At 34.9% G+C, this 144,179-nt stretch overlaps 1 protein-coding gene and 2 pseudogenes across 1 annotated transcript; 1 reads left to right on the forward strand and 2 right to left on the reverse strand.

Moving 5' to 3' along the window:
• The first annotated feature begins 11,420 nt into the window (after nt 1–11,420).
• LOC112931152 (MAM and LDL-receptor class A domain-containing protein 1) lies at nt 11,421–119,197 on the forward strand. The gene is made up of 7 exons (XM_026013661.2): nt 11,421–11,597; nt 14,186–14,348; nt 75,968–76,123; nt 79,781–79,891; nt 83,772–83,985; nt 114,345–114,592; nt 118,906–119,197. Exons 3-6 carry the CDS (start codon nt 76,070–76,072, stop codon nt 114,575–114,577), a joined length of 612 nt encoding a protein of 203 aa, XP_025869446.2. The 5' UTR covers nt 11,421–11,597; nt 14,186–14,348; nt 75,968–76,069; the 3' UTR covers nt 114,578–114,592; nt 118,906–119,197.
• On the reverse strand, nt 37,730–37,826 carry LOC112931173 (U6 spliceosomal RNA; annotated as a pseudogene).
• LOC112931136 (ribosome biogenesis protein NSA2 homolog) lies at nt 65,568–66,352 on the reverse strand (annotated as a pseudogene).
• Nucleotides 119,198–144,179: the final 24,982 nt, after the last annotated feature.

Consider the following 144,179-nt stretch of genomic DNA (forward strand, 5'->3'; position numbering starts at 1 on the left):
AAAAAACTGCCTGAACTGTGTGGTTTTAATGTTGGCTTCATAACAAAAGAAACACTGGGTTGAAACCACAGAGCCTGTTGAAACTATAGGTTTCTTAAAGGAATTTTATGTCATCTTGCCATAAGATGAAAATACAAATAGAAATTTGGTTTTCAATAAAAATATTGCTTTTGATGATTATCAATTTTTTTCTTCTGTTAGCTGAGATGGGATCAGGGCATATAGATTCCCTCACAGACATTGATTTGTTTCCAGTATAAGCTGATTATTTATCTACAGCACTTTTCTTCCTTGGCTAATAAACCAAAACAAAAACTTAAAAATACACACACACAGATGCAAAATATTCACCTAATCCCCAAGGTATGAATCGGCACATTACTTGCAACTTTTATTTTATACTAAGTGTCCATAAGGAGTTACTTATTTCATTTTTGCCTATTCCCTCAAAATCAGCCTCTTTCCCCCTCATTCCTTGTTCCTCTAATGATATTACTATTTTATAGCAAGCCAGGATTGAAATTCCACAGTATTCTTTGACTTTTCCTTTAACATTGCCTACTTGCAAACCTTGCTGACTCCAACTTCACAATATTTTTTCAGTTTTTTTTTTCCATTGTTACCTTAGTTCAAAACAGTGTTGACTCAAATGGTAACCTTTTAACTGCAAACTTTCATTATTTTTCCCCCAGGAGTATGTATGCCACCAACTTAGTTTCCTTTAACTTTTTCCAACAGCATTATTTACTTTTCCAGGTCAACTCTTTCTCAATTTCTCACTTCCAGTTGTTTCTAACTTAATTTTCAAATCCATTCTCTATTATGGATTGTAGCTTCTTTGTTTCAATATCTTGATGAATGTAGATTCTTATTTTAAAACCAATCCAGAAGGATACTAGAGGAAAGACTTTTTAAACAAGATTAATTGCATTTCTAGGGAAAGTAGACAAACTTAACCATGCAATAGAATCCTATGATTTTTTTGCATCAGCGTATGATGATGTTGTTCATTCCCCGAATAGACAATGATGGAGGATTATGGCAAAGTCAAATACCCTCACTTTGAATCAGATCATTAGAGTAGATTATTATTAAGAAAGTATTATTGCCAGTCAATATTCAGATTTAAAAATAAGTACCCCAAAGGAAATATCTGTTTTGCATTATTCTTTTTCCATACTACATGCAAAAAGCAAGAAAAAAGTTCCCTTCGGCAGAACACATGTGGCAATTTCTATCTTGCTTCAAGGATTATTTGTGAGACAGCTGGGGTATTTGTAAAGCTAAAGTCATAACTGCATGGGATCACAACATACTGTTTACAAACTGAAAAGAAATTGCCTACATGTTTTTCATCCTATTCTAAAAATACAGAATTCAGCAACATAAAAATTATTACTTGTAAAAATATCAATTATTAGAATGAATATCAGTATCCAAAGATATTAGTGTATTATTTTTTCAGGAAAGTTGTTAACAAAGTTAGTAGTGTATCTTGCAACTGATGATGGCTTAAAATTTAGAGAGTATGGTAACTATTTATAGGATACTTAAGCATAATTTTTATGATGTCTGAATGTTTTTTGTTATTGTCATTTTTAAAATGAGCTGATTAAATTTTTGGCATCCCTCCTCATTACCCTCAGTGTCTCACCAGCTTTGTGTATAAATGCTTGTTCAAGTCCCCCTTCTTTCTGCAAAGAGTAATGTTTGCTTCAGTGCAAATGAAAAGGCAAGGGGAAAAGTTTGGGTACTTTTGTCTTCATTTTTAAGATCTTGCCTGCAGCTTTTTACCTTAGAATGTTAAGCTGTTAGGTGTATCTATTTGTCTCAGAATAATACATTCCAAAAAAGCATTTTGTTTTAAGGTCTTTCTTCCATATCTTTCAAAAGGAAATACAGACTCTGAAAAAAATACAAATTATTGGAAATATTTACAGTTCAATAAAAGATTCAAGACAAAAAATCAAGAAATTTGAGACTCATGTTTGCAATCTTAAATATTCTGATTTTAGCAGGTTTGGTGTAGTCTTGAAAAATATAGGAAATATATAGGAATATTAACAATATATAGAAATATATAGAAAATATTAGCAAATATATAGGGGAAAAATTGGCCAAAGCCTGTGGTCCATTCAACTTACTATTTTTATTTGTTTCTAGAAAATAAAATCGGGCAAATAAATAACTTTAATCTATTTTATAGTTAAAACTTTATTTTGTCATCTTTTAATTGAGGGAAATGCTAATTTAAACAGCATAAGGCTGTTAAAGTACTTAGATTTTTAGCTTGAAAATTGTTCAACTTCTACTTCAGTCTAGTTGTAGTCACATTCATGTATGATACAGTATCTTTAAAGATGGAAAATACTCTGTGCCACCTAGAAAATTTCATTGGATACATGAGTGAAAGCAATAACATTTGAAAAAGAGTGGATTTGTTACTGTAGACAGAGAAAAAAGGAATTGCATAATGTGTGGTAAATAGCTGTATCACATAGTTGTTATAAATCATATCCAGAGAATAGCTAAGTTTTAGTAAAACCTACTGTCCTGGAAAGGAGACCTAACACAGGCATTCAGTACACTTATGCTGAGTATAGTTGTTTTACCTTGCGGGTATGACCAAATTGCTGTATTCAGTGCAATAGGAAGAACGTACACTTTTCTCTTAGAGATATTTCAGATTTTTCAATTGTCTGAAGATCGATTATATTTAAACTTCAAGTAGACTTTTAGGTTTTTAAATTGAATATATCTCTTAACATCAGAAGTCACAAGAAAAACATAGATATTATCACCTAGACATAGAGGAAGAACAACTAGACATATTAGTCAGGTAATTCACACAGTTATGGTAAATTAAAGGCAGTGATAATTTATCAAGGACTAGAGATGTTAAAATATTGGTTTTATTTTCTTAATTACCAATGCAGGAATGGCTGTAGGGAATGAAGTCTAGTATAAAACCAATTGGAAAATCTCCTTAATTGGAAAGATTATATTAGGGCAGCATGAATTATATTTGCTACAAGTATTCATAGAGCAAGAAGTTAGAACATTGGGTCCATCTGGAGCCCGAGTCCTTTTCTTAGGATGACAGGTGTGCAGGTGAGTTGGTTTCCCTGTGGCTTAGGGATATGGAGGATCAGATCAGCTATACTAATCTCTGCTTCTTAGTGAGTGTAAATTTCAGTCATCTGCATTTCACCTTTGCAATTTTGTTTAATATGCAAAGCTGTTTGTTTAAAGAGACTTAACTCTATCATTGCTATCAACTCTAGCCTTTTAAGCAAGTATAGGTTAGAAATACTCATCATAACCTTTGCAATGGACTGAATGTTTATGTCCTACCAGTATTCATATGTTGAAACCCTCAAACCCAATGGGATGTTGTTTGGAAGGTATGGGGGGTGCTTTTATTTTTTTTTAAATTTTTTTCTTTTTAATTAATTTTTATTGGTGTTCAATTTACCAACATACAGAAAAACACCCAGTGCTCATCCCATCAAGTGTCCGCCTCAGTGCCCATCACCCATTCCCCTCCAACACCCGCCCTCCTCCCCTTCCACCACCCCTAGTTCGTTTCCCAGAGTTAGGAGTCTTTATGTTCTGTCTCCCTTCCTGATATTTCCCAACATTTCTTTTCCCTTCCTTTATATTCCCTTTCACTATTATTTATATTCCCCAAATGAATGAGAACAATAGACCTGCCCTACGACCCAGCAATTGCACTGTTGGGGATTTACCCCAAAGATTCAGATGCAATGAAACGTCGGGACACCTGCACCCCGATGTTTCTATCAGCAATGGCCACAATAGCCAAACTGTGGAAGGAGCCTCGGTGTCCATCGAAAGATGAATGGATAAAGAAGATGTGGTTTATGTATACAATGGAATATTACTCAGCAATTAGAAACCACAAATACCCACCATTTGCTTCAACGTGGATGGAACTGGGGGGTGCTTTTAGAGGTAAACAGAGCTAAAGTAGGTCACAGAAGTGCTGCCCCTATCAAGGAATTAGTGCTTTAATGAGAAGAAGAAGAGACATAAGATCTCTCTCTGCACACATGCACCAAGGAAAAAGCTGAGAGGACATAACCAAGAACTCAACCATGCTGTCACCCCAATCTTAGACTTTCAGCCTCCAGAACTCTGAGAAATTTGTTCAAGCCACCAAGTCTATGGTATTCTGGTATAGCAGCCCAAGCTGACAGACAGGTATATCATTCTAGGTATATTTCACTCTTAAAATTGTTCAAAATTCATAGTTTAAAAAATAATTGAACTTACCCATATATTACATGAAGTAATCTCTATTATTGCCTGAGTTGAGAGTATGATACTTTAGGAATTACTGCTTGAAATCATTGCAGAGTAGAATAAGTTGACTTTCATGCTCTTTAGATGAAAAGTCTAGATCATTGGCACAGGTCAGAGAATGTCAGGAAGCATGCAGTCCTTTGCATGCCTCAGTCTCCAAATTGTGTCTTGGCCTAACCATGTTTCAGGCCTGTGTTTTACTTCTACATGCCAGATCTCAAGGAATCAGTTGCAACTCCACCTTTATAGATAGTTAACACAACACCATATCCAAAATTTGGCTCTGGAGTAAAAGACACACTTTTCTCTGTTTACTCTTCTGTTGTTCTCAAATACAAACGTATTGAACTTACTTGGTTTTTAAGATGTACTAATTCTGGTAGACAGGGTAGTGAAGACAGGACAAAGTATTTCAAGATCTTAGTTTCTTTTTTAGAGTACTGGTCCTTTGACCTGTCATTGCTGGCTCACTTCTGATGTACATATACAAAATGAGTTGTCTCTATTTTTCCTGAGCATTGGCCTATCAGCCTTCTTTTTCTGATACCCACTCATGTTCATGATTTGTTCTTAAGAGGAACTGTTTCCTCATATAAGTTGAAATCAGGCCTAAGGATGCAGTTATGACTACTGTTTTAATAATATGAAAGACCAGGCAATCTGAACACTGTAACACTATATATACCCAGAAATGTCAAATATAATATGCATGTATTTAAATGTTGAGTGTAAAAAACAAATCCCCAGATGAGAGGAACAGAGTATGGAAAAAATAGAACAGAAGGCATAATGTGACTGTTAGAATTAAATAAGAAAATATAGGATAGATGAGAGGGAAGAAAAGAGTAAAATAGGGCCAAAGGGGATATACCACTCCTTGCCTGGAGGCACCACTGGGGTTCCAAAAGAAATGACTCAGAGTTTATCTAAAAGAACTCTTGTACACTAGGTGATAAAGAAAAGATAGCAAATTATGGTAACCATAGTCCAAAGAAGCTCCCAGCGATCCCCATCTCTTGGTGTTTGTGCCCTGTGTACTGGTCCCCTCCCACACTAAGTAGGACTAACCTGTGTATAATGATGCACATGGCAATGACAGTGTATAATTTCCAAATCTAGGCTTCCCCTATCTTCTCTTGGATCAGTCTGAGGGGAAGCCAGACGCCATGTGAAAAGGATAGTCAAGTAGCCCTATGGGGAAAGAAGACTCCTGCCAGTAGTAGCACTAACTTCTCAGGATTGTGAGTGAACTCCCTTAGAAGCAGATATTCCAGCCCCAGTCCAGCCTTCAGATGATAACATCCTTGGCTAACATCTTTGATAGCATTTCTTATGAGACCCTGAGTCTGAATCACACCAAGGTAACTAAGCCTTTTCTACACTTCAGACTCCTGGAAACTGTGCCAAATAATAAGTGTTTATTATCTGAGCTTCTAAAGTCTGTGGAGATTAGTTACGCAAAACCAGAAAGCCAATAAATAAACATATGAAAGGATTCCAAGCCTAAGAAAATAGCATGACATTTTTTTTTAAAGGGCAGAACATTAAAAAAAAAAAAAAATCCTGTTGGCTTTCTTGAAATGAGAAATAAATTCAATGAAATAAAAATCTCAGTGGATGAAGTAAATAACTAAAAGATAACCTCAGTGTTTTGATTAATTAATGGGAAAATAGCTATGAGAGAATTTCAGAACGCCATATATGTATAGATGGCGGAAATGAAAAGGTAGACTTACTTGAAGTGTAGATTATAAAAACTGTTGGAGTTCCAGAAAGAGAATAAAGAAAATGAATAAGTCATTTAAAAGCCTATACTGGCTTAAAAATTAATGTAAGGTACAGATTTATAGGTGAAGTGAGCCTCATGCAAAATATTATAGTAGGAATAAATCCAGGGCTTGACTCATGGAAATTAGTTAGAAAAACAATAAAAGCATCACACTGTATAAAAGTGAACCATTAGGGGTGCCTGGGTGGCTCAGTGGTTGAGTGTCTGCTTTTGGCTCAGGTCATGATCCCAGAACCCTGAGATCAAGCCCCACATCAGGCTCCCTGCTCAGCAGAGTTTGATTCTCTCAGTCCTTCTCCCCTACTTGTGCTCTCTCTCACTATCTGCCTCTCAATCAAATAAATAACTAAAAATCTTTAAAAAAAAAGTTCTGAGAAATAATACCTGTTAGTCTAGAGCAAAGCAAAACTCTTTTAGTAATGGCGGTCAAAAAAAGGCATTTAGAGGATAATACCCACAAACACGAAAGAAGACTTACTGCACCAGACTCTTAACAAATGAATTATGTAAATGTGAACATCCGACAAAGATAAAATGAGGTCAGCAATGGCTGAGATGCACAAGGGAATAGACAACAAAGAAATGGCAACACATGGGTAAATCTAGATATACCAATGGATAAATGTGTGTGTAACACAATCAGAATATTTATGCTCTGTTCGGAGGTATGGAAATTGATGCATGACTTTGGAAAACTGTTTGGCCTTTTCTAATAAATCACCATAGGGTTCTCCATTCTCTGTGACCAAGCAAGTGCCCTCCTAGAAACATCAGGAGAAATGTATGAAATAAAACCTCAAACAGAATCAGCTTAAAAAAAAAAAAAACCCACCAATGATAGAATGGCTAAATAATATATGTTATTTGATCACATCATGAAATATACACAGCAAAGTAAGTGAACCGCAACACTGTAATTAACAAGGATGGGTGAATGCACACTGCTGAGGAAGTAAATCAAGTTGCCAGTAGTTATATAAAGAATGAGTCCATTGATACAAGTTCAAATTTAAATGGTTTATTTATTTAAAAAGGGCTTACCTGGTGTTCCATGTGTATAGTCACTGTTCTAAGAAGTTCACCATGTAAACCCAGTTAATCTCATAATGAGCTAATAGGCACCAGAGATAGTTATCTGGCTTATATGCAAATTAAGAAAAATGATGAAAGCAAATTAAAACTCGGGGCACTTGGGTGGCTCAAACATCCAACTTTTTTTTTTTTAAGATTTTATTTACTTATTCATGAAATACACACAGAGAGAGAGGCAGAGACAGAGGGGGAGAAGCAGGTTCCCTGTGAGGAGTGGATGCAAGGCTCTATTCCCAGACCCCAAGATCACTCCTGGAGCTGAAGGCAGATGCTCAACTACTGAGCCACCCAGGCGTCCCAAACATCCAATTCTTGATATTGGCTCAGGTCATAGTCTCAGGGCTATGAGATCAAGCTCCTTGTCAGGGTCCATGTTCAGGATGGAGTTTGCTTGTCCCTCTGCCATTGTTCCCCCCCAGCCAACTCACATGCCCAATTTCTAAAAATAAATAAAATCTTAAAAAAAAAAAAAAAAGCAAATGGAGAACACAAGATTCAGTGCACTGCTATCCTGGAGAGATGGGAATGTGGGCGTGGGATCTGCAAGAAACAGTGGAGGGTTCAAAGCTGAGAATTTTAATTTCATAGGCTGGATGGTAGATTTATGGCTATTCTTTTTATTACTGTTTAAACCAGGCATGTGTTTTCTATCCATTCTTATATCTGAGTAATATGTTTCATAATCAAATATAAAGTGAGAAAAATTTGAGTTGCTCAATAGATCATTAGATCAAAAATTGGCCATTCATATAAAGAAAATTTAATTTAGAATCTTATACAGACAACAGATAACAGTAAAGTCCAGAGGGAGTAAGAACCTAAATGTGAAGAGTAAAACTAGCAAAATTTTGTGAAATTGTAGAAAAAATATTGATGATAAAACAGGAAACAATTTTTTTCCAGTGAAGCTTTAAAGTACAAACCATAAAGAAAATAACTGATAAATTGAAAGGCATTAAATTAGAAATTTTTATTTTGAAAGACACTGTATAAAATGAAAAGGCATACCATAGACTAGTAGAGTATATTTGTCACCTAGGTGAGTGACAGAGGATTAGTGTAGTATATATAGGATATAAACCTATAAATTAAATTTTAAAAGCCCAAAGAATTCAATAGAATAAAAGAACAAGGGATATAAATAGTTAGTTAAAAGCTAGAGTAAGGGGGGCACCTTGGTGGCTTGGTGGTTGAGCATCTGCCTTTGATTCAGGTCGTGATCCCAAGGTCCTGAGGTGGAGTCCTGCACCAGGATCTCCCAAGGGAGCCTGGTTCTCCCTCTACCTATGTTTCTGCCTCTTTTGAATAAATAAAGTTTTTTTAAAAAGCTAGAGTAAGGTACCTGAGTGAACCCTAAAATTAAAAAAAAGTCTCAATACTTAGGGAAATACATGTTAAAGTATAAAAGAATTTTTATTTCAGACCCATTATACTGGCAAATCTTTCCTACATTGGATAATACCAAGTGTTAGCTGCATCCTGAGAATATGTGTAATACACACATTTTTGAATGGAAATGGATAAAACCACTTTTGAAATAACTACTTAAGTTGACTGATCACATACCCTATAACTGCAATTTCATTTCAAGATGTTTTATCTTGGAAATACTCTGGCTTGTGTTCACAAAGAAGTGTTCAAAAAGAAATGTACAATTATTTGTATTGTAGAGTACTTAACACTTTATAATAAGAAAGGTATACAACGTTACTGCCTTGCCTGACAAGAGATATAGACTATTCATATAATACATATTTAGCTGATGATTCATTTAGTTGAATACCCTAAAGCAGGGAATACTATTCAGTGCTGGAAAGAAATGTACTGTCAAGCCATGTAAAGACCTGGAATAAACTTAAATGCATATCATTAAGAGGAAGAAGCCAATCTGCAAAGGTAACATATGATTCCCACTATATGACACTCCGTGAAAGGGAATGCTATGAGGACAGTAAAAGGATCCATGTTTGCCAGGGCTTCTGGGGAGGGGAGGGATGGCAAGGCAGAGACAAAGGATTATTTTAATGCATACTCTGTATGACACTGTCATGGTGGAAGCATCATTGTACATTTGTTAAAACCCATAGCAAGTAAAACTCTAAGAATGCATCCTAATGTCAGCTGTGGAAAAGTAACAATGGGTTGCTGGATTTGTAAGGAGGGCCTCCGTATGCATACCTGTTCCCTTACTTTCTTCTTTTCTTTTTTGAGCTACTTAGTTCAAGGAAGCATAAGATCTACTTCACTTCTTGCTGTAGTTCACAATGATAGGCTTGGAAGTTTCTAGCACAAGTTATAATTTAGAGAGTCTGTTCCTTTCTGAATTTTATACTTTAAAAGACCCCCTGTCTATAGGTATGGGACATTTTCTTCATGATCAACTCTTACATAAAAAGGTGATATTTTGATCTATCTGCTATATATTTCAGTCTCAGTTCTTAATTATTTCAAAACTTGAGCTAAGAAACAAAGTGCTATTTATTGGACCTTCCTCAAATTCCCAACAGCACCTGAATTCCCAGTCTAGATACTGGATGTTTGCTGTTGCTCAGGTCTCTGCTCTTTCCTCCAAACTCTCTCTGCTTTGGTTTATTAGTTGCCTGGAATTAAAGTGAAAGCTTAGTTTTTCTCCTTCTTGTCAGAACCACCTGCAAATCATTCTTCACACTAATGACAGATAAGTATTTCTTAAATTGGAAATTGTATACATTGGCATTTCTCCACTGCTTCTTGTATTTATTCCAAACTCCTAAGTTGGTCCCACTTAGCTCTTTATGATGTGCTAATTGTCTCCCAACAAGTTACACATCTAGTGACTTTATCACGCACATTCTTACTGCACCACAAGATGCTCTCTGCAAATTCTCACAGTATTCCACAAACAATGGGCCAGTGTATTTCTCTGCCTTCACACAAATCTTTGCTCATTGCCCCAAAAGACCTTGTACCCCTTTTCATCTTGACAGGAACTCCTCATCTTTTAAAGCTATAAACTTGGGGCACCTGGGTGGCTCAGTTGGTCAAGCATCCGACTTTGGCTCAGGTCATGATCTCAGGGTCCTGGAATGGAGCCCTGTGTAGGGCTCTGTGCTCAGCAGGGAGTCTGCTTCTTCCTCTGCCTCTCCTGCTGCCCCTCCCTCTGCCTGTGCATTCTCTCTTTCTCTCTCTCATATAAATAAAATCTTTAAAATATATATATAGCTAAAAACTTAAAACATTACTTTTCCAGGAAGTCTTCCCTACCTCCCATCTGATATATGCCTTTCATGTGTTCTCCATATACAGTGCAATCTTCCATTTGTCCATCTATTAATTCACTCTGTCATCCATCCATCCATCCATCCATCCATCCATCCATCCATCCATCCATCCTTCTACTCGTCTATCTATTAATTTGTTTCACAGTCATAGTGTACCAACCATGTACCATGGTCTGTGAATTGTGCTAGAATGAAGGAGTGAAAGGATAGGTGTCATTCTTGCCTCCATGGTGTTATACTTTTTATCATAATGTATCCCGTGGAACTATAATGAAAGATTTATCTAATTGCTTTATCTATTAGTCAGTAAATTATTTTACTGCATTGATGGCAGACTTGGCTTTCAATCCATTGCACCTACCATGTCCATGACATAGCGTGTTATTAATTAGTGTTGATTGAATAACTTACTGTATAAATTAACTTCTATATATTTCTTCTAAGCTCTGTAACTTCAGAAATTATTAATTATATAAATACTTCCAGGTGAATACCTCTAGTTTGGGTCTCACTTGCAACTATGAATCTTAAATATGTGAGAGCAGATATAACAAGAATGAGGAGTTGCTGGATTAATTGTAGCAGTGGAAGAGCAAAGTTAGTTTACCTAGTGGACTAGAAGGTTTAACCAGACCTTGCCTCTGGTTCCTAATGCCACCCTCTGGGACTCCCTTGACTCCCACTGCTCCCTGCACTGTCCTTGAGCCTCTCATTTATTCTGATATTACTGAATAGTTTTTCAGTAATTTCTATCTGCACCTTCATTTATTTATATGCAGTTATTTGTTGTTACTAAGACTGAGGACTCCAAACTCCATGAAATTCAGCTTATTACCAAAGAGTACTGAATATTTTTATAATATACAATGTGAAACATACTTAGAAAAACTTATTGTGTAAAATCTTAAATGGAAAATCTATTGAATCATGCCTGTACGTTATCTCTTATCAAGGTAACTTGCCAGTGGACCTCCCAACTCCACCAGAAATGTCCGCTCCAGTAACATTACCTCCACACAACTGTACAGATAATGAATTTGTTTGCAGGTCCGATGGTCACTGTGTTGAAAAAGTCCAGAAGTGTGATTTTAGATATGACTGTCCTGACCAATCAGATGAATCATTCTGTGGTAAGTGAATTTCTATTTTGTATTAAATATAGCCATGAAACAGATAAAACAATACCTGTATAATCTTTAAGTAGCATGGCCTAGTGCCATAGTTAGAAATTTTCTACTTAGCTTACATGAGGTTTTAATATAAAAGCTGTTTGTATAGCAAATTATAGAAGAATCAGCATGCAATCGTCTATGATGCTCAAACAAGAGGTAATTTTTTTTTTAATTGACGTTTGGATTCAAAACACTTGTTTCATGGATATTACTTGACTCTGGGACTATGATTTACTAGTTCTTTGCTATCCACCCCCTGTTTGTCTCTATTCTACTCCTCACACTCATGAAATAGGAATGGTCAAAGTGAAAGTATTTTAATACTCTCAAATTAGATGAATTTGTTTATATTTTGCTAATAGCAAATATTTGCTATTTGCCATTAGCAAAATATAAAATGAATACTATGTTAAATGTGTAGAATTCATAAGACCCAATTTTAATACAGATGGGCCCCTTTTTCTGGAACGTACTGGCATGTGCCAATTTATATCTTCTAAGGCAAATGTTTAATCTAAAAGTGAACTTCTCAGCCAAAGATACAGTCATAGAGGAAAAAAATTGATCTGGGTCTGAATGGGCAAAGTGCAAGATCAGAAGGAGTGAATACTTTTGCCATTTTTCCCCTTCTCTATTTATTGGATAGTATATGAATTTCCTATAGTATAATATTTCTCAAGTGTCTTGATGATATTAAGGGTTCAGACCATGCACATAATACAGAGTGTAATGAAGCTCTATTCCTTCTGCCAGCATTGTGAAGAAATTCTAAAACTTAGAAAGTCAAATTAGGTTCATGTTTATTTTAATTTAGCAAATGAAATGCTTTTTAATGTAAGAATACACAGTAAATTAACTAACTTATCTAGACCCCCAAACTCAAAAAAAATAAAAGCTAACTCACTCTGGATGAGACGAGATAGTAATTAACTCAAGTTGACTAGGGATACATACTGGAGATGGGAGATAATATAACGGAAGGTGTTGTGGTATTCAAACTTCCTCCTGGGAAGACCAAATCCTGTTATGATCATACATAAATTGTGGCATTTCTGAAAGCTTACACAGAATCCTGTTAATTATACCTAATGAGTGTCTTTAGTGAATACTGATTTTCTTCTTAGTTCAACTTTGCAATTTTAGTAACATCATTTATGATGGGGTGAGCCGTTTTGATAAAGTTCTTTAAATGTCCTGAATGGATATCTCCTACTAAATTACTGTTCTAAAATCTTGGGGTTATTAATTTACTTTGAATACACATGAACTGAATTATTACTTCATTCTGAACAAATTATGTGATCTTGCTTCCTCCATCTTTTTGTAAGATGAAATGTTATGTCTGCCTGTTATCTTTGATCTTACATTTTCCAATGCTTTTTATTGTGTAAAGAACACAGCATGAATGCTACTCTCTTAACAAACTTTTAAGTGCACAATATATTATTGTTGACCAGGTATAGTGTTGTACAGCAGATCTTCAGGCTCACTCATCTTGCTTGACTAAAACTTTATGCTCCCTAATTTAAGAAAAATCTGTGATTCATTTCTTTTTTAATGATATGAAGAACAGAATACTATTGATTTTTAAATCTCCGGTGGGTGGGGATTGGAGGGTATCTGGGTGATGGGCAATAAGGAGGGCATTTGATGTAATGAACCCTGGGTGCTATTGCAACTGATGAACCACTGAACTCTACTTCTGAAACAAAAAAAAATTATTTAAATCTCTGCACAAGATAATTATATGATCACTATTAATGTCAGAGATTAAATAACATAACTGAATGTTGTGATTAAAAATCACTTTTTTTGATGGAGTGTTTCCTTCTCAAACTTTACATTAAATCATGAACTCAAGTTTCTAAGTGATGGTGGTGGTTTGCCAACACTGCCTATGCCACTTAAAAGTTGGAGTCTTCTGTAGTATACACAAGAACAGTGGAGAATTTAAGACACACGGGCATGTTTAGAGAGAAAGAAAGAACATTTCACAGAGAGCCTATGTATTTCAAAAATCAATGGAGTTGTAGTTGCATGTGATACTAGAATACAGTCATTACAAGAATATTGAAAAAAAATTCAAGGAAAATATTACTGCTTTGAATTAAAGTAGTTTGAAATTTGGACTGACCGCTTCAAAGACTTAACTGAAGTTTAGACTTTTAATAATACTTTGGCAAAAGAATGGACTTACCAGACCTTGGTAAGTAACATCAATGTTATGTGAAGAGAAACTGGCAATGCTTAGATTGCTATTCTAGGACCTAATTAAAATCTCACCTCCTTATCAGAACAAATTTTTTATTATATGCATTTATGCCCATGTTATAGCTACTGTAGATATTTGAATATAGTGCACATAGATTTCTTTAAAACTCTTCTAGTGATTATATAAATCATTTGTCTAATTATTTTAATTATGCTTAAAAGATAACTAAGAAAAGAAACCCAACAGTAAAAAAGTGCCTGTTACAGGTAAGTTGCCATTTATTGATACATTTATTGTGATTAGTTCATCTTGTCTTTGTTTTACTCTATTCAAGTTATGAAAGTTTGCAGCTTTGAAAAAGGAAGACTCTGTAATTGGTACCAGTCAATTCCAGAAATGCTAATTCAAGATTCAGACACATTCAGATGGGGACTTGGTAATGGAACCAGTATTCATCATGGGGAAGAAAATCACAGGCCATTGGTGGATCATACAACGTAAGTGACCACACATTCTGAACGTGTTTTTAGGAACTGTATTAAGCAGCTTCCAAATTCCTGCTACATCACCTTATCTTAAGCCACTACTATTGTAAAGATCAAATTAGAGAGTAGACGGACTATGTGTAGTTTTCATATAAAATTGGGGGAAAAAAAGCCATTGAATTAAAAAAGCTATGAATGCTCTTATAAAAGTCATAGAAACTAGAGAAATATATAAGAAAAATAATAATTTGTAATATCACCACAAATGTTATTTTAAGATTATCTATTCAGGGTCACCTGGCTGGCTCGTTCAGTAGAGCATGTGACTCTTGATCTCAGGATTGTGAGTTCAAGCCCAATGTTGGGAATGGAGCCTACTTAAAAAGTTAAAAAATTTTTAAAGAAATTGAATAGAATTATCCATTTCTTCCTTCCTCTGCCTGAGTCTTTTGTTTCCTCCTTTTTAAGCTCCTCTTTCTCCTCATCTTTCCCTTTTCTTCTAGTCTTTCATCTTCATTGTCACTTATTTTGGTCTTTTCTTTCCAAGGCTTCATAACTCATACCTTTCCCTGTTTTGTAGGCCACAAATATATTTAGAGCTTACTTCTCATAAGGTCCCATCCTTCATTCTTTTCTTTTAATGGTTTCATGGAAGTAATCCTAAAGATGGCGAAAGGATCCCCATTTATATTACAGGGAATGTTTTCAAAACCTTTATGCCTTCATACCTCTCCACAGTTAAAGTTTCAAGAGCCCCACTTCTATGGCTTCTGTTTTCGAGGAAAACTAATGGTGTGTCTACTGCTAGTTCATTATTGCCTTGGGCAACTTGACCAGGTACTCAAAGAAGCTATAGTATCTTCTGGGCTGGCTTTTAACACTGGTTTTCTGATCTCTCTCTTGTTGTTTTGTTTTGTTAAAATGGTTCCAGTTTTACCATCATTGGATTTCAATATTATCAGCCATGTTGTCCAAAGTATATAGAGTGGCAGATATTAATACCATGTGTTTTGATTCCCTTCAACAGTTGGCAGTTAATTTTGGAGATTTCAGTATTCAAATTTTCCTTGGGCCACTTCTGACTCCTAGAAAAGCAAAGGGTAATTTCAGAAAGTATTTCTGGCACATCTAAATAAACCATATTGCATTAATAATCTGTATTTCAATAAAGAAAAAGGCAAACTAGAATTTCCCTTCCATGTGGTAAAGGTGTAAATATGTGTTAGCATATTATAAGCAGAGTAATATAATTGGCTTTTAATTTACTTGTCTTTTCCCCCTGCTCCCTCCATAGACTGCATACTCTGAGGAGTAATAGGGTCTGTGGCTTCCCTATTTATTGCATTATTTCTAAATGACTGACATATATTAAGTCTTCATAATTATTTGTTGAATTAATTGGTGATTAGGACCTATATATTTATATATTTATAGATTTATAATTATGGGCTGCAAAGCAAAAAAAATTAAATATATTTTTAAATATGACTCTTTAATAGGTAATATTTAATTGACATTCTGTATATGACAATGAATGTGGAGAAGAGAGTAGTCCCTAAGCTTCATCTCCTCCAGGCTCCTTCTGATGCAGCCAAGGAAGGTTTGACATTTTTATTTTGTAATAAGAAATAGTTTTTTATGCATCACATATCCATCCTACTTAGTGACTTATAGTAAATTTCCAAACTCTGTTTTCCAAATTTTATTTTTTATATTTAGAGGGAAGCTTTTTCTAATTTAGAAAATGCTTTTTCTCTCCCAGATGTGTGGCTCCAGGAATTTAAAGCCAAGGTTTTAAGCCAATTGTGTTTGAAAAAGTTTTTAAGACTCAATTTTGAAAATCACAAAACCCTACACCAATTCTTTTCCCATCTTGACATTCTGTAATCAAGTTCTCCTTAAGGCAAAGATGGATTTGGGCTCAGGTTGGTGAACATCATTCATAAACAAGTGCAAAAGACAAAGAGCACATTAAAATATTTCAAAATATTCTCTCACTTCATGTATTTAATGAAGCAATAAAAAGTCTAGAAAAGTCATGGTGGTGTGGGAATATGTAGGGAAGTTTTCATTGTGTAGTCAAATCTTAGATAACATCTTTTTTTTTTTAAAGATATATATTTATTTATTTATTTTAGAGAGAGAGAATGATGTGGAAGTATGGGTGGAGGGAGAGGGCAGAAAGACCTCAAGCAGACTTGAGGCCCAGTGCAGAGCCTGATTCAGGGCTCAATCTCGTGACTCTGAGATCATGACCTGAGCCAAACCAAGAGACAGATGCAACTAACTGTGCCACCCAGGTGCCACTTAGATAATATCTTAATATGTGTGTTTCATCATGAAAATATAGCGGTAAAAGCTATAAATGAAGCCATGTTCCAAATGACGCTCTACCCTTTGGTCTTTATGCTTTAATGGACCCATAAGCCTTTATACCGAAGTATCTGAAATGAACTTTGTGGTCTACAAAAAGGGATACATCTTTAGTTTTCACTTGTTGTTTGTGGAGAGTACAGCTGGTTTTTTCAACATTTTGATATGACTTAGTAAAAGGTATCTCTTCTTGAGCTGGGAATATATAGCCATGGCCTCAGCACAGAGCTTGGTGAGTGGATTCTTTCTACACTCTGCTTAGCAGGGCCGAATGAAGGGCACGTAAGCATGATTTTTACCTAGGATTGAAATCAAGGCACATAGAAATCATTATTGTTCTCAGCTATTTCACTCCAGTGAAATAAAGTAAAATTCATTTAGTGTAAATATCATCAGTTACTATTTGCATGTTCTTTTGAGTTTGGGGTTGGGTGAAATTTCCATTTCCTTTAACTTATTTAGTGATATGAACATTTAGCTGAAAAGTTATTTTCTTAGTGTTTTGGAAAAAGAAACATAATGTAGTAAAAAAGAAAAAACAGAAGAAAAATGATTTTATACCCATTCACATATGAGGAACTACTAGGGAACTTGGCAAAAACATTAGTCCTACTCAGCTGACAATTTTTTTTAAATTATTTAGCATTGAATTAAGGTATTTGGATCACCTAGCACCTGAGCTTTGAAGCTTATTCAAATTTAAATATGTTTAGATTTGGAAGTGTTGTGTCATGATTTCTTCCCGTTTGCAGTTTTTTTTTTAATTAATTTTTATTGGTGTTCAATTTACCAACATACAGAAAAACACCCAGTGCTCATCCCATCAAGTGTCCACCTCAGTGCCCGTCACCCATTCCCCTCCAACACCCGCCCTCCTCCCCTTCCACCACCCCTAGTTCGTTTCCCCAAGTTAGGAGTCTTTATGTTCTGTCTCCCTTCCTGATATTTCCCAACATTTCTTTTCCCTTCCTTTATATTCCCTTTCACTATTATTTATATTCCCCAAATGAATGAGAACATACACTGTCCTTCTCCGATTGACTTACTTCACTCAGCATAATACCCTCCAGCTCCATCCACGTTGAAGCAAATGGTGGGTATTTGTCGTTTCTAATTGCTGAGTAATATTCCATTGTATACATAAACCACATCTTCTTTATCCATTCATCTTTCGATGGACACCGAGGCTCCTTCCACAGTTTGGCTATTGTGGACATTGCTGCTAGAAACATCGGGGTGCAAGTGTCCCAACGTTTCATTGCATCTGAATCTTTGGGGTAAATCCCCAACAGTGCAATTGCTGGGTCGTAGGGCAGGTCTATTTTTAGCTCTTTGAGGAACCTCCACACAGTTTTCCAGAGTGGCTGCACCAGTTCACATTCCCACCAACAGTGTAAGAGGGTTCCCTTTTCTCCGCATCCTCTCCAACATTTGTTGTTTCCTGCCTTGTTAATTTTCCCCATTCTCCCTGGTGTGAGGTGGTATCTCATTGTGGTTTTGATTTGTCTTTCCCTGATGGCAAGTGATGCAGAGCATTTTCTCATGTGCATGTTGGCCATGTCTATGTCTTCCTCTGTGAGATTTCTCTTCATGTCCTTTGCCCATTTCATGATTGGATTGTTTGTTTCTTTGGTGTTGAGTTTAATAAGTTCTTTATAGATTTTGGAAACTAGCCCTTTATCTGATACGTCATTTGCAAATATCTTCTCCTATTCTGTAGGTTGTCTTTTAGTTTTGTTGACTGTATCCTTTGCTGTGCAAAGGCTTCTTATCTTGATGAAGTCCCAATAGTTCATTTTTGCTTTTGTTTCTTTTGCCTTTGTGGATGTATCTTGCAAGAAGTTACTGTGGCCAAGTTCAAAAAGGGTGTTGCCTGTGTTCTCTTCTATGATTTTGATGGACTTTTGTCGCACATTTAGATCTCTCATCCATTTTGAGTTTATCTTTGTGTATGGTGAAAGAGAGTGGTCCAGTTTCATTCTTCTGCATGTGGATGTCCAATTTTCCCAACACCATTTATTGAAGAGACTGCCTTTCTCCCAATGGATAGTCTTTCCTCCTTTATAGAATATTAGATGACCGTACATTTCAGGGTCCACTTCTGGGTTCTCTATTCTGTTCCATTGATCTATGTGTCTGTTTTTGTGCCAGTACCACACTGTCTTGATGACCACAGCTTTGTAGTACAACCTGAAATCTGGCATTGTGATGCCCCCAGCTATGGTTTTCTTTTTTAAAATTCCCCTGGCTATTCGGGGTCTTTTCTGATTCCACACAAATCTTAAAATAATTTGTTCTAACTCTCTGAAGAAAGTCCATGGTATTTTGATAGGGATTGCATTAAACGTGTAAATTGCCCTGGGTAACATTGACATTTTTACAATATTAATTCTGCCAATCCATGAGCATGGAATATTTTTCCATCTCTTTGTGTCTTCCTCAATTTCTTTCAGAAGTGTTCTATAGTTTTTAGGGTATAGATCTTTTACCTCTTTGGTTAGGTTTATTCCTAGGTATCTTATGCTTTTGGGTGTAATTGTAAATGGGATCAACTCCTTAATTTCTCTTTCTTCAGTCTCATTGTTAGTGTATAGAAATGCCATTGATTTCTGGGCATTGATTTTGTATCCTGCCACGCTACCAAATTGCTGTATGAGTTCTAGCAATCTTGGGGTGGAGGCTTTCGGGTTTTCTAGGTAGAGTATCATGTCATCGGCGAAGAGGGAGAGTTTGACTTCTTCTTTGCCAATTTGAATGCCTTTAATGTCTTTTTGTTGTCTGATTGCTGAGGCGAGGACTTCCAGTACTATGTTGAACAGCAGTGGTGAGAGTGGACATCCCTGTCTTGTTCCTGATCTTAGGGGAAAGGCTCCCAGTGCTTCCCCATTGAGAATGATATTTGCTGTGGGCTTTTCGTAAATGGCTTTTAAGATGTCGAGGAAAGTTCCCTCTATCCCAACACTCTGAAGGGTTTTGATCAGGAATGGATGCTGTATTTTGTCAAATGCTTTCTCTGCATCTAATGAGAGTATCATATGGTTCTTGGTTTTTCTCTTGCTGATATGATGAATCACATTAATGGTTTTACGGGTGTTGAACCAGCCTTGTGTCCCGGGGATAAATCCTACTTGGTCATGGTGAATAATTTTCTTTATATACTCTCGGATCCTACTGGCTAGTATCTTGTTGAGAATTTTTGCATCCATGTTCATCAGGGATATTGGTCTGTAATTCTCCTTTTTGGTGGGGTCTTTGTCTGGTTTCGGAATTAAGGTGATGCTGGCCTCATAGAACGAATTTGGAAGTACTCCATCTCTTTCTATCTTTCCAAACAGCTTTAGTAGAATAGGTATGATTTCTTCTTTAAATGTTGGATAGAATTCCCCTGGGAAGCCATCTGGCCCTGGACTCTTGTGTCTTGGGAGGTTTTCGATGACTGCTTCAATTTCCTCCCTGGTTATTGGCCTGTTCAGGTTTTCTATTTCTTCCTGATCCAGTTTTGGTAGTTTGTGGCTTTCCAGGAATGTGTCCATTTCTTCTAGATTTCCTAATTTATTGGCCTACAGCTGTTCATAATACGTTTTTAAAATCGTTTGTATTTCCTTGGTGTTGGTAGTGATCTCTCCTTTCTCATTCATGATTTTATTAATTTGAGTCTTCTCTCTCTTCTTTTTAATAAGGTTGGCTAATGGTTTATCTACCTTATTAATTCTTTCAAAGAACCAACTCCTGGTTCTGTTGATCTGTTCCACAGTTCTTTTGGTCTCGATATCATTTAGTTCTGCTCGAATTTTAATTAACTGTCTTCTTCTTCTGGGGGTGGGGTCTATTTGTTGCTTTTTCTCTAGTTCCTTTATGCGTAAGGTGAGCTTTTGAATTTGAGTTCTTTCCAGTTTTTGAATGGATGCTTGTATTGCGATGTATTTCCCCCTCAGGACTGCTTTTGCTGCATCCCAAAGATTTTGAACGGTTGTATCTTCATTCTCATTAGTTTCCATGAATCTTTTTAATTCTTCCTTAATTTCCTGGTTGACCTTTTCATCTTTTAGCAGGATGGTCCTTAACCTCCACGTGTTTGTGGTCCTTCCAAACTTCTTGTTGTGATTAAGTTCTAATTTCAAGGCATTATGGTCTGAGAATATACAGGGGACTATCCCGATCTTTTGGTATCGGTTCAGACCCGATTTGTGACCCAGTATGTGGTCTATTCTGGAGAAAGTTCCATGTGCACTTGAGAAGAATGTGTATTCAGTTGAGTTTGGATGTAAAGTTCTGTAGATATCTGTGAAATCCATCTGGTCCAGTGTATCATTTAAAGCTCTCGTTTCTTTGGATATGTTGTGCTCAGAAGACCTATCTAGTATAGAGAGAGCTAGATTGAAGTCACCAAGTATAAGTGTATTATTATCAAAGTATTTCTTCAGTTTGGTTATTAATTGGTTTAAATATTTGGCAGCTCCCACATTCGGGGCATATATACTGAGGATTGTTAAGTCCTCTTGTTGGATAGATCCTTTGAGTATGAGATAGTGTCCCTCTTCATCTCTCACTATAGTTTTCGGGGTAAATTTTAATTTATCTGATATACAGATGACAACCCCTGCTTTCTTTTGAGGACCATTTGAATGGTAAATCGTTCTCCAACCTTTTATTTTCAGGTTGTAGGTGTCCTTCTGTCTAAAATGAGTCTCTTGTAGACAGCAAATAGATGGGTCCTGCTTTTTTATCCAGTCTGAAACCCTGCGCCTTTTGATGGGGTCATTAAGCCCGTTCACGTTCAGAGTTACTATTGATAGATATGAGTTTAGTGTCATCATATCTATTCAGTCCTTGTTTTTGTGGATTGTTCCACTGAACTTCTTCTTAAAGGGGAATTTTAAGAGTCCCCCTTAAAATTTCTTGCAGAGCTGGTTTGGAGGTTACATATTCTTTCAGTTCCTGCCTGTCTTGGAAGCTCTTTATCTCTCCTTCCATTTTGAATGAGAGCCTTGCTGGATAAAGTATTCTTGGTTGCATGTTCTTCTCATTTAGGACCCTGAATATATCCTGCCACCCCTTTCTGGCCTGCCAGGTCTCTGTGGAGAGGTCTGCTGTTACCCTAATATTCCTCCCCATAAAAGTCAGGGACTTTTTTTCTCTTGCTGCTTTAAGGATCTTCTCCTTATCTTTGGAATTTGCAAGCTTCCCTATTAAATGTCGAGGTGTTGAACGGTTTTTGTTGATTTTCGGGTAGGATCTCTCTATTTCCTGGATCTGAATGCCTGTTTCCCTTCCCGGATTCGGAAAGTTTTCAGCTATGATTTGTTCATATACATATTCTGGCCCTCTGGCCCTTTCGGCGCCCTCGGGAACCCCAATTAAACGTAGGTTTTTCTTCCTCAGGCTGTCATTTATTTCCCTTAATCTATCCTCATGGTCTTTTAATTGCCTGTCTCTGTTTTCCTCAGTTTCCCTCTTTGCCATCAACTTGTCTTCTATGGCACTCACTCGTTCTTCCACCTCGTCAAGCCTCGTCGTTAGGACTTCTAGCTTGGATTGCATCTCATTTAATTGATTTTTAATTTCTGCCTGATTGGATCTAAATTCTGCAGTCATGAAGTCTCTTGAGTCCTTTATGGTTTTTTCTAGAGCCACCAGTAGCTGTATAATAGTGCTTCTGAATTGGCTTTCTGACATTGAATTGTAATCCAGATTTTGTAGCTCTGTGGGAGAGAGGGCTGTTTCTGATTCTTTTTTTTTTGAGGTGAGGTTTTCCTTCTAGTCATTTTGCTCAGTGCAGAGTGGCCAAAAACAAGTTGTATTGGGAAAAGGAGAAAAAGAGAGAGAAGGAAAGAAAAGAGAAAAAGGAAAAAGAGAAAGAAGAAAAAAAAGGGGGGGGGGGAAGAGAAGTAAAAGAGAAAGAAAAAAAAAGAAAGGAGACAAAAGAAAAAAAAGGTGGGGGTGGGGTTGGGGAAGCAATCAGAAATCAAGAAGAAAGAAAGGAAAAAAAGCACAAAACAAAACAAAACAAAACAAAAAAAACCACGGGGGAGTATCTTCCGATTCTGTATACTTTAAGTCCCTTGACTTCCCTTGGACCTGGTCCGTCTCGCTGGTCTTCTGGGGGAGGGGCCTGCTGTGCTGATTCTCAGGTGTTAGCACTTGGGGGAGCTGCTCTGCCCCTGCCTGGTGCAGGGCTCAGTGGGGGTTGTTGACCCCGTGAGGCCCCGGGAGGAAGCCACAGTGGCGGGGCCAGCTCTGCAGCCCTGGAGTCAGCTCCCGCAGTAGCTCCGGGGCTCTCAGTCTGCAGGGCCTGGGGGCTCCGGGGCGGGGCCGCTGATCTGCTCAGCTCGGGACGGGAGCGTCCTCGCTGTCCTGGGCCCTCCTGGCCTCTGCCTGTCCCGGGGGGGAGGCCGGATCCTGGGCTGTGTCCCGGCGCCCTGTGCTCCGGGGCCTGTGCTGTTGGATTCGCGCTCCCGCCCTGCAGCCCCCTCCGAGGAGCCGCCGCCCGAGCCCCTCCGAGCTGTTCCCGGAGCCGCGCAGCCCCCCTCCGTGCAGAGCTTCTTCCTCTGCCCGAGCCGCGGCCGCCGAGCTGTTCCCGGAGCCGCGCAGCCCCCTCCGCGGAGCCGCCCCCGAGCCCCTCCGAGCTGCTCTGGGTCCCGCCGAGCGCTGCAGCCCTTAGGGAGCTCGGCGCATCTCCCGGGGCGCAGGTGCCTGTTAGTGTCCCCGGGAGCCCGAGGGCATCCCCGCCCTCCTGGGTCCTGCTCCACCTCCCTGCGAGCCCCTTTCTGCGGGGAAGGCCGGTGCAGCTCCTGCTCCTCCGGGACGGGGCTCTCCTGTCCTGGGGACACTCGCCCCGGCCTCAGCCCGGCTCCTCGCAGGACCCCTCCCCCTTGGAGGCCTTTTTTGTCTTTATTTCTTTTTCCCCGTCTTCCTACCTTGATAGAAGCGCGAACTCTTCTCACTGTAGCGTTCCAGCTGGTCTCTCTTTAAATCTCAGGCCGAATTCGTAGATTTTCAGGATGATTGGATGGTTTTCTAGGTAATTTGTTGAGGACAGGTGACTTGGGGACCCTGCTCCTCCGCCTTCGTGCCCCTCCCCCCCACCCCCCGTTTGTAGTTTTATTTGATCTCAGACTTCTCTACTCTGACCTCCAGGATCAGTTTAATTAGCCTAGTCCTTTAGTTCAGACAATTTTACCATAGTATGTAATATGGTTCATAGCTAAGTACCATAAATTTGTAATTGTTTTTATCTCCTAGAAGGAGTCTTTGTTTGATGCAGCTTATTTATTTTTACTACAGGAAGCCAAAGAGAGCAAAGTTTTGAGCCCTTGGCCCTTAAATCAATTTTTTTGACTAAATGCCCATCTGTTGGTTAAATGAGGTTTGGTATTAAGATTTATCTTGGGGATGATTTTATATATCATTCCCTCAGGCAAAATTAAGTTCTCCACACTTCATTGCTGTTATGGAATGATGTCTAGGGGAATGTGTATGCCTGTTCTAGATTAGTGGTTTCTAACTGTGTTCATAGAAGCCTTAGGGAAGTTTCTCAAAATGGTGATCAGGGCCACTGTCAATTTATACATACACACACATATATACACACACACAATATATATATACATATGGATCAAAATCTCAAAGAGTACACCTGGAAATCTGTATTGTAGTGTAATTCCTAGATGGTTCTAGGACCTCATCTCTAGAGGGTACCATGTCAGGAAGTGGTGAAGGTATTGCTAAAAGAAGATGGTTTTCTCATGTCCTTATTCTAATTTCGATCAGAGCAGATTCATTTTTCTCTTAATATAGTAACTAATTAAAATATAGTACAAAATGTTTCAGGACAAACAAAAAATTTGTTCTAAGGTAATTGCATTTAAAAATAAAATTTGTGTCTTGAAAAATAACGTAATTGAAAAATAGTGTGTGAGAAATATCTTTACCTTTGGGGGTACTGGGTGGTTCAGTCAGTTGATCATTCAACTCTGTTTCCGCTCAGGTCATGATCTTGGGGTCATGGGATTGGGCTCCATTCTCAGCCGAGTCTGTTTCAGATTCTCTCTCCCTCTTCCTCTTGCATGTGCATGTGCGTGCACATGCACACACACATTCTCTCTCTCTCTCAAATAAATAAATAAAATCTTTAAAAAAAATCTTTCCCCTCAGTTAATCTAGAAGAAATGTAATTTCAAGGCACTCTACATTCCTCCGTTCATTGTATAATACCCAACATTTTTTTTCCCTCAGACCTTTTTGCCTATCTGAAAAAGACAGATACTTCAAAATACATTGGATTTTAGAATTTGCTTACAGATTGTTGAGAAACTATTTGAATATGAACTATCTCATTAAAAATGCAGATTACATAGAACACAGTTTCTTAAGTGTGTCATTTGTAAAGTAGAAGTACTTTTTCTTAGATTTTTCCTTTTATTTCATAACACTTGTCTTTCAGGTAGAAATGAGTTATAGTCTCCACTGTTGCAAATGCACCTACATTCCTCTCTATGTTATGCATTTGTGCAGGTTTAACATCATTATAAACTAAAAGCCACATAAATAATGCAAACTGTCCCTGTGACATAACCGTGCACATCATAATCTGTCTAAGTGCTAGATGTAAATGTGAATAAAAGCTTCAGTAAAACTGAAAATGTTTTAATGTTTTCTGCTCTGCAACAATAACAATTTCTAAAGCTTTAATCTCTTAGACATTAAATACTAAAATTATTGCTTTCTCCAAGGCTTCTTTGGTAAGAAGATAAGCTGGTATTTTATAGGCCAATTTAGATGCTTTAACACTCTCTCAACATAATTTCTAAAAGATCCAGTTTTATAAATCTAGAATAATAGTTAAATATCAGGCCTTAGTAACACTTTTGCTGAAATAAAAATAAAAGTGCAAACAGTCAAAATCTAAATTAACTGTAATAATTTTCTCTTAACTGTTGTAACACTTGTGGGAAGCGGCATTTCTGGCTGCATTGCCACAGGACTGAGTATAAAGCATAGTTGTACCTCTAAAGCACAAGGAAAATTGCTACTGTCTACATTATCCTTGAGGTAAGTATCTATTCCTTATATTTGCATACATTAATAATTTGTGTTAATTAAGTGAATTAAATCACTTTAATTTTATTCCAGTGTATTTTAACTTGATAAGTAATTTTAAAAGTTAACCACAGTGGCTTAAAAACACGGAATTTAAGAAAAATCTTTGCCGAAAGTAGTACTTGCGCACCATACATAAAATAACAGATATACAATGGTTAGGTAGTATATTTGCTATACAAGGTAAAATTTTAAGAATAAATTCATCATACTGTGTATGATTTTTATGTTGTTAGCCAAGATCACTTTTTAATAATAAAATAATTTTATGTCATGGTTATTACTGCATTCAGAAATTAATTAAAACTTCATTTTCATTGTATAATTTTTAAATATGCTTTTCCTTTAATTATATTAAAATGAAAAAAATGTAGTTTTAATCTATTTCCTGCACAGATGTGTTAGACAAATATAGAGGAGACATCAAAGAGCTTTCTGGCCTGAAAGATTGCAGAGATAGCCTTGGCTAGGCACATAATTTGTTAGATTAGGCATGTGTTTTTGGAGCATCTACTCTGTGAGAAGAGAAAACTTAATCACACATGGAACCCGCATATGCAGAATTGATGTGTAATGCCTCGGGGAAGTGTTATTTGCTGAAAGAGAGGTCCATTGGGAGGCTCAGGTAACTTACCAAGTCTTCAGGTCTATCTTGGGTGTGTATGTGTCTTTAATAATACTTGAAGGGAGTCTTTACTTTTGGATGTTACTGGATAATACAAATGAACTAAGGATAATACTATGGATAAAGACCACATACTGACTCTTTTTTAGAATTTAACTATTTTTATTTCTAAAAAAATCTTTCCTTTTACCACAAAAGATGAAATTCATTTTTATTGTAGGAAAATATTTAAATATAGGTAGAAAAGGTAAACCACATCAGTGCTGATTACACCCTCATGATAGAAACATTGTGTGTGTCTTTACAATCTACCACATTGCTTTCAATTAATACAATAAATAAAAGCAACATTGTTTTCAATTAATTTGCTTTAATTTGATATATAATTTTTAAAACACCTGTTCACCAATATTTTGTTTGGGCCAATAGTATTCCATCAAATGGATGTACCACCATTCACTAATTCAGTTCCTCACTATTGATTTAGGAGTTGCTTTTGATTGTACAGAAATTTAAACAGTCTTTACTGAACAATATACAGGTTTGTACACATTGCAAATTATATCCTAAGAGTAAAAGAAAATACAGAGTAGAATTTTTAATTGATATTCATTTTTAAACCATTTGATTTATAATTTTAAATTAGTCTTCAATAATGTACCTTTTTTCACAAGCAATACATGACTGTGTCTGTTTTTCTGTATGCTTGCCAAACACTAATTATTTTTTTCATAGTTTCAGTCTGAAAATATGGTTAAAGTAGGTGGTAATTGTATATTTTCTCCAATTCTCTAATGCTAAGCAGGTTGATCAAGTTTGTGTGCCTGTGTGCCTTGTGTAGTTATATTTCTGTGTATATCTATATTTCCTATTTGTGCTTTTTGCTTGGTTTTCAGTGTGTAATGGTTATTCTTCTTACTGACTTAATCTTTTAAAGCATCGAGGTATTTTTTTTTTTATTTGTTGTGAAAGTTGCAAAGATTTTCCCCAAGTTTTATTGACCTTTTATTAGTTTTTCATGTTTTCACCCTTCCTAGTTTTTAGGTTGTGCATAGTTATGTCTGCCAGGGTGTCCTTTATAGTTTATCTTTTTGCTATTTTTCCAGAATGATATTTTTCATTAGGTTTATTGAGACATGAATGACATATAATATGTAAATTTAAGGTATACAATGTGATTATACTGTGAAATGATTACTACAGTAAGGTTGATTAACACATTCATCATGTCACAGCTACCTTTTTTTAGAGTATGTGGTGAGAACATTTAAGATCTCCTCTCTTAGGAGCTTTCATGTATACAATACATTACTGTTAATTGTAGTCACCATCCTGTGTATTATACCCCTAGTAGTTATTTATCTTGTAACCATTTCCTCCATCTCTCCACCCCCTTCTCCCAGGTGACACCTTTTTATTGTCTATTTTTATGAGTTTGATTTTTATAAATTACACATGTAAGTGAGATCATACAGCATTTATCTTTCTCTGACTTATTTCTCTTAGCATAATGACTTCAAGATCCATCCACGTGGTTCCAAATGGCAGGATTTCTTTCTCTTTTTTTTTAAAAAGATTTTATTTATTTATTTGATAGGCCACAATGGGGTGGGGTGCAGAGGAAAAGGGAGAAGCAAGCTTCCCACTGAGCAAGGAGCCTGATATGGGGCTTGATCCCAGTACCCTAGGATTGTGACCTGAGCCAAAAGCAGATAGCTGCTTAACCAACTGAGCCACCCTGGCACCCCAAGATTTTTTCTTTTTTAGTATTCCTGTGTGCCCACACCTGTATTTGTATATATGTCTATATTATGCACCATACTTTCTTAGTCCATTCATCTGTCAGTGGAGACTAAGGATTCTTTACATGTCTTGGCTATTGTGAACAATGCTGCAGTGAACATAAGGGATGCAGGTATCTCTTAAAGATATTAATTTCATTTCCTTTAGGTATATATACCCAGAAGTGGGATTGGTAGATCATATAGAGTATTTAATTTTTTGAGAATCTGTATTTAATTTTTTGAGAATCCTTCATACTGTTTTCATAGTTACTGCACCAATTTGCATTCCCACTAGCAGCACAGAAAGATTTCCTTTTCTCCACTTCCTTTCCAGCATATGTTGTCTTCTTGATGATAGTCATTCTCACAAGTGTGAGGTGATATCTTTTTGTGTTTTTGATTTGTATTTCTTGGTAATTACTGACATTAAGCACAACTTCATGTACCTCTTGGACATGTGGATATCTTCTTTGGAAAAATATCAGTTCAGGTCCTTTGCCCCTTTTTTAATTGAATTATTTGGGGTTTTCTTTGTTTTTCTTTAAGTATCGAGTGTAGAAGTTCCTTAAATATTTTGGAAATTAATGCCTTATTAGACATATGATCTACAAATATTTTCTCCTATTCTTTGTGTTACCTTTATTATTCTGTTATTAAGTATTTTGTTAATAATTTATTTTGCTGTAAAGATAATTTTTTTTAGTTTGATGTAGAGCCACTTGTTTATTTTTGCTTTTGTTGCTTGTGTTTTTGGTGTTCTATCCAAAAAATCATTACCAAGACCAACATCAAGGAGTTTTTAACCCTATATTTTCTTTCAGAAGTTTTAATTATATTACATATGGGCTTTATTTTTGTCATATTGCATTTTATGAAATGCTTTTATTATGCTTTTGCTATGAGGATTGTGTGATTTTTATCCATCGATATATTAATGTGTGTATCATATTTATTGACTTGTGTTTGTTGAGCCTTCTTTACATCCTAGGGAAAAATCCCATCTTCATGGCATATCATCCTTTTAATGTGCTGTTAACTTTATTAACTAGTATTTTGTTGTGAATTTTTGCATTTATGTTCATTGGGCTATTGGCCTTTTAGTTTCTATATGGCTTTTGTATCTGGATAGTGGAGGTCTTATAAAGTGAATTTGGGAGTATTCCCTCTTCTTCAATTTTTTGGAAGGGTTTCAGAAGGATTGGCTTTGATTCTTTAAATTCATCAGTGTTTGGTAGAATCTATGAGTAAAACCATCTTGTCCTGGACTTTTCTGTGTTAGGAGGTTTTTGATTACTGATTCAATGGTTTTACTCATATTTATTCTGCTCAGATATTGTTTTTTTCTTGCTTCAGTCTTGTTAGGTTGTATGTTTCTAGAAATGTATCAATTTCTTCTAGATTATCCAATTCATTAGTATATAATTGCTTATAGTAGTCTCTTCTGATATATATATATATATTTAAAAGATTTTATTTATTCATTCATGAGAGCCAGAGAGAGAGGGAGAGGCAGAGACATAGGCAGAGGGAGAAGCAGGCTCCAAGCAGGGAACCTGATGTGGGACTCGATCCTGGGTCTCCAGGATCAGGCCCTGGGCCAAAGGCAGGCGCTAAACTGCTGAGCCACCCAGGCTGCCCTCTTCTGATATTTTGGAATGATGTTTCAATGGTAATATCCCTCTTTTATTGATAATTTTATCCATTTGAGTATTTTCTCTTTTTCTTGGTTAGCCTAGTGAAAGTCTTGTCAATTTTGTTTAGTTTTTTAAAAAACTAATTCTTTTTAAAGTTTTTTTTTTAGTTTTGTGAGTCTTTTATTTTATTCTTCTGTGTTTCATTTTTTCTATTCTACTCCTAATTATTTTTTCTTCTGTTACCATTGACCTTAGTTCAAGCTTCTTGAGGTATGAAGTTTGATTGCTTATGTGAGATATTTCTTTTTTTAATGTAGGTGTTTATAATTGTAAACTTTCCTCTTAGAACAGCTTTTAATGCATTCCATAAATTTTGGCATGTTGTATTTCCATTTTCATTTATATCAAGATTTTTTAATTTCTCCTTTGATCCATAGTTTGTTCAGTAGTGTGTTTTGATTTCTATGTTTGTGAATTTCCCAACTTTCCTCTTCTTATTGGTATCTATATAGTGGTCAGAAAAGACATGTGATATAATTTTAATTTTCTTGAATTTGTTAACACTTTTTTGTGGCTAAACATATGATATATCCTGGAACATGTTCTGTCTGCACTTGAGAAGAATGTGTATGCTGCTGCTGTTGGGTGGAATGTTCTATATATGTCTCCTACGTCTATTTGATCTAGAGTGTTTTTTCACATATCACTATCTAGTGTTAAATAATATATGATCATATAGTCATATGTTACATGCAATCATGTGTATATACAGTCAGATAACACTGTAGTGCTCTTTCCTTATTGATTTTCTGTCTGAGTAATCCATCAATTATTGAGTATGGAATATTAAAACCCTTCTTATTGTATTGTTGTTTATTTCTCCATGCAACTCTGTTATTATTTGCTTTATATATTTGGATGTTCTGTGTTGGATACATAAATATTTGCAATTATTATGGCTTCTTTATGAACTAATCCTTTTATCATTATACAGTGACATTCTTTGTCTCTTGTGACTATTTCAAACTTAGTCTATTTCTGATAGATGTATAGCCATCCCTCCTCTCTTTTGGTTACCATTTGTATGGAATGTTTTCTATCCCTTCACTTTCAATCTATGTGTGTCTTTAAAACTATAGTGAATCTCTTGTAGACAGCATATTGTTGGATCTAGTTTCCTGTTTTGTTTTTTTTTTAACCATCCCAGCCTCTCTAGGTTTTTGGATTGGAGAATTCATCCACCTATGTTAAAGTAATTATTGATAGGTAGGGCCTTACTATGGCCATTTTGTTAATTGTATTCTTTTCTTTTTTAACTTTTGTTAATTGTTTTTTTCTGACTGTTTTGTAATTCCTATATTCTCTTCTTTGTCCCTTGCTGTCTTATTTTTCTGATTTTATGACCCTTTGTGGTGGTGTGCTTTGATTCTTCTATCTCAATATTTTGCTCATCTACTACAGGTTTTTTCTTTGTTAGTGCCATGAGGCTTATGTACCCTATCTTATAGTTTCAGCTTTCTCTTTTAAACCAATAATTGTTCACTGTGGGGGCTTGGATGGGTCAGATGGAAGTAACTGAGCACAGGAGGGGCCTACTGTTAGGGTTTCTAATTTGATAAGGCTTCTGTCTCTTCTCTGAGATAGGAGTACTCCTGGCTGAGCTCTTTGGTTAGGTGAGCCTGCTGACTAAGCTTGGCATTCAGATTGGGCTGCTTGCTGGCTGGCTCCCTGGTTGAGTGGCTATGGATTGGCTTCATGGTCAGGTGGAGCCACTAGCTGGATCAGCATTCACCTCTGGTTGGCTGGAGTCACAGGCAGAGTGGTGCTACTAGTTTGACTTTGCATATGAGTGGGGCTCCAGGCTGGGTCTGCAATTGGCCCTGGTTGGGTGAGAATGCAGGCTGTGCCCCCAATCCACATGTGCCTCTGGCATGACTCGGTATTCAGGTAAAGTCTCTTTGGGATTAGGGGGGAACCTCAGGCTGTGCTCAGCAATCAGGCAGGGCTGTGGGCTGAGTTCTAGTGCTGGACAGGGCCATTGGCTATGCTTTGTGTCCTGTATGTTGAGCTCCAAGGATGTCCATGGTCACTATTGAGATGTCCTGAATAAGAAGGGCTGTAGTCTCTGCTCAACAATTGAACAGAGCTACTGGGTTGGCTTCTTGTCTAGGTGAGGTCATAGCCTGGGCTGTGTGACCTCCCATAGATCATTGATTAGGCTCCTAGGTGAGGCAGTGTACCATACTGGGTGTGGTTGCTGACTTCCTTCCCTGTATGAGCAGGCTGTAAGATGGCTCTGTCTATAGAGACCTTTGTTTCCTTTGTTTGTTTGTTTGTTTGTTTTAAAGATTTTATTTATTTATTCATTAAAGACACACAGAGAGAGGCAGAGACACAGGCAGAGGGAGAAGCAGGCTCCATGCAGGGAGCCCGATGCGGGACTCGATCCAAGGACTCCAGGATCACGCCCTGGGCCAAAGGCAGGCGCTAAACCACTGAGCCACCCAGGGATTCCTTATAGAGACCTTTAGATGGACACCCAGAACAAAACCCAGCCAGTTGGGTTGGGGCGTCATCACTTTTTTTTCTTCACTTCTCATTTTTTTGTATATTTTTTATTAGAGTTTGATTTGCGAACATATAGTATAACACCCAGTGCTCTTCCCATCAAATGCCATCCTCAGTGCCCATCACCTAGTCACTGCATCTCCACACCCACCTTCCCTTCCACTACACCTTGTTTCCCAGAATTAGGAGTCTCTCATGTACTGTCTCCCTCTCTGATATTTCCCACTCATTTTCTCTCCTTTCTGCTTTAATCCTTTTCACTATTTTTTATATTTCCCGTATGAATGAAACCATATAATTTTTGTCCTTCTCCGATTGACTTACATCATTCAGTATAACACCCTCCAGTTCCATCCACATTGAACAAATGGAAGGTATTTTTCGTTTAAATGGCTGAGTAATATTCAATTGTGTATACAGATCACATCTTCTTTATCCATTAATCTTTCAATGGGCACTGAAGCTCTTTCTACAGTTTGGCTACTGTGGACATTGCTGCTATAAACATTGGGGTGCAGGTGTCTCGGTCTTCCACTGCATCTGTATCTTTGGGGTAAATCCCCAAGCAGTGCAATTGCTGGGTCATAGGGCAGCTCTATTTTTAACTCTTTGAGGAACCTCCACACAGTTTTCCAGGGTGGTTGCACTGGTCACATTACCACCAACAGTGCAAGAGTGTTCCCCTGTCTCCACATCCTCTCCAACATTGGTTGTTTCCTGTCTTATTAATTTTCACCATTCTCACTGGTGGGAGGTGGTATCTCATTGTGGTTTTGATTTGTATTTCCATGATTGCCAGTGATGCAAAGCATTTTCTCATGTGCTTGTCTATATCTTCCTCTGTGAGAATTCTGTTCATGTCTTTTGACCATTTCATGATTGGATTGTTTGTTTCTTTGCTGTTGAGTTTAATAAGTTCTTTATAGATCTTGGATACTAGCCCTTTGTCTGATATGTCATTTGCAAATATCTTCTATCATTCCATAGGTTGTCTTTTAATTTTGTTGACTGTTTCTTTTGCTGCACAGAAGCTTTTTATCTTGATAAAGCCCCAAGAATTCATTTTTGCTTTTGTTTCCCTTGCCTTCACAGATGTATCTTGCAAGAAGTTGCTGTGGCCAAGTTCAAAAAGGGTGTTGCCTGTGTTCTCCTCTAGGATTTTGATGGATTCTTGTCTCACATTTAGATCTTTCATCCATTTTGAGTTTATCTATGTGTATGGTGAAAGAGAGTGGTCTAGTTTCATTCTTCTGCATGTGGATGTCCAATTTGCCCAGCACCATTTATTGAAGAGGCTGTCCTTTTTCCAGTAGATAGTCTTTCCTGCTTTGTTGAATATTATTTGACCATAGAGTTGAGGGCCCATTTCTGAGTTCTGTATTCTGTTCCACTGATCTATGTGTCTGTTTTTGTGCCAGTACCACACTGTCTTGATCATCACAGTTTTGTAGTACAACTTGAAATCCAACATTGTGATGCCCCCGGCTCTGGTTTTCTTTTTCAAAATTCCCCTGGCTATTCAGGGTCTTTTTTTGATTCCACACAAATCTGAAGATGATTTGTTCCAACTCTCTGAAGAAAGTCTATGGTATTTTGATAGAGATTGCATTAAATGTGTAAATAGCCCTGGGTAGCAGAGAAGTTTTCACAGTATTAATTCTTCCAATCCATGAGGATGGAATATTTTCCATCTCTTTGTGTCTTTCTCAATTTCTTTCAGAAGCATTCTGTAGTTTTTTGGATATAGATCCTTTATCTCTTTGGTTAGGTTTATTCCTAGGTATCTAATGCTTTGGGGTGCAATAAACCTAAATGGGATTTTGGGATTGATTAATTTCTCTTTCTTCAGTCTCATTATTACTGTATAGAAATGTCACTGATTTCTGAGCATTGATATTGTATCTTGCCACATTGCCGAAATGCTGTATGAGTTCTAGCAATCTTGGGGTAGAGTCTTTTGGGTTTTATAGGTACCTTACCATGTCATCTGTGAAGAGGGAGAGTTTGACTACTTCTTCGCCATTTCAATGCCTTTTATTTCTTTTTGTTGTCTGATTGATGAGTCTAGGACTTCTAGTACTATGTTGAATATCAGTGGTGAGAGTGGACATCCCTGTCTTGTTCCTGATCTTAGGGGAAAGGCTCTCAGTGTTTCCAACCATTGAGAATGATATTTGCTGTGGGCTTTTCATAGATGACTTTTAAGGTGGTGAGGAATGTTCCCTCCTTCCCTACACTCTGAAGAGTTTTGATCAGGAATGGATGCTGTATTTTGTCAAATGCTTTCTCTGGGGCCCCCCCCCAGTGGCTCAGCAGTTTAGCACCACCTACAGTCCAGGGCCTAATCCTGGAGTCCCAGGATGGAGTCTACCTTGGGCTCCCTATGTGGACCCTGCTTCTCCCTCTGCCTGTGTCTCTGTCTCTCTCTCTCTCTCTCTCTCTCTCTCTGTGTGTGTGTGTGTGTCTCATGAAGAAATAAATAAAATCTTTTAAAAAATGTTTTCTCTGCATCTATTGAGAGGATTATATGGTTCTTGTTTTTTTCTCTTGTTGATATGATCTATCACGTTGCTTGCTTTAGGAGTGTTGAACCAGCCTTGCATTCCAGGGATAAATCCTGCTAGGTCACAGTGAATAATCTTCTTAATGTACTGTTGGATCCTATTGGCTAGTATATTTTTGAGAATTTTTGCAACTGTGTTCATCAGGGATATTGGTCTATAATTCTCCTTTTTGGTGGGGTCTTTGGTTTTGGAATTAAGGTGATGCTGGCCTCATAAAATGAGTCTGGAAGTATTCCGTCCATTTCTATCTTTCAGAACAGCTTTAGTAGAATAGGTTTTGTTTCTTCTTTAAATGTTTGATAGAATTCCCCTGGGAAACCATCTGGCCCTGGACTTTTGTGTCTTGGTAGGTTTTTGATGACTGCTTCAATTTCCTCCCTGTTTATTGGCCTGTTCAGGTTTTCTATTTATTCCTGTTCCAGTTTTGGTAGTTTGTGGTTTTCCAGAAATGTGTCTGTTTCTTCCAGATTGCCTAATTTATGGGTGTATGGATGCTTATAATATTTTTTTAAATCGTTTGTATTTCATTGGTATTGATTGTGATTTCTCCCCTTTCATTCATAATTTTATAATTTGAGTTGTTTCTCCTTTCTTTTCAAAAAGGCTGACTAATGGTTTATCTCTCTTACAAATTCTTTCAAAGAACCAACTCCTGGTTTTGTTGTTCTGTTCTACAGTTCTTCTTGTCTCTACTTCATTGAGTTCTGCTCAAATATTTTTAAACTCTCTTCTTCTACTTGGTATAGGTTTATTTGCTATCCTTTCTGCAGTTCCTTTACGTGCAAGGTTAGCTTATGTATTTGTTTTTTCCAATTTTTTGAGGGATGCTTATATTGTGATGTATTTCCCTCTCAGGACTGCTTTTTCTGTAACCCAAAGATTTTGAATGGTTGTATCTTCATTCTCATTAGTTTCCATGAATCTTTTTAAATTCTTCTCTAATTTCCTGGTTGATCCTTTCATCTTTTAGCAGGATGGTCTTTAACCTCCACGTGTTTGAGTTTATTCCAGATTTCTTCTTGTGATTGAGTTCAAGTTTCAAAGCATCGTGGTCTGAAAATATGCAGGGAACAATCCCAGTCTATTGGTATTGGCTGAGACCTGATTTGTCACCCAATATGTGGTCTATTCCAGAGAAAGTCCCATGTGCACTTGAGAAGAATGTGTATTCAGTTGCATTCAGAGACAAAGTTCTGTATATATATATGTGAAATTGTGAAATCCATCTGGTCCAGTGTATCATTTAAAGCTCTTGTTTCTTTGGTGATGTTGTGCTTAGATCTGTCATTTGCCGCAAGTGCCAGGTTGAAATCTCCTACTATTAGTGTATTATAATTTAATATGTCTTTACTTTGGTTATTAATTGTTTGATATACTTGGCAGCTCCCACATTAGGGGCATAAATATTCATGATTGTTAGGTCTTCTTGTTGGATAGACCCTTTGAGTATGATATAGTGTCCCTCTTCATCTCTTACCACAGTCTTTGGGATAACCTTTATCTGATAGGAGGATTGCCACCCCTGCTTTCTTTTGAGGACCATTTGAATGTTAATGGTTCTCCACCCTTTCATTTTCAGGTTGGAGGTGTCCTTAGGTCTCAAATGAATCTCTTGTAGACAGCAAATGGATGGGTCTTGGTTTTTTTATCCAGTCTGAAACCCTGTGTCTTTTGATGGGATCATTTAGCCTATTCATGTTCAGAGTAAGTATTGAAAGATATGAACTTAGTGTCATCATAATACCTATTCAGTCCCTGTTTTTGTGGGTTAGTTCTTTGGGCTTCCTATTTATTTTACAGGGTCCCCCTTAATATTTCTGGCAGAGCTAGTTTAGTGGTTTTCCAGTTTCTTCCAGTTTCTGCCTCTCTTGGAAGCTCTTTATCTCTCCTTCTATTATGAATGAGAGCCTTGCTAGATAGAGTATTCTCGGCTGTATCTTCTTCTCATTTAGGACCCTGAATATATCCTGCCAGCCCTTTCTGGCCTGCCAGGTCTTTGTGGAGAGGTCTGCTGTTAATCTGATATTTTTCCCCATATAAGTTAGGGATCTCTTGTCTCTTACCGCTTTAAGGATTTTCTCTTTATCTTTGAAATTTGCAAGTTTCACTATTAACTGTTGAGGTGTTGAATGGTTTTTATTGATTTTTGGTGGGGGAAGATATCTCTATCTCCTGGATCTGAATGCCCGTTTCCCTCCCCAAATTAGGGAAGCTCTCAGCTATGATTTGTTCAATATGTAGATTTTTCCTTCTGAGGCTATCATTTATTTCCCTTAACCTTTCCTCATGGTTTTTAATTGTTTTTCTCTTTTTTCCTCGGCTTCCTCCTTGCCATAAACTTGTGTTGTATATCTCTCACTCTTTGTTCTACATCATTAACCCTCATCATTAGGACCTCCAGTTTGGATTGCATCTCATTTAATTGATTTTTAATATCATCCTGATTAGATCTAATTTCTGCAGTTATGAAGTCTCTTGAATCCTTTATGCTTTTTTTCCAGAGCCACTAGTAGCTTTATAATTGTGCTTCTGAATTGACTTTCTGATACTGAATTGTAATCTAAATTCTGTAACTCTGGGGCAGAGAGTACTGTTTCTGATTCTTTCTTTTGTGTTGAATTCTTCCTTCTAGTCATTTTGCTAAGTGCAGAGTGGCTGTATGAGCGGGCTGAGTCAAGAATATCAACCATGACCTAAGTAAATTTCACCCTAGATGATTCTGACAAGGTCAAAGACCAGAAGTTGAAAAAATATGGAATGCTTCATGTTATCCTTGTGCAAAGACCGTACTAATCTTCTCTGTATCATTCCAATTTTAGTATATGTGCTGCTGAAGCAAGCACCATCACTTTGGTTCTCCAAATGGCTCTCACTCTGGCTCTTAGCTAAAAGCTCTGTTCAGGTACTTACACTACCAAAACCACAGCTTACCATGATCCCTGCCTTAATTGCTATGAGCTCCTTTCCCCCTCTCCATCTCTGATACTTGAAGGTCTTATGCTATTTATTTCTCCAGTGGTCCCTGTGAGATGAGACTGAAGTGTGGGCATCCTTAGAAGCACTCATAACAGTGGAGAAGCTGGATACCCTCCCTTGGGCTTTTTCACACTGGAGAAATCAGAGATTTTCTGGGAGTACATCTTTGTGCTGTACTGCACTGGTTTGGGGAAAGGGTAAATAGGTCAAAATAAAACTGCTCCCTTTGCCCTTCAAATGCATTATTTTATTATTATTTTTTTTCTGAGCCAGGTAGATACTCCAGCCTCATCCTTGGTTCTGGGACTTTCACAAAGATGCCTTGACTATGGATATTCCTAGTTGGTTTTTCTCTGAGGGAACTGAAGAAGACCATTTTTCTTGCTATCTTGGTGATATCATTATGACTTTTATGCTTAAAAAGGCTTTCTCTAGCCATGTTCATATAAAATTCACCTGTATTATCTACTATATGTCAGTAGTTTCATTGTTTCACAATTATGCCTTTAATTCATCTGAGAATTTATTTTGATAAATGTTATGAGAAAAAAAACCCTTTTTTCTTTAATAACTAATCACTTTAACACTTTTTTATATATATAGACATACCTTATTTTATCATGCTTAACACATATCTTGTTTTTTTTTTTTTTAATTGAAGTTTGTGGCAACCCTGCATTGAGCAAGTCTTTTGGTGTTATTTTTATTTCAACAGCATTTCTCATTTCATGTCTCTGTGTCCTTCTTGCAGTTCAAACTTACTTATTATTACTTAATTTGTTACGTGGATCTATGATCAGTGATTGCAACCAACTGAAAGTTTACTTGATGGTTAGTATTTGTTAGTAATAAAAGTAAAAAGTATTTTTATTTTTTAAAGATTTTAATTATTTATTCATGAGAGATGCAGAAAGAGAAAGAGGCATAGACCTAGGCATAGGGAGAAGCAGATTCCCTGTAGGGAACCCCATGTGGGACTCCATCCTGGGACTCCAGGATCATGCCCTGAGCTGAAGGCAGACGCTCAACCACTGGGCCACCCATGCATCCCAGTAATCAAGTATTTTTAAATTTAAGGTATATGCATTGTGTTTTTTGGACATAATGCTATTGCACACTTTTAATAGACTTCAATATTGTATACACATAACGTTTATATGCAGTGCAAAACCAAAAAAAATTCAGTTGATTCACTTTACTGAGATACTTGCTTCATTTTGGTGGTCTGGAATTGAAGACACAATATCTCCAAGGTGTGCCTATAAATGCAATCTGGTTTAATTTACTATAATTTGTCACTGAATTATGTGTAGCCCTAGGTGACAAAATCTGCATCTTGATCCTGGTGTCTTTCTGTTGCTAGCACTTAATGATGTACATGTTGAGTAGAATCAGTCAAAGCCCAAACCTTTACATATACCCAGGGATCTGTTTTTATGTTGCCACGTCATTAAACCATGCACCTACTTGCAGCTGTTCACCCAACAATGAATACATGTGACTACATTCATTAAACCTACCTTACTAGTTTGTTCTTACATGGGAATCTCTCCCTTTAGAAACAACCAGCTCTTTCCATCTTGCAGGATTAGGCCTGACAAGTTCAAGAACCAAATTTTCTTTCAGTATAACAACTAAAGGAAGCTAACATCATTATTTAGGGTTACTCTTGGCCTATGTCTTCTGCGATGCTTCTCTAATTCTAATTTGATGCCTTTTTTTTTTTTTGAAGAGTATCCCTGGACTCTGGGTACCTCATTTCCTTCAGGTTTGGGTTATCTGACTTTTCTACCCAAGTATTTATTACTACAGACTTGGAAGTAATGCCCCTGTATCCAGATCTGTGGCCATTACTCTAATTCCCACTGAGATGATTCTGATTTGGGAACCAGAGAATTTGCCTATAGGTGGCAGTGTAGAACAGTTTCTGTTCTTGTGTTAGTTTCCCGTGGCTGCTGTAACAAACTATCACAAACTTGGAGGCTTTAAACAATAGAAAACAATTTTTCCAAGTTCCAGAGGCCAAAAGTCTGAAATAAATATCACTGAGCTAAAAGCAAGGTATTGAGAGGGTACTCCCCTCTGAAGACTCTGGTAGCTGCTGCCATTTCTTGGTTTGTAGTCACATCACTCCCATTTTCTGCCTCCATTGTCACATTGCCTCCTCCTCTAATGTCTGTGTCAAGTCTCTATCTGCCTCACTTTTGTAGTGACACTTGTGATTGCATTAAGAGTTCATCCATTTAGTTCAGGATAATTGCTCCACCTCCAGAATGTTACTTTAATCACATCTACATAGGCTTTGCTAAATAAGATATCAGGTTTTACAGGTTCCAGGGTTTAGGACCTGATATCTTTGGGGGCCATTATTTAACTTACTGTAGTGAACAAGTGAGATCAAATAACACTAAGTTTAATCCCAGAGCCAGCATTCATTAACTGCATGGAAATAGGTGATGGTGCAAACTCTTTGTATTTTAGTTTCTTCATCTGAAAAAAAATCAGCATACATACTACATATCTCATATAATTATTGTCAGCTACAAATAAGAAAATACATGCAAAACAGTCATCAAAGTACATATCCCTAATGCAGTGTTAAATGTTAGTTCTTACATTATGATAGAGGATTGGAAGGATCAGTTGAATTAAATTGCAGACAGCCTATATACTACACTAAGGAGTTTAATACTGGCAGGGGTGGGAGGGATTTGGGGGGCATACAGGAGTCATTTAGGTTCTTATGCAAATGAGTCATAAGATAAGAGAGGGGCATTAAAAATTAATTCTGGTATCTGTGGACAGAATTGAGAAAAGAAAGAGGAAAATTCATTGAAATGATTCAGGGAGATTTATTGACGCGAACTAAAGAGAAACAGTATCTCTGAGAAGTAAAGACCTTCTATGTCTTTCCAAGCCCATAAGCTCCATCAAGGCAGAAGCAATGCCATTATTTTTACCTATATGATGAATGATTGCCTCTCCAGAGTTCTAAAGAATTTTCTGTATGTAACATACATTCACTTTCAATTAATTATGAATACTATCAACCATAATGGGAAGAAGATGGGTCTCCAAAATGGAATAAAGATATTCACAAAACTAAAGGATGCTACTTAGAAAAGATGAGAAGTTATGTCCGGAATGAAGTGAAAGTAACTTTTGCTTCTGGGGTTGGCATCATATCTGATGGCATGGAGGACTGTGTGGAAAAAATACTGTGGGCAAAATATGTCTAGAAAATAACACTACTGATCCGCCAAATCACAGCCATTATTTTAAATTCTAAGGGCACTGAATATTTATATCAGAATCATATTAGATGAGAATCTTGACTAGAAGTTGCTAGGATAGTGGAGAATATATTTTGCTGTGGTCAAGATGCCAGGAAGGAAATGGTACCAATTAAGCTATAGGTTGTTTGTCAGGTAAGCTGTATCTGTAAGTGGAGGGTAGAGGTGGCTGAGACAGAAAGAGAAAACTTTCTTCCTGACTTTAGCATATGTGCTGCCAAAGTGAGCACTCTTCCTGACTTTAGGGTTTTAATTTATTTCAGTAATATACTGTATGGTTGTCCTTATTTCACACATATTTATTTCTGTCAGTTGAGTTTTCTGCATATATCCATGTGGGTTTATTTTCCTTCTCCTACTAGATTATAAATCTCGTTAATCCCAGGGCCTTAATATTTTCCCTTCTCTGTCTTTCTTAAATATCAGCACTAGGAAACGTGCTTTGAAATGCCTTTTTTTTTAATGAAATGCTTTTTTTTAGCTTACTTCGTAAAGTGGCCCCCTAAAAATTTAGCCAAATACATCTCTTACTATAATCTGCATTTTCAATAATTTTATTCTAAAGGAAACATTTCTTCACCTACATCTGCTTGGTTTAGTTGTACTCTCAATTTATCATTAATTTAGTTTAATATCTTCAGTCACCAAGGAGTACCATAAAAGTGGGTTTTAAAAACTTTTATCCTTTTAAAAGAAAATGCATTGAATTTCAACTTTTCTGGAGATTTTGAGATACTAAAACATATTGAACAAAAGTTAAAGTCTACACGAGGCTTAATATAAAAAAATACATGGTGAACTTTAGTAGAGCAGAAAAGAAAGCTCTGTTTTCTTCTCCAGTTGTTGGTATATTCATTCAGTAGTCACAGAAATATAAGTAAGGGAGGATAGCACAATTTCTTTATGAAGGTTTTTGCTTAAATCTGGTGCTTGTGTTTGCATATTAAAAAGCTATTTAGGGGAGCCTGGGTGGCCCAATGGGTTAAGCATCTGACTCTCAATTTTAGCTCAGGTTATGATTTCAAGGTGGTAAGATTGAGCCCCGTATTGGGCTCTGGGTTCAGCAGGGTGTCTGCCTGAGATTCTCTCTCTTTGTCTCTCACTTGTACTCTCTAAAACAAATAAATCTCTAAAAAAATAAAAATAAATAAAAAAGATATTTATTTGCAGGATGATATGAGTTCAATGCAGCCATCCAAGTATCTCTAATATTAAGACAGTAAATTATTTCTGAGAGTTATATGATACTTAAAATAAGCTAGGAGCAAAGGTAGTTTTCATTTAGTAATGCTATCTGGCACAGATCTTTTCTTTGAGGTACTGTTTACATTGATCTTACAAAGTCTGTCTTTTAGAACTGCAGTCATAATGAAACTCAAAATATAGTTCCTTTATCGCATGGATTTTTTCAGCAACGTTGCTATGTAGAACTAATTTTCTTCAAGTTTTAGTGACATTACTATCCAAGAAGAGGATATGCCTTAGTTATCAAAGGGGAAGATCAGATTAGTTTATTAAAAGAAGCTGATAACAAAAAATTATATTTTTGTTTTGTTTTATAGGATAAATAACCAAAGGATAGAAGATTGAGGTGTGACAAAATAAAGAACATGGAATATTATTTTTTCATGCATTAATGAATATATATCTCTCCATAGATCAACTCCATAGCATTTATTTAAAACTTATCTGTAAAAGTAATTTGAATCTGTAAAAGTAATATGAATCGTTTATAAAAATATGTGTAGTCATACATAATAGGTACTAACACTAATGTACTTACCACTTAATAGTAATATAAATGTGTTGGCACTAATGGAAAAAATCATTTCTGCTTTAAATCCTTTTCTCTAGAGATTTCAGGTGATTTATCTCTCAGAAGTAAACTTTAACTAGAATAAAAATAAATTATGTCTACGGTTTATACTTAAAGCCTATCTTTAATTTGCCTATTTCAAAGAATAATATCTAAACAGTTAAGTGAATGATGTTGATGAAAATGGGGGAAAATGTGAGGTTTATAGGTAAATTCTGATATCTAAGTAGGTATATGTCCTCTAGGATGTCTTCTCTGATTACACAAAGCTAACAGGGAGGTCTTATAAATGAACAGTAGTGGCTTTCATGTAATGAAGCATTTTCAAAGTAAAGCAATACTAATTGAATATTTATTGTATGATAGGCTTTGTGTGGATGCCTTTCATGTATAATCACATTCAGTTCACCCAGTGAACTTTTGTAGGGTGGTATAATTATCCCTATTTTCCTGTGAGCAAATTAAGGTTTAGATTTTAACCAGCTTGCCTATATGAGCCCATAGTTTTAGTAAGCTTGAGAGCTGGAATCTTGAAATCCACATCTCACAGATGCTAAAGCCTTTGCTCTTAAACACCATCCTAAATTTTCTCATGAATCTCTCTCGCTTAAAAGCTAAGCATTTCAAAGATTTATAACATGATTTGATTGCAGTTTTATGCCTCAGGAGATAGAAAGAGAGAAAAGATGGTGGTCTATAAATACATCTGAAGAAAAAGAAGACTAGTGAAGTGTTAGTGATGGCGACCAGGAGGAAAAACAATAATCAGGAAGTGTCCAGTAATCCAAATGGTTCTTGCCTTCCTCTTTTCCTAATGTCCAGACCCCAGATTTTGTGGAGATGAGCCTATCAAGGTGATCTCATTCCTCTTTGCCAAGGACCGTGTTAGCCCTCCACTTCTCAAGCGTGTGTTGGAATCGCCTCGGGAGTTTGTTAAAACTCGGGTATCTTGGGCTCACTCCAGAGTTTCTGATTAAGTAGGCCTGGGGTAGACCCTAAAATTTTACATTTTTAACAAGTTCCCAGGTGATATGGTTCCCTGCCAATCTGGGAATCACACTTTGTGGTCTCATTTGTTTAGTCAAGTTCCAGTTGTTCAAATTGGGGACTGGTTGGTTACTTGGAGATATAGTTAAAAACTATTGATACCCAGGCGTCCTAAAGATAACTCAAAACCCAAGCTCTGGGGATGGTTTCCTGCCCTGATTCTCATACAGGAGTGGGCTTCTAACTGATAACTTTTCATCATTATCAATATCCTATTGTATTGAAATATAGCCCATCAGCAGTAGGGATGTGTGTGTTCCCTACAACTGTAGGAAATTACTGATGACAAAGGGATAATGCAATTCATTTGGTTTTGTGCTCCCTTGAGGCTCTGAATTATATTGCTGTTTATGCTTCCCTGTTTATATTGGCTCATAGAAAGCTCTGAATCAAATATTTAATCTCATGTTAGTGATTCTGTGAAACTTACAGAATGCATTTTGTGATTTAGTTTTATCCATGACTGCATGTACTGTTTAACGCATATTTTATATATATTTGTGTCTTTTAGTTTATGATGCTTTCTTATATGTATTTTTGTAGACAGCATTAAATTCTGATAACAGGGTGAGATTTTAAAAATAATACAAATTAAGGAAGTAAAAGTAATATTAATGCTCTCAAATATACTAGTTCTGTGAATTTGTTTTAATTAGAACACTTTATTATTTGCTTATATTTTTTTTACTTTATTATGAAGTAATTTCATTTTCATTATTTGGCATAAAATAATTTAAAAGTTCTTAAAACTCTACAATTGTAAGGTTAGAAGATTATATATAGATGAGTTCTTTAGGCAACTGAGAATGTAGTATTTTTATTTATGGCATAATAATACAAGTAATGCAATTTCTGGGATAAAGTTTGGGTTCAGATTTTAAAAACTATCAGTATTACCATTTTTTAGAACTGTCTCTGTATCTGGTAACATTTTCATAAGAATGTAGTGACTATATAGGCAGCTTCATAAATACGAAAACTGTAACATGATATTCCCTAAGAACTATTACTTGTGAAGGCATGTTAAAATGTAATTTAAAAGATATTTTTGTACATGAATTATGTGGAATGCTTTATGCTAGTAATGGAAGGAGATGCAAGAATCTTAAAATTTAAGAGTACAGATAAGACAGATTTTAAAAATTAGGTATCATTTAAAACAGAATTTAAAGAATACAAAGAAGGTACAGTGTTACCTGGCACAGGGGAAAGAGGAAGGATAGTGCACAAAGAAAAGCATTATGAAAAAAGTGAGTTTTGAGCTGGCTTTGAAGAGCTGTAGAGAATTTCATTAGGGCAATATAAAAGTGGTGGTTATACACATTATGAAGGAATGATAAGCATTAGTTTTATGACATACAAACTTAATAACTTGGAGCAAATGGTTGACAGGAAAATGTTTGAGTCCCAGATTCTGTGCCATGGTGACTAGAAGAGAGGTGGTACCAAAGCCAGAAATAAAGATCTTCTGTGATGATTTGTAAGACAACAGTTAAGAAAGAAAAGGAAGAAAAATGATATCAGAGAGGGAACATGCTACTGTATTAAGAAACATAAGCCCTTGAGAGAGAAAGAGAGAGAGAGAGAGAGAGTGTGTGTGTGTGTGTGTGTGTGTGTGTGTGTGTTCTCTGATTATTGGCAATCATTGATGCCAAAAGGGTAATGTAATCACTGGGGTATAAGAGAAGAGCATGACTTTAGAGACTCTTCTTTTAGTGTAGCAGGGCTGAAAAAGGGAAATAAAAATACACATTTATGGGTCACATATTTTATAATTCCACCAACATGAAGTGTCCAGAATGGGCAAATCTGCCGAGACTATAAGTAGGTAAGTGGTTAACTAGGATGGAGAAGGATGGAATGTACAGTGACTGCTAGTGGATAGGAGGTCACTTTTTGGGGTGATGAACATGTTGCGGAATTGAATAGTGTTCATGGATTCACAACTCGATGAATATATTAAAATTCTCTGAATTATGTACTTTATAAATGTGAACGTTATGGTTTGTGAATTGTATCTCCATTAGATTATTATAAAAATAAGCAGTAAAGGGGTAAGTTTATTTTAGACTCCCATATTCCATAGGTAAGAAGTGAATTTTTAAAGACATGATTAAACTGGGAATGTTTTAATCTCTAAAGGGAGGTAAAAATTAGAAGATGTTGTAACTGACAGAGTAATAGAGTGGAGGGGGAAGTGGAATAAAAAGAATCTTGAGTAGGGGTGCCTGGGTGGCTCAGTGGTTGAGTGTCTGCCTTCAGCTTAGTGTGTGATCCCAGGCTCTGGGATCAAGTCCCACAAAGAGCTCCGCAAAGGGAGCCTGCTTCTCCCTCTGCCTTTGTCTCTGCCTCTTTCTCTCTCTCTCTCTCTCTCTGTCTCTCATGAATAAATAAAATCTTTTAAAAAAATCTTGACTAACTCAGTAGAAAGATGAAAGGAAAAAGAAATCTAAAAATGTTGGAATAAGAAAAAATGGTATGGAGGAAGGATAAACCATAAGGCCACGATATTTAAGTTAAATAGATTTGGACTTCAACTATCTCGTGCTTACAAAATACATTAAATAAAAAATGATTTAGCAAGTTTGAGGATAGTATGATACAGAAATAAACTTATACCATTAAAAGACCAAAACAAGCCAGTGTGACAATAACATTTGAAAAAACAAACATTAGGTCAAAAATGCTACCAGAGATAGAAGATTGTTTTGGGGCACTTGGGTAACTGTCAGTTAAGCATCTGCCTTCAGCTCAGGTCATGATCTCAGGGTCCTGGGATCAAGCCCCGCATCTGGCTCCCTGTTCTGTGGAAAGACTGCTTCTCCCTCTTCCCCTTTGCCCTTTCATGCTCTCTTTCTTTCTTTCAGGTAAAATAAAGTTTTTTTTTTTAAAGGACCATTTTATGAGAAGATAGTCATTACACTCAGCATGTATTATCGTTCTAAGTTTGTCTTTTATAATTTATCTTATATACATAACAAAATTTGCAGAATGACCAGAAGACACAGATATATGCATATTTGTAATTAAATGGAAAATTTTGACACATCTCCCTCAGAAAGATATTAAACGGACAAATCAATATATAGAAGCCGTATAATTGGTAAACTTGAAGTAATTCATGCATATAGAACACTATACTCATGTTGTTCAAAAGAAATATAATGCAAGGCACATGTGTAATTTAAATTTTTTTCTATTACATGAAAAGAAAAATAGATGAGATTATTTCTGGTATATATCTTTACCCAATATATGCAAACTTCAGTTCAACATATAATAAATATAAAATTGAGATATTTATGATCCTTTTTATAATCAATTTTCAATATCCAGTGTTAACTTTACATTTCACATTGCCATTTGAACACTAAATTTCTATCGGAAATAGTTTTTTTCTATGTAGACTTAATAAAGTTCACAGTTGAAAAAGTAAATTCAGGTACTCAGATTGTTCCCAGTATATTTGAGTTCAATATCAAAATATTATTTTCCTTTCATGTTCCCGTCATCATTGAGAAACTGGCTTATTGTATTTACAGTTACCACTTTGACATTAAAGCAACAGCATAATAGTTTCGAAACTTCATTTGTGAGCTACTTGGGTGGCTCAGCTGATAAGCATGTGCCTTCGGCTCAGGGCGTGATCCTGGAGTCCCTGGATCGAGTCCTACATCAGGCTCCCTACATGGAGCCTGCTTCTCCCTCTGCCTGTGTCTCTGCTGCTCTCTCTGTGTCTCTTATGAATAAATAAATAAAATCTTTAAAAACAGACTTCATTTATTCAAGTTAAATGAATTCCCTAACCCTTTTACCAACTTAGCATTATTAACATCAGTTTCAAGGATGTATATCAGAAATTGAAAGGCAGTTGAAGTTTTTATTTCAATTCCTATCAACACTCAGTGTTATATTAGTTTCAGGTGTATAGTGATTGTAGTGATTCCATACATCACTTGGTGCTCATCACAGGGACCTCCTTAATCCCCATCACCTGTTTCACCCATTTCCCCCTCCCCCAAACAGCAGTTCTCTGTAATTAAGTCTGTCTCTTTCTCTCTCTCCCCTTTGCTCTTATGTTTTGTCTCTTAAATTCCACATAAGAATGAAATCATATGGTATCTTTCTCTGACTGACTTATTTCCCTTAGTATCATACTCTAGCTTAATATATGTTATTGTAAATGGCAAGATTTCCTTCCTTTTCTATGGCTGAATAATGTCCCATTGTGTGTGTGTACACACACCACTTTATTTTTTTTTTCAGACCTAGGTCTTCTTTTATTATTTTTCTCTTATATTGAGCAGGGAGCCTTACATGGGATTCCATCCCAGGACTCCGGAATCATGACCTGAGCCGAAGGCAGGCTCTTAACTGACTGAGCCACCCAGGCACCCTGGGTGTTCCTAATTCTTGGCTATTATAATTAAAGATGCTGCAGACATTCTTGTACTTTTATGTATGAGCACTCTTTCTTGCATGAGCACTATTTTTGTTGGAAATAAAAGAGTCGGATTCCTCATTCATGAAGTGAGGATATGTTTAGCATTAGCAGCTTCTGCCAAAGGGACCCCTGCCAAGGCCGCTGTATTATACTCTCCCACCCACTGCGAGTATTCGAGTGGCTCCACAGCCTGATTAGATCATGGGATCCTGCTATTGTAGGTCCGTTTCTACTTAGTATTCTGATGGGGTTGTTTGAAAATACTGTCTTGATCGGAAATGTGAGGTTTAGTATGGCCAACCTGTTAGGAGATGCTGTCATTGGAAGGGTAATTTTTATTCCATTCACATGAGGAGGAGACAGGCAACAGGCTGGGTCCAGAGGCAGAGGGTGCAGAATTGGGGCAAGAGCCGTTATTGCAGTTTCTGCAGGAAAGAACAGTTGAGGCACTGGGTATGTGGATGCAGGATTGGCAGCTTTGAATAATTACAGGGCTCTGGGGAAGAGGGGTGTCCTGAATTGTCTGGAGATCAGGGCTGGGGGGTGGTAGTGGCCCCAGCTATGAGAGCTTGGAATATACACCACTTCTTTATCTATTCATGAATCAATGGACACTTGGGCTGCTTTCCTATCTTGGCTGTTGTAAACATAGGGGTGCATGTTTCCTTTTGAATTTGTGTTTTTGTATCCTTTGGGTAAATACCTAGTATGATGGCTGGATCATATAGTAGTTCTTTTTAACCTTTCAAGGAGCCTCCATACTGTTCTCTACAGTGGCTGCACCAGTTTGAATTCCCGCCAGCAGTGCAGGGCTTCCCTTTCTCCACACTCTTGCCAACCTCTGCTGCTTCTTGTATTGTCGATTTTAGTCCTTCCGACAGGTGTGAGGTAATAGCTCATTGTAGTTTTGACTTACATTTCCCTGATGGTAAGTGATGACACATATCTTCTCATGTGTCTTTTGGCCATCTGGCTGTCTTCTTTGGAGAAATGTCTGTTCATGTCTTCAGCCCATTTTTTAATTGGGTTATTTGGTTTTTGAATGTTGTGTTTCATAAGTTCTTTATATGTTTTGGATACTAATCCTTTAGAGGATATGTCATTTACAAATATTTTCTCCCATTCTATAGGTTACCTTTTAGTTTTGTTGACTATTCCCCTCACTGTGCAGAAGCTTTTTATCTTGCTGAAATCCCAATAATTCATTTTTGCTTTTGTTTCTCTTGCCTGAGGAAACAAATCTAGAAAACGACTGCTATAGCCGATGTCAGCAGGTTATTGCCTTTGTTATCTTCTAGGATTTTTATGATTTCAGGTCTCACATTTAGATCATAAATCTATTCATTTTTGTGTATGGTATAAGAAAATTCCACAGTTTCTTTGCTTTGAGTGTTGCTATCCAGTTTTCCCCAACATCATTTTTAGAGAAGACTATCCTTTCCCCACTGGATAATTTTTCTTGATTCACTGAATATTAATTAAGCATATGATTGTAGATTTATTGCTGGGTTTTCTCTTCTGTTTATTTCTGTGTCTTTTTTGTGCCAATACCATATTGTTTTGATCACTACACCTTTGTAATATAACTTGAAGTCTGGAATTGTGATGCCTCCAGCTTTGGTTTTCTTTTTCAAGATTACCTTGGCTGTTTGGGGGTCTTTTGTGATTCCATACAGATTTTAGGATAGTTTGTTCTAGCTCTTTGAAAAATGTTGCCTGTATTTTGATAGGGATTGCATTAAATGTGTAGATTGGTTTGGGTAGTATAGACAATACAATATTCAACAATATTTGTTCTTACAGTCCATGAGCATGAAATGTCTTTCCATTTCTTTGTGTCATCTTGAATTTATTTCATCATTATCTTATAATTTTCAGAGTATAGGTCTTTCACCTCTTTAATTAGGTTTATTACTAGATACCTCATTATATTGAGTGGAATTGCAAATGAGACTTATTCCTCAGTTTCTCTTTCTGCTGCTTCATTATTGGTATATAGAAATGCAACTTATTTCTGTACATTGATTTTGTATCCTGTGACTTTGTTAAATTTGTTTATCAGTCCTAGCAGTTTTTTCAGTTAGTCTTTTGGATTTTCCAGATATAGTATCATATCATCTGAAAATAGTAGAAGTTTTACTTTTTTCTTACCAACTTTGATGCCTTTTATTTCTTTATGTTGTTGGATGGCTATGACTAGAACTTCCAATACTATGTTGAATAAAAGTGAGAGTAGACATCCTTGTCTTATTCCTGAGCTTAGGGGAAAAGCTCTCAGTTTTTTCCTATTAAGGATGATGCTAGCATGAGTTTTTCATATATGGCCTTTATTATGTTGAGGTATATTCTCTCTAAATCTACTTTGTTTAGGGTTTTTATCTTGAGTGGATGTTGTATTTTGCCAAATGCTTTTTCTGCATCCATTGAAATGATCATATAGTTCTTTGATTGATATTATTTATTACATTGATTTGTGAATATTGAACCATCTTTGCAACCCAGGAGTAAATTCCACTAATGATGGTACATGATGTTTTAATATATTGTTTGATTTGGTTTGCTCGCATTTTATTTTATTTTTTTTAATAATTTTTTTTAAATTTTTATTTATTTATGATAATCACACAGAGAGAGAGAGAGAGAGAGAGGCAGAGACACAGGCAGAGGGAGAAGCAGGCTCCATGCACCGGGAGCCCAACGTGGGATTCGATCCCAGGTCTCCAGGATCGCGCCCTGGGCCAAAGGCAGGCGCCAAACCGCTGCGCCACCCAGGGATCCCGATTTGCTTGCATTTTATTGAAGACTTTTACATTCACGTTCATCAGGGATATTGGCCTGTAGTTCTCTTTTTCTAGTAGTGTCTATCTGGTTTTGGTATCAGGATGATGTTGGCCTCAAAGAATAAATTTGGAAGTTTTCTTTACTCTATTTTCAAAATAGTTAGTGAAGAATAGATAGTAACTCTTCTTTATATGTCTGGTAAAACTCCCCTGTGAAACCACCTGGTCTTGGACCTTGTTTATTGGGAGTCTTGATTACTATTCCAATTTCTTTGCTGATTATTGGTCTGTTCAAATTTTCTATTTTTTTTTCTGTTTTAGTTTTGGTAGTTTATGTTTCTAGGAATTTATCCATTTCTTCTAGGTTGTCCAATTTGTTGGCATGTAGTTTTTCATAATATTCTCTGATAATTATATTTTTGTGGTGTTGGTTGTTATTTCTCCTCTCTCATTTGTGATTTTATTTATTTAAGTCTTTTCTCTTTTTTCTTGTAATTCTGGCTAGAGGTTAACAATTTTATTGATTTTTTTTTCAAAGAACCAACTCACGATTTCTTTGATCTTTTTTATTGTTTTTTTGTTTGTTTTTAGTTTCTATATCATTTATTTCTGCTCTAAATTTTATTATTTCCTTTTGCTGTGTTTTAGTTCTTTTTTCTAGCTCCCTTAGGTGTAAGGTTAGGTTATTTGGTGTTTTTGTTGCTTCTTGAAGTAGACCTATATTACTATAAACTTCTTTCTTAGAATCACTTTTGCTGTATCCCAAAGGTTTTGAACCATTATGTTTTTTTTTTTTTTAAACAATTTTGTTTATCTATTCATGAAAGACACAGAGAGACAAGACATAAGCAGAAGGAGAAGCAGGCTCCCTGTGGGGAACCTGATGTGGAACCTGATCCAAGGACCCTACGGTCACACATCGAGCCAAAGGCAGATGCTCAACTACTGAGCCACCCAGGTGCCCCAGAACCATTATGTTTTCATTTTCATTTGTTTTTATATACTTTTTAATTCCTTCTTTGATTCTGGATTACCCATTCATTTTTAGTAACATGTTTTTTAACCTCCATGTATTTATAGTCTTTCCTTTGTGTGTGTGTGTGTGTGTGTGTGTGTATGTGTGTGTGTGTAGTTGACTTCTAGTTTCATAGCATTGTGGTCAGACAACATGCATGGTATGACTTTGGTCTTTGTGACTTTGTTGAAACTGTTTTGGGCAGAGGGCTAATATGTGGTCCTTTCTGGAGAATGTTCCCTGAGCACTTGGAAAGAATGTATCCTGCTGTTTTGGGGTAGAATGTTTTCAATACATCCATTAAATCCATCTGTTCCAATGTGTCATTTAACCATTGTTTTCTTATATATTTTTGATTAGATGGTTTATCCATTGATGTAAGTGAGATGTTAAAATCCCTGATTATTATTGTATACTTATTACATAGTTCCTTTATGTTATTAACTTTTTTATGTATCTGGTTGCTCCTATGTTGGGTTCATAAATATTTACAATTGTTACATTTTCTTGTTTGATCATCCCCTTTGGTTTTTTTTTTTAATTTTTATTTATTTATGATAGTCACACAGAGAGAGAGAGTGAGAGAGAGAGAGAGAGAGAGAGGCAGAGACACAGGCAGAGAGAGAAGCAGGCTTCATGCTCTGGGAGCCTGATGTGGGATTCGATCCCAGGTTTCCAGGATCGCACCCTGGGCCAAAGGCAGGCGCCAAACCGCTGCGCCACCCAGGGATCCCGATCATCCCCTTTGTTATAATATAGTGTAGTTCTTTGTTCTTGTTTCAGTCTTTGTTTTGAAGTCTATTTTGTCTCATATAAGTATTGCTACTTAGGCATTCTTTTCATATCCATTTGTATGAAACATGTTTCTCCATCCCCTCACTTTTAATCTACAGGTACTTAGGTCTAAAGTGAGTCTCTTGTGGGCAGCATATAGATGGTTCTTGTTTTTTTTAATCTGTTCTGTCACCCTATATATTTTGATTCAAATGTTTAGTCTATTGATATTCAAAGTAATTATTGAAAGGCACTATTTATTCTCCTTTTATATTATCTTATTTCATTTTTCATAAATTTCTTGCCCGAATTCTTTACAGAAATTTTCATTTTTACTGTTTTTGTATTTCCTACCTTTATAATATAACTTTTGATCTTTCCTTTCCACTCTAAGAGTCCTCTGTAATATTTCTTCCAGGGCTGGTTCAGTGGTCACAAACTCCTTTAGTTTTTGTTTGGGAAACTCTTTATCTTTCTTTCTTTTTTGAGTGATAGCCTTATTGGATAGAGTCTTCTTGGCTGCACATTTTCTGCAGTCAGCACTTTGAATATATCAAGCTATATTAAGCAAGCTATTCTATTCTTGCTTTCAAAGTTTCTGATGAAAAATCTTTTACTTAGCTCTATGGATTTTTCCTCAGAAGTTACTGACTTCTTTTGCTGCTTTTAAGATTTTTTTCCTTTACCATTATATTTTGCAAGGTTGACAACATTGTGTGTCTTGGTGTTGCCATGCTTTTGTTGATTTTGGATGGAAATTCTTTGTGCCTTCAGGTTCTAGATATCGTTTCCTTCTCCAGATTAAGGATTGTCAGCTATTATTTCTTCAAGTAAATTATCTGCCCCCTGTTCTCTCTCTTCTTCCATGACTCCTATAATATGAATGTTACTATGTTTGATGGAGCCACTGAGTTCCCTAAACCTATTCTTATTTTGTTTAATTCTTTTTTCTCTCTGTTTAGCTTGATCACTTTCCATTATTTTGTCTTCTGGGTCACTAATTAATTTTTCTGCTTCTTCAAGCCTGCTATGCATTTCATAAAACATGTTTCTCATTTTGTTTATTGAGCCTTTTATCTCTGCTATATTACTTGTCATCTCTGTGTTAAGGATCAAACTCATGTCTTCCACTGTTTTTCTAGGTCCAGTGAGTATCCTTGTGATCCTTCCTTTTATTTTCTATCAGTCATGTTACTCATATCTGCTTTCCTCAGATCTGTGGCTATAGCTTTGTCCTTTTCTTTCATTTGGGATAAATTTCTCTGTCTCCTCACTTTGTCTGCCTCTGTGTCTTTTTCTATGTGTTAAGAAAGTCAGCTATGTCCTCTGCTCTTGGAAGTAATAACTTTATGAAGAGGAGGTCCTGGAGTCCCCTGCAGTGCAGTGTCCCCTGTTCATCAGAACCTGGCACTTCATATTATCCTATCTGTGTTGCTTACATCCTGCTGTTATGTCTGAGTCACTTTTCCTTTTGAATGAACTGACTCTTTGCTTGTGGGCTGTGTTTGCTCCTTGTGGTGTAGTAGGACACAACCAGGCCAGCTCTGAGGAGGGTGGTGTCTGCTGGGGAACTTGGAAGTGAGGTAGCAATGTTAGCAAAATTTGTGTAGGGCCACTAGTTGTATGCTGGATCCCAAAGTGTGGTGGCTAGGGACTGCACACAAGGGTCACTGCAGATGTGAGGCTGGGCTCAGCAGGCATTGATGAATAGAGATTGCTGGGTTTGGTTTGTGAAAGTAGCTGGTGGTGTGCAGTTGGGTTTCATGTGGAGGCTGAATAGAGCTCATGGAAGCAGCTATGTCCCAGGTGGCTGGGTGGGCTGTAAATGCAGCTTTAACAAAATTTGTTCTGAGCCCTGGGCAGAGGCTGTAAGTAGCTATGCAGCCTAAATTCCTGCAGGTATTTCTGTGTTTAGGCTGCGGGCCAGGGGGAGGAAAATGGTGCTTGCTAGCTCCCTTATTTCAAAGAAATCCCCAGCATGCTCCAAAGTCAATATGAACAGATCTGTCTTTTTTTGCCCCTACTGTTGTGTAAACTGCTTTTAATGTTGCTTACCACACAGGCTGACCTCTCCTTAAGGGTTGCAACTTATATCCTTCACCCTCTTCTCTCACTCATTGCTGAGTTAGGTGACCTCCAAAGATTCAAGTTCCAAGTACCATTGGTTTTTACAAACTAGAGAATTCGGTCCTTATGATTTTTAAAGCTGAGTGCTATGAGGATTGGTCTTCCCCATGTGAGCCCTCTGGTGCAAGGGCCCTATTCTCTGCTGTCTTTGCTTGTGTAGCTCCCTCCCTTCTGCAGACAGCCTCCCTCAGCCTTTCTGACCTTCTGAAATGTTCAGATACAGTTTCTTCTCTTAACTTTGTTGTGGAGTTTGTTCTGCCCATCTTAGGAAAACTCTCGTGTATTTACTTGGATGTGGATGATCCATAATTGTAAATGTGCGGCAGGGTCCTGAAAAGCAAATTTAAATCCATTAATATCAATAAAGCTTTCTTGAAATTCTTTGACAAATATAATATATATATAATATATATATTATATATAATGCTACCAATTATATCTAAATTGAGCTGCATGTTGATTTATGTTAGAAAACATGTAATAATATTGTTATTAAATTATTATGAAAACCTTCAGTTTCAATATGAATTCTTATGCCTGCCACTTGTGACCTAGTTTACAGTGTTATAAGTGAGCTTTTTTCATTTATTGAATTTTTTGGTTTTGTTTGTTCATATGCAATGTGATATTGATATAGGTGAGAAAATATATATCACAGTGCCAGTTTTTTTTTTATCATTGAGAATTTAGTAAGCATTGCTTTTGTTTTAAAGAAATCTTGAATTGGAGTTAACAATACAGAACTCTGAGTAAGAGTTTTATGAATCTCTTCCACTATTCATCCAACATACTCTGACAAAGAACATACATGCAGTCATTAAATTCATTGCCTTCTACTTCCTTCAGTGGTTCCATAATGTTGACATGATTCATAGCATTAGTTTTTAAATGCTGAATGACCTTAGCAGTAAAATCCATGAAATTTTATGTATAGAGTGTGACATAGTACTACATGGATATACTGTAGAGAATCACACATATAATGAGTTTCAGTTTAAGAGACATAAATATGACCAAATACAAACATGACCAGAAACATAAGTAGATACATTTTGGTAAAAATTCCTCTTCTTATTTAATAAGGTGCAGAGTAAATAAGAGAGGTAAGCAGAGAAAATAAAAGGTTTATAAATCATTAAATATTGGTGACCATTGTTCTTTGGAGGTTTTAATTAGAAAGTCAAAATCACCACATTAGGAAAGCCCAAGTTGTAAACTGATCGTCATATATTCTCTAAAAATAAATTTAAACTGTCAGACGAAATTCAGTTGGCAGGGAAAAAGAAAAGAAATTCTGGTTCCTTTAACAATTATATAACAACTGTTAAATTTAGAATTCTGATAATAGGAAGACCTTAAGTCCTCCTGTACTTTCCAATTTATTCGTCTTTCATAATTCTGATTTGTTATATAAGCACAAAACACAGAATACAAAGTATCAATCTTTTAATGGTCTAAAACAAAACCAATCTTACTTCATATGTAAATCTACTGCATTGCTTTCTTAGTTTAGCTGTACTTGATTTATAACATTCTTAATGCAAAATAATTTTTCCTGAAGATTGAGTCACGTCTTTTTTTTTTCTCTGAATTTGAAATTTACATTTGCTGAGCTCTTTTGTTTTCTAAACTCAAAGGGGCACAGGATGGAGACTGAGTCATGGAAATCTAGTAAAAGCTGGAGCTGTAAAAGAGGCATTGCCCCAAAATAAAAAAAACCTTCAAAAGAGCACAGTTCCCTAGCAGAACTTGAGCTTAAGATTTTGTTTTGTTTTGTTTTGCTTCCAGCTTTAGTGAAATGTGCTTGAAGTGAAATGAACATAAGTTCAAGGTGTAAGTAGTGATTCTCTATATGTAGAGCCACAATAATATTAGTTGACACATCTGTCATTAGGATCTTTAACTGTTGGTTCAGATCTCTTGTTTTGCCCTCATCATCATCCCACTCTCCCATCTATCAACAAATCTGTTTATTCTATGAGTATTTCATGCCATCAGGCTTTCATTCAATAGTTACCTAACCTTTGAAAGCTGAGCTGAAAGTCAGCTCTCCTGGGAAACCTTCCCTGGACCCTCTCCCTAGTCTGATTCAAATATTTCTTTTCTGGATATTATCTGCATTATACCATGTGTCCCAGAATACCACCCATATTAATTTACTTGTCTACCTCCTTCATTTCTATAAGCATCTCAAAGGAAAAGGCAATGACTAATTTGACTATTTTAGCTAACACCTAGCATGGGGCTATCTCGTATCAGGTGACTGTGAGTAAAAGGGATACCATCATTGACGAAGTGACAACAATGATGAAATAATTAATATTTGGAACAAGAAGAGTCCTTAAAAAGGAGAGCTGAAGGAAAAGCCAAAGGATATTGGTGACAATAATGAAATCTTGAGAATAAAATTAGTTTTCTAAGCTGATATAGAGAAAATTGAAGTGCTTTGATGAATTATTTCCTTATGTATTATATTCTTAACTCATGTGTACAAATATATTACTTTTGTTCACTGTGGATATATTTTACATGAGATGTATGAAGTTTCTTGTAAAAAAAAGAGGAAAGATAGAAAAATGTCTTGAGCTAGAATTTCTTTGGGGAAATCACTAGGTTTAAAATTAAATTTACTCATATTCTCTTTAGAGTAGAGATCTAAATTTCCTGCCAGGGATTACTTCTCAGTCTCTTTTAAATTAAATAAAAAGTTTTCTAACCAAACACAGTCATACTATTGGCTAGGATGTCACGAACTCAAAATAGTACTCTGGGAAAGCTTATAGTGAACTAATTAGAAAATGTAGATTTTTAAAAGATGTTATTTATTTGAGAGTTGAGAAAGAGAGATAGAGGAGGAACCGTGGGGAGGGGCAGAGGAAGAGGGAGAACAGACTCTGCATTGAACAGGGAGCCTGAGGTTGGGCTAGATCCCAGGACCCCAAAATCACAATGTGAGCCAAAGTTGAAGGCTTAACCAACTGACACATCCAGGCATCCAGAAGATGTAGATTTAAAAAATTAAATTATTTTTATTTTATTATTAAATTCAATATTTTAACTTTTTATCAAGAGAACTTCTAGAACATATGAATAGGAACACCCAATAGTTCCAAAAGAATCAGCTTATTTCAAAGCCCTGTCTAAAATGAATGAAAGGACATGCATGATAGGCTATTTAGGAGATGGAAATATCTGGTCCTAAATTATCCTGTATTACACTTAGTCTTCATGTTAAAATCAAAAAAGAATTCCCTTTGAACAGTGCTTAACTGTGGTAGCTTGATATCATTTCCATTTTATTGATAGTGTTTCCTTAGTGTAGATTTCAGTTGTGACATTTTGTACTCCTATAGTTAGAAAAAAGGAATCAGCCACCAAACACTGCAGTGGTATTTGTTTACATTTTTAAGTACTTCTTACAAGATCTACATCTTTTACATATTCAGAATTTAGATTGGCCTTTCCATTACAGACCAGCGCTGCTATAAATAACTGATAATGGCAATTGCTGATGAGGGATGCTGTAGAATAATATAAAGGTCAAAGTATGATAATTCATGATCATCTTAACAAAGTGTACAAGGCATTAAAATACTCATATTGAACTCTGGTGGCAAAGCAGAGGGAAGGAATGACACAACATGAATCCCCTCAAGTAAATGTGAATGTGAGAAGGTTAAAAACTAGAACCAAGTTATCTACTCTTTCAATGAATGTCTAAATCTGAGGTCAGCTTTCCATGTATAGCACAAGTATACACATAATTTTATACATCATGGCTGTTAGCTACTCATGCTCTAGTACTCATTTAATCTCTGGTTAAGTATAGTGCAGATTTTTTTAAAAACATGGTGCAAAAGTAGAAATGTTTCAGATCTCAAGGCAGCATAGCTTTTAGCATCTTGAAAGGTATTTCCAGTTGTGAATATTCAAATATAAGAATCACTTACATTTTGAGCAAATGACACTTTCTTTGTTTTCCAGAGCCCAGTAATATTGAAGGAGTGAGAATCTAACTGGAAAACCTTGATCCATTTGCATACATGTGATTGTCATTTACATCTGACAAGCCTATCTATCACCTGTTAACAGACTGCTGGTAGTTTCTTTTATACCCCTACACTAGCAGGTTTATGCTGATTTTAGATTATGGAGTAAGCAAAACTGCTTTTCAAATGAAAGTATCTTCATACAGTTGTCTCTGTATCACAGATATTAGTTTTTTGAGACAGAGTGCTATATTTCTGTTCCCTCCAATTTCTCCTTTGACTTTCAGTTCATATATTCTTAAAACTAAATTAACTGACCAATAAATAGGAAAGAAAGCTTAAATATAGCTGTGCTTCTCAATCATTGTCACATCATTGAACCTGTAGGAAACAATAGTATAGTAATACTCTGGGTAAATTACAGGGGATTTGAGGGGGTATTTATATATATGATGTTTAAGATTAAAAAGTCTTCATGATTTATTTGTGTAATTATGGTAAGAAAAAGTGAAACACTGGAATACAGGATTTGAATAGAACTAGTTCTTTTTTAAAAATTATAATAAAAATGAATTTGTATCCTATTAAAATAATTTTTTTATTTATGATAGTCACACACACACACACACACACACAGAGAGAGAGAGAGAGAGAGAGAGAGAGGCAGAGACATAGGCAGAGGGAGAAGCAGGCTCCATGAACCGGGAGCCCGACGTGGGATTCGATCCCGGGTCTCCAGGATCGCGCCCTGGGCCAAAGGCAGGAGCTAAACCGCTGGCCACCCAGGGATCCCTATATCCTGTTAAAATAGTTTTTAAAAAATTTTCTTATTGTGATAAAACATATGTAACCTAAAATTTTGCATATATAACAAGTATTCCTTGTTGCTTGACAACACTGATTTTCTCTTTTGTTTTTAATAATAGGCATCTTATGCATGTGAAGTGGTTTCATGGTTTTGATTTTGCATTCCTCTAGGGATAGTGACATTGACCATCTTTTTATACACTTATTTGCATCTCAGTTCAAGTCTTGTCTATCTTGAATTGTGTTTTTATTTATTTATTTATTTTTGTTGAGTTGTGGGAGTTCCTTATATATTCTGGATTTTAACCTCTTATCAGAATGTGATTTGCAAATACTTTTTTCAAATTCTGTGGGTTGACTTTTCATTTTGTTGGTAGTGTCCATTGATGTACAAAAACTTTAATTTTGATGCAGTCCAATGTATTTATTTTGTTGTTGTTGTTGTTGTCTTTGCTTTTGGTGTCATATCTAAGAAATTATTGCCAAATACAGCCATGAAATCTTTCCCCTAGGTTTTCTCTTGAGTGTTTATAGTTCTTATACTTAAGGCTTTGTCTTAGTTTAAATATATATATATATATATATATATATATATATATATATATAAAATCAACTTTGCTATTGTGCAGATGGATATCTAGTTTAACCAGCACCATTTATTGAGAAGGCTATCCTTTCCCTATTGACTAGTCTTCATACTTTTATTGATGTAGTTTTAGAATATAAGTGAGGTTTGGTGGGATGGGATGAGGTCTGGAGCCAATGACCAAGAAAGAAGTCTTGAAACATTTTTCATGCAAAATAGTGGTTTTATTAAAGCATGGGGACAGGACCCATGGGCAGAAAGAGCTGCTGCCCAGCGTTGTGAGGGGTGGCTATTTATACACTTGGGAGTTGGGGGAGGTAAAGAAAAGGGAGGTTGCTAAAAGATTTTCATATGTGAAGAGGACTCACAGGATACTGGAGGCCTTGCCGTTGTCAAGTTAAGATTGTTTTTCCCTTTAGCAAGGTACTAACCTTAAGACAGTTGGGAGCTTCCTGGAGGAATGTCACATGTATCCCACCCAAGAGTGTGTGTGTGTAGGGGGGTGATTTGCAGGGTGTAGGCTTGTGCTTTGTCCTCAACTAGCCTTCTGTTCCCTCATCAAGTCTGCATGTCCCTCTCCTTCTGTCCCTCCCCCCTGCTTATGCTACCTTTCTCTCAAATAAATAAAATCTTTAAAAAATGTGCTTCATATAGATAACATAGTTGTTTCTTGCTCTTTTATTCTAACCAACAATATCTTTTGATGGCATATTTATTTCATTTCATGTAACTATTGCTATGCTCATATTTAGGTTTTTTATTGGACTATTTCTTAAATTCTCAGTTTTTAAAATTCCCTCTTTCTACCTTTCCTGTTTTTTAAATTTTTTTTAAGATTTTATTTATTTATTCATGAGAGACAGAGGGAGAGAGAGAGAGAGAGAGAGAGAGAGGCAGAGACACAGGCAGAGGGAGAAGCAGGCTCCATGCAGGGAGCCCGATGTGGGACTCGATCCCTGATCTCCAGGATCAGGCCTTGGGGCTGAAGGCGGCGCTAAACTGCTGAGCCACCAGGCTGCCCTGTTTTTTAAGTTTTTAATTCAAAAATTTTATCATTCTGTTTTACTTTGCCCTTTATCTTTCTAACTATATATCTTTGCAATTTTTATTGGTTACTCTAGATGTTACAATACACATCTTAAATTTAACCCATTGTATCTAGTGTTAATATTGAGTTAGTCAAGGTAAAATATAGGGACTTTAGAACTGTTTATTTCCTTTTATTCTCACATATTCCTAGTGCTATTGTTGTCATATATATTGTCAATATAAATGATAAGCCTATAAAGCAATGTTATTATTTTTACTTTTTTCCATCTCATGTCTTTTAGCAGGATTAAGAGGAAAAAAAGAGTGCACACACATACATACATTAAATATATATAACTTAAAATATGTAGGGATGCCAGGGTGGCTCAGTGGTTGCACATCTGCCTTCAGCTCAGGGTGTGATCTTTGGGTCCAGGGATCAAGTCCCTTATCAGGCTCCCTGCGAGGAGCTTGCTTCTCCCTCTGCCTATGTCGCTGCCTCTCTCTCTGTGTCTCTCATAAATACATACATACATGCATACATACATATATACATACATTTTAAATAATTTAAATATGTAAGATATATAAAATTGTATTATACATATAATTTTCTAAAACATATTTATCATTTTAGTCAATTTGAATTCCTAGCTTATGTTATTTTTTCAGTCTTTCTAAAGATATTCCTTTAAAGGTCTTTTGGCAAATGAGTCTCCCTCTTTTTTGACTCTAAAAGTTTATGTCCCTTTCAGTTTTGAAAGACAGCTTCACTGGGTATAGAATTATTTTTTGTTTTTATTAAACACTGTATAATTCCAATGCCTTCAATCATTTCAGGTATCAATTGTTGTTCATACTGATGTTTTTCATTAGTAAATGAATCATTTTTCCTTTGCTTGTAAGATTTTCTCTTTATCTTTGACTTATAATATTTTGGCTATAGTGTATCTATTATTAAGCTTACTAGGTCCTCATATTGTTTTCTACCAAACTTGAGGTTTCCAGTCATTTATTTTTTCATGTATTTTATCTTTCCTCTTAATCTGGGATTCTATTTGGATTGTTTCATATTGTATTACAAATCTCTAATGTGGTAATTTTTGTCAACCATTTATCTTTGTGATTCTTGAGTTACTACCTTTACTGATGTATTTTCGCCTTTACTCATCCCTTTTTGGTGACATCCAGTCTACTTAGCATCTTATTTTTTAGTTTTGGTTATTGCTTGATTATAGTTCTGAATTACTGTCAGGTTATTTATTTAGAGTTCTCATTTTACTCTTGATATTATCCATCTGTACATTCACTAATACCATAATGTTCTTCAATTTATTGAATAATTTTCCTTTAGTTCATTGAATATATCTATAATAGTAGCCATAAAATGGCACTTTGGTCCATTTAATAACATCTTGACCCACTTGGATTAGTTTTCTGTTGGTTATTTCTTAGTCCATAATGATCACACTACATTTTTTTCCACATATCTAGCAGTTTTTTATTGAGAACTGGATATTATTGATAATACATTTTAGTGACTCAGGATTTTGTCATATTCATGTGAAGATTTTTGTTTCTTATTTTAACAAATAGTTAATTTACCTGGTTTCAAACTGGAACTTTATCTAGTGTACCATATGCAGCTACCCCTATCTCTGTCCTGTTTTTATGGCTTTCTACTGTTGCTTTTTTATGCATTCCTTCTCTGTTTATCTGTGCTCTGTCAGTTTCAGGCTCTCTTTTCTGGAACTTCAAGTCCACAACGACTTAAAGCTGTGCCTTCTGCTGTTAGAGTTATGTGTGGTAAAAAAATTTACTGTTAAGAAAAACTCAACTTTGAAGATTGGGTCCACATAGCTCTAGTCTTTGAGCACAGTTTTTTCTCTGGTCTCTCCCTGCATTTTGTCATACTTGCATTGTCTCCCTTGTACCTGTGTAGCTTTGCTGTTAGGGTTTCTAGGATGTCTCCTTTGAATTTTCCCTCTGAATTTCTAATCTTTAATTCCTTTAGTCGGGAAGGCTAAAATAGTGTCATTTTCTGCAAACATAGCCAAAGGGTAGGGAGGTTGTCAATTTTCTCAGATCAAAAAGCCACAGACTCACTGTTCTTACTACTCTGAGTTGCAGGTTTGTGTATGTATTATGCTCTCCTCTGATTTTTGTCTGCTTTGGAAATATTCCAGTTCCTATTTTAGAATTAACGTTATATGTTTTGCACAGTATCTACAATTGTTATCTCTGGGGCGAGGGAGTGCATAATCATTTTAATCCCTTCTACTTCTGGGATTTCATCTATATGACCTTTCAAAATAAATTTTGGCTGTATCTTATACTGATTTCTGCTTACTATGAATTTCACAAGCATGTAATCTTATAAATCCATTTCATAAATTTGGAGAAAATCATGAATCTAGTGAGCATAATCCAATTTGCTAGTTGTATTACATGGAACTTTTAAAATTTCAGTGAAGTTACAAGTTAAGTTTTGAGTAAATAGCCTTAGAGACCAGTGCTGGAAAGACTGAACTTTTTAAAAATCAAGTCAGTCTTAATAAACGTTTTTAGTGCAAATATGGCTGGCTCTTATTATTTCAGGAAATATTAAGAATTCTCTTTTAACTTAGTTTTGCCTGACATTGAAATCAATAAGGTAATGCCTATATTGTTTGTGTAACAGATTGCAGTTTTTAATTTTCAAGTAATTTTGTATCTTTTACCTCATTTCTATTTGCAATGCATCTGTGATGTATCAGCCTCTGCATCTATAGATTCTTCCCTTATGTACAAGATGAACCCTGCTACATTCTCTAGAATTAGTGCCATTGTATTTGTTATAATTGATGAACTTAAATGACATATAAAATACCTAAATTTCATATTTTACATTAGAGTTCACTCTTGGTGTTATGCATTCTGTGGGTGTGGACAAACGCACAATGACATCTATCCAGCATTATGGTATAATAGAGAGTACCTTCATTGTCCTAAAAATCCTCTATGCTCTGCCTATTTATCCCTCCCTTCTCCTCACCAAAGCCCTGGCAACTACTAATCTTTTAGTGACTCCATAGTTTTGCCTTTTCCAGAATGTCAGATAGTTGGAATCATACAGTATGTAGCCTTTTCAATTTGGCTTCTTTCACTTAATAATATGCACTTGGAGTTTCCTCCTTGTCTTCTCATGGCTTAATAGTTCATTTCTTGTTAGTGCTGAATAATATTCCATTGTTCAGTGTACCAGTTTGTTCATCTACAGAAGGACATTTTGGTTGCTCCCAGCTTTTGGCAGTTGTGAATAAGGTTGCTATAAATATCTATGTGCAAGTTTCTGTCTGGACATAAATTTTCATCTCCTTTGGCTAAATACCAAGGAGCATAATTTCTGGATCATGTAAGAATATGTTCAGTTTTGTAAGAAACTACCAAACTGTCTCTTAAACTGGCTGTACAGTTTTGCATCACCACCATTAATAAATGAGAATTCTTATTCCACGTCCTTGCCAGCATTTGATGTTGTTAGTTTCTGCACTTTGGCAATTTTAATAGGCATATAGTAACATGATATTGTTTTAATTTGCATTTCCCTGACATATGTATGGAGTATCTTTTCATATGCTTATATTTTGCCTCCTGTGTATTTTCTTTTTTTTTTTTTTTTCCTGTGTATTTTCTTTGGTGAGGTATCTATTCAGGTCTTGGGCTCCTTTCATTTTTACTACTACTACTGCTGCTTTTTTTTTTTTTTTTGGTAAAACTAGACTATTTTAATACTTTTTATAATAGGATAAATAGTTCTCTTGGTGACTGCAGATATGTCAGGTTGTTTGGTGGTACTCAGAACCACGACGGTAATGACAGTTTTCCTTATTGGTGTGTAGTCTGCAGTAATTATAAGGAGTTATTTCTCTGAAACTATTGTCAAATACTGCATTTGTACATCCATCGTTTTCAGGATTTTTGGTAACCTGGGCATATTTTCCCCTAAATAACCTTACCATCTTATGTCACAAGGCCCAATTCAAATCACGTTCACCTCAATGATAGTATCTTAAGTAATAACACCCAAAGTTGTATATATTGGGATGAGGGATTCTTTTTACACCAAACACTGGCAGGCAAAAGGTGACTTTCAATTCAGGGTATGTTACGTGGGCCTTTTGGACACAAAGCCCATTGGCCTAATGAATCTTTCATATTTAGGTGGTTTTTGACTAAAGCCCTCTCCAACAAAGCAGACGTCAGTAACCATCCTCTTCTATGCTTTTTTTTCCTTTCTCTTTCCTGTTTGAAAAGCTTTTAAGAGTTTTGTTTCTCCCTGGGCACAAACTTTGGGGGAAAGGGACTAACCATTTTTCTGCTTTCTCTTTTTGTTTTTGTTTAATCATATCGGAAAATACTTTAGCTCCAGACTGTTCCTCCCTGTCCAGTAGATATGCAGGATGCTGCTCCTTATTGGAGACTCTTCATCTTTCTTTTGTTTAGTGTTTCTCTTTTCATGTATCTTGAGTCTTTTTCATTTGTATTTTCCTGTCATGCTGTTTATGCTAAAGGTTAGCTTTCATCTTTTTTGCCTTCCTTGAAGGTTCATGAACCTCTCACCTTCCTCCTTTCTCTTTTCTCATGGTAATCCAAACCATAGCTATAGCACTTCTGGTCCAACTCAAAGTAATCATTCTGTGGCATAATGAAGACCATGGAGCTGCCAGTTAGCAAAGAAGCTCTTAATTTTCAGGTCTCACAGACCCACAAGCTGACTCCACACAACCCATGATGGACAGAAACAGTTCTAAAACCTGGCCCATTTTTTAATCAGGCTATCTTCTTGCTGTTATTAGATAATTTTTGTATGTTTTATTTAGCAGTCCTTATTACATGTAAATGTTGCATGTGAACTTGACAGGAATGTATATTCTGATGTTATTGGATAAAATAGTCTGTTGATATCTATCTGTTATATCAAGCTAATTAATAATGCTGAGTTCACTTTGTCCTTACTGATCTTCTGCGTGTGAAATGTGTCCATTTCTGATAGAAGGGTGTAGAAATCTCTAGCTATGATAGTGAATTCATCTGTTTTTTGCTTTTGTGGGTTCTGTTTTGTTTTTGCAATTCTGTTAGTTTTTGCCTCACATGGTTTGACACTCAGTTTTTAAGCTCATGTACCTTAAGAATTATGTCTTCTTAGACTCTTTATCATTGTGTAATACTGTTCTTTATCCCTGATATATTTGTTTCAGATAAATTTGTTTCAGGTTTAAAGGTAAAGAAAGTTATAATAACTTTCATTTACAGTAATATGTGAATAAATTATTGCATTAATAATATTCATTTCTTTTCTTTTTTTTAAAAGATTTTATTTATTTATTCATGAGAGACACAGGCAGAGGGAGAAGCAGGCTCCATGCAGGGAGCCTGACGCAGGACTCCATCCCGGGACTCCAGGATCACACCTGGGCCAAAGGCGGCGCTGAACCGCTGAGCCACCCGGGCTGCCCAATAATATTCATTTATGATAAAGTATAATTTTAAAAATTATTTTTAAATTCTCAAAAATTTAAATTACTCTAATTAGTTTTGAAATGTAGGTCAAAAATTTTTATTAGAAGGGATTTATCTAGTGATTCTCAAAAACAGGTTTTGTACACGCACTTGATAAATATTTAATTAAGGACTTACCATATGCCAGACACTTTTTTGATCAAATACATTAACATTGTGTGAGTTATTAAAAATATATAATGAACAACTGATTACTGAACTCCTAAATGATTATTTCTGTAAAATTCTATGTGTATGTCTGTGTGTAAATAGTACCCTGGAATTACTCATTGAGTTTCTCAAATATATTTGACTAGAATTCCAACCCATACCTCTCTGAGCCAACTGTTTTTCTTTTTTTACTAGAATATGGTTCCTGTGTTCTACACAGTATGTGATAGAAAATGAGGTGTTGTAAAAACAAGTGTTAATTTTTTTTTAATCTTATTTTCCACAGAGTGTTCATTTTGGGAAGAATTAAGCTTGAATGTCTGTTTTTCTAAGTATTCCTTTTGGATTAGCATCTTGATTTGGCAACTTGAATTGTAGATACTATTTTAGTTGTTAGCATAAGTGGTTTTGAGCAGTGGGTCTCAAAACTTAGCATGCACCAGAATAAGCTGGAGAATTTGTTAAACACATTGCTGCGCTCTACTCCAGAGTTTTGATTTTATATGTTTGAGATAGGGCCCAAGATCTGGTGATTAAAATAAGTTTCCAGGTAATCCTAATGTGGCTGGTTCTGACATCATGCTTAGAGGACGACTAGTTTTGAATATAAAACATGGGGAGAAGGATCTAAGGGTGGTCATGATTTCACTTCACACTGAAGGAATTAGCACTGAAAATTATTCAGTTTTTGTTATCTTTGAAATAGTAGTGGTTATGATCCTAGCTTCTCATCTTTGTTACAAATATTGAATGAAAAACTATTATTAATACTCTAATTTAAATGTTACAATTTAAAGACTGATCTAAAACCTCAAATACTTTATTTTATACATCTCAGAAACTCGTGGAGATTTTTTTCCCCCCAGGATCTATTTTACAAAGAAAATACTCACTTCAGTGAGCTTTAAAAATTTTTGTTTTGAAATTAGAAAATAAACAAATACAACTACATTGTGTAATTTCTATGACTTTAAAATTTATCCATTTTTTTTTGTCTGTGTTTCTACTTGCCTCACAAAGTTTTTCTGCAGTGAATGTCATACAATATTAAAACCGGAACTGTGGGGGCTCCTAATTTAAAAAGTTGGCTTTGATACATTTGATATTGAATTCTGAGTAGGTAAAACCCCAGGTGGTTGTATAAAATTTCAGCAAATGTTGTTCATTACTTCATTTTTATTTCATGAGGCTAAAAAAGAGAAACCCAAAAGCACTCTGCTAAAATTTTAAGTCCTTTTTAAAAATCGAGATGCCTTGCACTTGTAAAGGAGAATTTTGATATAGAAAAGCAAGAATTCTGTAACACTTTTATTTAATTTTCAGCAACAGATTCAGGAAATACTTATCAAGTGCCAATTGAATTTAAGCCACTTTACAAGATTTCCTGGATTCACAAGGTGATGTAGATAAATAAGTTAAAATGGTGTCTTGATATGTATAGAATCTACTGGGGAATAAAGGTTTATATTCAGTGAATTAAAATGTAATATGAAGAATACATTTAAAAAGTTATGTATAAATGCTATGAAATTCTTAGGAGGGGGTAATTTTGAATGAAGGGCTTTTGAGTCTAGGGCTCTAAGAGGGCTTGGAAATAAGTATATTTGAGATATGTTGTGGAGGATAAATCAAAGTTGTATAGAGGGCAGACCAAGAGCAGAGATTGTAAGTGTGCCCAGAGGAAGGGCAGATAAAAGGGAGACGGAGAAAAGAAAGTGCATGATGTATTCAGGTCATTACATGAACATTACAATAGGTATAAATCTGGGTGTCTGAGTAAAGTAATAGGTGAAAGTTGATGCTAGATATTTTTATAGAAAGTTATTCCTTCAATCCTGATGAATTGAGGTTTTATCCGTAGAATAGGTGGTGAGCAAAGTATGGTCTGTGGGACGATTCTGGTCTGAAGTCTGTTTTTGTAAATATAGTTTTATGCGAGCATGGCTGTAACCATTCTTTTAAGCAGTCAGTCCATGGACGTGTTCATGCTACAAAGACAGAAGTTTAATAGTTGTAAGACACCTTATGGTGCATAAAACCTAAAATATTTATTATATGGGCTTCACAAAAAACTGACCCAGTTATGTTTCAGCGCAGTATAAAATGTCAGTCTGTGTACTATCAGTTACAAATACATGATAATATAAAGAGCTTGCACCAGAATGCAAATTAATTCACTGCTTCCTTTATCAGGAAAGCTGTGCTATGAAAAAAGCAATGTCAGCTGATCTAGACCATGTGTGTAGCGGATAGATTTATATCTTACTGGAGCTTTTTATTGTAACCTGATAGCATATAGTTTAGTTCAAGGGTCTTTGTATCAGTAAAGAGGTATTGAAGTTTTTTTTTTTTAAGATTCATTTATTTATTTTAGAGAGAGAGTATGTGTGAGCCAGGGGAGGGGGAGAGGTAGTGGGAGAGGGAGAAAGGGAATCTCAAGAGGAATATTGACTGAGCTTGGAGTCTGATGTGGGGCTCAATCCCAGGACCTTGAAATCATGACCTGAGCCTAAACCAAGAGTCAGATGCTTACCCTACTGAGCAACCCAGGTGCTCCTGTATTGAATATTGCTAAGCAGGATGGTGGGATCATTGTGTATTGAAAGGACCATAATGTCAAATATAACCTTTTTTTTTTTTTTAATCTCTTATTCTGTATCACTAAAGCATAGAATAGATGGCATGTATGGAATTTGGGAATCAGGGAGAACTGGCTTCAAACCTTGGGGTCTCAGCTAGTATGATTTGACACTCAAGAGGGAATATGCCTTTTTTCTTACCCTATATTCTAAAAATCCCCCACAAGAGCCTCTAATTGGTCTGGCTTGCTTAAGAAGCCTACTACAGCAGTTGATAGATCAGGGACTTTGTCTGTCTCACACAGTACAGTTGGTGGCTCTGGTAGGGGAGCAGTTAGTTTCCAAAAACAAGAATTGTACATTATAGATACTAGAGTAATGCTATGGAAACCATTAGAAAAACTGTACTATTGAGCACTTTGTATATTCTGCTACACATGAAGCTAATAAAGTTGGTGACAACTTTTAGTAGATCATATCTCATCAGGTATGCTAAAAAAGCCTATTGTATCATAATGAATGAAACGGTATTTTTCAGCCCAAAGAATAAGCCTGGAGAATACATCCCTGATGTTGTGTATATATAGGGTCAAAGGTCCGTTGACTCAACTCAAAAATATTTTGATTTGTCCATTCAAGCGTATTTTTTTTCTTACTAATTAAAGTGAATACCCAGGAGATTCTCAAATAAGTCAGTATTTTATTTGCTTAATTTGTGTAGCATTAAGACTTTATTTATTTTTTAAAGATTTTATTTATTTATTCATGAGAGACAGAGAGAGAGAGAGAGAGAGAGAGAGAGAGGCAGAGATATAGGCAGAGGGAGAAACAAGCTCCATGCAGGAAGCCTCATGTGGGACTTGATCCCAGGACTCTGGGATAGCACCCTGAGCCAAAGGCAGATGCTCAACCACTGAGCCACCCAGGCATCCTACGTCAAGACTTCAGAAACTGATTATCCTATGTGGCCTGGAGACTTTCTTTAAAATAGCATGCTCTGGGACACCTGAGCACATACATCATGTACCCACAATTAATGCAGGTAATATTGGTGACCAACAATGTACTGCTACGCCCACACTATGTTCATAGTATGATGTAAAAACATGAATGCAATTTTCTTACTTGCATTTTAAAAGTCTATCTTTTTTTTTTTTAAGATTTTTATTTATTTGAGAGGGAGAGTGCATGTGAGTGAGCATGAGTTGGGAGCAGAGGTAGAGAGAGAAGGAGGCTCCCCCTGAGCAGGGAGCCAGATGTGGGGCTTGATCTTAGGACCCTGAGATCATGACTCGAGGTGAGGGCAGACACTTAACCAACTGAGCCACCCAGGTGCCCCTCTATCTCCTGATGTCTTTCCTTTTTCTTTTTCTTGAATATGTGGGATACTTCAGGAGTATATAATTTAAGGAATTGTTTTAGAAATTTATATTTATCTCTGTGTTTGAATTTTATCAAATTATTTTGATTTGTGAAAGTTAAACATTCATAGTTTTTCATTGTGTAGCTTCTGGGAAATCAAAACAGATTTCTCTAATTGAAAACTGTTGACTAGATGCCTTTATTGTTGCCAGAATTCAAACTTTCAGTCACTTAATTCCTCCATGGTCTCCAAGATCTGTGAGCTTTTGTTTTGTCTTTTCTTATGTTGCTTTTTGTCAACTTTTCACAAACAATTTTAGCTGAATCCACAGTTCTGTTACTCCTTTGATCTTTTTATTTCTACAAGTGTTCTGCTAATTTTAAACTCCTTTATTTTGTTTGTCAAGTAGTTTTTGAGGATTTATGAACCAGGTACTGCATTGGAAACAAAATAGGCATGGCCCCTACACACACAAACACACAAATACCCACATACTGTTGAATGTCTGGCATAGTGCGTGGTACATAGTAAGCAGTCAATAAATGGTATTTTGATTAAACGTGATACATATTTTCCTCCCATTCACTAATCATGATTCAGTGATGATTTTGATCATTGTTTTGGTATCTTTAATAAACAGAACTCCTTAATTTGAATACAGTCCATTTTTCAATATTTCCCCTTATGGTTAGTAATTTTTACATATCATTAAAACTTTCTCAATTCCACATCATGAAGATGTTATTTCCTTATTGTAGAGAAGAAACTTTATTGTTTTACCTTCTATAGTCCAGGTACAACCTGCCTGGAATTTATAATTTTTTAAAAGCTGTGAAATATGGCTAAGTGTTATTTTTTTATCCCCCCCCCCACACACAAATTGCTACTTAATTTATTCAGTATACATTAAAAGGATTGTCTTTTCTGTCATTGCTCTGAAGAACCAAACTTTTCATAAATCATGTGTACAAGTGTGTGTAAATTGGTCTCAGGACTGTCCCATCTTTTTCCCTGGCCTGTTTGCCTGTCTAGTACCACTCTATCTTGATTATTCCACCTTTATAATGAATAGATATGTTAGAATAAATTCTCTTTGTTCTCCTTTACATTAGAGATCTGGCTCTTCTTATTCCTTTAGATTTCCACATGAAGCTTAGAGTCTGTTTGTCAGTCTAGGAAAGAATATCTGTGGAAATTGAGCCAGATCTCAGTGAATCTATAAATCAGTAAATCAATTATATATCCACTTCTGTTAGGATCCTGGGATATTAGCATGCAAGGAACGAAGCTGGAAGTGCTTACTTATTGAGACATAATTTAAATTAATATAATAATCCTGCTTCTTAAAAATGATCTTAATTCATACACTCTGTGGTTTGTGGGACACTAAACTCTTTGTTCTATTAGCAGCAACTAATGACATAAACATAACCACAAATCACAACTAACATTTATTAAATATATAGGATGGGCCAAGTACCATTTTAGATGTTCCTTTATTTTACTTCTAATTCTTAATGAGACCTTCTATGGACCATTTCATAAATGAAGAAATGAATATGTTCAGAGAGATTAACTAAGCTGCCTAATGTTGTCCACCTAGTAAATGGTGAGGCCAGAGGACAAACTCTATTGGATGCTTTGCTCACAATCGTATTTCCAGGGCATGGGGCAGGCAAGACTGCAAAGAATGACAATAAATATGTGGGGACTGAATGCATACTTAGTCTTTTTCTCTATCCATTTGCTATTGACTCATAATTCTTTCCTCAAGAAAAATGATAAAATTTTCAAAATAAAAATGGTTTAATAAATAGCAAAGTTACATTCTAGCGTAATATTTAGGTGAAAAAGTGGTAAGAAGTCTAATGAATCAAAGTGGGTCAGAATGCCCAAACTGTGAGGAATCACCTCTTCGTTTAGTACTTCAAAACACTATGTGTTACCCAGATGTCTTTAATGTTTTATTATTTCTTTTTTGAATTGATATTTAAAGTAGGAGCATAAACTCTTTTGTGGCAAGATTATGCTGATATTTAATTGTTTCCATCCTGAGTTTTCCTCTTTGATTTGGAGGTAAGGAGGAAAAAGACACACTTTAAAAAATTATCTGCCAACTTATTAAAATATATTTAAATAAAACTGACATATATTTAACAGAGACTAGACTTGAACTTTGAAAGCCTTTAGACCTGTAAGTAGAACCTCAGACCAGTTTCCTTTCTATTTTACATGCTTTAATTTTTTATACATATTTTTTTCTTCTTTATGTGACTCTAAAACTATTTGGTTCTTAAGAGTTCATTTTACATATATGAAAATATAATTTTACTCACATGTAGAATCTGAAAAACAAAGTGAATGCACAGAAAAATAGACTATTTTTTTTTAAGAGACTCTTAAATACAGAGAACAAACTGGTGGTTTCCTGAGGGGAAGTGGATAAGGGGATTGGGGAAATAAATTAAGCGATACATACTCTGAACTTCCACTTATAAAGTAATTAAGTCACAAAGGCAAAAAGTTCAGCATAGGGAATAATGTCAGTAATGTAATAATATGTGATCGCAGATGGTGACTACACTTTCTGTGGTGAGCACTGAGTAATGTATAGAATTGTTAAATCAATATGTAGTATATCTGAAACTCATAAGATTGTTGTCAATTATATGTCAATTAAAAATGTTAAAAAAATAAGCTGTCTAAAGGTGACCACGTTATTGTAAAAAAAAAAAAAAAAAAGCACACGATTAAGTTATTACAGATTAGACCTGGCAATTTCAGGCTTTAACATAATATGTGCACATTGTACCAGCTGATACATGAATTTAAAATAAAAATTAGGTAGAGTACTTGTTTTGTTTCTTTTTTTCCCCTTCGCTTCTTTGACCCCATCAAATAACTTCTTTCACAGAAATGTCCCTGAATTTACAAAGCCTCAGTCATTCATACACATTAGGGGAATCCATAATGTTCAAGGAAACTTAAATAGAATGTATCTACCAACCCAAGAAAGCCAACTACAGAAAAATATTCATATAAAGCTCTTTACACATAGGTCCTAGGTTACCAGCTTCTGTGCAAAAAAAGAAAATGAAAAATTGTTTTATTATTTATTATTTGAAACTAACTTCAGGCCTGGGTTGAAACCTCCCTCACACATGAGTTGACCCCAAACAAATGTTAAATCATTGCAACCTACTCTTGTGCTCTGATGAAGAGGTCCCTAGGGCATGAAAGATTTCTTTAAAATGTTCTTAAGTAAACTCCTTTCCTCCTATGGCCTCTATTGGAAAAATAAGTGGGGAATCTGGGCAACCAGTGGCAGTGGATCCACCTCTTGATGGTGGCTATGGAAGCTTACATTAGCCAACCCTCATGTCCCACTCCTGGTCTGCCCTCTGAAGACATCTCTATAGACAGAGTCCCATCCTTCAATACTAGCAGGCAGGATCAGAGATGGGCCTAGCATCTCAAAGGTTATATCTCAGCCTGTTTTGGGAGGATGGCCGAGGCACTGGCCCCAAGCTTGGCTGTTGTCATGTTGCCAGTTCCTAGGTGACTCCAGTAGTGCCTGTCTGAGGGCCACCAGACCAAGGAAGGGGAAAGGATCAGTGGAGAGCATCAAACCCAAGAGCTACCAGTGCCCCCCAGATATGTGGGGGGTGACAGTACAAGCAGGATTAAAAGTGAGTGGTGTCCATGACGTGTGGGATGGAAGCCCAGGCAGCATGGAGCAAGGTGAGGGCAGAGAGTTAGAGGACCTCTCCTTAGGGAGTAGAGGAGGAACTCCATTTCCAAGTTTCCAAAAAGTACTCTGATTCTGACAGTCAGACATCCATCCTATTAACTACTGTTTTCTAAAAGGGTAAACCACAACAGCATAAAAAGAAGATTCCCACAGTGCTAGCTCTTTATCTTTTCTTAGAAAAAAGACTCAAGCAAAAATAATCTTATTGCTCCAAACACTGGTTTTCTAGGAGATAACTGATACATCAAGGAGCTGAGAATTCTAAAAGAAGGAAATGATAGAGGCAGGGAATGTCCAGGGGCAAGAAGGCTTTGAGGAAGGTGGTGAGTGGTCTTAGTACCACAGGGTCAGACAGCAGAGGGAATGTAGGGCAGATGCCCCTGCCATCTCTGCTGTCATTTGCTCTGGGACCACTGCTGGCAGTGCCATGAAGGAGAACAGGGCCCTGTTGAGAGTCACATCTCCACCAGTGTTGGGCACATTTCTCCTCTAGCTGCAGATAAGTAAAAATTTTAAGTAAAAATTGAATACACTCCCTCAGAAAGGCAGCCATGGGGATCAAACCATGTCTGGGTGGAAGGAAAGGATTCCCACTCTCCTGTCCCAATGCCCCTGGGATGACATGAGGCTAAGGACTGCGACCTTATTTCCCAGTCTCCAGAAATGGGTCACATGGAGCCAGTCTTGAGAGAACGGACTGTGGCATCCTCCTGGCTAGGGAAAAGAGGCAGGAGAATAGTTATTTCTGCTGAAGATTCTGAGTCATCATTATGCTGTAAAACGTCATTATACTTTTAGGAAAACCTATGGAACAATAAAATATGGTCAGTGTTGAACTATATATGTTATGATCTTCTTCTCTTTTTAATCTGAGAAATACTTTGTACTTTCCCCAGAAATACCACAGATGGCTGGTACCTGTATGCTGATAGTTCAAATGGAAAATTTGGTGACATGGCTGATATATTGACTCCTGTTATTTCACGCATGGGACCAAAATGTACCCTGGTGTTCTGGACTCAGAGAATGGTGTTACAGTTGGTTCTCTCCAGGTACTACTTAGGCAATTGCACTTTCTACATTTTCCCTATGTAGTCTGCTAATAGATGAGAATGGGTAATTATCAATACCTAGCTAGTTTCAATATGGTATGATTGAAAAAACAGCTTTAGCAGAATTGGACTTGAATGGCCAGTGGAACATTTTTACTAATCACTTTATGGTTAGTAGTTTTATTCTGAGGTTACAGCTTTTGTGTAGTGCAGTTTTATACTTGAGATGTTTCATGTAGGTTTCAGTGTCCATGTTCAAATGGATCACACATACTTTGGTGATCTTTGAAGGTCCATTCTTCCTGTTGATGGGACTGCTGCTACATTTTCCAGTTGTCTTTTGAAAATTGTTTGTTTAAAAACAATAAACCATTTTGGAATTATTGTTTAAACTATTTCAAACTGTTCCAAGAATCTCACAAACTCTGATATAACATTCAGTCAGAGTTCCTATTTTTTTGCCTGTTGTCCCGGTACCATCTTTTATAGAAAATATTCCATATAGGATCATGTATCATACCTACTCATTTCTTTCTGGTGTCTTTAAAACTGGACTAATTCCTTAATCTTCTCTAGATTTTTATGATTTGGATATTTTAAAATATTATCATCTAAACCAGTATGTAGAATCCACTCAGTTTTGAACACACACATGCATATTTTCTATAAACACATATATTATACATATATATACATATATATATATGTATACATACATACATTGGTGTTGTAATAGCACCAATATTCTGTTCCTTTTACTGCATCCCATGGTGGTATATGATATCTATAGGTCTTATTATGTTTATTCCATTTGTTATCAATAAATATTTTGTGAAGAGATATTTTGATATTATATAAAATCCTGTTCTCAAGTCAATTTTACTTGCTAGTTTTTGTTTCCTTTAGTATTTTTCACTGGAATGAATTTTACTATGATGATAGCTTAATTGTTATTTCAAACTCAATTATTCTGTTTACATTTGTTGATTGGTTTTCTGTTATAAAAAATAGCGTTGCCACCACCAACAAAATTACCTCTCCATTTATTGATTTACATCAGTTGGGTTCATGGATCCTTTTTGTATTCAATTTTTTATTGTCAATTATAATTATTATTAGTTAATTGTGTCTTAAATTGCCCCAGATTTGCTCATAGGAGACCCTTTAAGCTGACTTCTGTATCTTTAACAATCCCATCAATTTTTGGGCCTTTTCTTGCTTTCTGTCCAAGATGTCCCAGATTCATTTTTACCTTGTGTTATCCCTGGAGTTAACTTTATCCAGGGTTCCTGGTTTCTTTTAGAAGACCAAGTTATACAGGCAAAACAGAGAGAGGTTCTAGAGTCTCAGTACAGGTCCCTAGATCCTGTTCTCTCATATTGGATATGCCTTATATAATATATGGGGTTTTAAGTAATATGTATAGATGCATCATTTACACAGAACAAGCCAGCTCAGTTGTCAAACATCTCCATTTGTACTATTTCATACCCTATGTAGCATTTTCCAGGAAGCCATGTCTGAAAGATCAATCCCAAAATTCTACAGTTGTTTCCCATGAGAAGTTTCAGACCAGGAATATCTTGCTAAATACAGGCATAGCAAAGGGTTCTCCCCCCTTATCAAACACCATTAATTATTAGCGAAGATGTCTACATAAAGCATATTTGCAAAGAGATTACAGGTAGGTCACCTACCCGACCCCCCGACCCCAGAAAAAAAGAGAAACAGATTGCAGGCCAGCTGCTCAACCACTTTTTCCCCTGTACCTTGATTATAATTTTATTATTATGTGCTTTGTCTCCTCATTTTATTACTGTCTTATTCTAAGTTTTTCCTGGCTCTATTAAATATTTATTTTTACAAACAAGTTATAGATAAACATAGTTCCCAAATGCTGTTTTTTTTTTTTTTACTTGGAAATATATTAAATTCACTTATTAGTTTTAGGAAATTATCTTCTTTATTGTGAGACTCCTTACCAATAGTGATTTAAAAGTACATTTGTATTATAAGTATGTGTGCATGTTTGATAATCTAAAAACATCCAATAGTCTTATGGATTAAAGTTATAGTTTATCATTTGTTTTAAATTGGCTTTTTTTTGGCAAATATTCAATACAGCTTACTATAGGATTTTCATCAGAAAAAGAGAATTATTTAACTGGCACATTTTGTGGTTAAGATTAATTCTTTTTTCAGGTACAATTTTGTATTACTGGGTAAAAAATTAGAAAATATTATTGAAATGTTATAAGTAATTATTTATCAAATACTTAAAATGGTAATGTATGTGATCCTTATTTTTGTGCATGAACACATTTTCCTTAGCCATTTATATGTAGAATGGTATTCATACAAAGATCTATTTCCCATGCTTTTTAAAAGTTATATATTTAGAAATATATTAGAAATTATATATTTTTAGAAATTATATATTTTTTACTTTGATACAAGCAGGTTATTTTAACTTAAATTATAAAGACTAAAACCATGGTGATATTTTTGTTAGCTTCATATTACCTAGGGATTCTAAAGGGTCTAGAAACTCTACTTCTATAAAATTAATAGTTTGAATGTTAATTATGCTCCAATAAAATAGCTCTTTGAATTTAATTGAAAATAGATAATAAAACCATTAAAAGTTACCTTCACTTTGCAAAGTCAAAACCTTCACGAACCCTTTACCAGAACGATTCTTTGGGTTGTACACATTGTATTTTTAAAATGTAGTGCTGTGAAATAATTAAGTAAGCCATCTAAGTCAGTTACTTTAAAGTGTAGAATTGTTCTGCTATTCCTTATTCTCTTCAGTTACCCTCTCGTTGGTTCAGTTTGTAGCATTCTAAAAGGAGAGCCAGATTAATTTGTCTGCTGAGACTAATCAGAATTTCTCTTTAGAATAAGGTTATAGTACTGAGAATTTGAGGTTTCAAGGCTCTCTGGTAGAAGCATCTTAACTATCACAGTGTGAGTCAGTGCCCACTCAGACCACCCAGGAGTGCTGTTAAAACTGAATGGGCTCCCATTGTAATACCACTGTCTCCACTGAACCCAGAAGGATGAGGAAAGAAAGTCATCCTCAGAAAAATGTTTTAGGCAGTAATAAGTGCTTTCTATTCAACTCCATGAATATTATTGAATATGTAAAATTTCAGTTGTTACTTCTGTCATTTTTTTTTAAGCTAATGTAGTTAAGAGTTAATTAAATGATGCCTAGACCTGTTGGACTTGACTGGCAGATTCTCAAGTACACCTCTATTACACAAAGCTTGTGAGGTATCCTGGAGATACACTGCTGTATAGAAAACAAAGGTATCTCATGAAAACTGTCCCTACTTTTCTCTAAGGGACTTCATGTTGATATTAAAATGTTTTTAAGGGCAGCCCCGGTGGTGCAGCCGTTTAGCACTGCCTGCAGCCCAGGGTGTGATCCTGGGGACCTGGGATTGAGTCCCACATCAGGATTCCTGCATGGAGCCTGCTTCTCCCTCTGCCTGTGTCTCTGCCTCTCTCTCGCTCTCTCTGAATGAATAAATAAATAAATCTTTAAAAAAATAAACAAAATGTTTTTAAAAATCACTGGGCAAGTTCTGAATGTTTAAAATTTATCAAGATCAAATATTTTAACATCTCTTACTTGATTTATCCCTATAGGTACTCAGCAAGAAAGACAATGTTACTTCTAAATTGTGGGCTCAAATAGGACAGCAAGGTACATGGTGGAAGAAAGTAGAAGTGTTTTTAGGTGTTCAATCACATATACAGGTTTGTAATCCAAACAGTTGGGTGATGAGGGAGTTTTGTTGCTTTTTCCCCTCTAATCCTACTTTATTTCCTCCACTCATAGTCTTCTGGTCCTCCCATTCCCTTCCTGATGTGTTATATGAATGCCTAACACTCCATGGAGCATTTCCATAAGGAATTCAGTTCTAGATGTTCTAATTTCTCCCAACTAGACAACCATATTCTAGGATTATGTAATTTTAATGCCAACCATGCTCTACTTCACAATCAGCCTCCCTCATAGAAAGAACACCTCCCTTGATTTTACAGACATATTCTTGGAGGCTGTGGATTAATTATGTTAATTTATTTCAAAACTAATTAAAAGACAGACTTTTAAAAGCACATTATGTGGTTAAACCTTACTAGAGGTAATAGATTTACCTAATTCAAAAATATTTGGCACACACCAAATTGTGTGCCGCTGTATTTGTTTTTGTGTATATTACAATAATATTAGGAGGATAAGACTTATACATATCTAACAATTTAAAATAAGAAGAATTAGTACATAGATTAAAATGCTTACATTGAAAATAATTACATGCCAAGGTAATTGGTATGGCTTTTGTTTTTTATGGATTATCAGGAAAATAACTCGTGTGTGTGTGTGTGTGTGTGTGTGTGTGTGTGTGTGTTTGGCATTTTCTTTGGAAAATGAGGGTTAATGATTAAAATTTTTAAGATTTGTATCAGGAGAAGGAGAATTCAGAATTCAGTTACCCATTTATACTGGGGAACATTTTCTTAGTCTTAATTGCTCAGGGCTTAATTTCGTGAATTTAGAACCATTTATATCTAGATAGAAGATATATCTTGACTAATTATTGCATTTCCAGTCCTCTGTATATGCAGAAATAGTAGCCAGTTCTACTGTGAATATTCAGTAACTATCTATAGTTATGTGCTGGATAGATCAGCCCCTCTCAATTCCAGTGGAAGCACGGGCTAGCTCCCTCTATGTAAAGACATCAATACATGGAGCACCTGGGTGGCTCAGTGGTGAGCCTCTGCCTTTGGCTCAGGTCATGATCCCGGGGTCCTGGGATCGAGTCCAACATGAGGCTCCCTTGTGGGGAATCTGCTTCTCCCTCTGCCTGTTTCTGCCTCCCTGTGTGTCTCTCATGAATAAATAAAATCTTTAAAAAAATACATTGATATATCATTGTCCCTAATTTCTTGGAATAGTAGGTGTAATAAATTCCATATGTTTTTGGACTTCTCACTTGAGTCCAGTTTTCTTATGGGTCATTTGTAGATAATTTAGGAAATTGATAAATAAGTTCACCCTGAAGATGTAATTATTAGACTGATATTTCAAATTGAACAATATGAAATTTATTATTAACATGATTCCATCTGTTCAGTCTCTGAGATCTTTTAACTGAGGGTAGAAGAAACCTCAGCAAGAACGAGTAGGTTTTCCTGCTACCAGACATAGGCTTCTACCCCAGGCAGTGAATTCTTAACTATGTCTGTGCAAGTAGAATATTTGTATGGTAAAATTATGTTCAAAATAACATTAAGGGGGAATTTCAGCAGGAGGAATCAATTATTAATTACTTAGTTAATTTAGCCTTTCTGAAATTTACTTTTTCATATATTGAAATTTGAGTAAAGAGAACTCTTATTTGAATCTTCAAATCAGACACTAATGGCTTGTAAATATTTAATATTTTTTGTAATTCACTCATTCCTTCAATACAAACTTAATAAGCACCTACTATGTGCAAAGCTCATTACTATGTATTGGAGATAGAGTTGATGAGCCAGGCATACTGTCTGTGATTCTTCTATTTTCATAGTATCATTCCCTTTTACCTCAGAAAAAGGAATACCTCTATCCCTTGAGCATAAGATATTTTTAGGAATTATATGTGGAATCAGCACTGAGTAGTTTTCACTTTTATTTGGGAGCCCTCAAACTTAGAGTATTTAATTATTTTGCATGACTAGAGCAGGCATGTACATAGAACTTAGTAAGTGCTAAGTATGAATTTGAAATACTCCTTAGTTTTGATAGTAATTATTTGATAATTATCCCCCTTTTAAATATCAGAATACAGAAAGACCAGTATATTAAGGAACTTGCTCTCGTTGCATACTACAAAATGGCATAGATGGACTTTAAGCCTAGACAGTTCATCTACAAGTCCATAATCCAAACACTGTGCCATATTGTTTCTCAGATTTTCCAAAATAATTGATCCTGCTTTTATTCCACTGAAAAACATATAATTATACTTTTAAAAAAGTGTAATCACATTCAGTACTAAAGCCCATGGAATCGTAACCAAGATTTTATGGAGCGTTGGGATATAAGCAATGATTTGATCGTTTGGACATGGTAGGTACCTGAGAGTACATCTATAGGATTGCACATAGACAAAGTAATAAGGAAACACTTATTATCTAATTTCCTTTTCACACAACATTGTATCATGTGTTTAAATGTTTAGATACACCCAGAAAATAGAGTACCCTTTGCAGTTTATCAGTGTTTCCTTATAAGAGCATTGTAGTCCTTACTCTGTCTAGTTTTACTTCATAATGACTTGCAACCTCTCACTCAATCAAATTTATTGGTCTTACCTGCATATCTCTTATGAAGAACATCTTATGTAAATTTGCTATGTTAATTTACATAAAAATTGCATTTTTGTTTTGGTTTTCATAATTTGAGAGGCATGATTTTCAATTATTCCATTATCTCATCTTAAAAGGAAAACACATAGGTTTTCAAACAGTCACATAAAAGTATAATACATCTTAAGGAAAAAATTGTAATTCTTTCAAGAAAAAAGTTTAGATTTGGTCAAAAGGTGTTTGGGAGCTTGAACAATACATATTTGTATAAAATCACTGAAGTAAATCTGTATTCTTGTTAACTCCTTTCGAATTGTTCTAAATTTAATTTAAAATGTATTAAGGAGGGCACGTGATGTGATGAACACTGGGTATTATACACAGCTGATGAATTATTGGAATACTACATCTGAAACTAATGATGTACTATATGTGTCAGCTAATTGAATTTAAATAAAAATATTTCTTATGTTAATACACAAATACAGATGGCATGCAGAAAATTAATAGAAACATTCTGAATTAATTTTACTTAGAAATTTAAAACTAAACAATTTATGACTTCTGGTGTTCTGTAAAACAGTGTTATTTGTTCTTCCATGCATTGGTAATGTTACAAATTGAAGATGAAATTTGTAAACATTTTAACAACTCTTGTTATTACTTTTAATTATTTATCATTTTTTTTGGAGTCCATGTAAGTGGGATTTCACTGAAAAACAGGACACGTAGGAGAATATTGTTCATACATACTTTAGTTAAAGGGAAATTAAAATAATTTTAACTCCAAAGATGTGGGTAATTTAAAAAACCTCATGGAATTGAGGTTCAATATCTTCACTTTCACATGGTTGGGGTGGACAGACCTGAGGAGGGGCAAAAAAATTGGCCAAAAAAAAGGATGTACTTGCATCTTCTTCCTCTTAGTATGCTCTGTCAGCCAGTTGGCCTCCTTCCTCCCATAGGAGATGAGGCTCTAAGTAGTGAAGTGGGACTGTTTTGGATGAGAGAGCTACAGACGCAGCATTGGTAGGTTGGTGGCTCCTGCCGGTTTTCTATGCCACCTGCCCTAAAAATCTAGACAAGAGGCAGTGGTGTTGCCACTCCCACATCTGTTGGATGACCCTCAAACATCTTGGGTCATTTCATTTTGGGAATATTTTTATTAAATTCAAACCTTATGCCATATATTTAATGTTTGCCTCAAATTTTGAATTCTTCGATGTTTCAACTGAAGTTGGATTTCTTTCTTTCTTTCCTTCCGTTTTTTTTAAAGATTGTCTTTAGGGCAAAGTGTGGTATCAGTTACATGGGAGATGTAGCAGTGGATGATATTTCCTTTCAAGATTGTTCCCCTCTACTTATCTCAGACAGAAAGTGTACTGCTCAAGAATTCAGGTGTGCAAACAAGCACTGCATTGTGAAGGATAAGCTGTGTGATTTTGTGAATGATTGTGCTGATAATTCAGATGAGACTGCTTTCATTTGCAGTAAGTGGAAGTTTTCTATTTCCTTACTTTTGCCTTTGTTTCCTACAACCTTACACTGCATGTGGTGTGTTAATTGCTGAAGCATACAAAGTATGTATAGCTCAGCAGCCAAGGCAGGTAAGATAATTTACCTATTTAAATACATTTCTTTCTTTCTCTCAGTACTTAACTTTAGAACTGTAATTCATTTAAAACTTGGTGTCTTGGTGTGTGTGAGATAATTGGCAATAAATTGGAAAACAGGTGTCTTCAGAGACAAACAGAAGAAAACAAGTATTTTTCATATGAAAGAAAGTTTTGGAAAAAAAGACAAGCAAAACATCCACCATAGCCAATTCATGCAGGGTTAATAGGTTTCTATGCTTGGTGCATTTTAGAGATTTATCATTCCTTTGTGTAAATTATGAGATGTGCTAAATGTTAAAAAAATACCTGGATAATCTATTTAACAAGGTCATCTTCTAAAGGAAATACATATCAGCTGATATGCGATATTATTATAGGAGATCAACTCATAATAAACAGCACGATTAAAATATCCTTAGCTAAATGGGCCATATATGCTCGTTTGTGTAAGTCTGTAAATTGTGCAGCACAGTCCAGTTATTACCTCATTTCATGGCAAATGGGATGAATACAGATTGTTGAAATGAAGGTTGACAAATTATTCCACTTACCAGGAATAATTTCTGAGCAAGAATATTTTAGTCTGAGCTGCTGTTGTTGTTGTTGAACCAAGTCTGGAATATCAAGCATGTCTTCAGTAAAATAAGAGCTCTCATTTGTATAGAACTTTTAACTTTCAAAGTCCTCTAATCTACTACTGTATGCTTGATCTTCACAGAAACCCTGAGGGGTTAGGGGGACAGACACTCTTGGTGTATATTATACTGATGAAGCTGCCAACAGAAGTGGTTACAATTTTGTCAAAGTTCTTAAGACTGGTGTTTTCAGAGTTGGTCCTAGAAACAAGGACTTTATGATTTCCTGCTTTGTTGAAGCTACTATACCACCTCTGTGTATAACTGAATTTTTTTTTTTTGAATTTTAAAATATAAAAAAAGTTACAGATGTAGAAATTCTATTTATATCCAGTAACTGTCCCTTCAGTTGCAGATTATTTTTTTACAGTATCTGTTATTAGCACATGTGAACCAAGCAAAAATATTCGGCTGATCTTGAATTCTGAATTAATATTTACCTTTACCTTATAAATGTTTTCTGCTGCATGTTTAGTTACTTTCTACATTAAATGATTTTATAGTTTCTTCATTGCCATTTTCACTTCAGTATCACAAATCTATTAGGTTATCAGTCAAATAGAGCATATATTATGATTTTGAATTTTATTTTTTACGTAAAAATAGATAAAATTTCCCCAGATAAAATTCAATGCAATTTTTCAGCATTGAAAGTGTCGATTTATTTATTATTAAATTTTCCTGCAGTTCTTTGTATTTAGGTTCTAAGTTTATAACTATTTCTAGAAATGCTTTGTCTGTACTTAGGAAAGGATTTAGGAAAGAATTTAGGAAAGGATACTGATGTGGTAAGAGAGTCTGTAATGTATGGGAACTTACCGTCTTAGTAGTTCCTTCTTCTGGAGGATAGTTGACACACAATGTTACATTAATTGCTGGTGTACAACATCATGATTCAGCAGCTCTGTACATAATGCTATGCTCACCACAAGTGTAGCTCCCATCTGTCACCATACAATGCAATTACATTACCATTGACTATAGTCCCTATGCTGTATTTTTCATCCCCATGACTTATTTATTCCCTATGGCAAACCTGTGTCTCCTACTCCTCTTCTTCATTTTACTCATCCTCCATCCCCTTACACTCCAGCAACCATCAGTTTCTCAGTATTTATGGGTTTGATTCTGCTTTTTGTTTGTTTATTCATTTGTTTTGTTTAGTTTTTTTTTTTTTTTTTTTTAGATTCCACATATAAATCATGTGGTATTTGTCTTGCTCTTACTTACTTCACTTAGCATAATACTGGTGGTTCTTTTGTATGAAAAAATTGTAAAAGTAATCTTAAAATTTTGGAAGGAAAGTTGCACCAGAACATGCTTTTTGGTGAATTGATTACCAAATCACTCTTAAGTTTTGAGTGGGGTTTCTCATATCAGTAATACTGAAGCAAGAAAGCTGAATTACTTCCAGATATATAGAAAAAACACAACTTTTCAGCTTGTTAGAACAAATAACAACATGACACTAGACCTTAAAAAGAAACCCACATTTTCATAGTGGTTCACATGCATGAGTATGATTTTTTAAATAGCATTGCTTATTTTTATTATGTATTTTTAAAAATTTACGTATGTTCCCATTCTATAATTTTAAATGTTTTAATTATAGAGTTGTTAACATATGGTCTATGAATTTATTATCCTGTATATATTCTTAAACTTTGATGCTCTAAATAGATCAAGAAGAATAGGAAGGGGGAAAAATCTTAAAAATTACCGTAGCAACTGATTTCAGAAATTCGAGTGGCAATCAATAAAAAATTTAACCTTAACTTCCATAGTGCTTGGGGTTTTTGTTCTTTGATTTTTTGAGAATTCTAAATAAAGACTGATTTAATATCATGATTCTAAGAAAACCTTCTGAAATATCATTAGGTAGAAATACACCATGGAGGAATAACAGAGAGAATTTAAAATTCCTTTTAAAGAAATGGACTGTCTCTGATAGAAAATGAAAAAATAATCTTTTCTAAAATTGAAATACCTGCTGCTTTAATTTTCCACAGATTGGTATAGACTCTGAAAACAAAATCTGGCAGAAAAATTAAAATATTATTTTTGGCTTTATTATATAAGTAATATGTCTAAAATATGAGGCACAGTCAACAGGAAAATGATATGTATGTCTGATAACTCTAAAATCCTATTTGAACGTATCTTTGCCAATGATATACAGGCTTCTTTGGAAAGCAACCATATTTTTTGTTTCACCATATATTCTAATTATCGTATTTATTGTTCATACACAATTAAGAATGTCTCAGGCATACTGAAAATAATTTAATTCTATACCATGATTAGTAAGGATGGTAAATATTTAGTCAACATAATTAGTAAGTAATGGGCAAATGTAACCCTGTATTTACCATCTGCAGATATCTATTCTTTTGAAACATACATAGAATATTTACCAAAAAAGAGATATTATATTATTAAACAGTAAGGAAATGTCAATAATTTAAGATGGATTAAAGTGACACATTATGTCTTTTTAATTAGGCTGGAAATCCATTAGAAAACAAAAGCTGGAAAATACCTATTAGTTTAGGAGAAACGCACTTTTAATAACCTATGCCCACCCCTCCAAAAGAATTACAATAAAACTAGAAAATATTTTAAATAAATAATAACAAAAACAATACATAAAAATCTTGTGAGATTTAGCTAAGTGAGTGCTTAGAGAAAAATTTATGTCCCAAATAAATATCCTAAATTTATATCCTAAATAAAAGACTTCCATTAGAAACTAATTAGCTAATAGTGCAAATTATTGGAATAGAATATAGATATAAGACAGGGTTTGGAAAGACATAACATTTTAAAACCCTGTCAAAAATGATCACAGGAGGTAGAGAAAACAGAGCAAATAAATTTAACACATATTTATTAAGAAATTACATATTAAGCAATGTTGGAGACACCTAGTATACATCAGTAAATGAGACAGACAAAAATGTTTTTTCTCATATTCTAGATTAGATTTAATCACAAAATCTCTCCCCCCCTCCCCGTTTCCACCTACCCCCTTTGTCTATAGAGTTTGTTAAAAGGTGACAAGCGCTATGAGAAAATACAGAGTAAGCTGAGGGAGACCATAAATGGAGAGAGGGCAAATCACAATATTAAGAAGCATGGTAAGAACAGGCCAGGAGGAAAGATATTTAGCAAATCCTTGGATGAGGTCTGGGACCTAGCCAACACTTGTTATTTATTTTACTTCTTATATAATTATTTTTAAAATAGCTTAACCATCCTAGTGTGTTATAGAATGGAGAATCCCATTGTGGTTTTGATTTGCCATTCCCTATTGACAAATAATGTTAAGCATCTTTTCTTGCACTTACTATCTGTTTGTATACTTTTTAGGAGAAATGTCTGTGGAAATCCTTTCCCCATCTCTTTAGTGGATGGTTTGTCTTTTGTTGTTGAGTTATAGGAGTTTTTTTATATATTTTAGATCTGAAAATCTCTTATCAAATATATGACTTGCAAATATATTTTTCTCATTCTGTAGGTTGTCATTTTTATTTTACTTTTGGTAGACCTTTTTTTTAAAAAAAAAATATGTATTTATTTATGAGAGAGACAGAGAGGCAGAGACATAGGCAGAGAGAGAAGCAGGCTCTCTCCCCGGGACCCAGGATCACATCCAGGGCCAAAGGCAGACTCAACCACTGAGCCACCCAGGCATCCCAATAGACTGTATTTAAAGGGAGTTTCAGGTTCACAGGAAATCAGAGCTCCCATACACCTACAACCTTGCCTACCATCAGTTTCCCCCAACAGAGTGGTGATTTGTTACAGTCAATGACCCTACTTGGATGTGTAGTCATTCTTCACAGACCATAGTTTATTTAAGGTTCCCTTTCAGTGAAAGGACATTTGATAAACAATATAGCATGCTCTTTTACTCATTTACTAAATAGTCTTACTTGAGTCATTAAAAATATTGTAAAGCACATTTTTCCTACTGAATAAAATATTCCTCAAAATATCAGGTTTTAGAAATATTAGTGTGCAATTTAACATTGTTAAAAATATATCTAAACTCAGCTACTCAAATCTGGGCCCATGTGTAAACAGCTTTTAGAATTCAATAACCAGGGCAGCCTAGGTGGCTCAGCGGTTTAGCACCACCTTCAGCCCAGAGCCTGATCCTAGAAACCTGGGATCGAGTCCCATGTCGGGCTCCCTGCCTGGAGCCTGCTTCTCCCTCTGCCTGTGTTTCTGCCTCTCTCTCTCGGTGTCTCTCATGAATAAATAAATAAAATATTTTAAAAACAAAGAACTCAGTAACCACCCCAGAATTATAAACTGCATTTTAACAACATCCTCCAGTGACTCATGCGTGCATTAAAATTTGAGAAACACTAATCAAAACAATACAAAATTCTGAAAACATTGTCTGGTGAAAGGACAGCTCTTATTTTATTCTTTATTTCCTTAATGGCACATGCACTCATATCAGGCTTTCAATCATTGGCAATAGTTAATTTTTAAATTAAAAGAAAATCGTTCTGCATATATCTTCTTGAATTGTTTAATTAATACAGTTATATTGAAGTCAAGGTTTAGTGGGTATGCATATTTGATTACCAGACATAATTTTTTGGATGTATTAAGAAAAAATTTTAAGTGAACATTTATTCGTGCAGCAATATTTATTCAACATCTATTATATACCAGCATTTGTTCTAATTATTTGGATATAGTGAACAATGTAGACAAATTTCCTGCTTTCAAGGATCTTTCATTGTGATTGGTGGTGGTGCAAAGTGACACAAACATAAATAAAATAAGTGAAATGACACAATATATCTCATAATTGGTAAGTGCTCTAGCAAAATGTAATAATGAAAAGTAGGAAAGAAAATATTTGGAATGGTGGCTCTAGTTTTAAATAGGGCAGAGACATCCTCATTGAGAAATTGCTATCTGAATAAAGAATGAAAAAATAGATTAAGCCAAAATAGATTAAGCCAAGAAAAAAATAATATTCAAATTGATATTTGAATAAAGAATGAAAAAATAGATTAAGACAAATCAGATGTTTGTGCCTGAAATTTTGAAAACAAAAATATTTTAAAAGTCAGCAATAATGAAAACACAGTATTTTCTATATTGTCACCATGTCAATAGCATTGTCCTTTGGTTTCTATAAATGTGTAACTATAATTTCCTGACATAGGTATCCTTCAGGATTTTTTGTTGACTTATTTATACCCTGACTGCCTTCTCTCATTTGTTATAGCAGAAATCTCTCATTTTTTAGTAAACAGGTGAATTTTGGGGAATGAGAAGGTATGGCATGATACTATTATATATATTTTACTTTTTTGCTCATTGTAAAATTCTGTATATTACTTCCCTACCATATCGAGTTCAGTGTTCCATCTGAAACTTTTTAGCATATCAGAATTTGTGCTCAGTTGTGGCAAAAATGAAATTCAAAGAACAGGGTCCCCCAATTGGAGGGCAACAGTGCAGGTATGCACATCACTGAATACCACTGACCTAGATAATTACTTCCTTCTTTGTCAATAATCATATAAAGTCCAACCAAGCATTTTGGAATTAACCCTTGCATATATGACATGTACTTTTATTTATTTGATAAACACTGGGTACCTCTGATCTAAGTGGCCCTGGAGTATAAACATACAAAAACAAGATGTTACCTAAATAACTGTGGACTCCCTCTCTAGTAAAAGAGATACATAAACATTCATATTAGGAATCATACATAAAATAAGTACAAATCACTTTTGGAGGGGACAAGCGGGGATAATTTAGTTGTATATAAAATACTAATCTCAGCATGAGCTTTCAAAAGTAATACATCACCTTGAAAATAGCTGGTATGTTTTTTAGCGACTTTATTAATCATAGCCTGTGAATAGTTTTTGTTTTCTTTGGGAGATTATGCGAGAAAGTAGGCCAGGCATAATGTCAAAAAAAAAAAAAAAAAGACTTCTGGTGAAGAATCAACTGTCTTGAGCATCAGAAATTCATCACTGTAGCCTGGAGCAGAGTGAGTGGAGCTCAGAAAGCTCTCATAGTCTTTGCAAAATTACTAATCCCAGTCCCTGCTCTCACTAACCCAATGTTTTAAGTAATAGGTGCTAGGGTATTATTTTCTATTTTATGAAGTCACATGGTTATCAGGAAAGAAACGATTTACGTGTTAAGAGCATCTTTCAATCAATTTGTGCTTTGTGAATTTTTGAAAAGTTGATATTATTAATAGGATTTTCCAGATTATCCCCCAAGCCCTTTTTGTATGGGAATAAATATATTCTGTACAGAACATTTGTTTTATGAAACAGTCTGGAAGATGTTGATTCAAAAATTTATTACTTGATAGAATAAGGATATACAAAAGAAATTAAATTCCTAATGATAATGATATTACCCAATGATAATAGGAAAATGATATGAATTTTTAACTTCGAATTTTGAAGTAATTATAAATTCATCAGATATTGCAAAGGTAATAGAAAGAAATCTTGTGTGCCCTTCATGCATTTCCTGCATTGGTACCCTAGAATAATTATTAATTTTTTTTTTATTATTTATTTATGATAGTCATACAGAGAGAGAGAGAAAGGCAGAGACACAGGCAGAGGGAGAAGCAGGCTCCATGCACCGGGAGCCCGACGTGGGATTCGATCCCGGGTCTCCAGGATCGCGCCCTGGGCCAAAGGCAGGCGCCAAACCGCTGCGCCACCCAGGGATCCCCTAGAATAATTATTAAAACTGGGAAACTGACTTTGATTCAATATACATATTTAGTTCTATGGCATTTTATTACATGCATATTTTCATTTTATTATGTAATGCAAGTGAGATATTCCATCCCCACAAAGATCTTCCTTGAGCTACTCCTTTATAGTTACACTTACACCTACCATTCCGAGCCTTGGGAAATGACTTTGTTCCCCATGTCTATTGTTAGTCATTTTGAGAAAGTAATAAAAATGGAACCATATAGTATGTGACCATTTGAGACTTTTTTCATTCAGCATAATCTTCCTATGATCCATCAAAATTGTTATGTACGTAAGTCATTTTTCTTTACTTATTACTAAGTCATGTCCCATGGCATGAGTGTAACAGACTATGGTACTATTTTTTCAGAGCAACTGTGTTCTTTTGCATTACCACCAACAATGCACGAGAGATCTGGTTTCTCTGCTATTTTATGAGCATTTGGTATTTTCACTCTTATTATTTTTGCTGTTTCATTGATGTGGAGTAATACCTAGTCATGGCTTAATCTGCACTTTCTTGATATCTAGTGATGTTGAACATCTTATGTTTCTTTGCCATGTATATATACTCTTTGGCAAAATGTTTCTTCATGTCTTTTGCCTATTTTCTAATTTAATTTTTTTAAACTGATGAGTTTTGTAGGTTTTTTGTTTCCTTAAAATATTTGAGCTATAAGTCCTTTGACAAATAAGTGGCAAATTTTTTCTCCCAGAATTTAGATTGTCTTTTCATTCTCTTCACAGGAAAAGAGCACAGATTTGAATTTTATCTTGATACCATCCTATTTATTGATCTTTCCTTTTAGGGATTGTGCTTTTGATACTGTATCTGAAAATGCTTCACCAAGTCCTTGGTCCCAGATTTTTTTCCCTATGTTTTCTTGTTAAAGTTGTATAGTATTGTATTGTATATTTAAGTTTATGACTCATTTTTAAATTTTCATTTGAGGCGGATCCCTGGGTGGCTCAGCGGTTTAGCACCTGCCTTTGGCCCAGGGCACGATCCTGGAGTCCTGGGATGGAGTCCCGCGTTGGGCTCCCGGCATGGAGCCTTCTTCTCCCTCCTCCTGTGTCTCTCTGCCTCTTTCTCTCTATGTCTACCATAAATAAATAAATAAATAAATAAATAAATAAATAAATAAATATTTTTAAAAATTTCATTTAAGGTGCAAGATTTAGGTCAAGGTTTTTTCTGCCTGTGGTTATCTAATTCCTGCAGCATGATTGACAAGATTTTTATCCCTTCATTTGACTGTTGTTGTAGCCTTACCAAGTATTGGCTCTACCTGTGTAAAGCTATTTCTGGCTTCTCTGTTCTGTTTTACTGATCCAAGTTTTTATTCCTTTATCAATACCATAGTTTGTTAACTAAAGCCAGCTATATGATAAATCTTGAAATTGGTTATTTATTTATTATTATTTATTTATTGGTTATTTTATTGTTTCTTAACATAGGTGTTAAGTACTTCCCTCTGAGACCTGCTTTTTCTGTGTCTCACATATACTGGTACATTGTGTTTCCATTTTGGTCTCAAGGAACTTTTTAATTTTCCCTTAAGTTTCTTCTTTGAATTTTTGATTGTTCAGGAAAGTGTTTTCATGTGTTCATGAATTTTCTAGTTTTTTCTTTTGCTATTAATTTCTAGTGTCATGTCATCCTTGTCAAAGAAGATACTTCAGTCTTCTTGAATCACTAAAATTTGTTTTGTGGTCTATCCTAGAGAATTCTCTATGTCCACTTAAGAAAACTGTGTATTCTGCGATTGTTGTATAATGTGCTATATGTATTTGTTAGGTCCATTTGGCCTGTAGTGTTGTTGAAGTCTATTGTTTCCTTATTGATTCTCTGTATGATCTATTCATTGTTAAGAAATGGTATTGATTGAAGTTCCCAACTATTATTGGGTTACTATTTATTTTTCCTTTTATCTCTGCTAGGTTTTGCTTTACATATTTAGGTGCTGTAATTTGGGATCCATAAATATCTGGTGTTATATCTTCTTGAGCATTCACCATCTTATCATTATAAAATGACCTTTTCCTTTTTCGTATCATTTTTAGTTCAAAATTTATTTTGTCCAATAGAAGTACAGCTACCCCTGCATTATTATTAAAATATTATTATTATTAGTAATAGTTACTATTTACTTGAAACTCTTTTTCTATCACTTTACTCACAGTCTATGTGCCTTTAAGGCCAATGTGGGTCTCTTAGCATTCTGTTGGATATTTTTTTTTCTTTTTAATCCATTTAGTCTTTCAATTGGAGAATGTAGTCGATTTACATGATTATAGGTAAGTACTTCCTATTGACATTTTGTTCATTGCTTTCTTTATATTTTATAGATCCATTGTTCTTTGTTTTTTATGCTATATCTTCTATTTTGCTGTTTCTTGATATCAGTAGGTTTTGACATAATTATCATAGTCTCCTGTGTTTTTACTACAGAATTTCCTTTGTAGTTGCCATGAAGCTTACATAAAATTTCTTAAACACCTTATTTTAAACTGAAAATAACTTTTATAGAATTAGTAAACTTTACACTTTTGCTTTTTCCTCTCCTACATTTTAAGTCATTATGTCATAATTTACATGTTTTTAAAATATTGTGTAATGAATAACAGATTATTGCAGTTAGGGTAACTATACTATCTTTTAAAAATTTTTTTAAACTAGGGTTGTAAATGAATTATGCATCATTATTTGATATTGCAGAATCTAACTTTAATTATATAGTTACTGTTGCCAGTAAGATTTACACTACCTTTTATGTTTTATGTGTTTATGTTATCGATTAGCAATCTTTTTCATCCACTCAATTCCCTTTAGCATTTCTTGTAAGGCAGATCTGGTGGTAATACTCTATCACTTTTTACTTGTTTGGGGAAATCTTTACCCCTCCTCCATTTCTGAAAGAAAGCTTTACTCTGTGTAGAATTCTTGGTTGACATTTTTTTTTCCCCAAAATGTTACATATGTCATTCCATTCTCTCCTGACCTGAATAGTTTCTTTTGAGAAATACAACGTCTTACGTAGTTCCCCTTGTTTGTAGCTTCTCTCTATTCTCTTATTGCTCTTAATTTTTTTTTTGTTTGTGTTTGACCTCTGACAATTTAATTATAATTAAATTGTGTTTCATTTTTGTTCTATTAAGGTCAAATGTATTCAGGATCCTTTGGCTGTTATGAATCTGAATGACCATTTCTTTCCCCAGGTTTGGGAAGTTTTCAGCCATTATTGCTTTAAATATACTTTCTGTATTTTTTTGTCTTTCTCTTCCTTTTCTGGAATTCCCATAATGAAAATATTGTTTCTTCTCATTGTGTTCCATATTCCCATAGGCTTCCTTCATTCTTTTTCATTTTTTTTTCTGTTCCTCTGACTGGATAATTTCCAAAGTCTTATTCTCCAGGTTGCTGATTATTTCTTTAGTATTGTTGAATGCATTTAAGCTATATTGAATGTTTCAGTTATTATGTTTTCCAACTGTAGAATTTCTCTGTGTGTGTGTCTATGTGTGTTTGATGGCTGCACTTTCCTTAATTAGCTCAGTTCAGGTTTCTGGATGTGCCTGCTGATAATGTCTTTGGACACTTGGGGTCTATGTTTGGTGAAAGAACTGTTTGAACTCTGAGGGCTAAGATAGGGGATTGATCTACTAGCTGGGAATAATTGGATAGGGCTGTTGACTTGGTTCCCTGCACATGTGAGGCTGTATTATGGGCCCTCAGTTGCTTTGATTCTCTGTGAGGTTTATGAGATTTTTGGTAGTGGGTACTATATTCCTTAGTAGGTGGGGTTATAAATTAGCTTCCCAGCCCTAACTGAGCAGCCAGATAAGAACCCAGAGCCTGTATGGCTACTTGTTTGGCGACCCAAATCAGGCCAGAGTGTGCACTGAATTTTTTGGTCATGTGAGACTACTAGTTTTGCTCTGCATACAGGGGAAGTCATGAGCTGTGCTCTCATAGAGGTGTTTATTGCACTACACAGCTTCTTATGTGCTCAAGGTAGGTACTCTGGTCATATATGCTGAAATCAGTATTCAGCAGGGCTATGAATTCAATTCTCCGCCCTAGATTCTCAGCAGGAGAAATAGTTAAATCCAATAAAAATCTTTGCTGTGTTAATCCATGCCAGGTTACACCCAAGGTTCTGTGGCCAAACAGGACTACTGGCTTTGCTCTTTTTTTTTTTTTTTTTTTTTTGGCTTTGCTGTTTAAACTGTTGGCCTTGTCTGCTTGTCCCCTGGTTTGAGCATCACTAGCTTATGTAGCTTTCAGGTGTTTTTGACAGTTCCTTTGATCAGATAGGGCCATGAGACATTCCACAGAAGATGGGGCTATGTCTGAATTCCCTTGTCTGGCTAGGATGGGGAGGGGTCTCTCTAGGCCTTTAGTTTTTTTCTATATAGATTTTAAGTCAGGCAGGGCCAGGATATGCCCTCAGCCTTGACTATGAATTTATCCCCCTGCCTGGGGAATGCAGGGGGACACTTGATGCCTGATACTGGTGTTGTTCTAGAGATGATCACTTGTACCCACTCACTTCTCAGCTCAGGTAGTGCTGGACCACACTGCTTCTAGCAGTTATCACTGGTCTTTCTAGTCATATGTGGTAGAAGACACACTCTACAGAGTGTGGGGATGTGATTCAGCTACTTGCCTCATTGTAGGCACACCTGTCTCTGGGGCCAGCTAAACTCCTTTGAGGATCCAAATCAGGCACATCTGCAATCTTCCACATTTCCTGTTTGGGGTGCATAATGTCTTGATTCTGCAGATGCGTAAAACTGCTGGTTTGAATTACTCCTTGGTCACTTAAAGTATGAACTCTGTCTGCCAAGATCCTTGTGCCTTTTACAAGGCCCTCTCCACTTCTCTGTCAGTGTGATTCCCAGTTGTTGAGCCCTGCAGATTTCCCTGCAATCCTTGTGGAGCTCCTGTGAAATGACATACCATGCTGGGAAGTTCTTGTTGTCCCATTTGGTTTCTCATTTCCTTCTAGAAGAACTGAGGCTCAGGGGTGACCTCTCTATGTGGTGCTGAACTAACCTGGCGGAGGGGCAAGGCAGTCAATGTGTAGCTACTTTTTAAATCTTTCTAATACAGTCTCTTGTGGTCCCTGTGATGCAGGGGCTAATTCATACTTACCTCTATGTTTAGGATTCTTGCAATGGTGTTTTTTTTTTTTTTTTTAATAGTTCTTATGGCAGAAGTGAAGTCAGAAACAAACTATGCTGTCATCCTGGTGCTGTCACTCCCCATTACCTAAATATTTCTCAAAAATCAAGTTTCTTTTTCTATCTATACAAAAGAGAAAGTGAAATTACATATAGCTTTTGAATTTGACCAGTCAATATAAGGCAAATTGGTTTTATTTTAAGTAACATAGTCAATATAAAGCTATTTGGTTTTAAAGAACATAACATAGTATCTAACTTCTTAAGAGAGTTTTCTCCTTAAAATTTTAACAAAAGAAGGCTGATTTACATTTTCTTCATCCCCCCACAGTCATTTTCCAGAAGTAAGACACAACATCATCTTAAAGAAGGCAAGAAGCTGCATTTTGGCTTATGTAGGACTAGTGAGGACTGGCACTGGCTCTTGAAGGGTTAGAAAATGCATCCAGGCAAGAATAATCTAGGAATTGGTGTTAGTTGACAAGTTTAGGTTTGTGTTTTTGAGTTGTTTCTGTCATGGTTTTTTTTGTTCTGTTAATTAAATAGTCATAGGGCCAAGAAGAAATAGTTCCACCTCATTATAAAAGGTTACATTAATTATAATCTATTATGCACTAGAAGTGGAATATGAATAGTTTATGACCTCCATGTGTATCTCTTCTACAAATTACCAAATAATATTGAATGAGTCAAAGGAAAGTTTCATACCCTATTGACATAACCAGCTTTTCAATATTTCCTAAATGTTGACTAGTAAAATAACAACAAAAAATAGAACATCAGAGATATCTCATTCTTCTGAAATGCTTTTATTACATTAATCCAGATAAAACCAATTTATATATGTCATGCATGTTCAACATGTGGTATGAATACCGGGAAGAAATGTTCAAAGAGATGAAAGATTGAGGGGAAATAATAGATATGACATAGGATGAAAATTAGTACCATACGTAACAGTGATAAGACAATAGGGCATATGTAAAACAAATAATAGTCAAAATATAGGAAATATGGCTTTCACAAAATTAAAAGTATTTAAACTACTTAAAATTGAGTTACATTAATTAAGAACTAATCAGTAAGTTTTACCAAAGGAGTATTAGTGATCTTTAAATAAGTGTAGACATTGATGTTAGTGAATAAAAACATGGACAAAGATTTATGATGAGTGAAAGGTGAGTCAACTTTAAATTCTGAATCAAAATTATTGAATGTTAAAAGGTGAAATTTAAAATGGAGATGTAATTTTGAAGCTTTCTGCCTTAAATAGCATAACTAAGTATATAAAAGTAAACTATTTGCAGTATAACAAGAAAAATACGAGGATCCAAATGTTGAACCATATTTCAAAATACCTCTAGTTTTCTGATTAGATTAAAAGACATACAGAGTAACTAGCTAATTAATTACAGTTGACCCTTGAAAAACTCAAGGATCAGAGATGCTAACCCCCTCACACACACACACCCACATATGCATTTCAAAATCCCTGTGTAACTTTTACTTTACCTAAATTTCACTAGTAGCCTGCTATTGACTGGAGCCTTACTAATAACATAAACAGTCTACTAACACATATTTTGTAATATTTTTTAAGAGTCTTACAAGTTTAATACCAGGGGTGCCTGAGTGGTTCAGTTGGTTGAACATCTGCTTTTTTTTTAAGTTTTATGAACATATTTTGTATTTAAAGCTGGTATAAGAAAGAAAATGTTATGAGGAAAATCATAAATGGAAATACATTTATAGTACTGTATTATATAGGAAAAAAATCCATGTGTAAGTGGATCTACACAGTTCGAACTTTTATTGTTCAAGGGTGAACTGTAAGGTAAAAAGGGATAGAGTATTTGAAAAGTATGTTAAATAGCATTAAATTAATACCTATATATGGAACTTTGGGCACTAAAACTATTTTATAATCATATTTATTACATTTACAAATTTTCAAGATTTGGGAGACAATTTACTACGTTTATTATAGAAGTTACTAGGTCATATTATTTACTGAAAATGTGGTAAAACTAAATATTAATTTTCAAGTTTAAGCTAAAATGCCAGGGCAATTAGATACATAATTTTTTTACTTCTTTAAATAATTACTGGATAAAAGAGAAAAGAAAATGGATTTAAGTAATTACAGTTTAAACAATTTATGTAAAAGATGATTAAAGATACATATGAAAAGGTTAAACATAGTAGCATAAAAGATGTATGCATATTTGCATACTATTAGCAAGAGGGATGCATATTTCTACATTGACCTATCTATCTATCTATCTATCTATCTATCTATCTATCTATCTATCTCTGTATCTAGAGAGAAGAGGAAGAGGATAGATTTCTATATCTCACCAATGTGTGTGCGTACTATGAATGCTTATTATTGAAACAATAATAAAAGAATAAGAAAACTTTAGACATTAGAATATAAATTAATATTAAGGAAGAACTTGTGCTTCCATCTATCAGAAGAAAGCTGTTACTGGTCTTGTTCCTTTGTAAAAAGAAATAGAATGGGACATAACATATGAGACCATTGTTTTCAAACATTAAACAATCTGTAGCTTAGGACTGTGATTCTTGAGAAATGGTAACACAAAAGATGAGCTCATGATTGCCCCAGGATTGATTGCCCCAAGATTGGCACAGATTTCTATATGAGGAAATTTTTGTATCACAGAGCAGGAGAGTTAAAAAATAATAGCAGTGTTACTAAGTTGAGAGAGAAAATAGAATTCTTGGCTGCTGAAGTGGGTGACTATCTGAGAAAAAGGCATTGGTCCCTGCAATTGCCCTAGGAGATTTTGTGGGTATTAACCACAAAATCTAAGAGTTAGACTCTCTAAGGAGAGACTATTTGGTGCAGGGCTAAGGACAGAATATTTATTCCAGAGGCAATGCAAGTTGGAGACATATTCAATTTCCAACATAGCCAGTGTTTAAAGGTATTATTAAACACTTCAAGCATTCAAAGGAGACCATGATAAGACCTCAAGTTATGAATAAGGGGTATAATTTAGGATAAGTGGAAAACTTTCATATATCTAACCAAAACAATAATGAAACTTAGCCTGATTAGATGAGAAAGATCTGTCAGGAATTAACTGTAAAAAGTATAATACATTTTTAAGGAACATGACATAGCTCAAATATGCTACAGTGTATCATCTGCAATTCCAGAATATAAGTAAAAAGAAAAGAATTACACATATCAAGAAACAGGGCAGCCCCAGTGGCTCAGTGGTTTAGCGCCATCTTCAGCCCAGGGTGTGATCCTGGAGATCGGGGATCAAGTCCCATGTCAGGCTCCCAGCATGGAGCCTGCTTCTACCTCTGCCTGTGTCTCTGCCTCTCTCTGTGTGTCTCTCATGAATAAATAAAATAAAAATCTAAAAAAAAAAAAAAAAAAAAGGAAATAGGAAAATTAACATACATTTGAGAGAACAACAACAACAACAAATCAACAGAAATTGAGCCCAGGGTGCCTAGTAGGTTCACTTGATTAAGCATCCAGTTCTTGATTTTGGCTCAGGTCATGAACACAGAATCATGGCAGTGAGCCCCATATCAGGCTCCAGATTTGGTATGTAGTCTGTATGTCCCTTTCCCTCTGCTCTTCCTTTCTCTCACACACACATACATAAATAAAATCTTTTAAAAAAAGAAAGAAATTGAACCCAAGATGACAGAAAACTTAGATTTAGTAAACAGGGGATTTAAAGGAATTACAAATTACAAATGTGTTACATTGTATTACAAATATGTTTGAAGATTTAAATAAGAATATAGCTATAATGAATAAACAGGTATAATGAAAATGAAAAGTGAGAAGAAGAAAAAGAAGAAGGAGAGGAGGAGGTAAAGAAAAAAGAGAAAAGGAAAAATAACAGAAAAAAGAACCAAAGGGAAATTCTAGAATTGAAAAGTACATTATCTGAAATAAAATATACTGGATGACTTAAAGGCATATTGAGACAACAGGAGAAAGATCATTGAACTTCAAGACAAATCTACTAATTGGAAATTATCTAATTAGGAAGATAAAACATGAAAATAGTCTGATCAGTGCCTTAGAGTTCCACAGGAGTCCATCAAATATTCTTACTTACATGTAAATGAAGCAACACAAGGAAATGGGTAAAAATGAGGCAGAAAAATATGTGAACAAATAATTATCAAAACCTTTCCATATCTATGGAAAACAACTTAAAATAATTAGGATGATCTAGACAAACGAAAATCACTACACTTCAGTACCTCCTAATTCAACTGATAAAAAGTAGAGGGAGAGAGAGAGAGAGAATCTTGAAAGACGCCAGAAAAAAATCATATAAAATAGAATAATCATATACTTGATAGTATATCATTTTCTCGTCAGAAAAACAAAAGCCAAAACCAGGCCTAAAGACATTGGAAGATTATACTTAATTTGCTAAGATGGGGGAGGGGAGGACCTATCAATATAGAGTTTTGTATCTAGGGAAAATATCTTCAAAAATTAAGGCAAAATAAAGATATTTTTTTCGATAAGTGAAACCAGGATGCCCTATAAAAGGTTTTAAAGGATATGTTTCAAGCTAAAAGTAAATGACACCAGATTGACACTTGAACCTTCAGGAAGGAATGAAGAGAACTAGAAATAATTTTGTGGGTAAATATACAAGGCCACATTTTCTCTTTTGTTAATTTCTTTGAGACATGACTTTTCTAAAGAAAACTTGTTTTATGGCTCTTATATCCTATGTAGATAAATATGGCAAAAATAGCACTAGGAACAAGAGGTGAGTGAAATTAAACTGTACCAAAATTCTTAAAATTTTGCATGAAGAACAATATCAACTCTAGATAGTGATACTTAAGTGTGCATATGCAATCATTAGACCAACACTAAAACATAAAAAGATGCAGTTAAAAACTTAATAGAAGAATTAAAATGGAGTACTAAAAATGTTCACAAGGACACAGGAGGAAGATAATAATAAAAAACACATGGGAAAAATAATTTTAAAAAATAGAAAAAAAAGATAAAATGAAAGATCTAAATCTTGTCATAATATTAATTATATCAAATGTAAATAGCCAAACAATTACAACTAAAATGCAAACATTTCTGATCAATTAAAAAAGCATGATACAGCAATTGGGTGTATATTTTTCCAACCTTTTACTTCCACCCTATTGCTGGCTTTATATTTAAAACTGTTGTATTAAAGACAGCAAATATATATAGTATATAAATTAATATAAAAGTATTTATATTGAAAAAATTACAATGATAAAAGGAAAATTAAGATAATGTAGTCAGTTATCAAGAACTTATGTGAGAAATGTGTCTGTGTAGATCTTCAAAGTACATGAAATAAAGCCTGACACAATTAAATAAAAATGGAAATATTCACATCATTGGGAGAGATTTGATTATTTCTCTGTCATTAATTCTTAGAACTAGATAAAATATTCAATGTGTTAGCAAGAATACAGATATAAGGGTGCCTGGGTGGCTCAGTCTTTAAGCAACTGACTTCATCTGGAGTCCTAATCTCAAGGTGGCCTCCCCACACAGTGGGGTGTCTGCTGGAAATTCTCTCTCCCTATGCTGCTCTCCCCACTCGTGTTCTCTCTTTCTGTCAAAATAAATAATAAATAAATCTTTAAAAAAAAGAATATTATAGATGCAATCACAGGTCCTTCTCAGGGCATCATATCAGGAAGCCCGGTATTAATTTGTCCTACTATACCTGATATTTACTTTGATTAACTGGTTAAGGTACAGTCAGTCACATCTCTATTATAAAGTAATTCATCTTTTAAAAGTAATTAATAATTCATATGCAAATACTGGTGACTATGAAAATATGTTGCCCTGGTTTTCAAACATTCAACCACTAGTTTTAACTCCTACTCGATGATTTATTTTCTTTCTTCTTTCCTTCCTTCCTTCCATAGGAAGAACATTTAACATGAGATCTACCCTCAACAGATTATTAAGTGAACAAAATATTGTTGACTAAGGGCACTATATTGTACAGCAGATCTCTAGAGCTTTTTCATCATGCATAACTGAAACTTTACACCTATTGAGCAGCAATTTCCCATTTGCCCCTCTCCGCAGCTCCTGGCAGTCATCACTCAACTCTGCTTTTTTTTTTTAAGATTTATTTTTTTATTCATGAGCGACACAAAAAGAGAGATGCAGAGACATAGGCAGAGGAAGAAGCAGGCTCTATGCAGGGAACCCAATGTGGGACTCAATCCCGGGACTCTGGAATTATGCCCTGAATTAAAGGCAGACATGCTTAACTGCTGAGCCCACCCAGGCATCCCTACTCTGCTTCTTTGAGTTTGACTATTTTAGATACCTCGTATAAGTGGAATCATGCAGTATTTGTCTTTCTGTGACTGACTTATTTCACTTAGCATATTCCAAATTCAACCATGTTGCCAAATATGGCAGGATTTCCTTTTATGACTGAATAATATTCCATTTTATGTAAATACCATTTTTTTCTTTATCTGTTCTCCCATCAGCATATGTTTAGGTTGTTTCCATATCATGGCTATTGTGAATAATACCATAATGTACATCAGAGTGCAGCCTTGTCTTCATGTTCCTGACTTCAGTTTTTTTTTATGTACCCAGAAGTGGAATTGCTGGATCATATAGCCCACTGATGATTTTCTTATGTCTTCATTCCACATAAATTGATTTTCTACTATAAAGAAGAGCTTTGCCTTTACTCTATTTATTTGTATCTTTACTTTTTTATTTATATTATGATCTCATAGATTTAAATTTCATTCAAGGTGTTATAATTATCATGAGTTATACTGATTATGAGCTTATTCCAGATTAGCTAATGGAAACCTACTATAAACCATTTTATATAAACTTTTGAAATGTTTAAAACTCAAACTTTTTTGATCATATCCTTTTATTCCAGGCTCATCTGACACTTTTCTCTTCCCCAGACTTGGTATCAGCTCTAAAGAGCTCTGATTCATTTTAGTGGAGAATGCTATTTTAAAAAACAAGATTCTTCTTAGTAACGTATCATTGGTTCTTGGTCTTCTCAGTGGACAGAGCCAGTGAACATATGTATATGTCCACATGTCTGTCTGTGTGTCTATCTGCCTGCCTACCCAGCCATCAATCTACCCAGCCAGCCCCCCATCTACCCATCCATTCTTCCATCCATCTATCATGAATTTATATGGATACCACTAATTTTAATCCAATTTCACATGTTCACATTTGTCACCTTTATCTACAACAGCAATAGTCTAGTACCAATTTTAATATTTATATTTAATTGCTCAAATCTAGAATATGCAGAAGTCATTCCAAGTTCAAATTTTTTCAACATACATTACTATTAGAAGCAAGCTAAATAAATAGAATTTGATATTTGTTCTTAGTTTTTAAAGGTAAAATACATAGTACATACATCATAATTTGATGTTTTGATGAATGCATGCACATATATCACAAATATGGAACATTTATATATCCCCAAAAAGTTCTTCACACTCCTTTCCATTACATGTTTGTATATTTATTTGTATATATACTGTATCCGTGTTAATTTTTAGAAATAGACTCTATTTCAGATAGGAACCTGATAGATTTATTATATAGATTCATATTGAATCTCTAAATGAAACTAGAGAAAAACTGCATGTTAATGATATTGAGTCTTCCAGTGGTCCACTTTTCCATTTGTTTAGATCTTTCCTAATTTCTTTCGACACTGTTTTTCAGTTTCCAGTATAGACATCTTGTATAGACAAGTCCAGGTTAGACATGTCTCTTAAAAATATATTGCTAAGTACCTTATTCTTTACACAGTCTTGTAAATAAAATTATTTCCTAATTTCAACCTGTAAACTTTTGCTGCCTATTCATAGAAATACAATTTATTTTATTTTATTTTCCTTGTATCCTAAACCTTATCATTTTTTTAGTGTTCTAGAAGTTGCCATGCATATTTCTTAGAATTTTTTTATGTAGACAACTGATCAATTTACATGCTTTTATGTGTTTTCTTTTTAATTCTTATTGCACAAACTAGAACTTTAAGTACAGTTGTTGAGTAAAAGGGATGCTTTTGGACTATCTTACCCTGTTCCCAGTCTTAGGGTGATTTTGCAGTATTTCATATTTAAGTCTGACCATAGCTATATATTTTTCACAGGTCTCGTTTCTCCATTTGAAAGAGCTCCCCTTTATTCCTAGTTTACATCATTTTATCATAAAGTAGTGATGAATTTTATCAGTGCTTCTTCTGCATCTAGATGAGAAGATCATATGATTTTTTTTCTCCTTTTGTGTTAAAGTGATGAATTACATTATTTGACTTTTGAACATTAAGTCAAACACATTCCTGGATAAAATGTATTGCTAAAGGTTTTGCACTTAACATTCATGGGGGATATTGGTCTCTAAAGTTCTTGTAGTTGCTTGTCTGCCTTTGTATTGGCATTTTATTGGCTTCATAAGGAGAGTTGGGAAGAGTTCTCTTTTCCTTAGATCCTGAGAGAGTCTGTGTAAGTTGGTACGATTTCACCCGTGAAGCCATCTGAGATTAAAGTTGGATATGTGCAAAATGTATTGAGTTCAATTTTTTTTAATGGATAGAGTCATATTCAGCTTTATTCCAGTTTTAAGGTGTTTTTTAACAGGTATTTTCTCATTTCTTCCAAGTTGTTGATTTTTTTAGAATAAATTAATTATTTGTAGCAGTTATTCCCTTATGTTATTTAAATGTAAATAGGATTTCTGGTGCTATGCTATCCTTACAACTTTTCTATAAGTTTTGAAATTATTTAAAAATAAAAATTTTTAAGAAATGAAGTAGTATTAAGAAACTCAGGAGAAAGAAGCAATAGTTTGAAACACAAAAACAATTCAAATGATAAACTCAAAATTATTTTTAAAAGCAGATAAGGTAAACAAAACACCAATTTTTAATTTTAATAAAGGAGAAAAAAAACATTTGAATAAATGGAGGCTTGTTAAAGGGGAATTAATAACCACATAGAAATAAATAACTCTGTGATCGTTTGAAAATGTCAATGAAATAGTTAATTTTCTTTGAGAAAAATGACCAAAATTAACTAATGAAGCAGAAAACCTGAATAGACCATTAACTGTCAAATAAAGTTATCAACAAATGTCCTTCAATTTTGTCTCTTGAGATAGATACTACTGAGTTCTATCACATTTTAATGAACTGATAATGGCCAAAGAAACTATTTTAACCATACAAAATGACTGAATTTATTTTATGAAGCTAATATATCACTGATAATGAAGCCTCCAAAAAATTAGAAAAGTAAGAAAACTGTAATTCAAACTCCCTGTGAATATAAATGTAGGACTTAAAATGCTAGCAAGCCAAATTCAGCAATAGAATCATTTTATCATACACTTTGAGGTAAGGATATTACACCACTTAAAGGAAGTAATACACTGTTCATGTAAACAGATAAACTACCGAAAAAATCATAACAGGTGCTAAAATATTTATTTAAATTCAACACCCATTTCTGTAATGTATAAAATGATAGAACCTTAACATCTTACAGATGATTAAACAAAGGGAACAAGGAAATACTTTCATTAAAATCAAGATTATATTAATATTTACTATTACTTTTTAACACTCCTGTTCTGGTTCTAGGCAGTATGTAAGGCATAAAATTAATTACAGTAACACTAAATTATAATTATTATAATTATTTTATTTTAAAAAAAATATTTGAGCACTAGAGCAGAGGGAAGAGGCAGAGATAGAGGGAGAAGCAGAATCCCCATTGAGCAGGGAGCCTGATGTGGGGTTCCATCCTGGGTTCCCAGGATTATGACATGAGCCACAGACAGATGCTTAACCGACTGAGCCACCCAGGTGCCCCAATTTTCTAATGATATGCTAATATACCTCAAAAGCCCAAGATAGTTACTTTTAAAAATGTAATCATTCTAGTACTGGGTTGTTTAGTGTCATCCCCAAACTCACATCCTGTGAATGTGACCTTAGTTTGGGAGCAGGGTCTTTGTAGATGTACTGAGTTAAAATGAGGTCATATTAGATTAAGGTACTCTCTAACCCAATGCCTGTTTTTCTTTTAAGAAGAGGGAAGTATGGACATAGACACCCAGAGGGAAGATAGTGTAAATACACAGAGAAAATGCCATGTGATTGAAGGGATGTATCTATAAGCCAAGGAATGCTCAGATTGCCAGTAACCACAAGAAGCTATAAAGAGACTGGGAAGTATTTTCCACTAGAGCCATGAGGGAGAGTGTGGCACTGTGGACACATTGATTTCAGACTTCTAGCCTTAGCAGCTTTGAGCGAATGAATCTCTATTGTTTAAAGCTGCTCATTTTGTTGTACTTTATTATGGAAGTGCTAAGAAACTAATACAATCCTCAAAGTTACAAAGCTAAGAAAGTGTCCCACTTATAACTGGAAACTAACGTCTCAAATTTCCCTTTTTTCTTATTTATTTTAATAACATTTGTAAACCTTGTCCTGAGCATCATCAATGTAGTAATCTACACAATACTCATAGTTCTACTAAATGAATAAGTAAATATAAATACATAGCTCCCTTAGAAAAATTGGGAATATTTTTTGTCATATAGTTTCCATGTTGTGAGAATTGTGGGAATTCTCAGAGCTAGTGTGTTAACAATATGTTAGTGTTTTTAAATCTACCAAAGAAGGATATAATTTATCAGATTCATCATATTCATTTGACTACAAAACCTTCTTCCTTTGGATGACAAATTGACATCCCTGGGACATTCATATTTAGATGAATTGATAAACTACATCAGGCTACCTCAAGAAGAATCAAACCAAAGTGGATAACTTCCATCTCTCCATAGTTGTCTACCTATAGACACAGATCTCTTCAAGAATTTCCTCATAGATACATAAATTTTCTTATCCTGTAGTAGTTGTAGGTTTCTTTCTTTCTTTCTTTCTTTCTTTCTTTCTTTCTTTCTTTTTTTGCAGCCCCACCCTGGATCACTGCATACCACATTATAAAGAGAAGTAGTGGCACAGTGTTCCATTTACACCATTCTTCAACTGATAGTTCTGCTACTTATAATGTGATATTTTGCTTAGTATCACACTCTGAACTTCAGCTTTCTCATCAATCAAAATAAAAGAAATAACTATTATACTGAGATGTTGTGGTACTTAAAATAACATAAACAAAGAGAATGTTCAGAATCTGCCACAGATTGTGGTCAAAACACATTAGCCCCCTTTCCAGTTAGTTTCTTATCTTCCTAAATGTGCTTTACTTCTAGCATATGCTCAATAAATTTATATTAAATGAATAATTGAATAGGACGGTGAGATCTTAATTTTCAGAATTTGATGATTGGATCTTAAAAGGATTTGCATTATGCTCTTTCAAAATTATGAGGCTTTTTTTTAGTGAGACTGATATCTCATGTTTATGAAGATAGTGATCGATGGAAAAATTATAGCATTTAGAAATGTAGAAATTGGTTTGATGGATGATACAACTATAGACAAAGGTGATCATTGTCTTCCCGATGGCACACCTGTCTGGTGCTGGCATTAATAGCTCCATAAAATCACAGGAATTGGCATCTGCACAGAAGACTGCTGCCTTTCCCACCTGGCACCCATGGGAATTTGTGAAATATCAAATTGTAAGTTGTTCTCTCACCACAGTGATGTGAAATCCAAACAACTTATACCTACTTATTGTATTTTCCACCCTACACATTAGAATTGAAATTTTCAAGGACACATATCTTCAAAACAATGGTACATATCAAAAGAAAAATAGAATTTGCTTGATAGAGATTCATAGAGCAGCATTTGTATGATTTCTGAAACAGAATAAGTCTGCTTTTCCCCAGCACAGATTATTTCTTTATACAAGTGGCCTTTCTGGATGCCAGTCTATATGGGAATCTAGGCTTCATGAGCTGTATTTTCCAACACAAGGTCAACTAAATTAGTTACTTCATTTTATAATTTTTAGCTGGGACAACTGTTCAGAATCTTAACTTGATGTTGATTTGGGATTCACTATTATTTTAATGTATTTACCTCCCAGGCCTTTGAAAGGGTACTTAAGAGAACTTTAGTATCATAAAATAAAGGAGATTATTAGTCTATTGTGGGAAATAGTAACTTACCAGAATGTTTCAAATGAAATTTTAAAATTGAATCAGCAATTGGATAGAAAATGCCATCCTGTTCATTTGGTAACAGAATTAAGACAGAAAAATGTTCTCTATTCTTGAAAATATTAAAAATTAGTGTTAGCCTGAGTGTTAAATTAAACCATTTTAAAAAGCATATTAGTCTTGATGCTTTCTTAAGCTTTTAAATTTTTTGTTCTTTCAACAACTGAAAATTATTAATTTAGGCCATTCTTCATTATTGGGCAAGTGTTTTTGCTGGAGGGTGTGATAAAATTATCTTTCATCTTAGTGTCCTTTATACTCAGATGGTATTGAAACAATAGTAGAGCCCACGTATTTTCAAATTTTTCACCTTATTAGCTACAAAGAGCATAAAAGTTATTTTCTGTATTTAAATAATTGTATTTGACCTATGCTAACTGTAAGAATGCAACCATAAAGAAAGGCATGATTTTGATGCTCAGCACAATTTGGAAATTCTTAAAGAGTCTTATGTAATAGAATAGTGTAGGATCTTTGTCCCAAAATTGCTGTGGCTTTAGCTGGTATGTGGACCTGCCTTCCTTTGGCCTGTATGCTGAAGAGCAGGGCCCGGAGAGCTTCAAGGCCAGAATCATTCCCATTCTTGTTTACATTAAACGTCTTAAAATATTTGAGTACTTGTTTAATTGAGTTTTCTTAAAGAGACAAGTTTTTATGTAGATGTTTATCAACATGATGCAGCTTAGATTCTTCTTAAGTGGTTTTGGTTTTTGGACACCATCTCACATATAATTATGATTTTTAAGATTTTCATTTTCACTTTAATATCCAGAGAGAATTTAATAAAGAATTACTATATGCAGAGAATTTTAAAGTATACACTTTATTACTTAAGATCAAATTGGTCATTGGCTTTATGCTGCATCATGCATATGCATTTAAAAATAAAGAACATGAAATGTATCCTAAATGGGCAATTTTATAAGATACAAGCTCTTAGTAACACAGTGCTCAGTTTTACAACATCATCACTTACTTTTATAGCTTTATAACTTACCAACAGAATTATAGGAAGATGTTTGTGTAGTTCCTAGTCTCAAACTCTGTGTATGATGATCTTGGAAGTCACAACTCTCTGTTCTAACAAGTCAAAGGCTGAACAGACTAAAAAGAAAATCAAGAACTTTATTGAATCCATAAAAGATGGGAGGACACAGGAAAAATGTTCCCAAGATTGAACAGAGGCAAGGTAATATAGGGAGTCACATGTTATCAGATTAGAGATTCAGGAGCAGAATCCAGTAGAGGAACCAGTATCCAGGTAGGAAAGGCTGAATTGGCATTGATGGAAATGCTGGAGCTGCCATATAGACAAGCCCAAGAGCTAAAAACTTCAGGAAACCCACTTATCAGGACATGCTATAATATTGTAAGAGTTATATTTATAATATTTATTTACAATATTATGTATAAATATAACATTATGAAGATTTTGACCAGGTTCCCAGTAAATATCAGAGAAAAATCCTTACCTGCTTCAAATAGGAGGAGGGGGAAAATCATTTTGATTTGAGGGAGAGTGAATGAGAGAGAGAGTACATGAGCAGGGGCAAAAGGAGAGGGAGAAGCAAGCTCCCTGCTCAGCAACGAGGCAGGGCTCAAACCCAGTACCCCAGGATCATGGCCTGAGCTGAAGGCAGATGCTTAACTGACTGAGCCACCCAGGCACTCTGAAAAAAACATTTTGAAGTATCACAGAGCACTCTATTCTTCCTAAAAATATTTTCCCTCAGATAATGAAAGCCTAAACTGCCAGGGTATTATCAGAGCCTAATTGAACTGGTGGAGGGGAAATTTCCATTGCTCACCCTCTCTAGTTGTCCTGTTCCACCTAAGGGGAGGAAGAGGGGGAAAAAGGGGTTTCTCACCCTGACAAACCCTTGTGAAGTTCACAGTCTAGAGGTACAGGTTCACTCACAAACTGAGAACTAATCATAGAACAATAGAATACTTCCCCTCTCCCCAGACTAAGGCCTATCTACAAGCAGTTCTTTTTATCCAGTATATCATTTCCAGTTATGAAGAAAATATCCCATGATATACTAAAAGACAATAAAAATAAAAACCAAGACAAAAACCTGAAATTTGAAGAGACAGAGAAAGCACAAGAAAGATACATGACAGGGATGTTGGAATTATCAGACCAGGTATTTCAAATTTTTTTTTTTTTTATTTACGATAGTCACAGAGAGGGAGAGAGAGAGAGAGGCAGAGACACAGGCAGAGGGAGAAGCAGGCTCCATGCACCGGGAGCCCGACGTGGGATTCGATCCCGGGTTTCCAGGATCGCGCCCTGGGCCAAAGGCAGGCGCCAAACCGCTGCGCCACCCAGGGATCCCAGACCAGGTATTTCAAATAACTATGGTTAATATGCTAAGACCTCTAGTGGATAAAACAGCATGTAAGCAAAGATGGGCAATGTAAATAGAGAGATGGAGGTCCTGAGAAAGAATCAGAAAAAAATCCTAGAGCTCAAAAACATTGTGACAGAAGTGAAGAATGGCTTTGAAGGGCTTATTGGTAGCCTGGACACAGCTGAAGAATGATATCTGAGCTAGAGGACATTACAACAGAAACTTCCAAAACTGAAAAGCAGAGAGAACAAAGACTGAGAAAACACAACAGATTGTCCAAGGACTTTACAACATGAGGTGTAATGTATAGAGTAGGGATACAAGGAAGAGAAGAAGGAAGAGAAGGAAGAGAAAAAGGAACGGAAGAAACTTTTGGAAGAATAATGACTGTGAATTTCCCACCAAATGAATGTTGGACAGAAAACCACAGCAGAGAACATGAAGCAGGATAAAGGAAAAAACAAAAACAAAACAAAAAACCCTATGCCTACGCATATCATTCCTAAGATACAGAAAATCAGTGAAATCCTTAGAGAAATCAGAGGAATAAGACACTTTACCCAAAGAAGAACAAAGGTAAGGAGTATACATCTCTGAAATTGTACAAATGAGAAGAAAGTAGACTGAAATATTTAAGGTGTTGTGGGAGAAAAACAACAAAGAACTACCAACCTGGAATTTGCACCCAATGAAGTCATCCTTCAAATTGAAGGACAAATACTGTCTCAGACAAACACAGATTGAGGTTTTTGTTTTTGTTTTTGTTTTCCCCAGAAAACTTACTTTGCAAAAAATAAAAAATGTTTTTAGAGGAAGGAAAATGATATAAATCAGAAACTCAGATTTACCTAAGGGAAAGAGAGCCTTGGAGAGGAAGCAAAGATAAAAACTTCTCAAATTACCAAGGATAAATAAGGACATTACATAATAATGCCCTTGCTTCCTCAAGGAGGCAAGACCATTCTTAATATGTATGCACCTAACAGTAGAATGTCAAACAACATGACACAAAAACTAATAGAATTGCAAGGAGAATAGATGAATCCACTATCATAGCTGAAGACTTCTACACCCATCTATCAGAAATGGATAGATCTATCAGGCAAAAAATCAAAGGTCATAGTTGAACTCATTAAGTCTTACTATTCTAGAAGTGGAAGAAAACATTTAAGCAGTGTTTGTAATAAAATATCGTTAGGGACCTGGGAGAGAGAGTTGGTATTTCATGCAACTTAAACCAATTAATTTCTGTGGCTTATTATAATAAATTCCAATTAGTACACTTTTTACTTTTTCACAATTTTCTCATCTCTAAAATAAGGATTATGTTTTAGAAAACAATTACAGTGATTAATAACTTTTGCTTTAGGCAGCATTTCCCAAGCCAAAAGTGTATCGAATAGAATAAGAAGCTTCCCAAATTCCCTACCAGGACCTGAGGAGCAAAGATGAGAAGAAAGAAGAAAGAAAATTACATTGACCAAATAGGTACTTGGAGGAGGAAGTGTGTGTAATGCTAAAATAGCTTCTTATTGATTTTGGGAGGGGGAACCAGATTTGTGGAGAAATAAACTTCCACAAGCCATGGAAATAGCTCTGTGTAACACACTAAAATATTCCTTTTTTTTTTAGTCAAAAAGACTTTATTGAGAATTTGAATGTTTGAGAAATTTATTAAAAATGTCAGAAGGTCCTAAAGCATATGCCTAAATAGGATCACAGATTACTATTAAACTTAATGTTTCATTATTTATTTAACTGAGGTGGTAGCAAAGGGTTCCAAAGGCAAAAAACATCAGGTTATGTAGTTGTTAGCAAAACTTAGCTCCTTTAATTTTGAGAAGTTTTAACTGTTTCATGTAGTCAGAGATCTGATAAGGACAAAACAGAAACTTTGCTTACAATTTCTTATTAAGAGCAGAGCAGTGTTCCAAAAGAACTTTGTCTTTTTAGCAGAGAGAAAAGTCAACTTTCAGTTTTATAGCAGTGTACTTTTAAAACTCATTTATTACAATCCTAATTGATCCTGACCCCGGAAAAAAATTTTCCAGAGCATCTCCTTCACAAATCTTTTTTTTTTTTTTTTAATTTTATTTATGTATTTGAGAGAGAACATAGAAGGAGAGTGGGATGGAGAAACAGACTCAACTGTGCAGACAGCCTGGTGCTAGACTCAGTCCAGGACCCTGAGATCATGACCTGAGCTGAAGGCAGGTTCTTAACCAACTGAGCCCCCCAGGCACCCTTCTCCTTCACAGATCTTTTACATTTTTTTTCTTTTTCTTTTTCAATGCAGATTTTGTTGTAAGTTTTTTCTCTCTAAATAACCAGTTTCATTTTAGGACAAGATTAGTTTCTTTTCCCTTAACAAAAATTTCATTCCTATTTTCATTCTTTATGCCTTTTTATGCATCTCTTACTTTCTCATATACAGAGTGGCTTCCCTGATCCATTCTAGCATCTTAATTACATTTATCATAATTTGAATTCTTAGAAAACTTAGTTTCTAAAAACCAAGTAGTAACCAATTGTGAACTATCCTACTCCCACATCTTCCTAAGCCTCTCTTGATAATTAGCTTTTATTTTACCTGAGCTTATTAGTTAAATTCATGTTGCAAGTGGTGCAGTTTGCCAGCAAAAGTGATTTAAGATAATGGTTGATTTTTGTCTCAGGAAATTTTCATGGGTAATTGTTAGAACAAGTCAAGTTGGTTGAAAGATAAAAAGCATAGTAGACAAACTATTAAATAGCTTTCAAAATATTTGGTAACATAAAACTTTGACGTTTTACTAGGTCAAATAATAAATTGGGTTGAATTTATTGATATCTAAATCTTTTCCAAATAAGATAAAATGCTGAAACATTAATTACTAAACCTAAGTTTAAAATATTCTATTTTAATGCTAGTGTCAGGATAATATTCCAAGGTGTTGAGTACTACATGATGGATCAAGATCACTGTAATTTTGTATGGCATCTTAAAGTCAGCTAATTTTCTTTTTCTCTCTACCCTAATTTGGGAAATGTTTTCCAGGTACCTCAAATGGGCGCTGTGATTTTGAATTTGACCTTTGTTCTTGGGAGCAGGATCAGGATGATGACTTTGACTGGAATCTGAAAGTTAGCAGCATCCCTGCTGTAGGCATGGAGCCAGCTGCTGATCACACCATACGAAACTCCTCTGGACATTACATCTTCATAAAGAGCTGGTTCCCTCAGCAGCCCATGATAGCAGCCAGAATTTCAAGCCCAGTCATAAGTAGATGAAACAAAAACTACAAGGTGAGAAAAAAATCCAGAAATGTTATAAGTGACTGCTGATAGAGGTAATACAGAAAATGCAATGACCAGGATCAAACCAAAGCTGAAACATGAATTTCTTCAACCTAGGACATGTATGGGAAGGAGAAAGTAAAACAAGAATGAAAGAGGAGGGCTGTTAAAACCATGGAAAGCATTATCCTATTGATGAATTCCATAGATATTTGAATTTGGAAACTACTGGAAAACTTCATGGTTATTATCTGTAACTATGCATAGTACAAAATAAGTAAAAGGCAGCTGCTTCCCCTCAACGAATTAGTACTTACTATAATTAGGAGAATGTCACCATCAGAAAGAAAATTCAAGCAGTTTATAGTTAAATATTCCCAGGAATGAATGTTAGAGATAGTTGGAGCCACTATCAAATGGTTGAAGAAGACTTCATGAAAAAGTAAAGACTAAAATTAGCCCTAAAGAAGGTAGAAGAACTTCTATAGGCAAGAAGAAAAGATGGTTTGGCCATTATCCCTTGGAACTTTTAAAGGAAAATGTTAGTACTACTAAAAATATAAATAGGATTGTATTGCTCTTTGGGACAACCAGCCTCTATGATGACTGTGTATTTTCAGGTCCTCCCTGTCTCTCTATTGATTGTTTTTACTTCACAAAGGATTTAAGTTAGCTGAATTAGGATATAAACTTCACTTTACACATAATGTAAATTAAATGCTCAGGGATGACTTCACAAGAATTTTGCTTATAAGAATGGTATATGAATAAATGTGCCATCTATTTATATCTACAATGAGAAATGTGATTTCTGTAGGATCTGAACACACATAGTTGGACTGGTGTTTTCTCCAGGGTCTACACACTGAAAGGAAAGCAAATTACATCCAAAAATTTGCCAGCTGATCAAAGAGACCAAGACAGGCTGGGAGACAATAAGATGATTGAAATCTTTATTGTCATCCAGATGTAATATTTTTGTGTACCTGGCTCTGCTACAAAGCTCTAAACTGTACTCCAAAGCTCCTCAAATAACCTGCACCCATTACAGATGTTTGCATCTCTGTTTTATACTGACCAGTATATATACTGACTTCCTACCATTGTTGTGCTTTTAATACATGTTATACTTTTAGTTTGTATTGGATGTTTTTCTGTCTTATCTTAAGTTGGTTTCATAGTTTAACTCTCAACGGGTAACCTCATTTCTATTTCTTCAGGGACATTTGATAGAATTTTCATGATTAGAGTTGTAGAGAGATAACTCAACAGTCTAGAGTAGATATAACAAACAGAGTAACATTAAAATTTATCTAGCGTGTTTGGCAAAAAAAAAAAGTGTTTTTTTAAAGATTTTATTTATTTATTCACGAGACAGAGAGACAGAGAGAAAGAAAGGAAAGAAAGAAAGAAAGAAGAAAGAAAGAAAGAAAGAAAGAAAGAAAGAAAGAAAGAAAGAAAGAAAAAAGAAAAGAAAAGAAAGAAGAAGAAAGAAAGAAAAAAAGAAGGAAAGAAAGAAAGAAAGAAAGAAAGAAAGAAAGAAAGAAAGGAAGGAAAGAAGAAAGAAAGAAAGAAAGAAAGAAAGAAAGAAAGAAAGAAAGAAAGAAAAAGAAAAAAGAAAGAGAGAAAGAAAGAGGCAGAGACACAGGCAGAGAGAGAAGCAGGCTCCATGCAGGGAGCCTGATGTGGGACTCCATCCCGGGTCTCCAGAATCATGCCCTGGGCTGAAGGCGGCGCTAAACTGCTGAGCCACCCGGGCTGTCCCCCCAAAAAAGAGTTTTAATCAAATATATTTCTGTCTGTTTTTGTTGTTTTCCAAATTACTTGATAACTTTCTCAAAAACAAAGCCCAAGCATACCGAATTTTTATATTTTAAGTCTTTATATATCTCTCTATATCCATAACATATTCTGAAATTTGCAAATTTGTTTTAGTCTTAGAAAGCTAATTAAAAATTAAATATAAAATGTATAGAATTCCAGCTTGACTTCTCAGCTTTTCTATGTAGGCTTCTTGTGAAAACGCTCCAAAGGTTTGTTTTTCATACTCTAGCAACTCAGGATTTTATCTCTCTCTATTTTGCCCTGGTCCTGGAACTGTAGTCCCTACTGTTTTAAACACCTGTGTGAGAATAATGAAATATGCCTAGAAGAAATGTCAAAAAAATTAATGATGAATGGTTTATTTTATGAATATTTATGATATAGATTGAATACAAAGAAGTGAGGAAAGGTCATGCTGGGAATGATTGTGTCGCTCATATAAAAAATATGTATATCAGGTAAGCAATAGTGACCTCCCAAATTTTCATGAAAATCCTTTCTGTCACTTGACCTTGTAGAATACCTTCAAGCAGAACAAAATCAAATTGAAGATTTTTCTTCCTTTTGAGGGATGAGGGGTGGGAGGAATGAGACAGATGGATGTGGGTAGAGATGAGACCTTTGAGTAACTCTGAAATTTCCATTGAAAGTGCCTCTCTACAAGAATTTAGTACTTAGAAGAGTTTTATTCCCTCACAATACCCTGTGATTAGACCGTGTTGTTGTCAAGTATTTTCTGTAAAAATAGAGGGGTTTATATGTTTGTTTGCGTGCTAGCTACATAGGATCATTCAAAAAGTGACCTCAAGAAGACAGGGAAATATTTCCTGTGACATGAAACATGGGCCTGAGATTTGTTGCACAAATAAGACAAAATAAGGCAGAGCCCTAGAAAGACCATATCTGTGACTGCAGGGGATCCAAAAAGACATGTTATGCCAATCAGACAGGCCTAAGCCCCTTGTGTTCTTACTCTAAGGAGTCATGTGACCCAGATTTCATGTGTCCTCTCCCAGAACAAGTCATAATGATCACAGAGCTCGTGTTGGAAAGGTTTGTCAACAGAAGGAACCATTTTGGATTACAGAAGAGTACCTGCAGATTTCATCAGCTGGGAAATTTGAGTAGAGTCACTTCACATGGCTTACCTATTCTCAGTTGATGCTTTTTGAAGTGTGCATTGCATATTTTGTTTAATCAAATTCTTTACCCTTAAGCACCTTCGTTTCTTTCTTTCTCTAGAGTGTAATATCCATGACTATTAGTGTTTCAATAAAAATGTCTTTTTCCTGCGTGATCATTCACCTTTACTGTGTTCATTCATATACATGACAAGACAAAAGCTTGAAAATGCTCTTGAGTTCCTATTATTTCTAACCTGCACTGTTGTTTCTTTGAGAACTTCCCCTGACTTTTCCCTTCTGTGTGATAATTACTAAAAATCTGGTGAACTCCCATCTTTGAAACATTAGGATGTTAATACTTGCAAATACTTATATTAATTTTTCTTTGGTGGGAAAATACCCTAGGCTGCTCTCTGCCATCATGTTTCTAGCATTTCAACTAAATTTGGGTAATGCTGTTCTGGTAGTTTGATGGCATATAGTAGAGTCCTGAAGATCTTGTCAGACTAAAAGTGTGTTTCAAGTGCAAGAATATAGTAGAATAAGCAACAGCATACTCTACTATTTTAAAGAAAATGATTTAAATTTTATGAGACTCAGCCATTAGAAACAACAAATACCCACCATTTGCTTTGATGTGGATGGAACTGGAGGGTATTATGCTGAGTGAAATAAGTCAATCGGAGAAGGACAAACATTATATGGTCTCATTCATTTGGGGAATATAAAAAATAGTGAAAGGAAAAAATAGCGAAAGGGAATAAAGGGGAAAGGAGAAAAAATGAGTGGGAAATATCAGAAAGGGAGACAAAATATGAGAGACTCCTAACTCTGGGAAACGAACTAGGGGTGGTAGAAAGGGAGGTGGGTGGGGGGTGGGGGTGACTGGGTGAAGGGCACTGAGGGGGGCAGTTGATGGGATGAGCTCTGGGTGTTATTCTATATGTTGGCAAATTGAACACCAATAAAAAATAAATATATAAAAAAATTTATGAGACTGAAAATGGTCTTCTTTACTTCCTACTATTGCTTAATCATGGGAAGTCCTTAGACAATGAATTACTTTTCATGATATTTTATTCCTTAGACAGTGGACTTTAAGAGTTTATCAAGGAGTCTGCATTTAAAAGTCAGATGAAAAATAAACTCTGCTCAATTTTCCCCCCAAATCTTATTTGATTCTTACTGCTTTGTTTTCCATATACTATAACTTCTAATTTAAGGCTGGCCTAACTTCACTCACAGAACAATAGGACATGCAGATCTAGTTTTCCTTTTTCCTTTAGGAGTCTGTTCACAAAGGAGAGGGCGATATAATATAAAGTAAAGTATAGTTGTACTAATTAAATGCAATATTCCTATTTTTGGTTACAGATAATTTTTCATTATCACATGTACGGAAATGGCATTGGGGCACTTGCCTTGATCCAGGTATCATTCTCGAACCAAACAAGGGTCCTACTTAAACTCACCGTAGAACAAGGCAATTTCTGGCAGCAGAAAGAACTATCACTGTCTGGTGATGAGGACTTCCAACTCAAATTTGAAGGCAGAGTTGGTGAAGGACACCATGGGGATATTGCCCTGGATGACATCGTGCTTACAAAGAGTTGTCTGTCATTCCATCATTCCATGAAAGAAAAACTCGCAGAACCTCTTCCAACAGGTACATCTTATGTTGTGATTGTTTGGTATTTTTACAGAGTGGAAGGTGGGAAGGAAGGAAAGAAATGGAAAAGAAATGATATAAACACCTAGTAATATTTTGATTTCATAAAGAAAAAAATCTTAAAAAAATATTTCAAGCTTTGACTCCTAATGCTGTCCTCTCAGTTTTCTCCAAGCTTCGGTATGTTTACCAGTTTCTGATTTCTGTTTAGTCAGTTGCTTCTTAGATGAGCAGTCTGATTAAAAATTCAGTTTTTTATAAATATCATTTACTCAATAAAATATAAAAACATCAAGAACAGAGTTATTTGATTTTAGTTAGGCATGGATATGAATGTGCCATTTACTTTATTCTTTTTAGACCTGAAGACATGAATTTGATTTGAACGATTGTGTTTACATATTTAAATAGTTTAGGATTAAATAGTTTAGTAGATTGAATATGTCCATATACTCTTTTAAATTAAAATATCCTTTGGTAAGTTGTCTAAAGAATTTTATTAAAATGTTGAGTTAGTATATACTCAATATAAAATGTTTAGTGACAATGTTGTAAAAAGTGGAAATAGCAAGCACCATTAATTCACATGATATACCAGGGGTATGGAATGAGAACAAATGCAGTATATATTATTAAAATGATAAAACATAAGATTTTGACAATTGATATGACCTATTAATATTTCAACTGCGAGTTTAGTAAAGAAACCAAAAGTGCCATTCCTTTGCTATAGAAATTATATCTTTTATAATTAGTGAAAACAAAAGTGCTTTATTATTTATTTATTTATTTATTTATTTATTTATTTATTTATTTATTTTATTGGAGTTCAATTTGCCAACATTTAGCATAACACCCAGTGTTCATCCCACCAAGTGCCCCCCTCAGTGCCCATCACCCAGTCACTTCACCACCCCCGCGCCCACCTCCCTTTCCATACCCCTTGTTCATTTCCCAGAGTTAGGTGTCTGTCATGTTTTGTCACTCTTAATGATATTTTCACTCATTTTCTCTCTAAAAGTGCTTTAAAAAGAATGTTTGCTCTGGCTTTTAGCATGGTAGATGGAATAAGGAACATTGCATTTCTGCCTTTACTTCTCCATTCATGTCAAAGGGAGTATTTTAATTTTAAGAGGAAACTTCTAGATAAGTGCTTCCCAGTTGACAACTAGTTGAACAGAGTCTTTTTCTGACATGTTCCTAGCACTTTGTGGATAGCATAGAGAAGAACAAATGAATATTTGAAGGCTGTTTAGAGATAAGTATCTTTATATAAATGTAATGCAGGAGCATTTCAGATGCCTCAGACTTAATCTTCTTCCTGGAGAAAAGCTTTGCTTTCCATTCTGTGTCGACTATTTGGACGGCAGCTGTACTAGCTTGTGTATAGGTCTAGTATTTTGAAAAAATAATCTTATAGCATCTAAGCAGTAAGGGAGCAAGTTTTATATTGAAGCACCTCAACTTTAATGAACAACTACAAAGTAGGATCCAAGAGGAATAAGCCAGTCTTGTTGGGAATATCACATTCTTAAATTGTGAAATCTTGGCTAAAAGTTATTTTAAAACAACTTCCAAAAGGAAAATTTAAAAGTATTATAAAGTGGCATAAAATATATATTATCAAATGAAGGGTGTATTTTAATAACAGTAGAATTCTTTGTATATCTTTATAGATACTTGAGGTATCATATTACATTTTTTGATGAATGGAAAATAAAAGAATCTCTGCTCTTAAGAGTACATCGGTATGGTAAGGGGAGTAGGAGAAACACTTCAAATAACTCTAATATTAGATAGGCTATAATTAAATGCCAGGAAAAACAAAAATTTATGAGGATTCAAAGAAAATGAAGGAAACCCCCAATTGAGGACATTGATTTGAGACTTTTTTATAGGATATGCAGGAGTTTGAACCTGTACCTGGGGCTAGGAAGGAAAGACTCCAGTTGGCAGTATAGGGGTACCATGTGTGGGTGCAGTAGACCAAATAATGAATATGGGGAAGAAAGCACTGTAGACAAGCCTATGGCCATGAGACAAGAGAGAGGGTGCCACACAGACTGCCAAGGTGGCCTGTTCTGTGAATGGGTAATTTGGCTGGAGCAGGAACCTTTCACCAAGTCTCTGTGTAATATTACAGAGGAAATGGAGAGCTAACCTGGGACCACCTTGATATTGGTTTGCTTCCATTGTTTCCCAAAATGAACATACATTGAAAATGTATTGACTGGTCTTAGGAGACAAAAAAAGAAAGAAGGAAGGAAGGAAGCGAAGAAAGGAAAGGAAAGCAAAGGAAACAGGAATAGGTAAAAAGAAGGTACAGTATTCATTTGCATTAAAGTATGATAACTGGTAGAAATGGCTGCAGTTAGACACCAAGAAGGGAAAAAAATGAACACACAAAAAAGTCTTTATTTATATTATTAGTGAACATTCTGAAAAATAAGGAGAAATATTTTCATTTTTCACAGCTCCCTTAGCTACAATGCCCACATTTAAATGCAGCAGATGAGAAATACGTGTGTATGACATTAATATTCTTATAAACTTAGAGGTATTTGTAACTGTGCCTCCAAAAACTAAAAATTTATGCCTTTGTCTTTGGAAAAGTGAAAAGCTATACCTTGTTTAGACTTGAACTGTCAAATAATTCTGATAAACTATGACTTCATCATGGGTTTAAAGGATGCTGTTGGAGTCACTGATATTTTTAAAGGAATGCACCCTCTCTCTATGTAGACTTTGGGGTGTTGGTAGAGAGTGGTATCCTGAACACATCACTGATATCATGAATGTCTTACAGAAGTATAGAGAGTCATAAATGTAAGCCACATATGTAATTTTACATTTTCTAGTAGTTATATCTTAAAATGTGAAATTAATATATTTTCATTAACCTAATATATAAAAAAGTATATTTTCAATACAAACACAATAGAAAAATATTGAGATATTTTACATTATTGTTTTCATATTAACTCTTTATTTTTTATTTTTTTCATATTAACTCTTTAAATCTAGTGTATATTTTATACTTACAGCACACCTCATTTGATTAGCTACATTTCAATTCATTTCATAAGTGAATAGCCACTCATGGCTAATGGTCAAACTAGTGGGCAGTCCAGAATGTGAAATGAATATTATGGCACTTTCAGGTCCATCCATGGGTTTCCATGGACAATGTAAAGTTTATGAATATCCAAGAATTGCAGTTGTATTCTTCTTTAAATAGAAGCACAACACCAAATGTGAAAGCACAGCTGCCCTGTTTCAGTAGACTAGCTACTAATCTCAGACTCCTTTCTTACTACTATGTATTGCATAACTGCCCTGAGACTCGATTTCCTCATCCGTGAAGCAGAGAGAATATCACTTGTTTCTTAGGCCCTTGAAAATAAAGAGGTCACTGCCTCTGTGATTTGCCTAATCTCATGTCTGGTACATGGTAGACATTTTATTCAATAAAATCAACCCATATTATCCTTTGGGCATCTTTGTCAATATTCCTTAGGTGGTGTAGTAATTTGAGAGTAAGTCTTCATTATTTGCATCTTATTAAGAATATGTTTCTACCATTGGTTTTGACCAAAATATTTTCCTTGCGGAGATTACAAACATATAATTTTTTTACACTGCATTGTGATTATTGAATCTTATCTCTTACTGACAGTCCAATTAGATATTTTTGAAGTGTCATGAATAATGTGTGTGTACATGTATATCTTTGAAAGCCTTAATGGTCATTAATTTCTCTTTGCTGCAAAAACATTCAACTTGGAACTTGCACAGATTGAAGGGAGTAAATGGCATTATGTGCCATAAGCAATGGCTACATCCATTAAACTTTTAGAAATGACTCATATTCATGTCTTTTTCATCAATATTTATGGGGGTAGAGTAACAACTCCATCAAGGATAGTTTAAAATAGAAAAGATAAGACGAGGCAAAACATATATATTTAGGAAGATGCAATTGAACTGAATCTAGAATCAGTGATTCTAATTAGTCAAATAAGACCAAGGGCTTCATTAGCAAAAGTAATATTAAACTATTATTTAGCCTCTAGAAGTTATATTTAAGAGCTCATTTTGATGGCAGTTTTGCTAATTGCTAAGTGATGTTGGATAAAAGTAATTGTTTAATGAATTTTAATAAGAAAAAGGCAACCAAGATTCCTCTTCTGAATGTCCATATGCAAATTTAGTCACTATCAAATTCTCTGTATTGTTGGCAGACATTTAATGAAAAGTCCAACTATGATGGAGGCAGAGAGCAGGTGTATGTATGTGTGTGCGTGTGTGTGTATGTTTCAAAATCCCACAGTCATTTCCAAATATGAGTTATACAACAAATGTATTTTGGGATATCACATGCTAATCAATTTTTGCTCTAAAAAATGTAAGGCAATGGGCACTAAATGGATTAGCTCCTCTTTGAGGTCACTCATTTCCCTGAAATATTTGGCTGTAATTTAAAAGGCTGCTTGCAAACTACTGATGAGAATGCTGGCGCAGCAACTCAGGCAGAGTCCTGAGTTAGGAAAAATTTGGCCGATTGTACTTGGCTCTAATTTAGTGATCCCTGTACACAATGCTTAGTGCAAAATGCATGTGTCTGAGGTTTAAAGACATGGGCTTGGACCTTTGCACGGCCCAATACAATGTGTAATATCACTTGATCTACTTAACCTCTCTGAGGTCTCTAAAAATGGGACTATTGAAATTTACTTCTGAGTAATTTGAAAAATAGTTAAGATAATAATATGCAGTGTGTTTTAAACAATACTTGGCAAATAGTTGGTGTTCAGCAAATGTTACTTTCTTTTTTTTCCCTGTTACTCTTCTTTCCTGCTAGAGAGATTACAAAGTTTAACTGTGCACACATTGAAATGTATTAAAAACATATTGCCTACTAGCTGTTTTTTCACCACCATGTACCACTTATTGCTCAAAGCAAGGGTTCAGAACTCCTCTGCCTTTCTCATTCCCTTCAAAGAAATTGCCCTCACCAAAGCTTCAAATACCTTGTTACTGAATAAATCACTAAATTCTACCCCTGAAACTAATTTAAAAAATGAATTTGCTGAATTCACTTATTATTCATAATCAATGCAGAGGGAAGAAATATTCCTGAGAATCTCAGAAGTGGATGTTTGGCTGGATATGCTACAGAGAGGGAAGAGAAAAGAAGTTCATTTTTAAATACACAAGCATACTCTATAGAGTGTTTTCTAAGTTAATGTTACAGCAGAACACCTGTTGGTTTTTAATAGTCAAATTTATTGCATACTCATATCCCTGTATCTCTTCTTACTCATTTTTTGTTGTTCTTGGGAGAGGGCACTAATATTTATACTGGAAGATATATTTATATCACCCAAAACTCATTAGAATACTCTTTAACCAATATATACTACAGGAAAAAACCTCTAGTCCCATTCCAAATACAGTTGGTAGATAAAGATATTTCAAAATTTCATATAGTGGCGATACAGAGGATGTTCATTTTGGGCATTTTTTATGGCTAAAAGAAGGATATTGCAGCAGCAAACATGCCGTGAGCCATTATTTCATCATGCATTATAAGTGAAATCATATGGCATTTGTGTTTCTCCCAGTGGCTTCTCTTAGCATCATACTCTCTAGCCCCATCCAAGTCAAGATTTTATACTTTTCTATGCCTGAGTAATAATCCGTGGTATGTATATGTGCATATACACACATATCTTCTATTTTTTTTATTAGTTAATATTAGCATTATATTAATTTAAAATTTTTCCTTAGTTGTTAAGGTAACCAGTGAATTTTTTTGAAAATTTGTTCTTTCATGTACCTTTACTACAGTATGATTATTTCACAAATAAACTACATAAAAGAAAGTGCTGCTGTGTAGACAAAGTGTCATTTTTTTCTTGAATCATCCAGGATTAGAGGTGTGTTCTATTTATTCTGCAATAGCCAGTTTTTTCCTGCTTCTTATAATAATAAAACTCAATAGTTAGTTAGGTACATAGCATTTCTTTGCTGCTGTAAATGGAAAAACATGTTATTTCCATGGTTTGAAAGATTGAATAATGTATTACAGTTTAATGGCAAAGGCATTTGGTATTTTTGTGCTAATGAAAATTATAATGTTTTATAAGAGGTATCTTTTTAAAATTTAATTTTTTTTCATTGGTATATGGATAAGCAATTAATGTTTTAAAATACTAATCTTGTATATGGCAAGGGTGAATGCATTCATTTAGGTGATTTTTAATTTTTCTCAATAATGTTTTGTAGTTTTTATAGAGAGAGCATTTTTTTAAGATTTTATTTATTTATTCATGAGAGAGAGAGAGAGAGAGAGAGAGAGGTAGAGACAGGCAGAGGGAGAGGCAGGCTCCATGCAATTAGCTGGACGTGGGACTCGATCCCGAGGCTCCATGATCACGCCCTGGGCCATAGGCGACCCTTAACTGCTGAGCCACCGGGTTGCCCAAGGAGAGAGCATTTTGTGTAATATTTCAGATGCTAATGATAAAAATGATATTTTTAAGTACTCGTTTTAAATGCTAAAGCAAGAATTTCGTTATTTATGTTGTTGACATATGTCATATTAGTTGCGGGTGTAAACATAGTAATTCAACAATTCTGTTCATTACTCAGTGATTAATTAAATGTAGTCACCCTCTGTCACCATACAATGTTATTACAATATTATTGACAATATTTCCTATACTGCCCTTGTGATCTCATTCATTTTATATCTGGAAGTCTGTAGTCCTTAATCCTCTTACAACTATTTTAAGCCCATCACCCCACTCACCTCTGGCAACCCCCAGTTCTCTGTATATGAGTTGATTTTTGTCGGATCATCTGTTTTGTTTTTTAGATTCCACATATAACTGAAATCATATGGTATTTGTCTTTCTCTGACTTATTTCAGTTAGCATAACACCCTTGAGTTCCATCTATGTTGTTGAAAATTATAAAATTTCATTCATTTTTATGGTTGACCAATATCCCATTATGCATGTGTTTCACATTTTCTTTATCCATTCATCTATCCATGGGTACTTGATTTGTTCCATAGTTTGGCTATTGTAAATAATGCTACAGTAAACATAAGGGTGCATATATCTTTACAAATTAGTGCTTGTGTTCTTTTTTTTGGATAAATACCCAATAGTGGAATTACTGGATCATATGGTATTTCTATTTTTACCATTTTGATGACCTTCAATACCGTTTTTCCACTGTGGCTGCACCAATTTACATTCTTACCCATAATGCATGAGGGTTCCTTTCCTTCACATCCTTGCCAACACTTATTATTACTTGTCTTTTTGACACAAGTCATTCTGACTGATGTGAAGTGATATACCATTGTGGTTTTGATTTGTTTATTTTTTGTGTGTATTTTTTATTAGAGTTAGTCTTGCCAACATATAGAATAACACCCAGTGCTCATCCTGTCAAGTGCCCCGCTCAGTGCCCATCACCCAGTCACCCCAACACCCCTGCCCCACCTCCCCTTCCACCACCCCTTGTTCATTTCCCAGAGTTAGGAGTCTCTCATGTTCTGTCTCCCTCTCTGATATTTCCCACTCATTTTCTCTACTTTCCCCTTTATTCCCTTTCACTATTTTTTATATTCCCCGAATGAATGAGACCATAAAATGTTTGTCCTTCTCTGATTGACTTACTTCACCCAGCATAATAATATCCTCCAGTTCCATCCACATTGAAGCAAATGGTGGGTATTTGTCATTTCTAATGGCTGAGTAATATTTCATTGTATACATAGACCACATCTTCTTTATCCATTCATCTTTCGATGGACACCAAGGCTCCTTCCACAGTTTGGCTATTGTGGGCATTGCTGCTAGAAACATTGGGGTGCAAGTGTTTTGGTCTTTCACTGAATCTGTCTCTTTGTAGTAAATCCCAGCAGTGCAATTGCTGGGTCATAGGACAATTCTATTTTTAACTCTTTGAGGAACCTCCACACAGTTTTACAGAGTGGCTGTACCAGTTCACAGTCCCACCAACAGTGCAAGAGGGTTCCCCTGTCTCCACATCCTCTCCAATATTTGTTGTTTTCTGTCTTGTTAATTTTCACCATTCTCACTGGTGGGAGGTGGTATCTCACTGTGATTTTGATTTGTATTTCCCTGATGGCAAGTGATGTGGAGCATTTTCTCATGCACTTGTTGGCCATGTCTATGTCTTCCTCTGTGAGATTTCTGTTCATGTCTTTTGCCCATTTCATGATTGGATTGTTTGTTTCTTTGCTGTTGAGTTTAATAAATTCTTTATAGATCTTGGATACTAGACCTTTATTTGATAGGTCATTTGCAAATATCTTCTCCCATGCTGTAGGTTGTCTTTTAGTTTTGTTGACTGTTTCTTTTGCTGTGCAGAAGCTTTTTATCTTGATGAAGTCCCAATAGTTCATTTTTGCTTTTGTTTCCCTTGCCTTCACAGATGTATCTTGCAAGAAGTTGCTGTGGCCAAGTTCAAAAAGGGTGTTGCCTGTGTTCTCCTCTAGGATTTTGATGGATTCTTGTCTCACATTTAGATCTTTCATCCATTTTGACTTTATCTTTGTGTAAGAGAATGTTTTAGTTTCATTCTTCTGCATGTGGCTGTCCAATTTTCCCAGCACAATTTATTGAAGAGACTGTCCTTTTTCCTGCTTTGTCGAATATGAGTTTACCATAGAGTTGAGGGCCCATTTCTGGGTTCTCTAGTCTGTTCTATTGATCTATGTGTCTGTTTTGTGCCAGTACCACACTGTCCTGATGATAACAGCTTTGTAGTACAACTTGAAATCCAGCGTTGTGACGCCCCCGCCTCTGGTTTTCTTAATCAAAATTCCCCTGGCTATTCGGGTCTTTTCTGATTCCACACAAATCTTAAGATGATTTGTTCCAATGCTCCGAAGAAAGTCCATGGTATTTTGATAGGGATTGCATTAAATGTGTAAAGAGCCCTGGGTAGCATAGACATTTTCACAATATTAATTCTTCCAATCCATGAGCATAGAATATTTTTCCATCTCTTTGTGTCTTCCTCAATTTCTTTCAGAAGTGTTCTATAGTTTTTAGGGTAGAAATCCTTTACCTCTTTGATTAGGTTTATTCCTAGGTATCTTATGCTTTTGGGTGCAATTGTAAATGGGATTGACTCCTTAATTTTTCGTTCTTCAGTCTCATTGTTAGTGTATAGAAATGCCACTGACTTCTGGGTATTGATTATGTATCCTGCCACACTGCCGAAATGCTGTATGAGTTCTAGCAATCTTGGGGTGGAGTCTTTTGGTTTTTCTAGGTAGAGTATCATGTCATCTGCGAGGAGGGAGAGTTTGACTACTTTTTTTTTTGCCAGTTTGAATGCCTTTAATGTCTTTTTGTTGTCTGATTGCTGAGTCTAGGACTTCTAGTACTATGTTGAATAGCAGTGGTGAGAGTGGACATCCCTGTCGTGTTCCTGATCTTAGAGGAAAGGCTCCCTGTATTTCCACATTGAGCATGATATATGCTATGGGCTTTTCGTAGATGGCTTTTAAGATGCTGAGGAATGTTCCCTCTATCCCTACTCTCTGAAGAGTTTGGATCAGAAATGGATGCTGTATTTTGTCAAATGTTTTCTCTGCATCATATGATTCTTGTTTTTTTCTCTTGTTGATATGATCTATCACGTTGATTGTTTTACGAGGTTTGAACCAGTCCTGCATCCTGGGGATAAATCCCATTTGGTCATGGTGAATAATCTTCTTAATGTACTGTTGGATCCTATTGGCTAGTATCTTGTTGAGAATTTTTGCATCTGTGTACATCAAGGATATTGGTTTATAATTCTCCTTTTTGGTGGGGTCTTTGTCTGGTTTTGGAATTAAGGTGATCCTGGCCTCATAGAACAAGTTTGGAAGTATTCCGTCCCTTTCTATATTTCAGAACAGCTTTAATAGAATAGGTGTTGTTTCTTCTTTAAAGGTTTGATAGAATTCCTTTGGGAAGCCATCTGGCCCTGGACTTTTGTGTTTTGGGAGGTTTTTGATGACTGCTTCATTTTCCTCCCTGGTTATTGGCCTATTCATGTTTTCTGTTTCTTCTTATTTCAGTTTTGGTAATTTGTGGTTTTCCAGAAATGTGTCCATTTCTTCTCGATTGCCTAATTTATTGTCATATAGCTTCTCATTGGTTGTGATCTTTCCTTTTCATTCGTAATTTTATTAGTTTGAGTCTTTTTTCTTTTTAATAAGGCTGGCTAATCTATCTTATGAATTCTTTCAAAGAACCAACTCCTGGTTTTATTGATTCTGTTCTACGGTTCTTCTGGTCTCTACTTCATTGAGTTCTGCTTGAATCTTTATTAACTCTCTTATTCTGCTTGGTGTAGGTTTATTTGCTGTCCTTTCTCCAGTTCCTTTAGGTGCAAGGTTAGCTTGTGTATTTTTTTTTCCAGTTTTTGGAGGGATGCTTGTATTATGATGTATTTTTCCCTCTTAGGACTGCTTTTGCTGTATCCCAAAGATTTTGAATGGTTGTGTCTTCATTTTAATTAGTTTCCATGAATATTTTTTAATTCTTCTCTAATTTCCCTGTTGACCCTTTCATCTTTTAACCTCCACGTGTTTGAGTTTCTTCCAGATTTCACCTTGTGATTGAGTTCAGGTGTCAAAGGATTATGGTCTGAAAATATGCAGGGGACAATCCCAATCTTTTGATATTGGCTGAGACCTGATTTGTGACCCAGTATGTGGTCTATTCTGGAGAAAGTTCCATGTGCACTTGAGAAGAATGTGTATTCAATTGTGTTCAGATGCAAAGTTCTGTAGATATCTGTGAAGTCCATCTGGTCCAGTGTATCATTTAAGGCCCTTGTTTCTTTGGTGATGTTGTGCTTAGAAGATGTCATTTGCAGAAAGTGCTATGTTGAAGTCCCTACTATTAGTGTATTGTAATTTAATATGTCTTTGCTTTGTTTATTAATTGATTGATATACCTGGCAGCTCCCACATTTGGCACATAAATATTCATGATTGTTAGGTCCTCTTGTTGGATAGACCCTTTAAGTATGATATAGTGTCTCTCCTCATCTCTTACTACAGTATTTGGAATAAACTTAATTTATCTGATATGAGTATTGCTACCCAGCTTTCTTTTGAGGACGATTTGAATGTTAATGGTTCTCCACCCTTTCATTTTCAGGCTGTAGGCATCCTTTGGTCTTAAATGAGTCTCTTGTAGACAGCAAAAGAATGGGTCTTGCTTTTTTATCCAGTCTGAAACTCTGCATCTTTTGATGGGATCATTTAGCCCATTCACATTCAGAGTTACTATTGAAAGATATGAATTTAGTGTCATCATAATACCTATTCAGTCCCTGTTTTGTGGCTTATTTCTTTGGGCTTCCTCTTTCTTTTACAGAGTCCCCCTTATTATTTCTTGCAGAGCCTGTTTTGTGGTCACATATTCTTTCAGTTTCTGCCTATCTTGGAAGCTCTTTATTTCTCCTTCTATTATGAATGAGAGCCTTGCTGGATAGAGTATTCTTGGCTGTATGTTCTTCTCATTTAGGACCCTGAATATATCCTGCCAGCCCTTTCTGGCCTGCCAGGTCTCTGTGGAGAGGTCTGCTGTTAATCTACTATTTCTACACATGTAAGTTAGGGATCTCTTGTCTCTTGCTGTTTGAAAGATTTTCTCTTTATCTTTGAAATTTGCAAGTTTCACTGTCAAGGTGATGAACGGTTTTTTATTTATTGGGGCGGGGGGCGACCTTCTATCTCCTGGATCTGAATGCCTGTTTCCCTCCCCAAATTAGGAGAAGGTCTCAGCTATGATTCGTTGAAATATGCTTTCTGGTCCTCTGTCCCTTTTGGCGCCTTCTGGAGCCCCAATTAAAAGTAGATTTTTCCTTCTGAGGCTGTCATTTATTTCCCTTAACCTTTCCTCATGGTCTTTTAATTGTTTTCCTCTTTTTTTTCAGCTTCCTTCCTTGCCATCCTTTGTCTTCTATGTCACTCACTCTTTCTTCTACCTCATTAACCCTCATTGTTAGAACCTTTCAGTTTGGATTGCATCCTATTTAATTGATTTTTAAATTTTGGCTTGATTAGATCTAAATTCTGCAGTCATGAAGTCTCTTGAATCCTTAATGCTTTTTTCAGAGCCACCAGTAGTTTTATAATTGTGCTTCTGAATTGGCTTTCTGAGATTGAATTGCAATCCAAATTCTATAATTCTGTGGCAGAGAGCACTGTTTCTGATTCTTTCTTTTGTGGTGACTTCTTCCTTTAGTCATTTTGCTAAGTGCACAATGGTTGTATGAGTGGGCTGAGTCAAGAATATCAACCACGACCTATGTAAATTTCACCCTAGATGATTCTGCCGAGGTTGGAGACCAGAAATTCAAAACAAAGATCAGAACGATATAACACAAAAGGACCACTAAAGTAAAAAACAAATTTTAAAACAAAATAGTAAAAAATAAAAGGCCAAGAATTGCAAGGAATAAGAAGAAAAAAAAGAAAACAAAAGAGAAGAAAAAAAGAGAGGGCTGGAAGATGGTGGTGATGACGAAGTTTTAGTGGAGGAAGAATGTAGTTTACCTGATGGATTCTAGAGGGTGATCCTCTTGTTACTGAGTATATTAAGTTCTGTATGTTAGAAGATGTTCAGTCCCAAATTTATATAAACCAGAAATACTTGTAGAACCCCCCAACATTGACCACCAAAACATAAATTAGATAAAAGAGGGGGTAAGAATGGGAATGAGGAATCTCACAGCATGAACCAGCACGGTATATCACTTAGTTCTGGGTGCATGCTGGTCATGGTTTAGAAGGTATTAACTTGTGCCATTGTAGAACAAAATGAGGCAGAGAAAAAACACAAAACAAAACAAAAAAACATATCTTTTATATATCCCAAAATTGAGTATGTTGTAGGGAATCTAGAAGTGGAAAATACATTTAGGATGTGTCATTGTAGAAATTTGAAAGTCAAAAAGGAAGAATCTTAAAAATTAAGAGATGGTAAAATATTGTAGTAAGGTGGGAAAACAGAAAAAAAAGAAAATTTACAGTCTGATATAAAAACAAGTTGTACTGGAAAAGGAAGAAAAAAATAGGAGGGGTACCCTCTGGTTCTAAATACTGTAAATCCCTGGACTTCCCCTGGAGCTTTCCAGCTCTTTACAGCTTACCTTTTTCTTTGTTGGTGGTTTCATTTTCTCTGCAAAAGCTTTTTCTTTTGGCGCACTTTCAGTAGTTAGTTTTCCCTTGCCAAAAGAAACATATTTATAGATACATGGCTAAGGCTGTTTATTGTCCAAGAGATTACTGCCTAAATTTTCTTTTAGGAGTTTTATGGCTTCAGGTATTAAATTTAGGTCTTTAACCCATTTTGAGTTTATTTTTGTGTGTGGTGTAGGGAAGCAGTCCCGTTTCATTCTTTTGCATGTACCTTTCCAGTTTTTCCAACCCCATTTGTTGAAGAGACTGTCTTTCTCTCATTCCTGCCACCTTTGTCAGATTAATGGACCATAGATAGGCAGCTTTGTTACTGGGCTCTCTATCTGTTCTGTTGATCTTTGTATCTATTTCTTGTGCCAGTTCCATAATGTTTTGATTCATATAACTTTGTAGTATTTCTTGAAATCTGGGATTGTGATACCTCCAGCTTTGTTCATTTCCAAAGATTGCTTTGGCTATTTGGGGTCTTTTCTGATTCCATATAAATTTTAGCATTATTTGTGGTAGCTATGTGGAAAATGCTGTTGGTATTTTGATACGGATTGCATTGAATCTGTGGATTGCTTTGGATACTATGGATTTTTTTCACCATGCAAATTCTTCCAGTTTGGGAATATGGTCTATCTTTCCATTTGTTTGTGTCATCTTCAGTTTCTTTTATCAATGTCTTTTGTTTTCAGAGTATAGGTTTTTCATCTCCTGGGTTAAATTTGTTCCTAGTTATTTTCTTCTTTTTGGTTGAACTGTAAATGGGATTTTTTTTCTTAATTTCTTTTCCTGCTGCTTTATTTTTATAGCAACATGATAGATTCCTTTATTTTTTTTGTATCTTAATTTGTATTCAACATTACTGAAATCATTAATTAGTTCTAAGAGGTTTTTTTGGTGAAATGTTATATATATATATATATTTTATATATATTATATATGTATTATATATGTATATATATGTGTATATATATATATATATATATATATATATATATATATAAAATTTGTTATCCGCAAATAGCGATAGTTTTACTTTGTCCTTATCAATTTGGATCCTTTTCTTTTTTTCTTGCCTGATAGTTGTAGCTAGTATTTCCAGTAGTATGTTGAATAAAAGTGGTGAGAGTGGACATCCTTGTCTTCTTGATCTAAGACAAAGCTCTCAGGTTTTCATTATTGAGTGTGATGTTAGCTGTGGGTTTTTCATATATGACCTTTAACAAGTTCAGATATGTTTCCTTTAAACCCATATCATTGAGAGTTTTTATCATGAAAAGATATTTTGTCAAGTGCTTTTTCTGCATCTTATGAGATAATCATATGGTTTTTATCCTTCATTTTGTTAATGTCTAACACATTGATTGATTTGAGAGTATTGAACCACTTTTGCATCCTTGGAATAAATCCCACTTTTTCATGGTGAATGATCCTTTTAATATATTACCAAATTCAGTTTGGCTGCATTTGTTGGATACTGTGTAATTATGGTGTTTATTTGGATATTGGCTTGTCTCTATTTATATTTAGAAGATCTCTAGTTTTCCTATGTCACCAAGAAAGATGTTCTGTGATTTCTGTGTCGATAGTTGGCGTCTTGGGAAGTCAGTTCTGGGAGTCATTCCTGTGGGATCACACAAACATCACCAGATCACTCCTTTAACTATTTCAATAATTTTTCATATATATAATTCTATCAAATCACATTCTGTTTAAAATATTTAGAGTAATTTATGTTATCTGGTTTTAAATCCTGACTGATCAAGCATCTGGCACCGAAAGTATAATTTTATTATTTTGATCACTGTAGTTATATGGATTTTCTAAATGTGCCATTCTGATTCTGAAATACAGAGTAATTTGCTTGCAAGTAGAATCATAGCATATGATGGAAAGGGACACATAAATTAAAAAAATAAAAAGCATGGAAGAAGGAAAGGAAAACCAGTTTTTATATGAGAGAATAAGAAAGGATGGGAAACTAAAAATCACCTGTTTTTTGATAAAGTGTTAGGAAATTATGAAAGTTAGAATGGAATTAACTTTTAAATGTAAGAAAAAAATGGAATTAACTAAAGACAGTGTTCTATGAAGCTTGTGTAGGTACACTGTATTTGTTGAATAACTACTGAAATAGTTTAAATTGTAGTACTTGTCTTTAAACCAGTTTATAATGATCATTTCTTATTAATTGATTGGTAATATTATATCATTACATAATTAACCAAAATATGCTTTTGAAAGTTAATATGTTCCTTTGCATTTACAGTTTGGTTCTTAGGAACTCAGAAAAGACAGAGTACTACATTTGTAATCCCTTATGTAAAATACGTGTTTTTTGTTTCTTATAAACTTGATCCTCACTGAAATATTTATATTATAAGCAAACTTAGAAATCATAACATTAGCAGCATATTATCTCAGTTATCAAGGTAAAATTAAACCATTTTTATTATTTGAGCCCCCAAAATATATTCCAGTTACATAAAAACCAAAAAGTCATATGATAATCTGTTTGAATGGTTCAGTGTAAGTGAAACAACAGAGATTATGTTTCTCTTGGAAGAAAAATATGATTGTGTGAAATCAAATATATTTCATGACCCAATGAACTTAATATGTCGGGAAATTTCAGCTTCACTTGCAATGCCAATTGGCTATACCCTACTTATGTAGTAGTGGAGAGATAACGTTTAAAATACTTTAATTTTTAACTGTATTATTGTTCCAACAAAATGTCCTTTATTAAATTTAGGATTTTTTCCACATGAGCCATTTCTTTTATTTTGTAGAGAGAATACTGAGAATTAGGATATGTGAGGGGTATTATTTTAACTATATTTGAAGTTTTCAATGAATATTGTCTGCTTTAATGGACATATAGGTAGATAACCAAAATAAAATTATTTGATCAGAGTATCATTAAAATACCATTATTGCTAATATAAAATTTTGTGCCAGAATATGGACGTTCTCTATTTGAAATCTTTTCATCTAAAAAGATTTTAGTACAGAAAAAGTTTAACATTTTAGACTATTTTATGGTTCATTTTTTCTTACTTGTATTTCTGATTGTTTTTCTGAGATTATTTTCTTTCTTCCTGAAACATATCTATAAGAAGTTCCTTTAATGATGATCTTTTGATATTAAATTATAATTTTAATAAATGCTTTAATTTCAACGTAATGTTTGAATGATAGTTTCATTGGGCATATCGGTTTTGTTTGGCTATTATTTTCTGTTAAATATTTTTAATGGACATTTTCCCATTGGATGTTGGCCTCTGCTGTTAAGATCAATTTTAATCTCATTGCTATTCATTCATAAGTAGTTTCTCTCCCCTTCAGCTCTTAAATTTTCTCTTTTTCTCTGATATTCCACTAATTATGTGAATTAAAGTAGTCTACTTTTTATTTATCCTGCTTGAGATTCATTGAACTTTCTGAATCAGAATTAATGTGCTTCATGAATTCTTAAACATTCTAAGCTATTATGTCTTTTGATGTTACTTTTCCCCCTTTGAGTCCTTTTCTCTGGATCTCTGGTAAGACTTATTTTGAATCTTTCATCTTTTTTCCTTTTTAAAAATGAAGTATAATTTAGATATGGTGAAATATGTACATTTTCAGTTTATACAATGAATTTTAACAAATGCATACACATATAACCAAAAACTACCTCAAAATATAGAACATTTCTATCACCCCAGAAATTTTCCTTCTTCTTCTCATTAATACTGCTCTCTAAAAAACAAAATGAAACAAAAAAAAAATTTCCTCCTCTCCCTTCAGTCAGAACCAGTGTCCTAATATTTATCACTATATATTAGATTTGCCTTTCATGAGCTTCCCATCAATGGTATATTTGGCTCATTTTGCTCAGCATAAATTTTTGAAATTTATATTTTCAAGTGTATTACTAATTTATTTCTTTTATGTGTGAATAGTATTCTATTGTGTGAACTATTATCATGTGTTTATTCTGTTGATGAGCACATGAGTTGCTTCAAATTATTGGATGCTGTGAATTAAGGTGCTAGGAAAATTTGTATATACATCTCTTTGTGGAAATGTCTTTTCTCCTAGTAAATACCTAGGACTTCAATTGCTTGGTCATAGTATCAGATAGATGTATGTCTCACTTTATAAAAACAAATATATATGATCATATATTACTGATATATATATTAATGATTTTATAATCCTACCAGTAATGTATGAGATTGCCAGTTGCTACCCATCCTCACCACTATTTGGCTTTTTTTTTTTTTTTATCCTAGCAGTCCTAGTAGGTATGAAAGGACATCTTATTGTGGTTTCAGTTTACTTTCATCTGCTTTCTGCTTGTGTTATTTGTTCATCTGTATATATTCCTCTTTGTAGTGTCTGTGTAAGCAGTTTTTTCCATTTGTATGTTTAATATTGAGTTATAGATATTTACTAAACACTGAGGATGTAAGTATCAGCATTTTTATGTACTGCAATTTTTTTTCTCAGTAAGTATCCTGTTTCCTTAATGGTATCTTCTGCTTTTGAGAAGTGTCCAGTTGATCAATTGTTTTGTATGATGATTGCTACTTTCTGTGCCTTACTAAGGAAACTTTCTTTATTTAAGGTCACAAAAATTTTCTTCTTTAACTTCTATAATTTCTCATAAGTTTTAGAGCCTCAGTTTTTATATTTAGGTCTCTAATTCATCATGAATTAATATCATGCATAGTGTTCCAACATCATTTATTGAAATTACTTTTGTTTACCTATTGATTGCCTGGAAGCTTTTGTCAAAATTTAATCATATAAGTGTAGAACTAAAACTGGTACTTCGTTCTCTTCCATTTATTTGTTTACTCTTACTACCTATTTTATATCCTATATATTTTTATATAAATGTTAGTGTCTACTGGGATATTGGTTGTGAAAGCATTGTATCTATGGATTTCAAATGAATTTATATATGAATAATACTAAGTGTTCCTATCCATGGGCATGACATATCTCTCCTATTATTCACATATTCTTTGATTTCTCTTGGTAATGCTTTGTAGTTTGATTGTATAGGTCTTTTCCATCTTTAAAAAATTATTCTCTAACTTTTTAATGCTATTGCCAGTAGTGTTGTTTTATTTTATCTTATTTTACAGGGAATCAATGTTAATATATTTGACTTTGGTAATTTTATATCTACAGCCTTCCAAAATTCACATATTCCTATAGTCATCTTTCATAAATTAGGTAAATCTTTCATAAATCAAGGTAAAATTCACATATTCTTATAGTCATCTTTCATAAATTATCTAGGACTTAAAATCATGGAACATGATAAAAGAAAGTTCTTTTATTATTCTTTCTTTCTAAGCTTAAAGCACTTGTTTTTCTTGATGGCTGGAATGGATACCCAGGACAACATCAATAATAAGTGGGAGAGGGGGGCACCTGGGTAGCTCAGTCAGTTAAGCATCTGCCTTTGGCACAGGTCCTGATCCCAGGGTCCTGGGGTCAGACTCCCTGCTGTCTGCTTTTCTCTCTACCCCCACCCTCCCTGGTATGCATGCACATGTGTACACACACACACACACTCTCTCTCCCTCTCAAATAAACAAATAAATAAAAATCTTTTTAAAAGATTAAGTGGAAAGCTGAAACATTTTGCCTTCTCATTTTAGGGGAAAGCAGTCTGTCTTTTTCTATTAACTATGATTTAGTTGTACTATTTAAAGTTGTGCCCTCTATCAGTTTGAAGAAGTTTCCTTCTGTTCCTGATCTTCTAAGAGATTTAATCATGATTGGATATTAAATTTTGTCAAATGTTCTTTCTGGATTCATGAAGAAAATCATGTACTATTTATCCTTTAATATCTAACTGTGAGTATTACATTAGCTTATTTTCAAGTCTTGAACAAGCCTTACATTCTTAGATTTAACCCCACTGGATGAGAGTATGTTGTCCTGTCTACATTTTAGATTTTAGCTGATAAGTTTTTGTTAGGGATTTTTGTATATATATTAGTGAAAAGCATTTTCTCTAACTTTCCTTTTTTTTTTCTTTGTATTTTCCCTATGATTACCTCATCATTTATAAAGTATATATCACATTCATTTATACATTTATATTTTCTCTCACAGAATTTTATTGCATCTTTTCAGGCATTTTTAAAATTGCAGGGTTTTTTTTTTACTGCTTGGCACATAATTGGGGCTCAGTAATTATATTCTAAATGAACTAATGAGAAAGGCAAAGGGAATTCTTACAGATAGAGACATGGAGTTGGTTCATGAAGCAGTCAGCCAAGACTGGGTCAGGAGGCAGAGACTACAGAAGCAATATCTTCAAGAAAACATATGAACATTTGAGTATAGAAGAACTAATAATTGTATAAACTTAAATGTAATAAGTATATGTATGGTTAAGTCAAGGACAGTATGTATAAGTTTTTTAATAATGAACAGTGACTATGAATTTTCCCCCAAATTAAAACAACTTTTGTATATATGAGGGGATGGAATATATGTGTTGAAGAAGAGAATAGTGTAAGCCTTATGTCTTTACTTCCCAAAGGACAAAAGTGATAGATTATACCAAAAATTAAAACAATCAAGGATAGTATAAATATTTAATTTATACACATGCAGAAAATCATAGACAAAATAGATAAAAGAGGTAAAAATGAATTTATCCAAAGTAATAGTAATAGACTTAGTACAGGATGATGAGACATGAGTTATCTGAAGTAGTGTTCAGCTTTTAAAAAACTCCGTATATGTATTAACTTATTTAAAAATTTAAAAAATTAAAAATTAAAGTAAATTTTATCTGATTAAGAAGATTGTGTATAATGAAGATAAGACTGGTCTAGTTTTTAGAGAAATCATCAAGTTTCTCAAGTCTGGGACTACCAGTCAGATCATATATTTTTCTTTGTCATTGTAGTGTTCATAAATAATCTATGTAAGATCATTAATGATGAAAAAATCCATATTCTTGTGAATTAAAGTCTTCTGGCAAAGTAAATATTTTCAAGTGGTCTTTTAGTAATTGAAATTCTTAGAAACTGTGAATTTACACTTTTTAGGAAGAAAGTAAGTCTTTGCAAAATGCATGATATTTTAATAGTACAGATAAAAGTTTCTCTCATTTTTTTTTACAGGTTTCCTTTTTGCATTTTAGTAAAAACTAAATAAAGAAAATAGGATAATAATGTAGAACATGAGGGAAATGTTTCTATAAACCTTTTAAGAAAATGTGTCCTTGCTGTAAATTTCTTTTTTGTATTGAGACATAATTGATATAACATTATGTTAGTTTCAGGTATAAAACATAATGCTTTCACATTCATATACATTGCAAAATGATCACTACAGTATCTACTCAGCATCTGTTAACATACAAAGTTACAAGTGTTTTTTCTTGGGGTGAGAACTGTTAAGATTTACTTCCTTAACAAGGTTCAAATATCATTGACTATAATCACCATGCTGTATACTATATCCTCCTGACATTTACTTTATAACTGGAAGTTTGTATCTCTTCATCTCCTTCACCAATTTTGTCATCCCCTCCAGCTCCTTTCTCTCTGGCAACTACCAGTCTATTCTCTGTATCTATGAGTTTTGTTTAGTTTATTTGCATTTCTTTTAGATTCCATATATACGTAAAATGTTGTCTTTGATTTATTTCATATCCATTGTATGTGTGTGTGTGTGTATGTGTGTGTGTATGCATGCCACATCTGTTTTATCCATTCATCTATAAAGGGACAAGTAGATTGTTTCCATGTCTTGTAAATAACTCTGTGATGGACATAGAGGTGCATGTACCTTTTTGAATTAGTGTTATGATTTCTTTTGATAAATACCCAGAAGTGGAATCTCTGCATTGTGACATTTTTTTAAAAAACAATTTTGAGGAACTTCCATACCATTTTCCATAATTTCTGTACCAATTTACATTCTCACCAATAGTGCATAAGGATTTCTTTTTCTCCACATCTGCACCAACATTTGTTATTTCTTGTCTTTTTGAAAATAGCCATTCTCACAAGTATGATATGATATCTCATTGTGGATTTGATTTGTATTTACTTGATCATTAGTAATGTGGAGCATCTTTTCATGTGTCTGTTGATCATCTGTGTATCTTTGGAAAAATATCTATTAAGATCCTCTGCTCATTTTTAAGTGAATTGTTTTTCTATTGTTTAGCTATATGAGTTCCTTATATATTTCAGATATTAACCCATTAGATATATGATTTGCAAATATCTTCTCCCATTCAGTAGGTTCCCTTTCTATTTTGTTGATGGTTTCTTTCACTTTGCAGAAACTTTTTAGTTTGATATAGTCACCCCCCCCCCCTTTTTTTTTTATTTTTTGCTTTTGTTGCCATTGCCTTTGGAGTCAGATAGCAAAAAAATATATATTTATTACCAAGAGCAATGCCAAGGAGTTTACCATATATGGTTCCTTCTAATAGTTTTCTGGTTTTTGGTCTTACATTCAGTTCTCCTAATTCATTTTGAGTTAATTTTTATGTATGATGTAAAATAGTGGTACAGTTTCACTCGTGTGTGGCTGTCCAATTTTCCCAGCACCATTTATTGAAGAGACTGTATATTCCCTGTTACATGTTCTTGCCTGTATATCATAAATTAATTGTATACAGATGCTTGTGTTCATTCTGGACTTTCTGTTCTGTCCTATTGGTCTACAGGTTTTATGCTAATACCATACTATATTGATTACTATAGCTTTGTAATATAGTTAGAAATTAGGGAGCATGATGACTTCATCTTTTATCTTCTTTCACAAGATTGCTTGGGCTAATGAGCAATGTGGTTCTATACATATTTTAGGATTGTTCTGTTTCTGTGAAAAAAGTCATTGGAATTTGCATAGGGATTGCATCAAATCTATATGTTGTGTTGGGTAATATGGACATTTTTACAATATATTAATTCTTCCAACCCATTAACATGGAATAATCTCACATTTATTTGTGTCGTCTTCAGTTTATTTCATCAGTGTCCTTAGTTTTCAGAATATAGGTCCTTCAGCTCCTTGGTTAAATTTATTCCTAGGCATTTTATTGTTTTTGAAGCAATTGTAAATGGGATTGTTTTTTCTTAATTTCTCCTTCTGATAGTTTTCTGTTAGTATATAAAAACAAGCATATTTTTATACATTGATTTTGTACCCTGCAACTTTACTGAATTCCTTTATTTTAGCAGTCTATTAAAATTTTGGGGCAGTCTTTAGGATTTTCTGTATATTAAAATCATGTTTTTCACAAATGATGATAGTTTTATTTCTTTCTTTCCAATTTGGTCTTTATTTCTTTTTCTTGTCTAATTGCTCTAATACTTCAAATGCTATGTTCAGTGAAAGTGGCAAGGGGTGAGGATCTTGTCTTGTTACTGATCTTAACAGAAAAGATCTCAGCCTTTCACCATTGAGTCTGGTGTTAGCTGTAGGGTGTCATTTATAGCCTTTATTACATTGAGATATGTTTCTTCTGTGCCCACTTCATTGAGAGTTTTTATCATAGATGATGTTGGAGTTTATCAAGTGCTTTTTCTGCATTTATTGAGATGATCACACTATTTTTAAATTTTTTATTTTTTGATCACACTATTTTTTTAAGATTTTATTTATTTATGAGAGACAGAGAGAGAGAGAGGCAGAGACATAGGCAGAGGGAGAAGCAGGCTCCATGCAGGGAGCCAGATATGGGACTCGATCCCAGATCCCAGGATCACGCCCTGGGCCAAAGGCAATTGCTCAACTGCTGAGCCATCCAGATGTCCCTGATCACACTATTTTTATACTTTATTTTGTTGATGTGGTATATCACATCACATTGCTTGATTTGCAGATGTTGAAACATCCTTGCATCTACAGAATAAGTCCTATTTCATTATGATATATGAGCTTCTCAATGTACTATTGAATTCACTCTGCTAATACTATATTGAAGATTTTCGCCTCTTTGTTCCAGGGTTATTGGCTTATGATTATTTATTATTATTATTATTACTATTATTTATTACTATTGTGTGTGTCTGTGGTATCCTTGTCTGGTTTTGGTATCAGGGTAAAACTGGCCTCATAAAATGAGTTAGGGATATTCCCTTCTCTTCAGTTATTTGGAAGAGTTTAAGAAAGATAAGGTGTTAAATCTTTTATGTCTGCTAGAATTTACCAGGGAAGCCATCTAGTCCTGAACCTTTCTTGTTTAAAGTTTTTTGATTAGTAATTTAATCTCCTTTCTAATAATTGTTCTATTCAGATTTTCTGTTTTGACATGATTTAGTCTCTGAAGATGGTTTCTTTCTAGGAATTTATCCATTTTTTAAAATTGTCTGATTTGTCCATCTGTAATTGCATAGTAGTCTATTATGACCCTTTATATTTTTATTATATCAGTTTTAATTATTCCTCTTTTATTTTTGTTTTTATTGATCTGAACCCTCTCTCTCTCTTTTTTTTTCTTAGTGAAAAAGTTTTGTCAATTTTATCTTTTCAAAGAACCAGTTCTTGGTTTTATTGATGTTTTTCTATTGTCATTTTAGTCATGATTTTACTTATTTCCACTCGGGTCTGTCTTCTACTTTCTTCTACTAATTTAGGCTTTGTTCTTCTTTTCCTGGTTCCCAAAAGTGTATAGTTAGATTGCTTCTTTAAGATTTCCCTGTTTTGACAGTCCTGTGTTGCTACAAACTTTCCTCTAAAGAACTACTTTTGCTGCATCCCTTAGCATTTGGTATGTTGTATTTCCATTTTCATTGCGTCAAAGTATTGTTTGATTTCTCCTTTGACTCCGCTGTTGACCTATTGGTTGTTCAGTAGCATCTTGTTTAATCACTAAATATTTTTTTTTTATTTTTCCACTTTTCTTTATAGTTGATTTCAAATTTAATACCATTTTGTCAGAAAGTTGTTATGGTATGGTTTCAATCCTAAATCTATTGAGGCTTGTTTTGTGGTTAAGCATATGGTATATCCTGGAGAATGTTCCTGTGCACTTGAGAAGAAAATGTATTTTCCTGCTTTGGGATGTAATGTTCTGTAGGTCAGTTAAGTCCTTTAGGTCAAATGTGTTATTTAACGCCAATGTTTATGTGTCCTTATTTATTTTCTGTCCATTAATAGAAGCAGGATATTAAAGTCTTTTAATATTATTGTATTTTCAATTTTCCCTTTATGTCTGATGATATTATATATATATAATATATTATATATATATTTGTGCTCTTGTATTGTGTGAATAAATGTTTACACCATTATATGTTCTTGTTGGATTGATCCCTTTTAATTATGTAATGTGCCTCCTTGTTTTTATTACAGTCTTTGTTTTAAAGTCTCTTATCTGATACAAGTAGAGCTACTCCACTCTTCTTGTGGTTTCCATCTGCATGAAACATCTTGTTCTATCTTTTTCCATTCAGTCTGTGCATATCCTCACATCTGATGTGTGTCACTTGTAGGCAGTATAGAGTTGGGTCTTGTTTTTTAATCCAATCAGGCTGTGTCTTTTGATTGGAGAATTTAATCCATTAAAGTCCCTTAAAGTAATTACCAATGGGTGTGTACTGATAGGTATGGTACTGAGAAGAGCTATTTTGGTAATTATTTCCTGGCTGTTCTGTAGTTTTTCTATGTTCCTTTCTTCTCTTCTTTTGTGGTTTCATGACTTTCTGTAGTATTATGCTAAAATCCCTTTCTCATTATTCTTTCTATGTCTAT

This window comes from Vulpes vulpes, chromosome 2 (assembly GCF_048418805.1).
Source record: "Vulpes vulpes isolate BD-2025 chromosome 2, VulVul3, whole genome shotgun sequence".
NCBI lineage: Eukaryota > Metazoa > Chordata > Mammalia > Carnivora > Canidae > Vulpes > Vulpes vulpes.

What these genes read in the sequence shown, in the direction of transcription:
- LOC112931152 (XM_026013661.2), top strand. Translation starts at nt 76,070, where the DNA reads ATGTACCCTGGTGTTCTGGACTCAGAGAATGGTGTTACAGTTGGTTCT. An exon ending in TTACAGTTGGTTCTCTCCAG is followed by an intron (nt 76,124 to 79,780) that starts GTACTACTTAGG and finishes TTATCCCTATAG; the next exon opens with GTACTCAGCAAGAAAGACAA. An exon ending in GTGTTCAATCACATATACAG is followed by an intron (nt 79,892 to 83,771) that starts GTTTGTAATCCA and finishes TTTTTTTTAAAG; the next exon opens with ATTGTCTTTAGGGCAAAGTG.